Genomic DNA, 144,179 nt, shown 5'->3' with positions numbered 1-144,179 from the left:
GGCTCGAGCGCGTACTTGGCTGGTGGCGGCGGCACGTAGTTCCGCTCGGCATGAAGAGCTTCCTCGATGAGGCGGGCGCCCCGGGCTAGCTCTTCAAGGGTCTCAAAGGTGCAGTTGATCAGGTAGCCATGGTACCTGGGGTGACACTGTCTTCTGACCCGAGCTACTCTGTCCGATTCCGGTGACTGCGGGTCCGCCCTCTTGAAGAGCTCTTGCATGACCCGAACGTACCGGACCAGACTTTCATCCGAGTGCTGCGTCGCGTAAGCATTCCTGCAAGCACAAAAAAAAAAAAAGAAACGCCCCCAAAAACCCAACACAAGCGCGCAAAACGATTGCCGCGGTCACAAAAACACAGTCAGAAACACGCCAATACAACAAACGTGGACGTGACGGAAGCACGAAACAACGATAGGAAACACGGGGAATATGAAAAAGGCTTACCGAAAGAAGAAACCAAGCCCCGTGAAATTCCTGCGAGTGTGTAGCATACCACGGTTGGGCGCCATTGTGGTCGGTTTGCCTTGCTGCATACCCGACCCGGAGGAATAACACGGAGCCAACAGTTTCAACAACAAGAAACTACATTTAATTGGACATGGACAAGACGATTAACATTGCTACCGGCGCTGCCGGAGTCCAGGCAGCGACTCTCTGTGCGCCGCCTCTGATATGCCTTATCAAGGCGGCGCATCCGATGTGCGCGTGGCTGGCGTGACGTCGCCGCCACGCGGGAAAACTTCGGCACCTTTGCCTCGCAGTCGGGCAACTTGGCTGGGGAGCCGCCAGGGTGCCCACAAACTGTACGTAAGGCACAAGACTACCAAACCGCAACCTGTCTTTGTAATGTTTTTATTTGCTCAGGAGAGCCGCGGCACCGCAGAAAGGCAAGAGCCCGTACCAAGGAGGCCCACGGTGCCGTGTCTAGTGATGGTGATTATGTGGATTTTAAACACGTTCCATTTATTTTTTGCGGAAGTATGGACCGGGGAGGGGGGGAGGGAGGTGGGGAGGGAGCCGTGAACCGCACTTGAACACGCGAAGAGCCGCAGTTTGGCCACCCCTGGCCTTGAACGAGATGCCCTTGTAGCGACACTCACGGCCGGCTCATATCCTACACACGATGACGACGAGGCGAAGATGCCCCTGCAGCGCGCGACATTAAAAGCAGTTCGAATCCAAACGCTGTCCGAGCTGGTTCCTTTCGTCCCAGCTCCCAACAGATTTGGTGACCCGGTATCGGACTCACGCCTTCCACCCTGCAGCTGTTTCCATGGCTCACGCCGGCCCATCAAACGTTCCTCACAGCGACGCCGTCCTCACGGCAACGATCCAGAGCATTCGGCTGCCACCTTTTTGGCCGAAAAATCCGATCGTATGGCTCATGCAAGTTGAGGCCCAGTTCCGTCTCCGGCACATCACCAGCCAGGAGACGCGGTACCTTCACACCGTGTCCTCCTTGCCAGCCGACGTCGCCGAGGAGCTAGCCGACATTCTGGCCACTCCGGATCCGGTCAGCCCCTTCGACCAACTGAAGGCCGCCATTCTTGACCGAAAGACCGAGTCGGAGCGCAGCAGGCTTCAACAACTCCTTAACACCGAGGAGCTCGGTGACAGACGACCGTCCCAGCTTCTCCACCAAATGCGTCAGCTGCTGGGAACCCAGAACCAAGACCCCAACAACCACCTCCTGCGTGAGTCGTTTTTACAACGGCTCCCATCGACCATGGTTCCGGTTCTGGCGGCCGCGGAAGACATGTCGCTCGACAAGCTCGCTGAGCTTGCCGATCGCGTCGCCGACTACACGCGGGCCGCTGGCATCAGCGCTGTCGCCAATAGAACGCCCACAACGACATCAGAAGACTCTAGACTGTCGCGCCTTGAGGACCGTATCGAGGCCCTGAGTCGGCAGCTTGCCACCCTCGCACCCTTATCACGACGTCGCCAACAACGGTCCCACTCCCGCCGGCGCCCACGCTCTCACTCACGTTCGGTAGAGCGCACCACCTCCTCCAACAGCGGTCAGGTCGACTCTGACTCGGGCAGGTGTTGGTACCCCCGTACCTTCAGCAACCGTGCCCGCAAGTGCACCCAACCCTGCGCTTCGGCGGAAAACTAGAAGACCGGACACTGGCGGCGGCAGGTGATACCGGTAGACAGGAAAGCCGCCTCTTTTATGTCGTTGACAAGGTAGCTGGCCATCGCTTTCTTGTTGACACAGGAGCCGAGGTCAGCGTACTACCGGCCTCTTCTTTGTACCGACAACGCAAGCAAAAGACCTCCCCGCTCCAGGCGATCAACAACTCACCTATTGCCACCTACGGTCAGCGGTCCGTCACACTCAACATTGGACTGCGCCGCTCATTTCGGTGGCTATTCATTGTCGCCGATATCAAGCAAGCTATCCTGGGCGCTGACTTTCTCAGCTTTTACAACCTTGCCGTAGACATTCATTCACGACGCATCGTTGACTTGACCACACACCTCTCTGTGAATGGCGTGCTCTCAACCACCACGACGACAGCCATTCGCGCGTTTTCGCCGTCGTCAGACTACGAGAAAATTCTTGCGAATTTCCCAAACATCACGAGACCGCACACAAGAGAGTCGCCGGTGAAACACACCATCACTCACCATATCGCTACCTCTGGCCCTCCCGTTTTTGCTCGTCCTCGTCGACTGTCTGGAGAACGCCTGGCCATCGCTCGTCGCGAGTTCGAGCACATGCTCGAACTTGGAATCGTTCGTCCATCGTCGAGTAACTGGGCATCACCTCTTCACATGGTCGCCAAGAAAGATGCAGGCGACTGGAGACCATGTGGCGATTACCGCGCCCTCAATTCCAACACCCAGCCTGACCGCTACCCGCTACCCCACATACAGGACTTCACAACGAATCTGGCTGGTTGCCAGATATTCTCTAAGATCGACTTGGTGAAGGCATACCACCAGATTCCGGTTGAGCCTGCCGAAATACCAAAGACTGCCATCACCACATCATTTGGCCTCTTTGAGTATGTGAGGATGCCATTCGGTTTGCGGAATGCCGCCCAGACATTTCAACGTACCTTCAACGAGGTCACCCGAGGTCTAGACTTCGTCTTTGCTTACCTCGACGATCTCTTGGTCGCCAGCACGTCAGAGGCCGAGCATGAGGAGCACCTGCGCGCTCTTTTCACCCGCCTTGATGACTACGGGTTGGTCATCAACCAGAACAAATGCACCTTCGGCGTGACGACCATCGAATTTCTGGGGCATCAGGTAACACCTCAAGGCATCAAACCCTTAGATGCAAAAGTTACGGCCATTCGAGACTTTCCGCAGCCAACATCTCTCAAGAAACTGCGTGAATTCCTAGGCCTCCTAAATTTCCATCGTCGCTTCCTACCGAGTTGCGCTCAAACGATCAAGCCGTTGACCGACCTGCTTGCCACCAAGAAAGAGCCCTCTGCGCCGCTTGAGTGGAACGAAGATGCAGCCTCTGCTTCCTCTTCAGCGAAAAAGGCGCTCGCTGACGCTGCAATGCTTATTCACCCCGTTCCAGGCGCAGAACTACGACTCGTCACCGACGCGTCATGCGTAGCTGTCGGTGCGGTCCTTCAACAGAACGTCAATGGCTGGCAGCCTCTCGGATTTTTCTCGCGTAAACTGAAGAACCCAGAACAAAAGTATAGCACTTTTGCACGCGAACTTCTGGCAGTGTACTTGTCAATCAAGCACTTTCGCCACTTCCTCGAGGGCCGGAACTTCCACGTTCGAACAGACCACAAGCCCTTGACGTTCGCATTCCAACGAAACCACAGCGACCACACAGCACGTGACATCCGGCACCTCTGCTTTATATCAAAGTTTACCGTCGATATCCGCCATGTCAAAGGCCATGAAAACACTGCTGCGGACGGACTATCCCGCGTCAGTGCTATTTCTTTAGCAGATCCGGTGAACTGGGAGGAGCTGGCAACTGCTCAAGCAAACGATCCCGAGCTGCAACGCTTGCGTGCTGCTCCTGGATCACTGAAGTTTGCTGACGTTCCTCTGCCCTTTTCTCTAACAACAGTTACCTGCGAGACGACAACTGGTGTGTCCCGACCATTCGTACCACCAGCATTTCGTCGCGCTCTTTTCAACCACCTGCACAACAAGAGCCACCCAGGAATCCGTGGTTTACAGAAATTAATAACTGCTCGTTTTTTCTGGTCCAGCATGAACGCGGATGTCCGTTGCTGGGCACGAACGTGCGTGCCAACGCGTCAAGATCACGCGACACACAATCACCCCCATCTCAACCTTCCGACCACCGGACTCCAGGTTTGCACACGTCCACATAGACTTAGTGGGACCCCTTCCATCATCACGGGGAGCCCGTTATTTGCTGACCTGTGTGGACAGATTCACCCGATGGCCCGAGGCATTCCCCGTCCCTGACATGACAGCAAAGACAGTCGCTACAGCCTTCATCGATGACTGGGTGTCCCGTTTCGGCTGCCCTGCCGTAGTCACCACCGACAGGGGCGGCAATTTCAATCCTCTCTTTCTGCTGCCTTCATCACCGTCCTGGGTGTCCGACAGATTCACACCACCTCCTGTCATCCCTCGGCTAACGCCATGGTGGAACGGCTGCACCGCCAGTTGAAGGCAGCTCTTTCCACATACGACCCGCGAGAACGTTCGGCCGACCACCTTTCTCTCGTTCTGCTGGGCCTTCGCTCGGCGCTTAAGGCAGATCTTCGCAGTTCTGCAGCCGAGTTGGTCTACGGCACGCCACTGCGCCCACCCGGCGAGTTCTTCTCTCCACCCTCATCTGAGTCAAGAGAAGACCCCAGTGGCTACATTGACGACCTTCGACAAACCTTTCGTCTTCTCCGTCCCGTTTTACCAGCCCAACGGAGCCATCGACACGTCTTCGTTAGTCAAGACCTCGAGACGTGCTCGCACGTTTTCTTGCGACGCGATCAGGTCCGTCGACCTCTGGTACCGGCCTACGACGGACCGTTCCGATTGCTTGATCGACAACCAAAGACATTGACACTCGACATCAACGGCCGGCGTGACGTGGTCACAGCCGACCGGTCAAGCCGGCATATCTAGCAAGCCTTTCTACCTCAGCCGCTGCTGCAACTCATGCCGCACCGCCTCCACCTTTGCTGCGCACAACCAGCTCAAAGCACATCACATGGGCCCCCCCGGGGCCTCCGGCTTTACAGGGGGGAGCCTTGTAGCGACACTCACGGCCGGCTCATATCCTACACACGACGACGACGAGGCGAAGATGCCCCTGCAGCGCACGACATTAAAAGCAGTTCGAATCCAAACGCTGTCCGAGCTGGTTCCTTTCGTCCCAGCTCCCAACACCCTCTTTGACCAGTTCACCTATGACCAGTTTCCCTATGACGAATTGGTTGTGACGAGTGTGCCTGTTCCCAGATATCAGTCACCACGATATCCGTGGTTCAAATGCTGCGTGCTAAGTGCCTCCTTCAACTCGTTGCCGTACGGCATTCGAAGCTCAGATCTCGTGGTTACTCGCGTTTGAATCTGCTTGCAGACTGTCTTTTGTAGGATGTATAAGCAGTGTTACCCCGGCTTTAGGAAAAAAAACTATGACAGTGAGATACAGACCAATTCACCTATGACCAGTTTCCCTGTGACGACTTGGTTGTGACGAGTGTGCCTGTTCCCAGATATCAGTCACCACGATATCCGTGGTTCAATTGCTGCGTGCTAAGTGCCTCCTTCAACTCGTTGCCGTACGGCATTCGAAGCTCAGATCTCGTGGTTACTCGCGTTTGAATCTGTTTGCAGACTGTCTTTTGTATGATGTATAAACAGTGTTACCCCGGCTTTAGGAAAAAAAACTATGACAGTGAGATACAGACCAATTCACCTATGACCAGTTTCCCTGTGACGACTTGGTTGTGACGAGTGTGCCTGTTCCCAGATATCAGTCACCACGATATCCGTGGTTCAATTGCTGCGTGCTAAGTGCCTCCTTCAACTCGTTGCCGTACGGCATTCGAAGCTCAGATCTCGTGGTTACTCGCGTTTGAATCTGTTTGCAGACTGTCTTTTGTATGATGTATAAGCAGTGTTACCCCGGCTTTAGGAAAGAAAACTATGGTAGTGAGATACAGACCAATTCACCTATGACCAGTTTCCCTGTGACGACTTGGTTGTGACGAGTGTGCCTGTTCCCAGATATCAGTCACCACGATATCCGTGGTTCAATTGCTGCGTGCTAAGTGCCTCCTTCAACTCGTTGCCGTACGGCATTCGAAGCTCAGATCTCGTGGTTACTCGCGTTTGAATCTGTTTGCAGACTGTCTTTTGTATGATGTATAAACAGTGTTACCCCGGCTTTAGGAAAAAAAACTATGACAGTGAGATACAGACCAATTCACCTATGACCAGTTTCCCTGTGACGACTTGGTTGTGACGAGTGTGCCTGTTCCCAGATATCAGTCACCACGATATCCGTGGTTCAATTGCTGCGTGCTAAGTGCCTCCTTCAACTCGTTGCCGTACGGCATTCGAAGCTCAGATCTCGTGGTTACTCGCGTTTGAATCTGTTTGCAGACTGTCTTTTGTATGATGTATAAGCAGTGTTACCCCGGCTTTAGGAAAAAAAACTATGGTAGTGAGATACAACCACCTCGCAATGATTTCACCATTTTTTTTACAAACTTTGTGATAATTGTAGGTACTAATAAAAAAGGGGGGGGGGGGGAATTATCTTATAAACGTCTAGTTGTTGTTGTTTCTTGGCACATGTAGCACAGATCACCGTACCCCGTTATGCACCTTGTGATGTAACTTAATTGACATGCATAAGCAGACAATGGGATCTCGAGAAAAAGAACTCTGGTTTATCTACAAATTCTAACCTTGTTCCAACCTGGTTTATTCGGTATTCCAACCTGGTATATTTAGATTCCAAGACTTGAATTTTTAGATTAGACTCGAAGTACTTTGCAATGCAGTGGCTTCATGAAGTTCATTTCGATACGCTACCCTGTCTGTCAGAGTCATGCCTATGTTGACCAGGTATCGCCTTACAAACTTTTCTAGTACAATCCTACAATTTTTTCTCATGGTCATCTCTTGTAGCGCAAATGAAACTCCAAAGAAAAATAGCTTCGTACAGAAAAAAAAAAATATATATATATATATGTGTGTGTGCGTGCGTGCGTGCGTGCGTGCGTGCGTGCGTGCGTGCGTGCGTGCGTGCGTGCGTGCGTGCGTGCGTGCGTGCGTGTGTGTGTGTGTGTGTGTGTGTGTGTGTGTGTGTGTGTGTGTGTGTGTGTGTGTGTGTGTGTGTGTGTGTGTGTGTGTGTGTGTGTGTGTGTGTGTGTGTGTGTGTGTGTGTGTGTTTGTGTGTGTGTGTGTGTGTGTGTGTGTGTGTGTGTGTGTGTGTGTGTGTGTGTGTGTGTGTGTGTTTGGGGGGGGGGGATAAAAAGAAGGCACTCGAGAGAATTATATTCCAATAAGTTGTGTAACGTATCCGTTACACAACTTTTTGGCGACTCTCTCCTCGATTCGGAAGACCATCTCCTCAAAGGCAATATTTTTTGGAATATATATATATATATAACTGAGAAGAAAAAACCCTTAGTGAAAACAGCAACAACGGACGATTTAATCTTCGACGTTTCGGTCTTCCTGACGAAGTTCCTAAACTCGAATATGCTGCCGCGATTTGGAGCCCTCATCAGAAATACCTAACCACGCACACTGAAAAAGTCCAGACTCGAGAAGCACGCTTTATAACATCTTCCTATTCATATAGCATGAGTGTCTCTCTCCTAAAACATCAATGTTCCCTGCCATTGCTCGAAGTGCGTCGAACCATGTTTACCCTGTGCCTAATTCACAAGTTCTATTATAACGATCGTTTTTCAAGCGTTACTTTCCTTAAAGGGATTGTCCGGTCGAAACCGGAAGTACTTAAGTTTTTGCGCTCGCTGTGTCGAGGGAGCCTCCATGTAGACAAACGTTATTTTTATTTTGATATATGATCTCCCGTTATTAATTAAACCTTTCATGAGCGTATGTACGAAACTGCACCCCGAATTTCGCCAGTGTCAATGGCTGACATCCGTAGGTGCTGCGTGACGTCACCATAGAGTTATTATAATGTACGCTAGAGGTTCAAGTGGTGCTAGTGTGCTGACGCAAATTGAAGCAGACAGCAACCAGTCGAAAATTGACTTCCGGTAATGCATTTCTATGGAAAAAAGTGAGTGCATTTTCTCTCTGCGCTCGAATAAGAGCAAATATCCCGAATAATTCGTACGTACTAGGTAGCTTGGAACATTTCTCAGTCAGGCCGACGAAATAATTGGTCAGTTACGGCGTTTTTCTTTCAAATTCATCGCATTAAAGACGGTGCTAAAACAGCTTCGTACGTGTATTTATGTGCACTGTCGGACACTGTTAGCGCGAACACGACGTCGGCGCTTTTCAGCGTGGGGGATATACGTGCCAAACGAACGAAGAACATCTGGAAATTAAGAAAGACGGCAAGAACTACGCAGTAACACCGGATCAGTAACTACACGTGCATATACGATCAAAATTAATCGAAGGCCACGTAATCTATTCCTATTTTAAATAAGTAAGTACCGCTTTATTCTTTCTGCTCTGAGCGAAGCTGCTTGTTCTACGTTCAAAATATCACTCGCACGCTCGAAGTCTTTGAGAACAAGTGCCCGATAAAAGCTGCCCGGCAGAGAAAAAAATACGAAGAGACAACTTTTATAGCCCACGGACTTTATTCTCTACGTTTTGAATGTTTCTATCCGCTCATGCACGACGGGGTCATTTTTATATAGTGACAGGACTGGCATATTATCAATATATAAGCGTCAACGGATTGCTGGCGAGCCTTGAACACACTCTACATTCCTTTCTATTGTAACTTTGCTTCGAATCGTCGCTTGTTTTTACACACCTGGTGCGGAACACCCGTTTGGGACTGAAATGTAGCGAAGTTAAACATCGGTCACTGATGAAGAAAAATGCGCTAACTAAAGCAATTACACTTTTACAGTGTAAATCAAGGTGCATACTATTCGGTACGACCCAAATAACCAAAGTGTTCCCTGTTATTTTCCGGAGAAGAGTTAAAATGCACGCGCGCTTTCCCATAGGAATACACAGGAAGACTGGAAAAGTAGACTGGTTGCTGTCTGCTTCAATTTGCGTCACGGAAGTCGCATAGACACTAGCGCCAGTTGAACCTCTAGCGTACATTATAATAACTCTATGGACGTCACAGAACGCAAAGGTTTGTCGGATGGCTGGGAAACAAGCGTTGATCGATGGATGTCTTGTATTTTGTTTCGAATTATATCATCTTCTAGGGTGTACCCTACTGAAATACGGTTCTAAATTTGAATGCAGTTCCTAAGCATGTGCAAAAAAAGTCACGCCTTTTAGCAGGATATTACTCGCAAACAGCCATAGGCTTCGAGCAAACGTATGCCGTTTCGCGCAAACACAACTGTGCAACTGCGACGGCCACCAATCGAACTAGGGGTGCTTGCAAAACTAAGGTGGCAAAGGATGCAGATTTCGCCTCTGAAGCTGCACCTAAGTACACGAAGCGGCATCTGGGTACACATGTCGGCGATTCCGCTGGATCTGTGATGAGGCTGCGGGGCGTTCCCTCAGAGGCGATGTCCGCGGGTCGAAGGCAAACGGCGAATCGTTCAAATGCATGTCGTCACTTGACTTGGGCGAGCTTGCATGGTGAATTAATCATATAGTCACGCTCCATTTTCACACACGGGTCAAAGAGAATCGGGCTGCAAGCGTGCTAAATCAGAGCCCTCAACTCTCCTACGTCACGCCGCGGTGGTGGCGCGCCGGACGCACTTCCGGTCTGGGGCGGTGGGCAGAAGTCGCCGTGCCAGACATGCATTCCTGTGTTCCCTTGGAAGAAACGAGGCAAAAAACCTGCCTTCTTGTCAAAATGCTGCGACGGGGGTTGTACCAAGAGAGTCTGGAAAGGTTTGAAGATCAGTTTTCATGTGTCCCCTCCGTTCGTCCGAGAACGTGGATAGTAGCCGTGAAAAGGGCAAACCAGACGCTGTCGAACTACGATTGCATGCGCGGGCAACACTTTGCGGTCGCCAGATGTATTTGCTTTGTTCCAACATAAACGAGAGAAAACCGCCGAGTTGTCCGAACCACCCACGGGTTCAGTGCGTCTTCAAATTCACACGGCCGCTTCATCGTTCGAACTTTCGTCTGCTCTTTCAAACGTCTGCTTTTTGTCGTCTGCTCGTTCAAACAAAAGCGGCACGCGTAGACCAAACTTTGACCCGGTAATTGCGAAAAAGAGTATGCAGACTCACACAGACGCCGACAACGTGACATTCGAGTGGTTTGTTGACGCGGGACGCGGTGCTTCTTGCCCGTAACCCAATTACGCATGCGTTCGAACTGTCGTCTGCTCTTTCAAACTTGGCTGCTGTTTGTCGTCAGCTCGTTCAAACGACAGCGGCCCGTAAACCAAACGTTGACCCGGTAATTGCGATAAGAACTAAGTGCAGGCCTCAAAACACTTTTGAAGGTTGGTTGGGGTAAGTAGGCTAAGTGTAAACAGATACAAGAAGATGTTTATCATTATTGTTACCGGTGGCCATCTCCGACTTGTAATGTCCGATTCTACTTGCGGTTTTCAGTATCGACGTCCACCATCTCAGCTACGGTCCACGCTTTTGCAGTCCGAGCAAAGTCACGTCTGAAAACAGCGAGCAGAATCTCATCGTGGGAGTCAGGCTTTAGCGCCCATTCTGCGGTGTCCACGTGAAACGAATCGCCGCACGTCACATTATTCACGCAAAGTTTTGCCTCGTTAGTTTGGCCGAAGCAGCTCACGTAGTCAGACATTGTTAGGAGGACGTAGCATCAACAATTCCAACGCGAAAAAGAGCACGGGGGCTCCCACCGACGCCGACAACAACGCAATTCAATGGTTTGTTTATGGGCGACGGCGGGCTTCTTGCCCACCATCCACCGCGCATGCGCGGCGCCGGTGGCGTCCGCTAGGGGCGCTCCGGTTTGTTTGTAAACATGAGTTGGTGTATACGGAGAAAGCCTGGCGCGTCGCGTGAAAAGACGGCCGCCGTAAATGGGAAAGGAGGAGCGGAGAAACGGGAGCGGAGAGAACCTTGCCTGCTAGCGCCACAAAAGAGCAAGCGGCCAAACGAAGAAACAATCTTTTTTTTTTTTTTTTTTTCTTGTTGCTATCGTGGAGAGGAGAAACTCAACGTCCACCCTTTCCCGTTTCTCCCTGCGCCCTTTCGAATCGCCGCGCCCGTTTCTCCCGGAGTACGAAAACGACGGTGACGAAAACACAAAAACAAGCGTGGTTCGGGGAGCGGCCGCTCATGACCCAAGCGCTCGCTGTCTAGGTCTGCCCTTTCTGCTCTGCGCTACCATATTTGTCCCCGCTCGGCGCGCTCCTCCTCTCCTTTTTCCTGCGGCCGCGCGCCCTATGGCCCCGTCGTCGATGTGCCAGGCTTTCTCCCTATAGAGGAGGCTATGGCTAAATACAACTTCTGGCATTGTTTCCAGACGGCCTAGCTGTTGGTTTCTATCACAAACTCTGGCGCCGGCCGACTCTCCCACGAGCTTTTCTTTGCGATTTTGTGCTGCTCGCCGTGCCCCTTCGCCAATTTGCCTTTTCAGTGGGCAAATTGCGTTGCGGCGACCACAAACGGGAAAACGAAACCCGGTTTTGTTTGTCTCTCCTTTTCTTTCCCCCGGGGGTGCCTTCGGCGCCGACAAAGGCGCGAAATACGTCGCCGTGGAGGGGGACGGTTTTCGTGGGGAGCCGAATCAGCCGATGGTTTTTGCGCAGAGCTTTTTGGGTCGTCAAGGGGGCAAGACGTTCATGGTTGCGGGGTGAAGTCGGCGGGGATGGCGTCCCGGCGACGCGATATCTTCTGAGTTTTCTTTATCGTCACCGCCGCGGTCTTCCTGCCAGTTCACCACCGCCGAGAGGCTGAGGATGCCCCTTCGACACCAAATTTCAGTGAGACCCGTCCGTACACTACGGACTTCGCTTTTGCGGACGTTTTACTTCGATTTGCTCTCCGTCCGTGGCTTGGTTCCTTTGTTTCATTGTTGTTTGTATTCTTAACTGTAGTATCGCTGTAGCGCGCCGACCGTTTTCTTTATTGCTTCTTTCTATTTTATACTTAGTGAAGTTCCTGTGGAACCTTGGGGTTTTCTTTTTGTTGTGTATTGTTTGCCGATGCGCCAAACCTTGAAATTTATGTTTATATATATATATATATATATATATATATATGTTGTTTTTTTTTCAAGTAAATATATTGTTCATTGTTCAAACTCTGTGTCCGCCTGAGCTCCATTCCGTTCTTCCCCAACTTCGGCACACGCGCCAACCGCGCCGGCTGACCGGCCTCAACAATGATAAATTAAGTTCACAGTCGTTGTAGAGGGCCAGCGGGAGAACCGTCAAAGCGGAATCGAAACTGTGGCAGTTTCGGTTTCGCTGCATAATCAAATTGATTGATCCGATTTGGGCGAGGAGTGGATGAACGTAGTTTAATATCGTTGGCACAGCATCGCACCTCAGCTTACGAGCCTTCTGTCCGCTTAGAGCTCAGCTCGTATCTCTTTTCTGTGAGGTGATTGCTGCATAAGCGGGATCTCGATCTTGACGGGAACCCAGTCCCTACGCACAGCGACGATCCACTTTGCTCGTCACTGCACGTCTCGCGGAAAAGTGTGGAACGTCATGTCTTGGCTCACATGTGCTGCCCGGTGGTTGTGGCACCCAACCGCACAACGAAAATTTCACCCAACCACGAAATAAGTCGAGCACAACAACAAAAACGAAGCACGCTGAGGCGTTCACTCGCAGGCAAACGACGAGACAGAAATGCTTGCCTGCTCGCTTTGTGTTTTGTGACGTCAGAGTTTCAATGTTGCCAACGAAAGCAGCGCTTACGCTAGAATGCGATTGGAGCAGTATAAATGCAATTATTCACGCAGAGGGGCATATAAAATTAAGATATTGCACGTACGATGCTTCTCGAGGCAATAACAATGATATTCAATGATTTTCTCGAATACAAAATTTGACCGGACAATCCCTTTTAACCCCCTAATAGATCATCTCATCGAACCACTAACAGTAAAAGTTTTCAACACCTCACTGGGTCAACCAACACGTTTATTAACTCGGTTGTACCACGTGGCATCCCCGCATGAAACGACCTTCCCGAATCCATAGTCGCCATTGCCGAGACCACACTGTTCCGTGCTAAACCTGAATCTTATTTTCTAAGCAATGCGCTTCCGCTTAATTCTGTTTCTGTGTAAGTTGACAACTTCTTATATCAGCCCAGTGTTTTTTGTTATTGTTTTTTTTTTTTTCTAAATTTGCACCTAGCTGGGTTTTCATTGTATGCTGTGCCTGCGTGACAACCTTGTGTGAGACTGTATGTGCGTTTGTTCATTTACTTTTGTGAATCTTTGTGTATAATACCCCCCTTACTCAACGCTCTGGAAAAGAGCCTGTAAGGTATTGTGAATAAATAAATAAATATTCCCCGAAGAAAAACAACCATGCTGTAAATTTTTATTTACCAATATGTCTGACGTATTTTTTTCGATCCTAAGCACACAGTCTGATACTACAAAAGTGCAGTCCTCATGTCACCCTTCTTTTCATGTTTTGTTATTATTTATTACTTAAATTATGCAGGTGATATTGTTGTATGCCTGTACTATAAGCACGTTTAGGGCAAAAGTTAGGCGGTAAGATACGACCGCCTCGCAATGATTTTGCCCTTTATTTATAAACTTCGTGATATTTGTAGGTACTGATTCAACAGGTAGGTAGTTTTCTAGTAACCGTCTATTTTTTGGCACATGTAGAACAAACCATCGCATCCGTTATGTAGCTGGCACGTTGTGACGTAACTTGTTATGCAAAGATACAATGAGGTGTGAAATAAATAATTCTGTTTTCTTTTTATAAATTCTAACCTTTTTCCAACCTGGTTTCTTTGTTACTCAACTTTCAACCTGATTTATATACAGATGCCAAACGTTAAATGCTGTAAAGATCCTTTTTTTCTTTTTGCTTTTTCGCTGATATTATTAGTTGGATTAATCTGCAGGCTAGGCAGCTTATTAAGAAAAGTCACCCCGACGGTCCTTTTCCGTGACGAAACACGCGCTGAAAGGACGGAAAAACAAAAATGACAAGCAGCAGTAAACAAAACCGTCTGTTACAGCTGAAGAGAAAGGGAAAAATCGCGACGGGGCTTCGACAAAACACGACAAAGTTCTAAATTGCCCACTCTCGCTGCGTAAAACTTATATACATATATATATATATCGCCCTTAGTTGCGGTGGTCTGCTAGAAATTGTTCAGGAAAAGCTCCCCTCAGGGGAACATCTTCACCCGTACTGGGGATGCACGCACTCGTACGTACAGATGGCTTACGCTTCTTTCTCTCCCACTGCGGTTCCTCTCTCCCACTGCGGTTCCGCGCTAAAAAAAATAATGGTCGGCTTGGTCCGCTTTGGCCCCCCTTGTAGACTTGAATGCAAGGCCCGTACCGGGCCCGGGCCCTTCATGAACGTAGCCTTGAAGCCCTAGGCCGTCCCTCGGTCTCGCCCGTACCAGGGTAGATCTCTATCTGCGACGATGACGGCTCGCCCCTCTGTTACGACTGGGCGGACAGCGCCACCTCGCGGCGAGCGACGGAGTTAGCGCAATTACACTGATACTGCTCTGCTGGGGAGTGGCTCGGATGGGACGGCCTGACTCCCGAGAAGCCTTCGCGCCCGCGCTTCGGGGGATCTCGATAACCATGATTTAGTTAAAGTAGTTTTAAAACTGCTCACTAGATGGCAGCACCTTCCGGTGTGCATATATCTCTATTCGTGTACAAAAAGAATGAATGGATAATCCGTCCCCTCGAATTAGGTGAATTAGGTGGCATTTTGCGTCACCTAATTTGTATGTATTGAAACAAAATATTATTTTGGCGATAAAAACGTCTCGTTACGAACTTTAAAAAAAAAAAAAAAAAACTTTTGGCATTTGCGGTAAGGGCCATAACTTGGCAGACGGGGAAGGCTACGTTCCCAGCGAGCCAATCAGCTCTTCGGAGGGCCGTGCCGCGGTTGCACGCTGTGCAGTCGAAGCCACAGGCGGTTGAATTGTGTTCATTGATGAGATGAGTGGTTCGCCTGTCATGGTGGGGTGGCCTAAGACAGGAAGGGGGAGGAGGGGGGGGGGAGAGAGACTGGGGTGTGAAAAAAAAAAAAGAAAATTAAATGCGGTGATGGGGCCCCGTTTCTCTGATGTGACTTATTATCAGGGCGCCGATGACTGCTTTCCTGTGCTCCGGTATTACCTAGAGCCACTCGATATGGCAGCGTAGCTGCCAGAGTAGCGCCACGCTTTTCCCTGTGCCGCCTCTCACCGTGATTGGTCACACGCGGTACCATAGCAACGAGCTGAGCTGGCTCGGTTTCCTTAGCAACCGAGTGACTACTTGTCACGTGACCTCCCAAGAGCCGTGATGTCACCAGTCAGATGGCAGCGCCCAGAGCTGGTGGATACGAGTTTGTTCGGTGCGCGGTAGTCGTAATGTGCCGCTGCTTGCTGACGATTTCGGACTTCTTCGTGCTCTCTGACGCAGGTATAGCGTGAAGATCTGAAAGAATCTGACTTTATACCTTTTCTGTGCAAGATCGGTCTGGATATTACCACCTGTGCGACAGCATCAGTCATATCGCCGTAGCGGTGCTCGTATTCCTGGATGTGTTCGAGGATCGATAAGACATTTTGCATGCAATTTTCGCATACTCCTAGCCTTGTTTAAACATTGAAATGTCTGAGAATCAATGCGAATTGTATGCGTCGCATGTTGGACCTTGGGGAAGTTGTTTCAGCCCCAGGTAACCGCGTAATCACAAACTTTTAGCGAGGAAGCTCCTGCGATCTTTACGCTTTGTACTATTCAACGATCTTACGATATAGCTTTTAGGGTAACATTTTCGCATTTTCTAGCTTCCTTTGAATGTTGGAATTTCTGAGAATCGAAACGAAAGGTATACGTCGTGTGTAGGACCCAGGGGAAGTTGTTTCAGCCTGGGTCACCGAATAATCACAGCAACTTTAAGCGAGGAAGCGCCTGCGACCTTTAACCTTTTGTACTAATCGACGATTTTACGAATCGACAGTTCTGAAGACTTTGATAAACGTCCTTTCGTTGCAATAGCTTGCATTTGATCGCAGTGTTTTTGTTTTTTTCAAGTGACAAGCTGGCGTTTGCTCAAATGACGTATATGAAATGACCTGCTCTATAAGAATGCATCAACGCACTATTAAATTTATATGCTCAGAGGTGTGTTCGTCTTTGTAATTAACAAGTTACAGACAATTATTTTTACGAGTGTAATATTTATTTTCTGTAGCTTGGCCCGTTTTGTACTCATTAATGTCCGTGTGCTATGATGCTATCATCATGTGTGTATGGTTCTAAATATCCTCTTTGCAATGCCTACAAAAGCCAAAATGACGACAGCCGATCCCAGCTCACGCATTTGACACGAAAACTGCGTCACTCGGGCGTATGCGCTCGTCAACAATCAATTCGTCGATGAATATTTCAATTCGCGTTCGTGGCCAATGAATGCACATGAGTGCACTTGCGAATGACAAGTTCTATGGTGTGCTTAAAAAGCACGGTGGAAGCTTGGGGTTATCGCACCGGTGCCCTAGCATGTCACGACCTCGTGATTCCACTGTTCTCTTTTGAGTTGAGGATTAAGGCTAAGAAACAAGAAGCTAAAGAATCATTTCATGGCCCCTTTAACACGGGTATGCGTGCTACACCAGATAAAAATATTGACATTTTGCATGCCGGTAAACTTCCGGACGACCACTTGGCCTGTCGGCAAGAACACCTCATATCCTGCGTCCGTCTCTTTTGATGGCGTTAACAATCCTCTGTAGACCACCGTGCTGTCCTTCTTGGTTTAACCCCGTCGACTGTTCATCGCCCAAACGAGGGTAATACCGTCGTCGACGTCGCTCCCCGCCAGTCGGTGAAATAATCTAATCTTGTATGAATGATTGGGTCTTGAAGAAGTATGGTGCTAAGCATACATTCTCTTACTATGGGGCAGTCGAGAGTCATGTCCCAAGGCAATCGTCCTGTCGTGGCCGGCGTAATCGGATTTTGTTCCATAGGAGCGAAGTCCGAAAGTACAAGAACGGTACGTTCGTCCCACGAAGCCACGCCATCCCGGCGGCGCGGAAAAACCACTCGCCTTGTCCGTGCACGCTGCAAATCGCCTCATTTCACAGAAGAAAAAGGCACCGCTCCTCCAGGGGCCCGTGCCGTACCGCCATGCAAAGCGTCTTTTAGGTCTTTTACCACTTTTCAAGTAACGAATGGAGGTATCAACTAGATAAAGGTTGCCGCCCGGCGTCGCTAGCAGTACGGTTACCATAGAAACCTCCCAGGCCCAAAATGGAGATCACTATAGGCGCTTCTGACGTCGTGCATCTAGATAATTTTGCGTCGTGTCGCTACTCTGGCAGCTACGCTGCCATATAGAGTCAGCGTCGCCGGTCTTCCCTCTTCCCGAAGGGACTGGATCGCTTTCTTCCTCAGCCGTTCCAGGCCCGCACAGTTCCAGAGGAGGTGGCGTTATGTGGCTGTGTTGTTTTTGGTGCAGACCCTGCATCTGGAGCCCTGGAGGTCGACGAGCCCGAAGCTAACTTGCTTGACCGGTGTGAATGATGTTCTAGTCCTGGATAGCTAGGTTCGACATTGTACATGTACCTTTTTTTAGTACACGGAAGTGACGTCATCACGTCTGATTGGTTGGAAACAAAAGTGACGTAATTTCCCTAGAAAAATGTGGGCGGAGTCGGCAAAACTGGGCGGAGTCGGCTACCGGACGTGACAACAAAATGACGTTTCGTTTTGTACCGAGTACGTTTCAAAAGGTACTTGCTCGGAACTAGGTGTCATTGGGCGCGTTCAGTAGCGGCCCCGGAGTCAAGGAGTCACTGACTCCTTCCACTGGACGGCCAAAAGTCACTTCCGGTGCCCGTAACTCCGGGGCTTCGGAGTCAAGCTCCGAAGCACCGAGTCCGGAGACGGTGCACGTAGAGTCAAAGGAGCTAAAATGACGTCATTTCCTGAATGGTGACGATTTCCGGCGCTAAAAGAGGAAAAAAACAAACAATATGGCGGGATAAGCTGCTTCGGTTCTGTCGCGGGTGCGCGGTTTGTTCGCTTTTGTTAATGAAAAGTGCTCAAGGTAAGACGAATAACGCGTTCGAATATATTTTTCAGGTAAGGCTCTTTCGGAAAATGCATAGGACCGTATTTTGTTTGGTTTGAATATGCAAATAAACAACGCAAACGTTCATTTAATGCCGTGTCTTGATCACCGTTGCACGGAAACTCAGTAATATTGACGATAGTCCTGTCCGCGCTCAACAGAGCAAAACAGGGTATGAACGCGACTTTGGAAGCCGGTTGGACACTCACGCAGAGCATGATACCGATTAACGTTTTGTTTCCGTAGCTAAATCGGGGTGCACGTTGGCTGAGGCTCAGGCTCGCTTCGGCCGACAGAACCTTGATCGCCGAGCGCGGCCGAACTTCCCGTTACGAAGGGCAGAACAAACTTATGGCCGTATAAAAGTATCGCAACCAGCGGGGTAGATTCGCTGAGCTGTATTTTGTGTGTGCTGACGACGATTTTTGTCGGCTTTTATAACAGTAGCTGCCTTTGCACCGCCAAGCGAAGGGCTCGATCGCGTTGCATCGCTTCGAACAGCAGCGCTGATGTGTACAATCACCCGCTTTTTCTTCAACGCCCTTGGAAAGACTTCTTCAAAACCGGCGTCAAATAAAAGCGATCGTGCTCGCCATCGTCTGCTTCCAGTTTATTCGGAGACCGTCTGGCGCAGGGGAGGAAGCGGAAGTTGCGTAGAAGCAGGTTTGGAGCCGCGGGTTTTTTTGCCGTTCAGTAGGCGCTCCGATGACTCCGACTCGAGGCACTCCGTTCGGAGGCAAGGGAGGCGCTACTGAACGCGCCCATTGGCAGCATGTGTTCGGCGGCGAGGGTCGCCGTCTCGTCAATTCGTCTTTTTCTTTAATAGAGCTTTTTTTTTTCGCCAGAAAGGCTGTATCGGGAACACCGCGATGCATTCGAGCTCGCGGAGGAGATCTTTTGGAAGCAATACCGCCTGCCCAAGATCGTGGTGCGGTGGTTGTGCGACGAACTTCGCGAGGAACCGGAGGTGAGGAGAGTGCGTACCTCGTGGACGGTCATGACTGTGGAGCTTCACGTGTTGTGTGCACTGCACTTCTACGGCACGGGGAGCTTCCAAGGCATGGTGGCGAGCGACGAACACGTAGCGCGGGACCAAAAGACAGTCAGCGTTGCGGTCCGCGCCGTGTCCGTCGCTATCGTGCGTCGTCTCGGGGTCCAGCGTGGCTGGATCCACTTCCCCGAGACGCCGAGCGAGAGGTTCGACGCGGAGAAGGGCTTCAGGCTGCTCGGCAGGATACCCGGCGTCATCGGTTGCGTGGACGGGACCATGGTCTCCATCGTCGGCCCGTCCAAGAACGACCCCACCGTCACGAAGGCGGCGTACTGGTGCCGCAAGTACTTCTACGCCCTCAACGTGATGGTGGTAAGTACACTCATGTTACGTTGTCAAAACGCGCCCCAAATCTGCAGAAAAAAAAAAAAAAAAAACGTATTGCCGATACCGTTTAAGTATGCCGTTTTATGACTGCGGGCTGTGGGGTCTCACGACTGCGCGAGCGTGTGCTCTACGTAGCATGTGAGCCGTGAGACTCATCTCCCAAAAATAATATTTGTCTGTTAAAACGTGCAAGCTTCCGTAAAAAAAAAAAACACTATTTTTGTTTCAAGGTAGTTAGTTGTACCTTGCATCCAGGAAGGTGTGTTGACATGCATGTGTCAGACAAAATAACTTAAAAGGTTCTGAAATTGCGACTGCTTTGTGAACCATAAGTACAATCTACTACTTGTGGATTCAGGTAATTACATGTCAATATCTCTCTCACTTTCAGGTGTGTGACGCCGACTGCCGGATAATGTGCATCGACCCACGGTATCCCGGGTCGGTGCACGACTCCTTCGTGTGGCAATTTTCCTGGCTCCGAAACCAACCCGAGCAAGGGCAGGTGCCACGCGACGGCCGGTTCCTGCTTGGTGAGCATATTAATTCATTCCTTACGCACACGGTGGCTCCCACTGCTTGAAAGCCGCAGTACCACAAGTACTGTGCTTGTTGTGAGGCACACAGACACAGTTGCTGGAACTCCTTAAAGTGAGACAACACCCAACGTTTGGCCATTAATCTCTGTTTATGTCCACATAACTCTCACACTCTGCAGGCTACGAAAGCCACACTACACCAATCTCACGACAGTGATAGACTATGCAAGGAATGCGACCGCAGTGCGAGTCGCTGTCCGGTTCGGCCCACTCACTGTTACTGTCTGCCTGTACCCTCTTGCTGGTTGGTTTTTGCAAGTTGGAGCTCTTTCGCTGATCCCTGGGGGCTCGCCTGGTCGCTTTGACGGTCGTCAGTTTGTACGGAATGGGATCAATTCCTCCTTGGCCACTTGGGGTTCGCCAAATCTGTCCTCGGGTCGTCTCTGTCCCACACACTGGATTCTTTTCCTTGACCCTTCTTCTTCGGTCTGCCTATATAGCTCCTCCTATTAGACCCTCCGTGTCCCAACAGGATCTGACTCCTTTCCAATCTAACCACCCCCTCTTTTTTCCCCATCTCCAACTCCACTGAGGATTAGGAAAGAGGTTCGTCGAACTGGCGCTTTATCCCCTTGCTTGCCAAAGACAAGGCCAGCGTGTTCTGCTCTGCCCGTGCCTAAGATCACGGCCACACTCCCAAAAGCCACAGAGCTTTTATCTGTCGGATGCAAGGGCCTAATAATGCACTTGCATACAACACAGCACCCCTAAGGAATCGTGCACACATCCCATACAACCCACCAGGAAAACACATAGTTACATGAAATAACAGGGAGTTTGCAGGCAAGCTGGTGCTAATTAATCATAATGTAAACTGATACTGTAGTGCAGAAATACTAACACACTTAAGTTACATTATAATTGACATAGTTGCACACAGCTGTTTTCTTGCCTTTTATTTTAAAAAGTAAAGAATGTAATATGTTCCATCCTCTACATGTGCAGGAGACAGCGGCTACCCCTTGGAGCCTTGGCTCATCACCCCTGTCCCCGGGAACCACGCGACCTCCACCGCTTGCGGCCGGTTTAATAAGGCGCATTCCTCGATCAGGTCTGTTGTGGAGCGCTGCATCGGGCTGTTGAAAAACAGATTCCGGTGTCTGTAAAGGCACCGGGCTCTGTATTACCACCCTTCAACAGACACCGCCATTATTTCGGCATGTGCAGTGCTCCACAACATCTGCCTTGCATCGAGCGAGTTAGAACCGGAGTCAGACTCCGACCCTGAAGAGTCAGAGTTGGAGTCTGAGCCGAGCTCGGACGGTTCTGAGCCGAGCTCGGAGAGGTCAGCGTCGGCTCCCGAGAGGCTGGCTCCTGCCGGCCCTCCGGTCGGCCTTCCGGTCGGCCTTTCGGACAGGGGGAAGGCTCTGAGGCAGCGCCTTGTCGCCCGGTTCGGAACCCGCCGCAGACGTGCCCGTGCGGAGCGCCACACGCAAGGGGTCCGCCGCCACGACGATAGTCCCGACCACCAGGGACACCGTCGGGAAGCCCCTCAGCGCCCTCGCTGCGGTGGTGCCCAGCACGGACGCCGCCAGCGACAGGGAACCTCTCGCCACCACGACTCAGGTCCTGACCACCAAGGACCCCGTCACATCCTTGCCCTCAGTGAAGCCCTCCCCGTGGAAACCGTAAAGTGGCACACTTCGCTTCCTGCTCCACAGTCATGGCCGTCCACAAGCTACATACTCTCTTCAGCTCCTACACCTTGTGAAGTTCGTCGCACAGCCAGCGTGCTGCCTCCGGATACGTGTCGAGGGCATCGCGGTGAAATCGATACAGCCTTTTTTTTAATTTTTATGAGCAGAAGGCACGAGACGCAGTCGACAGCGACAGAAAAGGTTCGGAGGTTTAATTGCCAGACCAACAGGTCATCTGGATTGCCCCTGCAAAGAACTCAGAAGTAATTTAGACTACCTCTAGAAAGAAATGCTTGCTTTTGCAGAGATTGCTTTCTTAGTTGCTGATTGAACCAGGGATATTGTTGTCATGGACATTATTGTTTCATTTTACAAATACTTCAAAGCGTCTTGCCTTCTGCTCCATTTTATTATCTCTTTTATGGTACTACATCAAAGTTAGGTGATTGTGTTATCTCAAGACAGTGCACATGCAGTTTGTTTTGAAAATTGCTTTATTTCTTAAAGAAAAACCTGTGACTTCATGAATAAAAGTGTGATAACATGGAATGTAATATTTCATTCTTGGAAGTAAAACTGAGCATCGACTGGAACCATGTAAGCAATTGGGCAATCTTAAGTATATATCACAGATATCTTGTTGAACACTCTGGTCTTATTTGAGCACAATAGTTAAATTTCGAAAGGAAAAAAATATATATATATTCTCTGACTAGCATACCACCATATAAACACTGGACCACTTTGAAAGAATTATCACAGATGTTGCGCCAAACACTCTTATTTGAGCACAGCAATAGCAAGTACTCGAAAGATAAAAAAATTGTTTCTGACTAAAGCAGCCGTCACTCGCGCGCTCCCCGTTGGTTCCGCCGACCCCTCCGCTGCCCCCGGCACACCCGGCTCCTCGTGGTTCGACAGTTTGGTTTGAAGAAGGCGCGTAGCGCACATCCCGCATATTGGAACAACTTTCTCTCCAATTAATTCTTAAATGTATTGCAAAAGGGTACAAAAAAGAGGTTTGTTTTAACAACGCCCAAAAGGTTTTGATTGTTTTTCAATACTTTTACCTGTACTAGAACAGATGCGACGGCCAGCGACGCACAGGATTGGCTGCCGTTCCTTCGCTAAACGAAGGAACTGCTCCCCGCGTCGTAGTAAATCCTACCCCGTATCCCGCGCGTAGGGACGCCTCAGGGAATGCGTAGCTACTTCCGCTCGTCGGTGGTTGGCTCCGGACGTCGCTGAAACGGGTGACGGGTGTCAAGTTTGCGATGACGTAGCGGCGTCAAAGTGGGCAGAGCCGCCACGTGAGTGTTGCTAGGATACGCTCCTCCTTTGCATTACGTCACTTCCATGTACCTTTTCTCAAATGTCCAACCTAGCGATCCTGGATAGCTAGGTTCGACATTGTACATGTACCTTTTTTTAGTACACGGAAGTGACGTCATCACGTCTGATTGGTTGGAAACAAAAGTGACGTAATTTCCCTAGAAAAATGTGGGCGGAGTCGGCAAAACTGGGCGGAGTCGGCTACCGGACGTGACAACAAAATGACGTTTCGTTTTGTACCGAGTACGTTTCAAAAGGTACTTGCTCGGAACTAGGTGTCATTGGCAGCTTGTTTTCGGCGGCGAGGCGTCGCCGTCTCGTCAATTCGTCTTCTTCTTTAATAGAGCTTTTTTTTTCGCTGGAAAGGCTGTATCGGGAACACCGCGATGCATTCGAGCTTCCAGAGGAGATCTTTCGGAAGCAATACCGCCTGCCCAAGATCGTGGTGCGGTGGTTGTGCGACGAACTTCGCGAGGAACCGGAGGTGAGGAGAGTGCGTACCTCGTGGACGGTCATGACTGTGGAGCTTCAAGTGTTGTGTGCACTGCCCTTCTACGGCACGGGGAGCTTCCAAGGCATGGTGGCGAGCGACGAACACGTAGCGCGGGACCAAAAGACAGTCAGCGTTGTGGTCCGCGCCGTGTCCGTCGCTATCGTGCGTCGTCTCGGGGTCCAGCGTGGCTGGATCCACTTCCCCGAGACGCCGAGCGAGAGGTTCGACGCGGAGAAGGGCTTCAGGCTGCTCGGCAGGATACCTGGCGTCATCGGTTGCGTGGACGGGACCATGGTCTCCATCGTCGGCCCGTCCAAGAACGACCCCACCGTCACGAAGGCGGCGACTGGTGCCGCAAGTACTTCTACGCCCTCAACGTCATGGTGGTAAGTACACTCATGTTACGTTGTCAAAACGCGCCCCAAATCTATAGAAAAAAAAAAAAGTATTGCCGATACGGTTTAAGTGTGCCGTTTTATGACTGCGGGCTGTGGGGTCTCACGACTGCGCGAGCGTGTGCTCTACGTAGCATGTGAGCCGTGAGACGCTTCTCCCAAAAATAATGCTTGTCTGTTAAAACGTGCAAGCTTCCGTAAAAAACAAAACAAAAAAACAACAACATTATTTTTGTTTTAATGTAGTTAGTTGTACCTTGCATCCAGGAAGGTGTGTTGACATGCATGTGTCAGACAAAATAACTTAAAAGGTTCTGAAATTGCGACTGCTTTGTGAACCATAAGTACAATCTACTACTTGTGGATTCAGGTAATTACATGTCAATATCTCTCTCACTTTCAGGTGTGTGACGCCGACTGCCGGATAATGTGCATCGACCCACGGTATTCCGGGTCGGTGCACGACTCCTTCGTGTGGCAATTTTCCTGGCTCCGAAACCAACTCGAGCAAGGGCAGCTACCACGCGACGGCCGGTTCCTGCTTGGTGAGCATACTAAATTCATTCCTTACGCACACGGTGGCTCCCACTGCTTGAAAGCCACAGTACCACACGTACTGTGCTTGTTGTGAGGCACACAGACACAGTTGTTGGAACTCCTTGAAGTGAGACAACACCCAAAGTTTCGCCATTAATCTCTTTTTATGTCCACATAACTCTCACACTCTGCAGGCTAGGAAAGCCACACTACACCAATCTCACGACAGTGATAGACTACGCAAGGCATGCGACCGCAGTGCGAGTCGCTGTCCGGTTCGGCCCACTCACTGTTACTGTCTGCCTGTGCCCTCTTGCTGGTTGGTTTTTGCATGAAGTTGGAGCTCTTTCACTGATCCCTGGGGGCTCGCCTGGTCACTTTGACGGTCGTCAGTTTGTACGGAATGGGATCAATTCCTCCTTGGCCACTTGGGGCTCGCCAAATCTGTCCTCGGGTCGTTTCTGTCCCACACACTGGATTCTTTTCCCTGGTCCTTCTTCGGTCTGCCTATATAGCTCCTCCTATTAGACCCTCCGTGTCCCAACAGGACCTGACTCCTTTCCAATCTAACCACCCCCTCTCTTTTCCCCATCTCCAACTCCACCGAGGATTAGGAAAAAGGTTCGTCGAACTGGCGCCTTATCCCCTTGCTTGCCAAAGACAAGGCCAGCGTGTTCTGCTCTGCCCGTGCCTAAGGTCACGGCCACACTCCCAAAAACAACAGAGCTTTTATCTGTCGGATGCAAGGGCCTAATAATGCACTTGCATACAACACAGCACCCCTGAGGAATCGTGCACACATCCCATACAACCCACCAGGAAAACACATAGTTACATGAAATAACAGGGAGTTTGCAGGAAAGCTGGTGCTAATTAATTATAATGTAAACTGATACTGTAGTGCAGAAATATTAACAAAATTTTAAAGCACACTTAAGTTACATTATAATTGACATAGTTGCACACAGCTGTTTTTGCTGTTTTCTTGCCTTTTATTTTAAAAAGTAAAGAATGTAATATGTTCCATCCTCTACATGTGCAGGTGACAGCGGCTACCCCTTGGAGCCTTGGCTCATCACCCCTGTCCCCGGGAACCACGCGACCTCCACCGCTTGCGGCCGGTTTAATAAGGCGCATTCCTCGATCAGGTCTGTTGTGGAGCGCTGCATCGGGCTGTTGAAAAACAGATTCCGGTGTCTGCAAAGGCACCGGGCTCTGTATTACCACCCTTTAACAGCCACCGCCATTATTTCGGCATGTGCAGTGCTCCACTACATCTGCCTTGCATGGAGCGAGCCAGAACCGGAGTCAGACTCCGACCCTGAAGAGTCAGAGTTGGAGTCTGAGCCGAGCTCGGACGGTTCTGAGCCGAGCTCGGAGAGGTCAGCGTCGGCTCCCGAGAGGCTGGCTCCTGCCGGCCCTCCGGTCGACCTTCCGGTCGGCCTCTCGGACAGGGGGAAGGCTCTGAGGCAGCGCCTTGTTGCCCGGTTCGGAACCCGCCGCAGACGTGCCCGTGCGGAGCGCCACAGGCAAGGGGTCCGCCGCCACGACGGTAGTCCCGACCACCAGGGACACCGTCGGGAAGCCCCTCAGTGCCCTCGCTGCGGTGGTGCCCAGCACGGACGCCGCCAGCGACAGGGAACCTCTCGCCACCACGACTGAGGTCCTGACCACCAAGGACCCCGTCACATCCTTGCCCTCAGTGAAGCCCTCCCCGTGGAAGCCGTAAAGTGCACACTTCGCTTCCTGCTCCACAGTCATGGCCGTCCACAAGCTACATACTCTCTTCAGCTCCTACACCTTGTGAAGTTCGTCGCACAGCCAGCGTGCTGCCTCCGGATACGTGTCGAGTGCATCGCGGTGAAATCGATACAGCCTTTTTTTTATTTTTATGAGCAGAAGGCACGAGACGCAGTCGACAGTGACAGAAAAGGTTCGGAGGTTTATTTGCCAGACCAACAGGTCATCTGGACTGCCCCTGCAAAGAACTCAGAAGTAATTTAGACTACCTCTAGAAAGAAATGCTTGCTTTTGCAGAGATTGCTTTCTTAGTTGCTGATTGAACCAGGGATATTGTTGTCATGGACATTGTTTCATTTTACAAATGCTTCAAAGCGTCTTGCCTTCTGCTCCATTTTATTATCTCTTTTATGGTACTTCATCCAAGTTAGGTAATTGTGTTATCTCAAGACAGTGCACATGCAGTTTGTTTTGAAAATTGTTTTATTTCTTAAAGAAAAACCTGTGACTTCATGAATAAAAGTGTGATAACATGGAATGTAATATTTCATACTTGGAAGTAAAACTGAGCATCTACTGGAACCATGTAAGCAATTGGGCAATCTTAAGTATATATGAAAGATATCTTGTTGAACACTCTGGTCTTATTTGAGCACAATAGTTAAATTTCGAAAGAAAAAAAATATATATATATTCTCTGACTAGCATACCACCATATAAACACTGGACCACTTTGAAAGAATTATCACAGATGTTGCGCCAAACATTCTTATTTGAGCACAGCAATAGCAAGTTCTCGAAAGATAAAAAAATTGTTTCTGACTAAAGCAGCCGTCACTCGCGTGCTCCCCGTTGGTTCCGCCGACCCCTCCGCTGCCCCCGGCACACCCGGCTCCTCGTGGTTCGACATTTTGGTTTGAAGAAGGCGCGAAGCGCACATCCCGCATAATATTGGAACAACTTTCTCTCCAATTAATTCTTAAATGTATTGCAAAAGGGTACAAAAAAGCGGTTTGTTTTAACAACGCCCAAAAGGTTTTGATTGTTTTTCAATATTTTTACCTGTACTAGAACAGATGCGACGGCCAGCGACGCACAGGATTGGTTGCCGTTCCTTCGCTAAACGCAGGAACTGCTCCCCGCGTCGTAGTAAATCCTACCCCGTATCCCGCGCGTAGGGACGCCTAGGGGTGTCGCGAACCGGCCGCGGTTCGAGTTCGACCAGGTTCGACTTTTTCGAACTTTTAGTGGAAGTTTCGACGAACCTTCTATTGAGGTTCGACTCGTGTGCGCATGCGCGACAGGCTGGCCAGTTGGCTTTGGATTGGATGATAATGGCTAAGAGATGAATGAAGTGCAGCGCTGATTGGTTATTTCAGTTAATACAGCACAAAACAATTAAGTTAATAACTTCTTCAGTGATTAGAATTGGTTTCTTTTATTGCAACTGTTCATAAATTTAAAAATAACCCTTCGCATAAAAAACAATTTTTCCAAACTTAGACATGCTTTTATAAAGGTCTGGCCACACTGTCCACAAAGTCGAACCGGTCGAATCTGGTTAAAAGTTCGAAGGTTCGTCGAACCGGTTCGACCCAGTCGAACCCCGAAAGTTCGACCAAAAAATCTGGTTCGACAAAAGTTCGCGACACCCCTAGGGACGCCTCAAGGAATGCGTAGCTACTTCCGCTCGTCGGTGGTTGGCTCCGGACGTCGCTGCAACGGGTGACGGGTGTCAAGTTTGCGATGACGTAGCGGCGTCAAAGTGGGCAGAGCCGCCACGTGAGTGTTGCTAGGATACGCTCCTCCTTTGCATTACGTCACTTCCATGTACATTTTCTCAAATGTCCAACCTAGCGATCCTGATCCGTCGGACTCGGACAGCTCCCCATCTGGTATAGCTCATTGGTATGTTGTCTTCTTGTGAGTCGTGACGGTACCAACGCTCTGGGTAGGCCTTCCTCGCCTGCCTGGCAAGTTCAGCCTGAATTCATTGGCGTCTATCGTGTGTTATTCGTTTCAGAATGAGAGGTCGGGCCAGTCGCGTAGCTGTGAAATAATTCTTCCGCTGCGGCCCTGTGTGCCCTCTCATTCCCGGTGATTTGCTGTGCCCGGGAAGCCATGTGATGTGAAGGTCGGTGCCCGTATGCGAAGCTCCGTCGCCCTTTTCTTAATCTTTATTATTGCTCGGCCCTTTGTTCTGCTGCTGCGTGTTACGTGAATCGCCTCCGTCGCTTCGATCCGAAGGGGCCGTAGTGGTCGCTCTTTGCCAGGTTAGTGAAACAAAGTATAGATCACTTTGAACTTTCCGTAAACAATGTACAACTAGGACGTCCCAAGCAGCATACAATTCTTTGCCTGCTGCAGTCACCACTGACGAACGGATGTCCAGATCGAAAAATGAAAGGCAAGCAAAAATACTTGCCATTTATTTTATAAATTTTCCACTAGGTATCGCTAGTAACCAACCGATTCAAGAAGCGAATCTCGGGCGCTGCACATTTATCCAGGCATTTTGTTAAAGTAGTTTTAAAACTACTCAATAGATGGCAGCACCTTTCAGCGTGCATTCGTGTACAAAAAGAATTAATGGATAATTTATCCCTAGAATTAGGTTGCATTTTACGCCGCCTATTCTGTACGTATTGAAACAAAATATTATTTTAGATGCGGAGCATCTCTTGCTCGGGTCTATGTCCCGCGGCGTCGTAGTCCGCACTCACACTACGCATGCGCAACTCTCCTCGTTCCCTCTCTCCAACAGCTGCGCGTTACTCTCTCCGCTCTCTCTCTCTACCAGCTACGTGCACTTCGCGTGCGTTCGCTTCTACTCACACCGCGCGCGCATGCGCAGCTCTCCTCCTCTAGTCTCCCGCGCGTTCAGTTCACCGCTGTTGACTCCACTTCACTCCGTTCTTCCGATGAAGTGTGATGGAAGCAACAGTCTTGTCAGTTAGTGGGTTGGCGCAAGCAAGCGTCAGCACCACGCTACGTCCACTGAAGACAAAGCTGCGCAGCGAAGGGCACGCGACGCTGAGCGCAAACGCTTGAAGCGAGCGGCAGACCCTGAACTACGGCAACGAAAAGCGGCGTCCATTCGTCAACGTCGAGCGGCGGATGCTGAACTACGACAACGTGATGCAGCGGCGGTTCGAGAACGTCGAGCAGCAAAACCTGAGGTTCGGGACCGTGAAGTTCAACGTAAACGTACGAAGCGAGCGGCGGAACCCGACCTTCGAGAACAGGAAGCCGCGTTGGTTCGTGAACGTCGAGCAGCAGAACCTGAGGTTCGGGACCGTGAAGTTCAAGAACGTTACTAACACCGTTAATAACACCGTTAAAAACGACCCGCAATGCCCAGCATCACCCCATGGTTCCCCTCGGGAAGATGGTGTAATGTTTTTGCGATAGAAACGTCCCGTTAGGAACTGAAAAAGCTGTTGGCATTTCCAGTAAGGGCTCTTTGCTCCTTGATGCATTGCTGGGAAATGTACTGTCACCCCTTTCCAGTTTGGCTGCGTCTTACGGTATTTGGCAGCCAAATTTAAATACCGTTACTAGAAGGATTCTATCGCAGGTCGCACTATTCGTGAATAAAATCGCCTAAGATAACAATAGACCTTTTGCCAAATTATTCAAGCACCAAGAAGCATGCTACGATTGTAGTTACATGTGCTGCAAATGCTTGCGTCTGCAGCAGCACGGGCAGCAGTAACTGTTCTAAAGTAAAAGCCTAAAACAAATAGCATCATGCGCGCCCGTTCGTCAACGGCATTGTTTGGTTATTTAAAGGGACATTAACAGCCACCAATATCTTTTTTTCTTGTTAGGCGATTCAATATGGTTTCAGATGACTAACCCAGTCAATATCTTGCTACAGCGTCTCATATATTTTTTAATAAAGTTAAAAAACGCAGCTGCTCGACATCGAAACCGAAACCGAAACCGGACTGGGGAGAGAGAGTTGGTGGAACCATATGGTGGAACCAATACTGGTGGAACTCACGTAATCGTGCATTTTTCTTCTTTCTTTTTTTTTTTTTTCTTTGATTAACGTATTTGCAGTTTTTTAGAAGCCACAAAATATGGGTATCATATCTCTTTTCTATTTTCATATAGTGCGTGTGCCTTCGATGACCAACGACTTTGATTACATTTGATGGTTGTTTCTAAGCCATAGAAACAGCTCGTGACCACGGATGAGAGAGTGAGCGTGACTCAAACTGGCCAGTTCTCGATCGGCGGTTTTCGGGAGAAGTGAAAACGAATTTCGACCGAAGGTAAAAGAAAACACTAGACGGTCAGACGTTCCACACTATCCCTCCCATTGGCTCCCTGTGTCTGTAGTGTTTGCCTTTAGCCAGGCAATGCTGAAACAAGGTATAAGCTTCCGTAGCAGCTGGTGCACACTTGCAAAAGGAGCTTGACAAAGGTGTTTGTGTAACCTGTTGCTCGCTCCTTGTGTTGTCCGACAAACCTGTCACGTTGTTTCATAGGTGACGCAGCACAACATGGACAATTAAAATGTTGCCTCGGTACAACTAAAGTCACTGGATAGACTTCAGGTACAACAGCTTTCGGCAACAAAAACATCAACTTATGTTTGATGTGTGTTGCCCTGGTCACTGGCCGAGCAAATTTCGTGCGAGCAACAAGACAACATAGATAGCTTCAATAATGGGTAGGCGAGAGAGCGCGATCACGTGGCAAAAGTATGTCTGGCCCAATGAGCACGTAGCTTCCACAGCACTGTCAGCTTTGGGGTGAACGGAGTGGGGAAAGCAACTTTTGTCGAGTTTTGGGCGACGGGTGAATCTTCTAGGAGGAGAATGGTGGAGTCCGGGTACACAAACGGAGGTACGAGAAAGAGGGGAGTCCCCCCTTTCCGTCTTGCTGAACTGTTTGGTACAATGCGCGATTTGTGAGTTGAGGAGGAAAGCTAAGAAGCAAAAAGTTGAAAAATTGTTTCATGACCTTTTTAAAGGGATTGTGTACTGAAATTTGGATTTCAGAAAGAACAATGCAGGAGATGTAGGCGGGACGCTACAATCCCTACGACACTACTCCTAAGGCGATATCTCGAATGGACGGCCGTATTTTGGGAAAAAGAGGTTGAGATTGAACCAGGCCGACGAGGCGCGTGACCGTGAAGATACCTAGTTTCCTCCTCTCTTCGCTTCACTCCCTCAAGGCGGCAAGGTGGAGAAGACGCGAGGCCGTTCCCTCTCCTTCTCGGAGAAACATGGCCTAAACATTTCTGTCAAATGCGCCTCCTTTTCTTGAAAAATACTGGCAGCCGTTCGAGATATCGCTGTATGAGTGATGTCTTGGTGTTTGTAGCATCCCGTTGCACGCTTTTGCCGCGTGTTTTGTGGAATCCAGATATCGGTTCAGCATCTCTTTAACAGAAAACAAGCTAAACTGCAACACAGCAAAAGTGTCATTGGTTAAATCATTCCAATCTCGAATTGCCCGAGCAAAAAAAAAAAATATTTAAAACAGTGTTTTTTTTATTTTTTACCTGTGTGATATTTATGCTTCGCAATAGTTTATCCGTGGGGATCCTGACTATGAGGCTTTAAACAACGATAACTATCCATGTGAAGAGAGACGTTGATGTTGTTATAAAATGTTTATAATCGACCAAGTTTAGCTGTTGAGTGTCTAAAGCCGAGCTCTTTTATAGCTCGGTAGATGATGATCCTGCTTTAAATATAGAGTTTTCGCAGTACTGCTTTTAGAAGAAAAAAAATGTGTACATAAGCGCGGCGAGACTGCACTGAAACGCCCGCATTGAGGACCGATCGTTCGCCACGCAATTTTGCCCCGTTGATATGGAAACCCGCAGTCCGGACTATGGACAGCTTAGCACGGGACAACTATGGTAACACTCAAAGCCGTACCCTGAAAAAAAAAAAAAAAAATCTTTTTTTAAAGGGCAATTTCGCTCAATTCCGAAAAATTTGGGCTTCCATCTGATTCATATTCACAAAGCACTACTAAACAACTCTACGTCTTCGGATTCGCAAAATGTGGAATATTATTTGTGTAATCCTAATTTAAACATCAGCAGATACCGAAACCGAAACTTCGGTTGCGTCAGGCAACATTGGTCTCGGGCCGTCACAGTCATGGCACGTCACGTCGAACCACGTGGTCTTGTGACGTTCGGGAGGAAACAAAAAACCAAGCAAAATCCTTTTTTTTTTTTTTTTTTTTTATTGGAGGTTGGCAGGTCGCTTTGTATGGCGTGGACGGTGATGGCCCGGGGGCGAGGGGGAAGGGGAGAAGACGAACGAGGAGAAAAGGAGCGGAGAAACAGACCGATAAGCGCGCAGGGCAGCGCATCCCAGGCGCATCCGTGTTGCGGATCACGTGAACGCCCGGTCAGCCAACACCGGGAGGAGAAACTCATGACGTCATCGTTCAATTTGGCTCTGAGAAGTAAAAACAAACAAAACGTGAGAATGACGTATGCATGCCTCTGACGTAGTGGCTCAACGTTGGCCGCTCCATCTCCGTGGCATTAGGGGTTTTTCGTAGATCGTTTTCGCCGTCCCGCAAGGCCCTCCGCAACCCGCTACGATAGCGGGAACTCCACAGTGGAGGCCATCGGCGCGCAGGCGCAGTAGCAACTTCTTTGTTGCGGAACGCTTAGCGGAAGGGGCAGCGCGGTCTACGAAAACTCCCTATTGACTGCGCTGGTGATTGCGCCTCGCGCCGCACGCTAGAGTTGGCAGATTTCGGCGACTTGGCTCGCTTGAAGGTTTGCTGGCCAGTTTATTAAATATATAGACGGAATTAGATCGTAATATTTGAAATGGGGTCTTTCTATATAATACTGAAGAGGGCTACATAGTTTTCTAAATATCAAAAATGAAGCGGAGTTGCCCTTTAAGGGGTGGGGGGTTCCGGAACACGGTGACCATCTTGAATGGCCGTTCTTTTGTATTTACTTAAAGGGCAACTCCGCTCAATTCCGAAGATTTCGGGATAATGAGTGATTTCAAATTAAAAAGCCCTAGTAAAATACACTACGTCGTTTGCTTCGCGAAAAATGGGATATATATTTTTAAATCTAATTTTAAACACGAGCGGAAATCGAAACCGAAACTTCGGCTCCGCCCGGCAACATTGGCCTCGGGTCGCCAAGTACATGGCCATCACGTGGTACGAGATGTCACGTGATCCTGGGCCCAACCGTAACGACGGGCGGGATGGGGGCGGGCGGGCGTGCGGCAGGCGCGAGTGTCGTCTGCACCGCACTCTTCGCCACGTTTTGGTGTCTACGGCATTCGACGACGTCTGCACAACTGCGGCATAAGTTTGCGACTCTGTGCACGTGGTGTCCAATGTGTGGACGAAACTCCGAGGGGCAATAATCACAAACGGTGAGACGACGACGGTGGTTGTGACGCAAAAGACAGCGGTAACGGCGGGACCACGGAGGGCGGTTGGTCTGCTCCCAAGAAGCGCGCGCCAAACACGTGGACACCGCTGAGCGCCGAGAGACAACGTTGCTGACGTCATGCGCTACGCTCGATCGGAGAAGTAAAAACAAGCAAAAGGGGGCCATGATGATGACGTTTAGCTCAATGTTGGCTCCGCCCATGCCGTAGCCTTGACTGCGCTGTTGGTTGCGCCTGCATTCGCCCGCTCGAGTCAGCCGATTTCGGCAACTTGGCGAGTTGCAAAGTTTGCCGGACCGTTTAAGAAACATTTAGACAGAACTGCGTCGTAATATTTGACGTGTGGTCTTCCTAGGCGATACTGAAGAGGACTGCATTGTTTTCTCAAAACCAAAAATAAAGCAAAGTTGCCCTTTAAAAAAAAAAAAAAAAACAGAAGCATATGATCGGATCGGCCTATAATTAGCAACAGCAAGCAACGAGATGTTTCACATGCACCATTACAGCGGGCGTGAACTGTTTCAAAGCAAAGTTTCGAGATCAATTTATGGCGAATTCGCCGGTAGACTTGGATCTCTATTGGATCGCTTTTTGCTTTGCATTTTGTGCGAGCGCGAGCTGTAATTATTGAAGGATAAAACTAAAGTTGAAGTTCTGCCTCCAGCGTGATGTGTATAGCCTTGATAGCACAAGCGTGCACGCGCAGCCAAACCTCGGAAGAAGAAGGCGAGCACGTGCTGGAAGCAGAGCTTCTATAGGGAGTATTCACTGGAGGCCATTAGAGGCCATAGCTGCGTGCACGAATGCTGAGCGCTTGCTGATGGCGAGCTTCCACAGTTCTTTTGCAACGTGCATTCCATACCATCAAAAGTGCCGGTCTTAGCAGCCTGTTCATGTGAGCTCGTTCTGAGCATGCGCTCTAAACAGCACCCACAAATATGGCGTCTAGTGAATACTCCCTATTTGCTTTTCTGCGCTTTCTCGTGTTCAGTTTATTGAATCAGTGCGCTTTAGTCATCTGCATATTTGAAATATGCTAGACGAAGGACTAGATTCTTCGACGTAGGTCGAGATTTACGTGAAGATGTCGCCTTCGAACATATGACCCTTAAAAAAACGTTTCCAACTGTTTCGCGGGGAATATCTGGCCTCGTCAGTCTAGATATATGCATATATCATCATCATCATCATTTATTATTCCTTGAAGGCCCGGGGGACATTATAGAAGGGAGTGAACACTTAACAAATATAAAAACACAACTATTTATCAACAAAATCGCGTTGTAATCTAGTTATGGGTTAGAAAAAAATAACCTAATGGCTGCAGAAAAGTTCTTAGTGTCAGATAAGGAAACAATTGCGTCGGAGAGAGTTCCAGTCGTCAATGGCCAATGGTAAAGTAGACATTTGGTGAGTGGCGGTTGACGATGAAATCGGAGGGAGTTTACAAAAATGGTCGATACGATCATACGAGGTAAAATGCGGTAAGGAGGTGATAGCAAACTTTGTCTGAGATGACTGTTGTAATAACAGATCCGATGAAGAGAAAGACGAAACACCCTGCAGCGGTGAGAAAGAGTGTCAAGGTTAGCTAATATGCGAAATCCTGATATGCTTGCGCAAGGGGAATAGTCCGAATAAATAAAACGGAGGGCTCTGCTTTGAACGGATTCCAGGTTCTATAGTTAGGTATGCCTGGCATGGGGACCATATGGAAGAAGCGAATTCTAGTTTAGTTCTGACCAAGGTAGTCTAAGCTAGTTGTTTTACGTGGGACAGGGATGGGCAAAATACATGCAAATATGTATTGAAATACAAATAAAAAATACTTCGTCAAAAATGTATTTACTTACAAATCTAATCACATTTCCAAAAAAAAATCATTTAAGTACAAGATACAAATACAACCGAATGTATTTGGTCTCCCTCCAAATACTTTTCCAAATACATTCCTCAAAATTTGCGTCAGCGACTTAGGGCACCTGCAACGGGTTTCTGGGAATCTCATTTTAATTTTACATCGCATACTCGGGAGTTAGTGTGCGAGGCTCTAGTAACGGAATAAAAATATAATCACAAAAAATGTAATCAGCTTGGACGTAAAGGTGAACAAAGTACAGAGCTTCAGGCAGCTTTTTTTGTCGATTACATTTTGGTATAGACCAACAAAGAACCGAGACGACCAAGACGCGCAGCACTAACTATAGAATATTTTTATTTTTGCAACTCGCACCAGTTACGAAAATCTGGACAACCCGCGCATTTAGAATGTTCCAGGCAAAAATATGGATGGTAATCAGGCTGGAAAGCATCACAAGTTGTAACAGGCACTTATTTAGCCAGTCAGCCTGTGAACGTCGATTTCGTCACTATTCTTGCCCTGGGCTAGCACCGTAATCTCAAAGTCACTAAACGCTTTTGCTTGATTGAGAGACACTGCATTCGGTGCAGAACGTAGTTTTCTTCCTGCTCTGGACAGTGCTTTTAAGATAAAGCCGGAGGGGAAAAAGAAAAAAGCCCTATGGCCGAATAAAAGGTGGAGACTATATCTTACAACCACATGCATAAAAACAAGAATTGTAACTTTGGCAATAACATTTATTTAACGTAATAGAGGCAAGTGCCGCGGGCGCCCGGCGTGCCCGGCCGGGCGCCCGCGGTGAGCGAGACGCGAACTGCCGCAGGACTCGTGTATGAAGAGATGAAGAGTTTCTTGGGTTTGTTGTTGCCGTTGGCGTTGAGATGAAGAAAGAGCAGCTTTGGACTCGTCTTAGGATGAGCAAAATGAGTCGTGACAATAAATTTGAGGGATGTATTTTTGCCCGCAAAATTGTATTTAATTACAATTGTATTTGAAATACCCACGTTTTAGTATTTAAATACACCCGTCCAATACATAACCCAATTTGTAATTAAATACAAATGCAAAATACAGAAGTATTTGAAAAACGTATTTCAAATACTTGTATTTGAAATACTGCCCATCCCTGACGAGGGATGTAGCTTGTCGGAGGTTACAGCGAAGAAATCCGAGAGCGCGGTTAGCATCGGCGATGACAGATGTTATGTGTGTGGTCCATGACAGGTCAGATGTGAGATGAAATCTTAGATATTTATATGTATATGTATATACATATAAATATATTGATAAAGTATAATTGGTTAAGAAATCTAATGGATACTGTCAGTTTATATATACATATATATATATATAGAGAGAGAGAGAGAGAGAGAGAGAGGTCACAGGCGAAGCAAATTTAGGTGTTGAACGAACTCTTAACCACATAGGCCATAGAAAATCGCTGTATTTTCTTATTTTCAGTGATGCTTTAATTGACAAACAAAAATCAACAAAGTATATGATATGGCAACGGTATTCGAACAAGGATCGTTTCAACACCTCGCCACTTCTCAAGCGAATCTATGCCGTGTCACTAATAAAAAGGTTTGTGATTTTCAAACGACCGACTAAGAAAACACCTATGGAACACAGATCCAATTGTTCATATTTTTCACAAACTCGACCGGCTTCAATACCGGTTTCCGGGGGAAAATCATGTTTAACCCGATCCTCGTGCATAAGACCTGTTCGGGGTGCAAAAATCGAATAATATCAGGTTTTACCCAAAAACGACATTGCAACTCAGCCGTCACTGAGTTTCAGATTATGGGTCGCGTAAGCGTTCATATATTTTTCCCCTTTAACGACATATTTTGAATGTGAACAAAGGACCACAATGCACCACGCACTTCATTTAAGCATCTCAAATAAATATATATATCAAGGACGACGTAAGTGAAAATTACGATAGAACGCCGCCTATAGAAGGTTTTGGTTGACAGGCGGTGAGAAGTGTTAAAATTCTCTGATAATCGTCAGCTTCGCGGAAGTCAGCAACCAGTCCAGTTCCGGGCATATTTTCTGTTACACAGCTGCTATCAAGTTCACATTTTCAATAAAGTAATAGAGTAATTGAGGGGAATCAAGATCCGCGTGACGAACTGCCATTCTACGTCTCTAAATGGTATCGAGGTAATATGGGAAAGACGTCCCCTCCACTGGCAAGAAAAGTTTTTCACGAGCTGTAAGCGGCATGCCTTTTCTGAGGTTGCACTGCAGCACGTTCCAAAAAAAAGGATAGCATCCCAGAAGTCCATGAACAGGTGCTTCACGGTTTCCAGTCTGTTGCACAAAAAGCAACCCTCAAACCATGCCAAAAACATGCCCTTTTTCGCTAATCATGTCTTTGCATGCAGTGTGTTGATGCGCAGTCTAAAAAAAAAAGAGGTTTTTACAGATCCATGAACTAGCATTCTTTTCACGCGTGAAAGCACACCATTGTCCTTATCGTCAGAGAACACGGAGCGATACAGGGGGACTGGAAACAGGCATTCAACAAGATCTCGCGTCAGACAGTGAGCCCAAACAACTTTTCTGGGGACGTCTGTTACTTTTCCATCATGTGTCACTCGGGAAGCTCTCCGATCGATCACCGATCCTCCTGCCCAGCCGCTCGTGTTACCTGCTTGGTGCTACAGGCATCTGTAATAACTTTTCGTGTTTTTTTTTCTCTGTCTCCAGCACCCCTTTCTGAGTGCGAATAAATATGATCATTATCACCTCTGCTTGTTCGTGTCGATGGTACATGTTGAAGGTGGTTATTCGCTCTTGGAAACACTGACCCCGTGTCATTTTTCCGAGTTGCACGTGCAGCAAGATAATCTCAACACAGCACGTCCAAGTACGTTTCAAATATGTTTCTTAGCTTTCCTAACCAACCTCCCCCCCCCCCCCCCCCCCCCCCCTCCAAGACGAAAATCCTGGGTACGCCAATGCTTCAAGTGCAGTGTAACTCCAAAAAAACTTCGTGTTTTAGAGCGCAGCTTTAGGCGCCCGTTTCCGGCTTGAGTGGCGTCGGCGTCGCCGTCGCCGTCGGCGTGACCGTGAGGTCACGTGACCCCCCCCCCCCCCCCCCTCGAGAACACGTGACCCTTAGTACCCTTCCTTCCTCCTCAAAAGCTGCGCTCTAATTCGGCGTTACAGGTAGTTCTAACGGCTTTCATCTTTTTTTTTTTTTCTGTCAAAGTAACATTACGCGTCGCCGAACGTTTATTCTCCGCCCAAATATTGCGCTACCGGTTCAAACCAGATGTGAAAGTAGTTTCGGAACTAACCATTATCTAATTCAAAAGTGATTTTTGTGAAAATTTAAATTGGAAAATGGGGCCTCTTTTGCCCCTTTTCCGTAACCGGCGCCATTCAGCTCTCTGCACTCAAGAGGTTCATCGGCCGCCGTTTTTTCATTGAAAATTTAAGATGAGGAACTTCGGCATCTGGTTCGAAACGCTAGCGCTCTATTTGGGCGGAGAATGCGCGACTGGCAATGCGTAGCTATTATTTTTTATACAAAATAAATTTTTTTTTTTTTTTTTTTTTTTTTATTGGGGAACGGGTGGAAATGAGGAAGGGACTCTACTTTTTAGATGTAAAGGAGTTTCCCAGAAAAGAGAACAGTGTTTTTCGACACGTTTAAACAAAGCATGCACCGCAGAAAGCTCAAACTCTGCGGAAATGTGACGTTAGCGGTAAAGAAAGAACATAAAAGTTTGAGAACATGGCGTCACCTGGATCGAAAGACAAGTGAGAAAAACGAAATTTCTCGATGAGCCAACAGGGGGGTAAAGGTGAGTGAGGAGGCGTGGCAAATCCCGTGCGCCGACATCCTGGGTCCCGAGTGAAAGATCGCGAAAGAGAGCGACAAAACACGAGAGGAACAAACCAATGTTGCCAGCTGAAGGACGACAGTCGCAATGGTAATCGCGAAGACTGAAAACTCTCAGCAATATAAATAGTGATAATGTAGCGTTGTAAACTAAATTTTGAGCTAGTTTAACGCTTATAAAAAGCGGTATATTCATTACGCTGCATTAACTTCCCTTCTGTCGAAATCTCAGAAATCTGACCAGTTGCGCGGTTTCGTATTTCTGGGGCGCGGCCATCCGCGAAGCCTATGGCGAAGCCGGTGATCTCGGTTATCTGGTTTAGTTTGTTGACGGAAGGCCGCACATCTGCGTGCTATGCAAAAAGAAAGCTTCGAAAGGAACGCGAATATCTTTCCACCGGTAAGTTCGTGGATTGTTGAAGTTCGTGAAACTGCTCTGATGATATAATTATATTTCTGAAGTCGAAGGCAGTTGGTAACCATGTATGGGACCCAGAGGGTCTGCCTGCATCATGGAGAATAGAAGGGTAGGAGAGGGCATGACGTCGGCCGCGTAGCCTCCACAAGCCATGCTCCCTTGACGCCTCGCCTCTTTCTCATTTTCCTCCTTACTCTCCTCACTTACCATGTCAACGTGACCACATCACGTGACCGTAGCTAGCCGTCGTGTTGCTATGGGCTACTAGAATACACCACAGTCTAGACTTCGATCCGATAAAACCTACCGGACGGAGCGCGCGCAAGCCTGCAAGGAGTCCTTCTACAATCAACCATCCATCTCACATGTGACATGTCACGCGCACCAATCGCCAGAGAGATCTGCGGTCACGCTGGGCACAAAATCGTTTAAACTTTTTATGACTAGGCTTCACCAATATTGCAACGTGCCCCCTCCTAGTACTTCTAACCTCCTTGGCCTGCATGCTCCGCCGCTCGCGGCAGCCAGAATGCATGGGAACGTGGCGGTCGCGGTTGCGGTCGAGGTCGACGCCGGCGTCGTCTCGGGGAATCTCACGTTTGTCGAGAGAACACGGAATTTTTTATTCGTCTGCTTTGCACGATTGTTGTTGCCTTGCCTTCGCGATTGCATATGCGGTGGGAGACAACCGTCTTCACTGAATGGACAACGGTGATGATTATATATACGTTTACACTCCGGTTATATGCATCATTGGCGAAAGGCACGGACTCGAACGGGCAGCTTCAGGTGCTCTTTTGCCGCGTTTTTGTGCAAACAAAGCACGGTGCTACGCCGGTGCGTCCCAGAGCCTTCGCGTCCGTACCTTTAACACTGCACGCAGCCTGTGCGAGACTGTTTTCGATGGAGGACTGTTGTATTCCGTAGTGATGGGTGTACACAAAATTACACAACACATTGGGAGTGATCGCTCCCGCACAGTCGGAGGTCGGAACACACCGCGAACTTCGGTGGCAGCTTTCGCGGCAGCTTCGCGCAAACGATGAAGAGTAGCTTCACAGCGTCGTACACGCACATAAAACACTGCTCACAGTCAGATGTTCCAATCGGCTTGCTTCTTTCCACGCTGGAATACTTCCAGCCACGTTTGGCGAGTGCACGAATCCCCCGAGCTCTCTGCCTTTTCGCCTTCATTGTGAGTCGAAAATAAAAAAACTGCGAAAACATGTCCTAACCAGAAAAGGGCGGTACGTCACGTCCGGACGCTCGCTGATTGGCTCAAGCGCGCGCGTCGAGGGAGAAATTGGGTTCCGAGGCGTCGTCTCCCTGCGTCGTCCTCCTCGGCGCGCGACTTTTTTCAATACAAAAATAAGCAAAAAATTCACCCCACGACGCGCGTCTTTCCGCTGTGTGAATGCGCCTTTAGTATGTATGATCTCTATGTGAGCCAATGTCCATCTAAGCCTAACGTCGCCAAAACAAGAATTACATTGCGGGTCCCTGTAGCATCTAATTCAGTAAAGCAAACGTGCCAGCAAGAAATAAAATAATATTCTCTTTCTTGATGGCAAGTGTGTTTCACTCATATAAGTCTCACACGCGCTAGGCTTCTTAGGCTTAGGAGAACGTCGGCCCATAGAGCAATTTTGTTTTTCTCGATTCTTTCTTAATGCAGATAAAGTCATGTTCTCAGAAGCTCACGTTTTATCCCAAGCCCTAGCGTCACATTCTCACATAGTATGAGCTTTCTACGATGCGTACTAGTTTATTTAGCAAGGCCGAAAAACACGGTTTTCTTTTCTCGGGGACACACTGTACTTTATCCAACACTGCTTCTATCCGGTACTGGCACGACTCTTGATTGGGACTAGTTAGTTTATATTGATGTCATTATTAAAATCGCAAACAACTGTACAGCAAGAACAAAGTTGCACATACGACAAGTACTGGCACTCATCCGCGAGATTTCAAACGTCGGTAAGGCGCGCCAAAAACTACTATTTCGAGGGCACAATCGAACGCCGTTTCAGTGCTTTCGGCGATCCTTTGAACTTTATTTGCTGCATGCCATCACCAGCCACCATAGAAGTTTACCAATGATAACACAATATACAATCAAATATAAACGAAACCGAAACTAATAAATTTAAATTTCGGTGTTTGGTGCTCGTTGTACTAGCGTCAGCCCTATCGACATGCTTCTCGTTTCCTTGAGTTTCCCGCACTTTCAGATGCTTTCTTGCTGAAGAGAGACCATGCGTTTGCTATCGAAACGCGCAAAAATGGCAGTCTCGTCTTAAAAACACTCACGGGCGCGATGTCCCCACCGACGTACGGCAACAGCGAAAATTCAGAAATTGCGAACCTGGGCAACTGCAAACCTTCAAATGATAGGCTCGGTTTGCTGGTCAAGAAGGTTTCCGACCGATGTGGACAGCCGACAGCGGTACCGACGGCCGAACCGACAACCAAACCGACAGCCAACACAAAAGAGCCACGCAAGGTACTCGAAAGTTGTTCATTATTTGCTACGTCAGTCGTGCAATCAAATTATCGTGAACTTTCGCATGTTCTGTAGTCATCATAACCCAGAGGACCGTGCCGTTAAAAGCATTTTGCGAGCAGCGTGGGCTCGTTTAGGCATTGGTCCTTTGTGTACGTACTTTCAGTCTCCATAGCAAGATGCCGGGGCGCGCGGTTGGTTTCGCTTCGGTTCGCGTTTGCAACTTCGCATTAATTGTTGCCTGCTTACCGTTATATCTTAGTGTATTGTTTGGTGTCATCGCGCCGGTCAAGTGCGCTTAGTGACAGAACTGTTTTCTTTTTGCGAAGTACCGCACAGGCTACAATGGGCTGATGGGTCAAATGCCCTGCGAGTGCCACGTGACTTTCGAGAAACGCGCGCGGCGTGTTGTCACGTGCTACCTTCACAGGGCTGGATTGGTTGGGATAACGCGTAGCTATGGGCGTCGGCAGGGGAGTGCAAAAGTACATTTTCCAGTAACTTTTAACAAACTGAAGTTACTTTTTACAGGTACTTTTCTATTCACTTTGTCAAAATGGTAGACACTATAAATCTTGAAGTATTTACAAACTACCTTGTGCTGTGATTGGCGGTGAGTTGGGTATGACCTGGGAGGCACTACTTGATTGAACGTTTTAGCAAATGAAGCCCCGACCATGGTGTTTCATTAATTGAAAGTTTAGCGTATGGCGGTGTTCATTTGAGCGAAGGGTGGATTAGCGATGCTGTTCTAATGACACCAATTTATTGAATCGGGATCTGCTTCCTTCATCTCAAACCGAAAAAAATAATGTGTCCTGGAAAGGGTCCATATCACAAGAGCGAATGACATTTTAGCGAACGGCGACATTTGAGCGAATGGTCGTTTTAGCGAATAACGGGGGCGCGCGTTAACCCATCCGTCGCGCTGCGCTTTACGCCGCTTCGCGGCGACAGTCTGCGGCAACTCATTACAAAAATATGGACTCATTTGGCCCACCCGAAAACGCCGCTTCGCGGCGTCCGACTGTTCGCTAAAGTGTCATTCGGTGAAACTTGGGCGTTCGCTAAAACGTCATTCGATCAAGTGAGTGCCTCCCGTCCTGGAATGCTCATGTGAATGCAGTTTTCCTTATTTCTCGCATTGACACCAATAAAGCACATTTATCAAACTTGTTTTTGTATGTATCTTTAATATAAAAAGCTTTACTTCCAATATATTCAACAAATTTGGGGAAAATAAACAAAGAAAGTATCTTTGAAGTAACTATACCTGGTACCTAGGTACATTTTTAAGAGAGTATCTAGGTACGTACCTAGGTGCCTTTTCGTGTGAGTAACTGTAACTGTGTCTTAGGTACATATTTGAAGTAACTTTTACAACCCTGGATAGATGCATCTCCGAATGCCTGATTGACCTGTATGTTGTCAGAATTTTTAGGTATGTAGATGATTTTCTGGTCCTTGTGGATGTTCACCCGAAAATTAACTTTGGCACCAAGTTACGAGAATCGTCAATTTGTTTGCCGCCTTGTCTGACGGTCTGAAGTTCACCTGAGAGCCTCCCCAAGACAAGTGCATCCAGTGTTTGGATCTGCGGCTTGCATTATGTGAGTTGCGTGTGTTGCTGGTGCAAACCGCGTTCGAGAAAAAGTCTTCTGTCTTTTGACAGTGCTCATTCAAAGTTGATAAAAAGAGGCATAACTTCCTGCCTTCAAGCTGCCTCATCAAAAATGAAAGCCGTTTACAACTCCCTGTAACGCCGAATTAGAGCGCAGCTTTTGAGGAGCAGAAGGGGAAGGTACGGAGAGGAGGCTATGCCCCTCCTCCTCTCCTACTCACCTCCCATTTAGAGGAAACATTTTTGCTAAATTTAGCGGGGAATTCTTTCCGTTAAACGCTAAGCGAGGGAAGTTTTCCGCTAAATTTAGGGGGGAAATTTTCTGCTAAATTTACCGGGGAAATGTACCCATATTGCACCGTGCGGACGCCGCTCAAGCCGGAAACGGACGTCTAAGAGCTGCGCTCTAAGAGTTGCCGTCATGAAGTAGTGACCGGTGTTAACATCAGATAGAGCGCTTAAACAATGCAGGTTGCCCTGCCTGCTTGATTTCCAGTGTGCGTGAATGCATTCTTCAAAAAATCAAGCGTAACGCGAGCACAGATGTTGGTCAACAAAACAAAATAAATCAAAGACTCGAGTGATTCCAATGGAAGAAGCGGTTCCTGCGCTACCGCGCTGCTTCGGGACTCTGCGACCGTCCAAGGGAGAGTCAAGTCGACACGCTGGTGTACCTCATGGGCCCCCAGGCAGAGGACATTTTCAACACGTTCAAGTTGACGTCCGATGAGCAGAAAAACTTCGACGTGGTGCTCAAGAGCTATGACAACTACTTCATTCCTCGAAGAAACGTCATCTTCGAACGGGCGAAATTCAACACCAGAGTCCAGCTGGACGGTGAGTCCGTCGAAGATTTTGCTACAGTTCTCCATGCCCTAGCAGACACCTGCAACTTCGGAGAACTCCGCGAGGAACTGATTCGAGACAGGCTAGTCGTAGGCCTCAAGAATCACAAGGTGTCGCAAACTCTTCAGTTAGACCCCGACCTCAATCTTTTGAAGGCACTCACCGTTGCGCGTCAGAACGAGTCTGTTCAGCTGCAACAGGCAGAACTCCGTCAAGGCCATCCCAAAGAAACTGCAGCCGTGGATGCACTACACGTGAGAAAGAACAAGTCTGCTAAACACGACTCCGACGCCAAGCCACCGTCTAAGACTCAGCATCAACCCACAAAAGGCAGCAGCAAGAAAAATCAAGCCCGCTCATGTGGCTGGTACGGTAAAGAGCGGCACGCGCGAGCTCTCTGTCCAGCAAAGAGTGGCACGTGCCAAAAGTGCAGAAAGAAGGGCCACTATGCGACTGTTTGCCGGTCGGTGCAAATGCTGCAGACAATCGAAAAAGAGCCAGGATTCCTTGGTTTGGTGGGTGAAACTGCCTCGTCAACCTGGGAAGTCGCTCCGCAAGTAGAAGCGAAAATACTGATCTTCAAGATCGACACGGGGGCGGACGAGACTGTCATTCCTGAACGACAGTACCATCAGCATTTCAAGCATATCCCTCTAAACCCCACAACGCGTCGTCTTCAGGGACCTGATGGAAAAGCTCTTTGCATCTCGGGGGTGGCCAAACTCCATTTCAAGTTGAACGGCCGAGAAAGCGTCGGAAGACGTTTACATCCTTCCGCTACTCCGCACCGCTCTTCTTGGCAAGCCAGCCATCAATCGCTTGGGACTGTTCAGCTCCCTCAACTCTGTTTCGGTGTTGAACGTCGACAAAGACTTCCCTGAGGTCTTCCAAGGTCTTGGCAAGTTACAACAGGAGTGTGACATACTGCTTCGACCTGACGCCACTCCACATGCTCTCACGTCTCCTCGTCGGGTGCCTCTACCTCTGTATGAGAAGACAAAAGAGGAGCTTCTACGGATGCAAGAAATCGGCGTCATCAACCCCGTAACAGAACCCACCTCTTGGTGTGCTCCAATGGTGGTGGTACCCAAACCGTCAGGAGCACTGAGAATCTGTTTAGACTGCACAGAGCTCAATAAGTTCGTCCTACGTGAATGGCGTCCCATTCCGGCGGTGGAACACACCCTTGAAACGCTGCAAGGAGCCACCTGGTTCTCAAAAATGGATGCCACGTCAGGATTTTGGCAGATTCCTTTAAGCGAGAAGAGTAAAGCGCTGACCACTTTCATCACGCCCTTCGGTCGCTTTTGCTTCAATCGCCTACCATTTGGTATCTGCTCTGCCCCGGAACACTTCCAACGGCGCATGAGCGACATTCTCCAGGGTCTTGAAGGTGTTGCTTGCCACATGGACGATATCCTTGTCTGGGGATCATCGAAGGAACAGCACGAGCAACGACTCCGCCCTACTCTAGAGCGAGTTCGAGACGCAGGCGTGACCCTGAACAGAGACAAATGCCAGTTTGGCGTCACGAAGATACAGTACTTGGGGCACATCATCGAGAACAACCGCGTTCGACCTGACGAGAACAAGATAAAAGCAGTCACTGAGATGCCGAGGCCAACCTCCAAGACTGAACTCCGACGGCTGATGGGCATGGCCACCTATTAGGTCGTTTTGTACCTAACATGGCAGAGTTGCTACAACCACTGTCAAGCATGTTGTCATCAAAGCAAGAGTTCGTCTGGGAGACCGCGCAGGAAAAAGCATTCTCAAACTGGAAAAGACTACTCTCATCAGATCCAGTCCTCGCGATGTACTCCCCGAAGAGACCAACTAAAGTCACAGCGGATGCCTCCTCGTATGGCCTGGGCGCTGTCCAACGTCAGCAGCAAGACGACGGTCGCTACGCTGTCATTGCCTATGCTTCTCGAGTACTAACCGAGACTGAACGCCGTTACGCTCAGATCGAAAAGGAAGGCCTTGCTCTCGTCTGGGCCTGCGAGAAGTTTCACGACTACGTCTGCGGAACTAAGTTTTGCCTGGAAACGGACCATAAATCTCTTGTCTCGCTGTTTGGGTCGGAAGCGATTGACGACCTGACACCTCGACTGCAGAGGATGCGCATGCGCTTAATGCAGTACGCTTTTGAAATCATGTACATTCCAGGCAAAGACATCACCGCCGCTGACGCTTTGTCAAGGTCTCCGCTGCAAGGGAAGATCGAAGACAACGAGCTGGAAGAAGAGATCGAAGGCTACATAAACCAGCTGTTTTCAATGCTGCCAGTTGCTCCCCCTTCGTTGCAAGAGCTAAAAAGGGAACAAGAAGAAGATGAGTCCTGCCGCCAACTCCGCTCTTTCACACAAAAAGGCTGGCCAAGTCATCGTGATCTGCAGCCTTGCCTAAAGGAGTTCTGGCCGCATAAAGACCATGTCACCGAAGTCGAAGACGTTCTTATGCATGGCATCAGAATCATCATCCCGAAAAAGCTCCAGGAAGCAACTCTTCGCATTCTGCACGAAGGCCATTTTGGCCTGGTGGCCAACAATCGACGCTGACATTGAGAATTTGGTGAAGTCATGTCGGACTTGCCTCCAACAGAAAGGAAACAGGAAAATGCCACTGAAGCCCACGGAGTTTCCGGAAAGACCATGGCAAAAGGTCGGCATGGACCTTTTCTTTCTTGGTGGGTCGTGGTGGCTGATTGTCACAGATTACTACTCGAGGTTTCCCGAGTTAGTGAAGCTCACTACCTTGACTGGCAACGCTGTCGTCACACACTGCAAGTTCATCTTTGCAAGACACGGCATACCGGAGGTAGTCATCAGTGACAACGGACCACAGTTTTCCAAAGGACCCGATTCATCGTTCGCATTGTTTGCAAAAGAATATGGGTTTAGACACACAACTTCAAGTCCCCACTATCCACAAAGTAACGGTCTAGCAGAAGCTGCTGTAAAAATAATCAAAGGATCCCTGAAAAAGTCGGGAGACCCGTACCAGACCCTTCTTACCTACAGGGCGAGCCCCCTCAAGAACGGTTACTCACCTGCGGAGTTACTAATGGGTGGAAGAATCAGAACAACTCTTCCAACTTCTTCAAACAGCCTGCTTCCTCATCTCCCAGACAAAGAAACTAAGGGCGTACGAAGAAGAAAGCAGGAAGAAGCAGAAACTCTGGTTTGATTCCCGCCATGGGGTGCGAAATCTTCCTGACTTGAATGTCGACACAGACGTCTGGGTAGTGGACCTCGAGAAGTTCGGCACTGTCCACAGGTCAGCTGAGGAGCCGAGATCATACTGGGTGGACACTGGCGATACGTCCGTTCGCCGCAACAGGACACACTTAGTCCCGATGCCTGAAGCGACCGCCGAAACCACCCATCGTCGAAAAAGTACACCGAATGTACCTCTGTTCGTTCCTGCATGTACCGACACGAGCCACACACACACGACAAGTGGAAGATGTGTTATTCGACCAAAACGTTACGCCACCTGACTTCCTTGTTAGAAAAGGGAAGATGTGAGACACAGACTCTTATATAGCGCTGTAGTCTCGTTGTATATATGTACAGCTTGTAAAGGAAAAAGAATTAAAAAGCACGCGCATCGCGCTGCGCTGGACATTCTATCAAACAGGTGTCGCACAATCTGAAGAAGACAGCTGTGAAATACAAAGTTAATGTTCTTTCTGCACCTTGCAACCCGGCAAAGGTTTGTTTTATGATGACAATGGGGAAGCTTGTCGAGTGTCGAAGAAGCACGTCACGCAATTCACAGCCTGCACATCTAATGTTGTCTACGAGATGCCCCTGACATGCAGGTGCATTTACACAGAACAGACGGGGCAATGTTTTAATGAAAGGGCGTGTGAGCATCGGCTTGTGGCCCGTAAAAAGTCGGGGGGGAGGGGCCAGGGCCAACTTGCGGGTCACTGCGTGCGTTGCGGGTGTGAACCCCTTTTAGAACTAACGAAGTTTATTAAAACAGTCCGTCACAAGATGAAAAGAGAAGTAGTTGAGACATTTTTTTTATCAGAGCATCGGGTGTCAACTGCGACAGCACGCCATCTATTGCCCTTAGTGACAGACTGGTTTCCTTTCGGGGCGGTTTCGTCTAGACGTGTTTGACTCTTAGGATTTGGATACATGTGTATAATTGTGTCATTTGTAGTTTTTAATTTAAAGTGGAAGCATGAGTGGCACCTTAGTTCGCACATGTGTGTTGCTTTGACTGATTGGGATAAAATGTTAGTTGCATGTTACTGGCAACTTTATTCGCACATGTGCGCTGTCTTAACTGACTGGGATAAATATCAGTTGCAAGTTAGTGCTTGCCTGTCGAGTGTGTGTTCTTCCTCGTCCTTGTTGTTTTGCGCTTTTAACCTTTTAAATTAACAGCCTGTGAAACAACCGAAAGCAATTTTAGGAACAAAATTGAAAGGAACCGTCAATACATTAAAAAAGGGAAGATATTGTGCCCCATGTTCCTTGAAAAAAAACAAATAAAAAGAAAGGGGCAACCAAGCCCTACTTTTTTTGCCTTTGTGATTCCCACCCCCAAACCCTGGTGGGGGCTTACCTGTTTCTGGGAACATTGTAATCTCCTGCCATGAGCGCTCAGTGGTGATAATGAAGTCCAGGCTCGAGCCCCCAATAAAAAGTTGGTGAAACGGCCTAAAATCCAAGTTCACGAGTTTCCTTCGGGCCCTTTCATTTTTGCGTACTCTTGCATCTGCATCCGCTTCTCCGTCGATGTATTCCTGCCGTATCTTCGTGTGCAGCATGTGCTTAGGGCCGCACTGACATGACTTGGGAGATTGGGAAAAGTGGCAAGGGGAAAGGGAAATAACAATCTTCACGGGGCAAAAGCACAACGCACATTCACTCTGAGAACTTCTGTAGTTTAGCTCCACTTGACATTTTAATGGGTCGTTCCTCTTGTGTTCTCTCCAACTCATTGTCTTATGTGCTGAGGAGGCGGGGGGGGGGGGGGGGTCGGTTGCCTTTGCAAAAGCCGTGCCGTTTCCCGCATAGCTGACGCACCAAAGGATGTGCAGTGTTGGCCTCGAGGATGAAGCTCCTCTAGCCGATCTGACGCCGCAACCAGGGTGTCGAACCGGAACCAAACCATTGTTTTTAGCAGAAGCGGAACTGAACCGAACCAAAATCTTTGCCGCCCTCTTGGAACTGAACCAGGACTGAACCGGAAAGAATATAACGGTAACTGGTTCAAAACGGTTCATGGTAATCTTTTTTTTTTTCTTTTTTGTTAGTATTACGAATTGAATATTTGGGAATATAAAATTGGCAGCTGTATTCCTTTGTGTTGATCAAATAGTCATATACAGAATTGCAATGTATAAGAAATTGTGGGTTTCTGTGGCATTTTTGTATTGACACTATGATTAATCATTTGTCACATGGTCACATGACATCATGGTATCAATACATGCTGTCAAGTAATGTCGCATCACACGACCCCGTGATGTCACACAATTCACTGCGTCAAGTCAATTTAACTTGAGAGCATCACTAGATTTATTAACGTAGTTGACATCCTGACGTAACATGACATCTCGACTTTGCACCGAGAGTCACGTAACACCGCGACGCAAGTGATTTTCATTACCCCTGGTCGAGTGCTCGGGTTCATGACAGTCAGTATCGCCAAACATTCATGTAACGGTTTGTGTACAATTCAAGATTATAATTGCCCAACTCTAACAATATCTGAAGCTCACCCCATGCACTATGCTTTGCCAACCCAAGCACATGACTGTGATAAACACTGACAATATATAATTAGCGTCAGATCACATGGCTGCTGCTTCTAATTTCGAGTAGAGAAAGGGAAAGCTGGTTCTTTTCTTCATTTGTTCTGCGTCTGCTGTTGCACGGAGGGGAAAACTAATGGATGTTATTGCAAGTTATCAACGTGAGGGATTATTTTGTAGTGGTATTCATTTCACAAAGAGCTATGAGTGCGTATGGGAGGGATACCTGGAAAGGAAGATTCTAGTGGTCTCGGAGGGACAGCCGAACGTTGGCAGCCTGTAAAGGAGGTTTATATCCGTCTCGTCTCTTCTCGTGACGTGAAGTCTCTCGTCTTCGGGTCTGTGCTGACGTCGTTGTCACCGATTTCCAGTCAAGGGTCTCTTCTCTTGGGTTTTAGTGATTTCGGGATTGTAAACAATTTTAGGGTTGATGCAGGTATTATACACAAAAATTACAACATAGTTAAAGTTCGCTAGTTCTCAAAACTCGATGGCCTCTGCCGTTTAACTCTCTAAGTGACAGCTCTGCACTTTATCTTCTTAATTTTCCGCATCGCTCTCGATGGGACTTTTATATCAACTCCTCCTGCATCGCTCTCGATGCGTCTCCCTTGAAATCTCTTAGTTGACCTGCGTTTCTCAACTCTCCTGCTCCCAACATAGCTACCCTCGTTTCTCTCTCTCTTTCACTCTCTCCCTCTGACACACATTCTCGTCTTCGTGGTACGGCTACACAAATCCCGACAAGCAAAATAGTAAATGAGTTCAGTTGGCGCTATCCAAAACGAAACGGCCCTCCGCCTCCGACTCTGTAAACATTAAAATCATCGACCCTTACAAAAGCACATTAGCCGATTCCCGGTACAACCCCGAAAGGTCGGCAACACGAAAGGGACGTGCCATCAACGGCATAAACCGCGTACACAAATCAGTACACATTCCGAACGAAGCTGTCAAGAGCAGCTAAAATAATAAAAAGCACCTCCGTACACGGAGAAGACGCGGCACCCGTACACGGGTGTAAAGTTACAACGTTCACGTTCGCGCCTCCACTTGGGGCCCATTAACCCCGGGAGGGGAAACGTGCCGTGCCGTAAAGATACTGGAACCCCCGAAGAAAGCAAAAACATAGAAAATAACACGACACGCCCCCTCTAACCGAAATGAAAACATATAAAAACAAGATTTGCGAGCCTCTGCTCACGAAACGCCCATTGTTTTCATTACATATGGTGCAACTCCATCCTGTAATACAGCTTTATAAAACTAACCATCTAAAACAGACACGCACAAGTGAAATACTATAAATACAATAAACACTTTTTTTTTCTTTTTTTCATATCCTCAACGCTCAGGTTCATAAAAAAAAAAAAAAAAAATACTCTGCGACTACATGTTCAGTGAGGAAGCAGATAGCAAGCCTTGGCGGGTCACTACATTCTGATCCTAGTGCCCTTAAATACGCGACAAGGCGTCCGCATTCGAATGCAAGCGACCCTGTTTGTAGTCTATCTTAATCTGGTAGGCCTGCAGCAACAGGCTCCACCTTTGTTGACGGTCATTGTTCTGCCTGCTGTTGTTTAGCCATTGGAGCGCGTTGTGGTCCGACTGGACTGTGACATTTTGCCCATAAACATACACATGGAAATGTTTCATGGCCCACACAATTGCCAGGCACTCCTTCTCAATTGTTGCGTACTTCGTCTCAGGAAGAAGTAGCTTGCGGCTGGCGTACGCAACGGGGCGCTCGACGCCCTCGCTAGTTTGAGCTAGGATGGCCCCGATCGCCCTGCCGCCAGCGTCTACCTGGAGTATATAGGGTCGACTCGGGTCGGGGCTTCGCTGCACTGGACTGCTGCATATTCTCTGCTTCAGTGCGCGGAATGCGCTCTCGCATGATGGCGTCCACACTACATGCTTAGGTTCCGCCTTGCGTGTGAGGTCTGTAAGCGGCGCTGCCAGCCAGGGTGTCGAACCGGAACCGAACCGAACCGAAAACCGGAACAGAACCGTTATTTTTAGCCGAACCGGAACTGAACCGAACCGAAATCTTCGCCGCCATCTTGGAACTGAACCGGAACTGAACCCGAAAAAAATGTAACGGTAACCGGTTCAAAACGGTTCACGGTATTTTTTTTGTTAGTATTACAAATTTATTATTATTGGCACGTGTATTCCTCTACGTATTGATCAAATCGTCATATACAGAATTGCAATGTATAATAAATCCTGGTTTTTTGCGGCGCTTTCTTATTGGCACTATGATTAGCCATGTGTCACAATGTCACGTGACGTCATGATGTCAAGACATGCTGTCAAGTAATGTCACATCACGTGACCCCGTGACGTCACGTGACTCACCGCGTTAAGTCGATTCGAATTGAGGACGTCGCTAGATCTATTAACGTTGTTGATACCGTGACGTCACATGACATCACAACTTCGCACTGAGAGTCACGTGACACCATGATGTACCCGATTGTCATGATCCCGAGTCAAATGCTCTGGTTCATGACAACCAGTATTGCCAAAAATTCGGGTAACGCTCGTGTTCAACTCAAAGATTATGATGGGCCCGAGTCCCACTAGAGCTAGAAACAGAAACAAACGAAAGCGACAAGCCTCAGACACATGCAGCATGTTCGCGATGGTACCTTTATACGGCTTTGAGTTGTTCGGTGCTCGCGAAGTTAGCACGAGTGTTTACAAGCCTGCAAATGGTACCATCGTGTGCATGATACTCGTGTTTGAGCATAGCCTTCTTTATTCTACAAAGCCTGTCAAATCGCGAAATACTCTGGTTTAAGGCTAGCCGCTGTCGTTTGTTTCTGTTTGTCGCTTTAGTGGGGCTCGGGCATTATGGCCCAACTAAAATTATATCTGAAGATCAGCCCATGCTCTCTGCTTTGCCAACCCTGCGTATGACTATGATAAACACTGACGGTGTATATATTAGGATCAGATCACGTGGCTGATAGTTCTAATTGTGAGTTGAGGAGGGGAAAGCTGTTTCATTTCTTTCTTTCGACTGTCTGCCATTTCGCGGAGGGGCAAACTAATGGATGCTTTTGCAAGTTATCAACGTCAAGGATTACAACTTAGCGGTATTTATTGAACTTAAGGTAAAAAAAAAAAGATGCTGCACGACCCATTTTACATGTATGCACACCATTGAGGCTCCCAAACATGTTTTCGTTATTGCTGAACTGCCTCAGAAAGTCGTCCCGAGAATAGAAGTGTTAAAGGGTCTAAATGTGACGTATTAGTCGGACGTTACATGGAACTATTAGTGTGTACGGGAGGGATACCTGAAAAGAAAGATCATAGTGGCCTCACGGGGATAGCCGAACGTTGGCAGCCGCTCTAAGTCTCGCAGGAGTGTCGCTCTCAAGTTCTCCAAGTTTCGACCGCCCTGTATTTTGTTTAACCTTCACAGTTTGGTGCAAAGTTAAAGCAAGGAAGAATTACTGTTAACAAGTGACACAAATATAATTGTCGAGTGAACACCACTCAATACGGAGCAGGCAATCCCTGAGGAATAAAAAGTATCTTGAGGAGCAACTAAAAAAAAAGGGAGTGGGGAGGGGGGTAGTTTTAAAGCATACTGTGTCGTAAAGATTCCTCTGCCCCACATTTTCGGCGCAGACTAGAAAGCGTGGCCTGGAAACGATAGTGACAGATGGGTAGTTGGTACAACTTTTATTTGTAAAAACACTCTTGTCAGAAAGCACGTTTTCGTCGTGCCAGATACTCGCGCCGTGCCTACCGACGATGTACCAACAAGAAAAATGTGTGCCTCTCAAATACATAGCTTGCACTGAGCGCGAAACTTTTGCAGCGTGCATTTTGCCAAACCGGATTTGATTTTCTCAGCAAGAACAACTCGCAATGACAACCAGTATCTAGTGCGATTACGTCACGTGCAAACCATGTTAAATACTTTAGCTTTCTGGTGAAGTGCGACGTTCGCAACACCAGCAGTAGACGTCCAATGTGTAAAGTTGTGTAGTATTTATAGTAGTCTCGCGATGATATACGGCAGCCTAATGAAATGTTGGAGCACATGACTGATAAAGAACAGAGTCATGAAGTAAGGTCTCAAAACAAGTGCACATAAAACCTAAGATAACATTAGCCTCCCGAGGTAGCATCCCGCGACGTTTCGAGCTGAGGCAAGCTGATGCCCAAAAGTGATTTATATTAGGATTCTAAACAATCTTTGTTTGCCCTGCGCGGAATCTATGTTTAATTAGGAATATCATTTTATGCATTTCTATGCATTTCTTTTTGCAGTAAAGCGTTGTGTAAGGGATTATTTAGAAAAAAATGCGTGTCATCTTATTTCTGCACATTTCGTGTATTTGCCTTCCGATATATCATGTGACCACAGTGTTTTTTGGCATGCCCTGCAACCCACTATTTTACACTGCAAAACAGCTAACAAAAGCACGTTGCCGAAGACACAACAGCTGGCGTATTTTCGAGTATCGTCCTTCCGTGTCGGTCTCAGGCGGTTATGTGAACTTCATAAAGTCAAATTTATCGATGATAATAAAAATATACTTAATTCCTGTCTGAAGATTTGGCAGCATAAATAGAAGATTCTCACCTCCAAGATATATAAGTAAATGCGCCTTTAAATTATCTGAAAGATGTTCGGCAAATATTTTTCGGCGCTTTTATCCTCTATAGATTTGTTATAGGTGATTTTGAAAAGATTTAAATTATGTTTTTTTTATTATTTTGAAGCTAATTTAAATAACTATATGTGTTCCTCACGCATATATAACTTCTCAAATATATAGAAGTTTATTATCGCGTTTTTTATGTGTTTTTACTATCGCCTTTTTTTACTGGAATGAATGGTGGAACTATGACGATTGCACACTTAAACTCTCAGAAAGTGTCCAATTAGGTAGCTTCCGAATTGAGTAGAGCATGAAATACCACTTTGTTCTATTTAACAAAAATCATCAATTAGCGAGAGAGATGCTTATTTGCAAATTAAATTGACCTGCATTTTGTCAAGAGCAAACCTCAACATCCAGGCTATGCCAGTTTATCCAATATAAGAAAATTTTCGCATGGGTAAGCACTGTTTTAGGTCAGATTCGATCTCAGTACTAAGGTGCTCATAGGTTAGAGTGAACAATTTCAGCCACACCTTTTCGCATGATTCGTCGCCCACATCATGGTGCTGAGAGCAAACAATATGCTAGTTAGAAAAACAAGCATTGCAATTGTCGCTTAGTGTTCCTATAAAACATAGACTGGAAGGACTTGTCCCGTGACTTTCGTGACATTTTGAAAATTATATTCCCTTAAGCTCAGTCGTCTCGTCATCATATATATATTGTGAAAGGTATTCCGTAAAACACATTTTATGGTATATATGGCGACGAGGTGCCCATTTCATGAATGTATTCACTGTAATTAATTCCTTAGTTCAAGGGCAAAACCACGATTCAACATCTAATACTGCAACACAAAGTTGTACCAATCACGGGTATTTTAAGCAACCTACTTCACTTCCTAAAACATTTCGATTCAGGTACAATATATGTGACTCTGGTAAACGAAGGGATGTTGAGTCGTATAAACACGACATTTTGTATGTTAATGTAGATTTTCCTTTCTTGTTGTGTAGGAATAAATGACAGAATTTTATAATTTTGGTACCTGAGAATAAAACTAAATTGAACAAACAATAAAAAAAAAACTATATACTGTAAACAACTATTTTTCGTGGCCTCAGTATTTCGCGATTTAGGTCAAAGCTGTAGTTTTGGAATAATTCGCGGGTTGTAATTTTCTCGACGCGGTGGAATCTCAATATAAATTTCAATCTGTTTACATTTTACCGAAATTGTTCACAGGACCCATTTTTTGCGAATTGTAGGCGATTCGGGAAATTCTCAAAAATACCGTATTTGCACGAATATAACGCGACCACGAATATAACGCGAGGGCAGTTTTTGATGCCCCCAAAAAGAAAAAAAAATATTATTACTATTATAACGCGAACCGATGCCGCGTCAATTTCTCGCACTCGGGGGCATAGCAGAAGTGAAAAGTCAATGGAAATAGAAGAAATATCAGTTTATGTTTTGACTGCACTCATCCTCACTGCTCAGGTCCTTCCGTTTACAATCCACTTGGCGACTACGCAGGTATGCAGCAGCACGGCACCTGCTTGTCTGGTAGTTCTTTTTTCTTCCGTGGGAGCTCCTCGGCAGCCCACAATCCAAACAAGGCGCGGAAGCAGAAGCACCAACACACAAACACCAGACCACTCTTGAGCAGAAACTAAACAATGCGCTGGCAGAAAAAAGACTGCTGAACCCGATACACGATCACACTTCTTGTTCTGATCCCTCTTCGTAAACAAATGCCTCGTGTTGCATGATTGGGTAAACGCGGTCTTGGCTTGGCTTGTGTTGACTTGACTTGGCCCGGCTTGGCTTGGCTCGAATTGGCCAGTGCCCGCATTCCCGTATGGCGCGCGCGCGTGCGGCGTGCGCGCGTTGTAAGAACACAAAAGCGATAAAAATGCTTTTTTATGTTTTCTATTCGCCCCTTCACGTGGCCCAATGGCTAGAAAATGCCCCTCCACACCCCCACTTCTTTTTCCATTGGATCTTTTGCATTGAGCCGGAGGGATGACTTTCTCCTCTGGCTTTCTCCAGACTCTCGCACCTCGTGGCTGAACTCGATTCCGAATATAACGCGAGGTGCGTTTTGGAGCCCGTAATTTCGGAAAAAAACTCGCGTTATATTCGTGCAAATACGGTAGGTCCTCGCAAAAATCAGATCGTTTACAGCAGTTAGTTTCACGGCCTAAATAGCGCCTATTGACAGAACAACGCGGAAAATATATTCTTAATTTAGCGGTTCAAACCGGTTCGAACCGGTTTGAACCGTTATTTTTTGCGCCCCGGAACTGAACCGGAACTGAACCGAAAGCCGTGAACCCGAACCCGAACCGAACCAGTAAAAATATCGGTTCGACACTCTGCTGCCAGCTCCGCGAAGTTTTCAATGAAATTCCGGTAGAAGTTAACTAGTCCCAAGAAGGAACGGACCTCTGTCTTCGTGTAGGGCCTCTCGATCGCCTGGATGGTCTCGATCTTTTCAGGATCAGGTTGTGCTTGCCCGTTCCCAATCACGTGCCCCAGGTAGTGCACTTCACGCTTCCCAAACTGGCACTTGTTTATTTTTAGAGTTAGGCCTTCCTGACGCAACTTCTCCAGGATGGTGCGCAAATGAAGCAGGTGCTCTTCCCACGTGTTGCTGAACACCGCTATATCATCTAGGTAGGCCCGAGCGAAGTCGCGGTGCTCTCTCAGGAGGTCATCCACCAGCCTTTGGAATGTCGCTGGTGCTCCCTTCAGTCCGAACGGCATGACCGTAAATTCGTATGAGCCGGTGTCCGTTCGGAATGCTGTCTTGGGAATCGCCTCCTCTGATAGACCAATTTGCCAGTAACCCTGGGACATGTCCAGGGTGCTGATTACCCTGGCTCTCCCCACAGTCTCAATCATCTCAGGGAGTGAAGGCATGGGGTAGGCATCATCCCGTGTTGTCGCGTTCAGCTTCCTGAAGTCGACACAAATCCTCATGCTGTTGTCTTTCTTCTTTACACACACCATGGGGGATGCCCACGGACTTGTCGATGTCCGTATAACGCCCATTTCCAGCATTTCCTTCAGTTGTTCCTGTACCCCCGCCTTGATACTGTCCGGAACTCTGTAAGCTTTCGACGCAATCGGGTTGGCGCTCGTTGGGATCTCGTGCAGTATTCTCGTGGTTCTACCTGGCCTATCGTCGAAGACATCACCGTAGGAGCGGATCAACTCGTCCAGTTCTTGAACCTCGTGAGCCTGAACTTCCGCGTCCACGTTCAGCCTTCCGCCTGACCCGCTCTCTCGGGTCCGTACATCGAAACACGCCATTTCGTCACCGATTTCGTCGGGTGCTTCCATTACAAAGGACATCTCTCGGGTAACGTTTTCGGTACGTTCAACATACTTCTTTAGCACATTCACGTGGTACCTCTCCTCTTTCTTGCGCTTTCCTCCGACATCGATTAAATAATCCACAGGGGACAGCTTCGCGAGAACCACAAACGGCCCTCTCCATTCCGCGTAGAGCTTCTTCTCTGACGAGGGAAGTAGGACCAGCACCTTGTCCCCGCGTTGAAACTCTCAGTTTCTTGACTTCTCATCATACCACTTCTTCTGATTCTGCTGCACCTTTGATGAGGTTGTTTTCACCACCGCGAAAGCGTCGTCCATTCTTTGACGGAACTTCGTCAGGTACTGCACGATCGATGTCGACTGCGCTTTTGTCACTTCTGCTCCCTCCCAGCTTTCTCTCAGTACGTCTAGTGGTCCCCTTACATGCCGTCCGTACAATAACTCAAATGGACTGAAGCCAGTGGTCTCGTTGGGTGTCTCCCGGTACGCAAATAGCAAAAACGGGAGAAGATCATCCCAGTCGGTGGGTTGCTTCTGGATGTACTTCGCCAGCATGCCCTTTAGGGTCCCGTTAAATCTTTCCACTTGTCCATTTCCTTGCGGGTGGTAGACGCTTGTAAACTGAGTTTTTACTCCCAACCTTTCCCACAGCTCACGGAGCAATGCTGACGTGAAGTTGGTGCCTTGGTCGCTCCGTACGATTTTCGGGATGCCCACCCGAGCGAAGAACTCGAAAAGCGCTCGTGCAACGGTGGCCGCATCTGCGTTTTTCAAAGGGATAGCCTCTGGGAATCTTGTCGCATTGTCCATTAAAACAAGGACAACCTTATTACCCTTGTTCGATCTTGGTTCGATGGGGCCTATAAGGTCCATCGAGATCTCTTCGAAAGGTACGCCCAGAACGGGCACGGGGTGAAGCTCGGCTCGATCAGATGTCAGAACCCTCGCGTGGCGCTGACAAACATCGCATGACCGCACGTATTCACGCACGTCACGCGCCAAATTTGGCCACGCGAAACGCTCCTCGAGCCTCGCCATCGTTTTCTTCACTCCAAGGTGTCCCGCTGTCATCGCATCATGAGCAAACTTCAAGGCAATTGTCCGGCAGGCAACCGGAAGTGCCAGCACCTCAACCACTCGTTCAACATTGGTGTCTTGGTTTTTTTATAAACCGCTTGTAGAGCAGCCCCTGCGATACAAAGAATCCGCCACTCGCCTTCTTTGCTCGCTCCCACCACTCTCGCAGTTCAGCGTCATTGACTTGCTCTGTCCGAAACGATTCGCTCAACTCCAGACCAGCGATCAAGTCGTTCTGACCGCTGTCCCGAAACCGACCATCCCCGTTTCCTCCAATCACGTCGTCGCTGTCGCTGACGCTGTCTTCCAGCGCGGTAAGCGTTCCTTCTGTCTCTCGTTCTTCGTTCTCGACACGCGCTGCTGGTTCTCGCTTTCTTTCCTGCTCGCGGGTTGTCACCAGTGTTATCTCCGGCTTTCCGTTTTCAATACATTTAACGACTGAGTGCTCTGACGTCGAGGTGCCATGGTCGTGAGCCACCGCTTGACCGTGATCTGATGTGCTCTTCTGCTTCGATCCGCCAGCAGTCATGATCGGGTCGGTAAAACCCCTTCCCTTTGTGAACAGGTCGTTTCCCAGCAGAACGCCTGCTCCGTTGGGCAATCCACCCTTGCACAGTGCCACTACACACTCTTCGGGCGCCTCGTCGGGTCCCCTTCCCAAGGCTTGGCCAGACATATGCACCTTTGCAAGTGGACACTCCGCTGTACCCTCGAGCATGTGGATGCTCGTTCGCAACTCCAGTCTCTGCCCGGCGCCCACGAGGCGCTCATCAACAAGCGTAATCGTGCTCCCCGTGTCGCGAAAGCCCATCACTACCGTTCCGTTCACCACAACTGGCCAACAAAACTGCGTGAACGCATCTGTTCCGACGGTGTCATTGCCGGCCTGATGCATTTGCATCGTCCGAGACGGCAGGTTTGCCTTGTTTGGGTGATTCCCTCCCGACGGTCGTGCGTTGCCCGTCGCATCTCTAGGCAATGGAGCAGCCTTACAGTCTTTCTTTTCGTGTCCCTGTCGCCCACAGTTGAAACAGGTCGGCGCGGATCTACAATCCGTCTTCAAGTGGCCGACTCTGCCACAATTGAAACAGCTGACAGCTGACGACCGCGAGGTAGTCTCGGCCCTCTTGTCCGGGGAGGTGCGACTCGATCTAGGCAAAACATTCGGATTGCCCCCCGACTTCCGGTTCTCCTCGTAGCGGTCGACGAGCTTCGCAAACTCTTCGTGAGTTTCTGGTCGCCGGTCTCGGACCCAGGTCACCACCTCCCGCGGCAGAGCTCGCTCCATTTGCTCCATGACGAGCAAGCTCTTCATTCTCGTCATGTTATCAACGTGTTCCGCCTTCATCCAACGATCGAAGAATCGACAGATCTTCGCCGTCCACTTCGTGCACAGGTCTGTGCCTGTTCGCTTGGTGTTTCGGAACCTGCCTCGGTAAGCGTCGGCGTTTAGGTGGTAGCGGGAGAAAAGCGCAGTTTTCACGGACGCGTAGTTTTCCGCCTCTACCACGGACAACTCGGAGTATGCCTGGAGAGCGATCCCCGTCAAAACAGACGCCAAGAGGCTAGCTTGCAGCTCGGTGGGCACCTTGTGGACATGGCAGAGTTTCTCGAAGGCTGTGAGGTACGTCTCTATGTCGGCGGCGTCTCGGAACGGAGGTAGTAGTTTGACATAGTGACGCACATCACCGCGCCCGCTTTGTCTTCCGCCACGCCCCAGGTGCCCCTCGGGTCCACTCTCGTAATGTCTCTGGTCCGCCTTCATCTTAAGGATCTCCAGCTCTAGTTCATGGCATCGGATCTTTAGCTGGAGATCACTATCGTTGGAGCGCCCCTCACTACTGTCATCTCCCCCATGCACGTCAATAGCCTCCCGCGACATATCTCGCACTTCATCTCTCGCGACATTTGAATCTCGACTCATCTCACTCTCCAAAATGCGCTGAATAAGTTCATCTTTTCGAAGCGATGCTACATGTACAATATTGAGCTCGGCACACTTTTCTCTCAGCTGCGCTTTGCTGAGAGCGGACAACGCGGCATGCGAAATTTCGTCCATGGTTGTCGCTCACCCAAAATGCCTTGCGTTGATGAGGTCCACCGGTGTAGTTCGTTCGCACTTTTCGGGCTTTTGTTTGTTCACAAAGGTTCTCACTCGTCTGGCCGGACTTCGATGCTCAGGTCCCGCGTTGTCGGTTGGTCACGCTGCACTGTCCCGAAGCCGCTCTCCTCGTGCAGGGACTTCACGTATCCCACCGCTGCCACCATGTAAAGGAGGTTTATATCCGTCTCGTCTCGTCTCGTCTCGTGACATGAAGTCTCTCGTCGTCTTCGGGTCTGTGCTGACGTCGTTGTCGCCGATTGCCAGTCAAGGGTCTCTTCTCTTGGGTTTTAGTGATTTCGGGATCGTAGACAATTTTAGGGTTGAATAACTTGGTTTAATATGCAGGTATTATACACAAAAATTACAACATAGTTAAAGTTCGCTAGTTCTCAAAACTCGATGGCCTCTGCCGTTTAACTCTCTAAGTGACAGCTCTGCACTTTATCTACTTAATTTTCCGCATCGCTCTCGATGGGACTTTTATATCAACTCCTCCTGCATCGCTCTCGATGCGTCTCCCTTGAAATCTCTTAGTTGACCTGCGTTTCTCAACTCTCCTGCTCCCAACATAGCTACCCTCGTTTCTCTCTCTCTTTCACTCTCTCCCTCTGACACACATTCTCGTCTTCGTGGTACGGCTACACAAATCCCGACAAGCAAAATAGTAAATGAGTTCAGTTGGCGCTATCCAAAACGAAACGGCCCTCCGCCTCCGACTCTGTAAACATTAAAATCATCGACCCTTACAAAAGCACATTAGCCGATTCCCGGTACAACCCCGAAAGGTCGGCAACACGAAAGGGACGTGCCATCAACGGCATAAACCGCGTACACAAATCAGTACACATTCCGAACGAAGCTGTCAAGAGCAGCTAAAATAATAAAAAGCACCTCCGTACACGGAGAAGACGCGGCACCCGTACACGGGGTGTAACGTTACAAGGTTCACGTTCGCGCCTCCACTTGGGGCCCATTAACCCCGGGAGGGGAAACGCGCCGTGCCGTAAAGATGCTGGAACCCCCGAAGAAAGCAAAAACATAGAAAATAACACGACACAGCTCTAAGTCTCACTGGAGTATCATTCTCAAGTTCGTCCCCAAATTAGACCACCTGCATGTTCTTTAAACTTCACAGTTGGGTGCAAAATAAAAGCAATGATAGATTAATATTAACAAGTAACACAAATATAATTGTCTAATTAACACCCGCAAATGGAGGAGGCAGTCCCTCAGGAATAAAAGGTATTATCTGAAGGAGCAATGAAAAGAGAAAATTTAAAAAAAAGAGAGGAAGGGGGGGGGGGGGGGTTGGAAACATACTGTGTTAAAGGTTCTTCTGCCTTGCATCTCCGGCACTTGCCAGAAAGTGTGACCCCGGAAACTAGTTCGTTTGCAAAAGCATTCTTGCTAGAAAGCGCGTTTTCGTTGTGCCAGACGCTTGCACCTCTCCTCACGACGCTGCACCAAGGAGAACAATTCGTGCCTATCAAATACATGGGTTGCACTGAGCGCAATCCTTCTGCAGTGCGCTTTTCGCACCCCGGATTTGATTTTCTCAGCAAGAACAAAATCACAATGACCACCGGCATATAATGCAATGATGTCATGTGCAAACCATGTTAAACATTTCAGCTTTCTGGTGAAAACCGATGTTCGCAACACTAGCAGTAGATGTCGCAGTTATAAAGCTGTGCACAGGGGTGGAACGGCTGCGCCATTTGCGCCATTTTGCGCCAGACGCATGTGTCTGCGCCATCCTGCGCCATGTTGCAGAAACTGCGCCACAGCCAATACCTCGCGCCATTATGCGCCAAATCGCAAAACGTGCGCCAAAAAACTTTTTATTTCGTCTTAGTTTCGGTTTCTATCGACTCGATTGGCAACAATGAGGGCGTTTAGCCTGGTCGGCCTTGTAATCCTTTGTTGTGTTTATTCCCCCTGTCTATCCCGAGTCGGAAGCGCGCGAAAAAAACTCGGATTCTAAGCGCTACACCACCTGCGACTGGATTGTTATTCTTCAACCATAAGCGGTAGGGCAAGTCGGCCGAGGTGAGGTCGAGTCGTTAAGCATCAGATAGCATGAGGCTCTGCGGCCCGGGATCCGGACGTCATCCAGTCGAAAGCAAATGAGCAAAAAATTCCTTTTAGTACTTCATCCTTAGGAGTTGGAACCGCATTCTCGCAAGATAAATCGCGATTTGATAGGACTGAAACGCGGTCCGATCCGAAACCTTGCCGGCCAGCAGCTCTACTTATCTGCTCGGCGTACTTTAACCTTTCTCCTGCTTATCGCTTCAAATACGATAACTTCGTTAATCGTAGCCCGCTGCTTCGATACCGAGTTGCACAATAGGATAAACTCGAAATTTATTGCCCTGCTCCTCCGTCCAACTGTACGTCCGTTGTTTACGCTCGTCACGTGGTTCGCACATATAATTACTATGTCAATCACGTGCGGGTTGCGCGATAAGTAGTGCTGGTTTGCATTTTGAGCAGCCGAAAGCCACTCAGAAAATATCAAGGACGCTATCTTCAGAAACATAGAGTACTTGCTTTTTGATTCTCATTAAGGCTCACAAAGTTTCAAGTTTTCGCATCTATTACACTGTTATCCCATCTGCCTGGGTCCCTAACCACTGATGTTCATCTCTGCTCCTAAGCACAATTGAAATTGCTCCCGTGCTTGTCTAAGACACAAGCTGAAGTGCAATGCAAACTGATCTGAGCTGCTCCTAGCCTGCTCCAGAATGTAGTTTTAGCTGCTCCCAACCTGCTCCAAAACAGCTGTTTCAGCTGCTCCCGTGGCTGCTCCCAAGTACATTTCATGAGTTCCACCCCTGTGTGCAGTATATATAGCAGTTTTGCTATGATATATGGCAGCCTAAGGAAATGTTAGAGCGCATGACTTTTAAAGCACGGAGTTGTAAAGTTAGGGCCCAAAGCAAGTGCACATAAAAATAAAAGAAATAGTGCCTCCCGAGGCAGTATTTCGCGAAGTTTCGAGCGTGTGCAAGTGCATGCCCAAATGTGATTTATTTTCTGGGTTCTAAAAATCTTTTGTCTGTCCTTCGCTCTATTTATGTTTAATTTGGAACATAATTGCATTCATCTCTATGTATTTCTTTTTGCACTAAGGCATTGTGTATGGAATTACTTAGAAAAATGCCATTTATTATCTGACTCTTTCTGCAGATCCGCCTTTTGGTCTATCATGTGAGCACAATGTTCTTTTTGGCATACCTTGCAACCCAGTGTTTCGCACTTCCAAACAGCGAACAAAAAACATGTTTTCGTGGACTACACAGCTGACATATTTTCGAGTATCACACTCCCGTGACAACCTCAAGCGGTTATCTGCACTTCATAAAGTCAAATTTATTGGTGAAAAATATATTTAATTACTGACTGGAAATTTGACAAGATAAATAAAAGGATGATCCCCTTAAAGACAAACATCACAACATAAGTGAATGCACCCCCAAATTATCTGAAATATGCTCTGCATATCTTTTGCGGCGTTTTTATCCTCGATAGAGACATGTATAAGTGATTTGAGTGAGCCTTAAGAATGTTTCTGATTGTAAAGCTAATTTAAATCACAATGTGTTTCTGAGACAAATATAACTTCTCAGACTAATAAAAGTGTTATTGTCTCTTTTATGTGATGAACAGAGGTTCTATGTGTTGGTGGGCTGGACAAAACAAAATATACAGGGGTGCATGATGGGACTATGACAATTACGCACGCAAACCTTCAGATAGTGACCAAGAAACCATTTGCTATATCCCCCAAGCGCCTTGGCTTGCACTCAATGAATAATGGGAACGATGTTCCTTCAGTTCCCTATGATCGGTAGTTTCGACCATTTTGATGCACCCACTTTTGAATGGAATCCGAAGTCATCCTGAATAAGCATCGTGTAGATTACAAAGGCCTGTCATATCACTTCTAAAATTTCTCGTTAATGTTGGCGTTTTTCACACCGTAAATGCAATCCGTCCTTCAACCTAGCTGAGCTGCAGAAACCTTTTACAACATTATCATTGTCGTACAGATTCAAAGACAGTTATATCAAATTAGAAATGCTAAAAATGCTGTAAACAGCACCACTGACTCCAAGCACAATCCTAATATTGGTTGTGATTTTTCTGCTTTTTAAGCAATTCCTGATAAAACAATAGTCACGGGAATGGTAATATTGCAAGAGATTTTTACAGCTCAGGCCAGGGGGAAGAGTGGATTGCATGCACTGTGTGAAAAACGTTGACATCAACGGATTACACTCAAGAGTGTAAGCATCGGTTTGGTCGAAAGCACCGATCGCTAGGGAACTGAAGAGTTGTGTCGAGTTGTGGCTGTGGAATGTGCTTTTTGACCAAAGTGAGGAGGACTGTGCTCGGGGTGTTTGGGGAGCAACCGAGTTTTTTTGCTGCAGGAATGCGGAATGGAGGTTGCTTTTTGAGGGTGAAATATTTAGGGAGGGAGCGGAGGTGGGTGTCTCTTGAAAGGAAATTGCCACAGGCGAGTCGCTTTTCATTTGTTCTAGATGGAGCTTGAGCTCGGTTACATCAGGGGTGGAAGCGCTGCGCCACCCTGCGCCAATTCACTTCCCTGCGCCAGCCTGCTCCAAAACGCCAATTTCAACTTTTTTTTTTTTTTTTTTTTTTTTTTTAAGTGTTTTTTTTAAATTTAGCGGAAAACGGTTGGCCACTGGCCACCATGTGGTGTGTACTTTTGTTTAGGCGTCAGTGCGGGAGACTCGTACCAACTCGACTGGGGCTCCGAACCACGTTTAACCGCAGGGCGAGGAGTCGATTTTAGTTCATTGAGAATGAGATGTCGATTTTGACTACAAAGAGCTTGATATATGAACACATCGGTTTGGTTTCGGGCATAGTTGGTTGGCGCGGTTGGAGCGCGCATGCAGTTGCCCGTGGTCCCAATTTGCCGTGATCATGGAAGTTGGTGCCTCGGCACCGGTGGGCTACTTCGGCCATCAACATGAGCAGAAGTAAGTGGTCTTTACTAGCTTTACCTGTCATTTGGTAGCGTACCATATTTGGACGCTTAGCCGTGAAGAATCGCGAGCACAGGCACATGCGTTCTCGAGCTCAATTTGTCTTGTCAAAACGAAACCAAAACCATCATTGTGTGCGCGAATGTGCACGCTCTCGTGTGTTGTTTCCCACCGTCAGACCACTGGCGAAAACAATACCCGCAATCCTAAGGGAGTTGGTTAATTGGCTGTGCTACACACTTTTTTTCTTTCCTTTAGCGTGGAGGAGTGGGGGTTACATCAGAAATGCCGTACAACACTCCCGCGCTGCCGATTCCGGCCGTGAACGCTCCTTAAAGGGAAGCTGAAGCGGTTTTAAATATGAGAAAAAACACCTGAGCCTAGTTAACGAGACCTCAGCCATCACGAATATCGCATTCGTTTGCTCATTTTCTGCGCGGATTAACCGGAAAAGCGCCTTCAAAGTGGCGTCGAAGCCACGCCTCTCTGAAGCAGAGGGAAAGGGGAGAGAGGAGGAAGCCCGTCAGCCGGCGTCACAAAAGGACCCGCTGGGGGACCCCGCCGCGGCTGGCCGCGCTTTCCTCGTGGGTATGTCTTTTCGAGCCGTCGTCGTTCTGCCGCTGCATAACGCTTGCTTTTATCCCTTGAGTGGTCAAGCTATTGACTCAATCGCCTGACGTGTTGATTGTTTTCTTGTTTGTTCACGGGTTTGCGGAATTCTCGTGGCACCGAACCAAGCGACTCGTGCTGTGTTGCACGATGCCGTACTCCTGTGTAGCGCCAACTTTCACGAACAGCGCTCGTCGCAGTTGTTCTTCCCGCTTACTGTCTTTTCCACTTCGTCACCGAGATTTTAAAGGGGTGGCGGGTTTGAGCACATACACCACTTTTTGTTCGAAACGTGTTTCGGACGGCGCATATGAAAACTATGTACGTATGGGTTTGGGTCTGAAGAAGGCTTGCCTGAATCCGACTCTCTGCGCACCATCTTTGAAAGTACGAAGGCAATTCAGCGCATTAAAAGTCACAAGCCAAGAGGAAACGTAACTGGCTAGGAATTGTATGTCGACTGTTCTAGAAAACAACTATTACGTTATTAGAATTGTGCAGTGTGCTAGAAAAGCCGCGATTAGGGTGCCTACATGTTTCCGCCGCGGAAACATGTAGGCACCCTAGCCGCTATCATTTAGTTGAATAGCGGGTTTCTACTCGCTCTCTTGTGTTAACCGCCTTATTTTAGTGTTGGTTTCTTATATTGTTGAAGTGACCATATTTTCCAGACCGACTCCGGTCTGGGAAATCTGGGAAACAGAAGACAATCTTGGGTAGCCCAAGATTATTATTATTATTTTTTTTTTTTTTTGCTTTTAATCTACTTGGTTACCCAGTCACTTGGGAGAGGAGGGCTTGCTCTAATAAGTAGTCACGCAATTCATAATGCGACTTTCACGATGCAAATTGTTTTAGCATAAACTTTTTTTTTTTTTTTTGTAGTTCCTGACATTATTTGACGTCACATAATTTTTAAACGTAAACCTAAGTTGTGTTAAATTTTCCTTCCAAAGGTTCATATTCTCTTCAGGGGAGCCTTGTGGAAATACAAAGCATGTGACCGTCTGTTCTGAATTGAGTTCTTTTTTTTACAAGTTACGCAGTGTTTTCCGTATAAAGTTTGTGTAATGCAACAATTCTTTGTGCAGTAGAAATGCGATCGGACGATGATAATGCCTGGTGGCAGTGTGATGCAGTCAACAAATCTTGGTAAAAGTATGCGAATGTAGAGGCCCAGGAAGCTTTAACGAATTCGACATAAAATTAAGGGGTGCGGGCACACATCTCCGCTTTTTCTAAAGCTATAATAGCGTAATATTTTGCGGCAAACAAACTAAACGCAACAGAGGGTCCTGCTATGACAAGGATGGACTTTCTGCGCAGTTATTCGCATAGTGCCCAAGGACATGGCGTTGGCAGAACGGCGACCCAATATTATCACCCGTCTCATCTCAGGGGAAGCTCTCCCGTCGCCCGAAGCCGATTGTACTATCCCTTCAAACCACTTCAGCCTTGATGAACAATGCAGTCTGCACGCTCACGCGTCCAGCAGCTGGCAAGCACGAAGGCCGATGTGTGCAGAATTCCTGTCCTCTGACGAGCGTGACCATAGCCTCCGTTAGAGGAGGCTATGGTCACGCTAATCCGGCTTGAGGCGTCCCGTCAATAGCACTCCGTTTATTGTCAACGTTTTAGGTTACAATAAGTAGCGGTCAGTACGTTCCTGAAGGTACAAAGCCGGCTATGTCGCTCGCGTCCGCGCAAGCGGTTCCTCGTCTCTGTGTTTATTACTGCGGGGGGTCATTTTCCTACTTTGCAAACGGCTGGAACGCGTACTTTGTCACGTCGACGGTCGTCTGGACACGTTCCTCTTTCGGATCCACCGAAAGATTTCAAAAAATCAGAAGCCGAACCCGATTTACAAGAGCAGAAGACCTGGCGCCCGGCTACTTCCGCAAGCGACGGAGCAAGCGAGAATCGAGATGGTCCTTTTATGACGTAGTGGCGCGTCACGGGTGGCTAGCCAATGGCGTGCCGCTGCGGCGATCGCTTCTGATTTCTTCGCTTTTTTTCGCGCTTAGGGATTATTTTGGGTCAAATGGTTGTGATATGTGGACTCAGCAGGCACAAATGCATCAGAATCCACCATTAACTCATTTTTTTCGAAAAGCTCTTCAGCTTCCCTTTAACTTGCTATTCGCCTCGAGATCGAACCGTGTCGCCACCGTGCGGCTGAAACTGGAAACGCGCGAAAGCGGGGATGCCGCCGTGCGTCGTCTGCTACGAGCGCACGCTCAGAAGCATGGATCTCGACGACGCAAGCCCGTTTACGGCTCAGCTTGACATTCCTTATTAAATGTTTTATGTTTTTGTTGCCGTTTCTTCTTACTAAAGGTTGTGTTGTATCGTTTCCCATGCGTAGAAATTCAGCAAAGTGATTATTATTAAGTCGGAAGCTTCCATAATCTTAGTGTGTTGGTTTGTATACAATCGCTAGTCCCACGTATTTTTGTTATCTCGCACAAACCGTGGCTTTCATAAAGCATTGAATGTTGAGTGGGTATGTGGTTTGATTAGAAAAATAAACCGACTGATCGCTATAATTTAAGAGACTAATCAATCAATAAATCCGTATGTTAATTTTTCGCCGGTCATATTGCGTGAAAGATGGTAAAACTACATATTTTGTACTGGTTTTACTATCTCATAAATGGCATATTGCATTCCCATTTTGAACTTCACATTGTGAGTCCCACATAAATATGAACACGGGAAGCCTTTTAAAATGAAGTATTTTTTAAGTTATTGTTTAAACAGTATAATCACCCCCGGTGAAATGACAATAAGCACGCTGAAGTAGTTTACCGTGCAAGCCTAAATGGTCAAAAATATTAAAGCAGGCATTTTTTACTCCTTGCTGACTTTCTCCAGCACAAGACTCTAATTAACCGGCTAAAATAATTGCAATTAAAGCATTACTTGAATAATCTGAAAGTTAATTGATGAACTGCCCAGTCCCGATATACGTTAGGTGAGGGCGGAGGGTGATCGGAAAGTCTTGTGAAGGTCGCTAGCCGGGCCCTTATCAGTAAAAGAATGTCACTGCAGCCGATGCTGTCTGTGTCGTGGTGCGCGTCGTTTTTTGGGGTTGCAGAGTATACTGTGTTTGAATACAAGATTATTTAGTCCGACATTTATAGTATTAGCCTCTTGACATCCGCGGCCCTCACCAAAAAAAATTGAAGCGGGTGAACCCACACTGCCGAGAAGAGCATTTAGTAACAAGAACATTGCTGCGTTGCTCGGTTACACTCGTTTATTACAGTCACGGCAGATATATAAGAACAGTTTGTTTCACTTGTTTGAGTTGTCCTGCCAACCGTGCAGTTTGCAGATTTTAACTAGAAGTGGCATACTCTCCGCATCGCAACGCAGTGGATTTGTTAAAACTCCAAAAAACTTACCCACACTATGGCACAGTAAACGGGCAGAGGAACTCAATAGCATGGTAATTTCCAATACAGCGCTAACTTATCTTCATTCTAAAGATATATATTACTGCAGAAGCTAGAAGTTAAAAAAAAGCATAGATGCTGCGATTTTACAGCCTACAGTACCAGTATTATGTTATCTGGGTTGGAATTTATTTTTTTTAATTCCCTCGTTGATGAACTTATACATCCATTTTAAAAGAAACAAATATTTAACATAAATATTCCAGTTCAGCCGGAGACAGGCATCAGTCGTGGTGATCCATGCTTTCCAACGTCTGCCTAGAGCAGACGACGCACCCACAGAAGCGATTATATAAATTTAGGTCGCACGCTGGCAACACGATTTGATCTTCACTGAAGCACCGAGCAGTACCGCATCCTTTTCCGCTAGAATTGTTTTCCCACCGATAGTATGCGGCAAAATAAACGCAAGAATCTATGCCGCCTCGCGCGCGAACGTGGAGAGCCTATGGGGCGGCCGTTCTCCTATCCCCGCTTTGATGATGATGATAGCACGACCGTAGCGCCACCTCTAGGTCGATCTCGAGGCCAATAGCCACTCTACTCGTACAAGTTTCGGGTATAGGTGTATCTGGTTGGGGGGGTTGGGTAGAGAGAAGATAGTGGGGCTTTTTGTCACGTAAGAAGGCAGCCTGCCCCGCAGGGATCAGTGCCTGATCAGCTACATCTCATTTTCAGTCTCGTTCAAACTATCTTCTCTTAAAGCACTTCTACTGAGTTCACAAGAACTCATAAGCAAGGGTGTGGCAGTTAAGGACATGGACAAGGTGTGGAGTGGACACCTCCTGCTAAGTGATGTGAACTCTAAACTGCCCAAAGTACTCGAGCGCATAAAAGAAATGGACTCTGCCCTTCAAACTGTGAAAAAAAAGGTGAACGGTAAACTTCAGTTGTTTCCAGTGTACACAGATTCAGCTTAGTCACAACCTTTTTTTTTCTTTTTGAACATGGAAGCCTGTGGGCTCTTCTAGTCAGTGTTTATGCTGCATATCTGTTAGTGGCTGTGATATTTTGAAGACTATATATTTTTCCATCTAAAATGATATAGATATAGCTTTGTATGTTAACTTGAGTGTAGGGATTACTGTATTTTATGAACAGGGATTAAGAACATTTGTATTTAATGAAAACAGGTCAGAAAGGACTGCTTTATTTTGAAACATGTTGCGGTACCTTAATTTTTTTATGGAGACACGCAATGCACAACATTTTATGGAGTATATAAGGTTGCATTGCTCTTCTAGTCGATGCTTAAAGTTGCATATGTACGAGTGACTGTGGTATTCTAAAGATATAAAATACACATTTTGTTTTGCATCTGAATTTTCGTCAAATGTCAGTAGTCTTGTATTTTGTTACTAAACTTGATATAGGGCTTTTTAAGCAGTGATTGAACATGTGTATTCTTTATTAAACAAAAACTGTAGTAAGCGAAAGTAGTTTATCTGACACCTTGTAGTGGTTTAGTTTTCTGGATACATGTTTATAATTGGTCTATTAAATAAACGGTTTTGTACTGGCGTGGCTCAAGTTAGGCTTTTATTGTCGGGGCCTCCCATATAAAGTCTGTCATGACTCTGCCTGCTGCCGGAATGGTTTTCGAAGCCTTTCCTTTGCATAAATTGCCAATATTCCATATTTCAATGCAATAGAAATAGAAAGGTTTGTATGTGTCTTGCTTGAAAATTATTCTGGGATGTGCATGCCTATATTTTTGCTACATTTTCACATTTAGAAACAACAAATCACTTTTAGACACTTGTTCGACCTCCGTGACCTGCTCCAAAACCTATTTTTACGGCTACAAAACTTACTTTTGCTGCTCCCGAGCTGCTCTAAAGCGAGCCTTTTACTGCTCCAAAACTGCTCCAAAGTGGGACTTTTGCTGCTCCCAGCCCTGCTACAAAAGGCTCTAGCCCGCTTCCACCCTTGTTACATTGGCGCGAAGACCCTGGCTGTTCCATTGGAATATTCAGGGAACTAGTGGTTGTAGTTTCACTGTTGGATTTTATTTTGTTTTTGAAACACATTATCGATGGTGGAGCTGCCTTTGAAATGTGCTTGCCTTGTTTTTCTTTTTGTTTTTTTTTAAACCCAAAATGTGTTTTAGGTCTTGGATTCCCGAGAAAAGTGTGACAGGATGTCACAGAAATCATTAAAAAATGTGTAACACATACTTCGTAGGACAATTCATACAAAAGAGTGGTAAAACTAGAAAAAATGAATGAAATGCTAAATCTGGCCCCGTGGGAATCGAACCAACGACCCCGTGACTTTGAGCTCGACATTGTACCACTGCACCAATGAATGGCTGAACTTAGAGCTAGCTGGCTTTGTCTCTACCACAGTGGTCTCTACTAACTTTTAGGCATTTGCAGTCCGCATTCGACGTTTCCATTGAATCTTTTTGATATAAAGAAACAAAATGTAAAACGTCCCCATCATTAGGTGCAAAAGGAACAAGGGTTGGGAATAAAAAAAGAACCTACAACAAACTTTAAGAAAAAATGCAATGTATATTTCAAATCCTGCGAAGTATGAAACGGAGACATATTCTGTGAATACCAACTTCTGTAAAATCAAAATAAATTAAGCTTTTTCTTTTTTTTTTGCTTTTCACCTTGTTTAGCGGTCATCCGCTAAACTTCTCCTGGTGCAAGACTTCCTGATCCCATGCCTGGAGGACGAACGCTACGGGCGGGACCTGGTGTGGATGAAGCGCCAGAAGGGCATCTTTTGCATCAACTGGATGCACCAGGGCAGCAGGGCTTGGTCCAAGGACCAAGGAGCAGTCTTCAAGGTGCGCCACTGGAACAAACGGCGTCTCGCGTAGGCTCCCTGGTATCTCCTTGCGTTCCTGAGCTTAGCGCACCATAGCATCTGAATAAATAGCCCACTGGACCCCTTGGTGGTCGTCGCCATTCGCATGTACGGTGGTAGTCGCACATTTGAATGTGCCCGCCTAAATGCAAAACCGTGCGCACCGCGTGGGAAGTGTTTCGATTTGTTACGTTTTTACAAACTATGGACGTTACATTCACATTGGGTTTCGTTTTGCTGGAACTATTCATAGTCTTTACAATTAGACGCTCCATGCACGTGGTACGTGCAAGGGGATCGCCGCACATGTCAGCTGTTCTGGCACCAGTGGCAATCGGGGGAGTGCCGGCTCTTCCGCTTCAGACTTTTAACACTTCTCTGAATTGTATTTAGAGGGTAAGAGCTTATCATGCGACAGAGAAGCTCTGTAAAGTACCTCCGGTTTGGAATCTAAAACCCTCGATATGTCGCGGAAGCAGATGCACCAAAATGGATCCGAGTGGAAGAAAGGCGACAATGATTTGCCAGCTTGCAAGCACTCTGTGTGCTCCTGCTATGTAGTTTTAAAAAAAAAAGAACCTTTGCATTGACCTTTTTTTCATACCATTCCTATTAAGGGGGCACTAGGGTCTTGAAACAATTTTTTTTATTTCTGGTCAGAATGCCACCAAATTTTGCATGCTAGTGTGTTTTCCTATACAGACTCCAAATATGCACTCAGATTAGAGCTACTGTTTATAGAAAAAAAGTTTTACTGGATAATATGAAACTTATTATGCAATATCTTACGCAACTTTAATCAACTTTCTCAACTCATTCTGCTACTTTAATGACATGAAGTGATAGCCAAAGAGCTGCTGAAGCGGATGACATTCTCAGTTTTTTTCTAAAATGACATTATCTTATTGAGATATGTCAACAAAATGTTACAAAATTTTTAACCGAAATAATGTAATCTAATTAGCCAATTATAATTTATGCCTGAGGCTTATCATAAAAAGAAGAATGTCAGCCTGCAGCTAAGCCACATGCGAATAAGAGGGTATAAAAGTTTTGATGATCGGACAAGAAGAACTTGGCAAAAAGTTGTGGAAGCCTTCGGAAGGTTGTAAAAAAAAAAACGAAGCTGAGAAAATCGCGTTTGAAGTTTGACAGTTGATGATATAAACACTATCACTAATACTGCAACAGTATTTCCCTCACATGTGCATCTGTTCTTTCTGCTTTCATATCTGTAAGTCATTTTTAGGTATATCTTTTGAAAGTTAAGATATTGCAAGTTACGCAAGACGACTCTCCAGATTCCATAATCCACTAATTTTTTTAATTTTCTTTTCTTGATAGAGCATTTGAATATTGAAATAAGAGCCTGTAGCAATAGTATGAAAGTAACCTTGATAAGCTTGGAGACAACGGGAGGTGACGTGCGCTCAGTGAGGATATAATTCCATAAACAAAAATGATTGGCCCTAAGAAGAGCCGTTTTTTGCTCAACGCCGCGTGTTGTCTAGGTTCAAAGCTGTCCCGGGCTGTAGTCGTCGGACTTCTCCAACCTGTGCCGTTTGGAGAGCTTCTTCCTTGTGGCTTGGCTGTCCGAGAACACCTTGTTTGACTTCAGGAGCCGTTGCCGGTCTTTCTCCACGCTTCGTCGAGTGAGGCAGTTGCCACAAGCGTAGCCCAGCCCAGAAGCTACACTCTCGTTGGTCTTTCTCCTGCCTTGGTTGAAGACTGCTATAGCTTCGGCAACAGCTCTGGTCACGCTGAGCAGTGATGCGTGGCTGTTCTTGGACGTCTGCGCCCAGATGACAGAGTGTAGACACTCACTCGCATTCTGAGTTTTCCCGTCGGAACACCGTTCCAGCAAGTTTTCGTCACTTAGCCGAGCAAACACTGGTTCTAGTGCTGCTCGAACTGCATCAGGCAGCGGAGCTTTGTGTGCTGGTGGCACTTCATTGTTTGCTTGGGCACGATTGTACTTGCACCAGGAAGTTGCTCCACTGGGGCAGAGGCTGTGGTCAGGGGCACCATCCGTCGAGCACATGTGCCGGAGGGTCGCTTGCACAGCCTTCTTCATCTCAGGCACATCGTGGCTGTGGCTTCGGAGGGCATACCCATAGTATTCTGTTATCTTCTTGATTTTGTCTTGGGTGAGCTTGCCTCTTCCACCAAGTGCCTCACCCTGTGCTTTTCTCTTTTCAACCACGTTGCGCAGAGCAGCACCCATTCGTTTGTGGACGTGGTTGAGGCAGTCCTTCTTTTCTATGGGCACAAAACCATACACCTTCTCTTCAGTGAGTGCATGAAAGGTGTGGCTGTCTCCATCGGAGAGCACGGTCGTGTAGCGCAGCCCATGTCTTGAAAGCGAGCGCCTGAACATCACAAGTGCTGCCTCTACCTCCATGCGTCCGGCACTGCAGTCAACGTTCTTTCGGCACTCGTGCTCTGCAAGCCACTCGGCGTAGCCCTCCTCAGAAGCCTTGGGTCCGATGGAACAGCCGAGGCAAAAGTTAGAAAGGACGACGTGGTCGATCACCAGGCCCGTGTACATTTCAATAATGCACCCCACTCCAATGTGGGAAGATCGCCCCCGGGTCATCCATGTGCCGTCGAAGATGACGTCAATGTTGTTGACAGGTTGCAGAAGGTCGCTGTAGAGCTCCTTGACGACCTCAACACTTGCAGCTTCAGATGCTGCCGCAATGGACTCGCACACACGAACCACCTTCCGCAGGTGCCCCTGGAATGTCTTGTGGTGGATGCCCCTGTGCGACAGGTTCATACAGGCACAGAAATCCGAAAGTGCAGTCACACCTTTCCCAATGGATTGGATGCCCTTCAGGGCCCTCTGGTTTACTTCAAAAGGCGTGATGTTCGCTGCTCCTTCGACCCTCGGTGACGAAAAACGGGCCTCGCGGAGGTCGCACCCGGTGCACGAGAGTTCTAGCTTCACAGCCAGCCCATACTGCCTAGCTGACTTCGTCAACTTCACGGGCATGCTGCACTCCCCGCATGTGGTCTTAGCGAACAGACCTTCCAAAACTGCCATGTCGATCACGACAAAGTCGGTGCCCGCACCTCCGTCGACATCCGCGAAGTTCACGTCTAGAAAATCGAACTTCCGTTGAGTTGCCAACTTGTTCTCGATGTCACGCTTGACATCGCTGGCGCGTTCCGAATGCTGCGCATTCTCCTCGGGCGTGTAGAACCTCGTGTCGATTCGATGGGACGTACTCGCCGCGGGGCTGTGTTGAGCACAAACTTGATCAGGCGATCGGGCAGCTGATGCGGAGGGTGATCGCGGACGATCTACTTGGATGGCCGAACATTCCGCCGCCGCCGCATCTTGGAATAACTTGGGCGTTCTCTTCGGTGGACAGCGTCGCTGCTTTCCGAACGCACGACGTGTACTAGACTTCAATCGCTTATCCCTGGCCATCACTTCTTTTGTAAATGCAACGAAAGGTGAGGTAAACAACCAAGAAAATCAGCAATAGCGAGAAGCGAAACGAAGAGAACTTGCTTGTCGTCGAAGCGAACAAAGCAAACGAAACGAGAAGCAGACGACGCTGACGACGACGGGATCGCGCGAGAGCGAGGAGGAAGGAGAAATCCGAAAGGAGGCGCGCGCTTTCACCAATAGCGTAAGCGCGCTACGTCACGTGAGCTGTGTAGCCAATCGGCTGCCGACTTCTGTGACTCAGTAAACACACGACAGGTCCGGTTCAAGGTCTTTCTCTTCGAAAAAGGCACGAAACCGTGGCCGGGAAGGCAAGCTACAAAATTAAACCAAGATGGCCGCTATCGGAGTGGCAGCGGCTGAGCACCAAGCGCCCGACGTTGAGCCACATTTCGCGTCTCCGCGCTCATTTGGGACTCACTAGCCACTGGTAATTACGTTTTTTTTCGTACTTCTAGGTTGAATTAGACCATGAGATTTAGCTGAGACAAGGTCAGATATATAAGGAGTCCTGAAGTACTGTTATTGAAAAATCAACATTTTCGCGATTTTTTTCGATTTCAAGACCCGCGTCCACCCTTAAAAACAAAATCCGACCACTGGGAAACATTTTCTGGGGAAAAAACTGAGGCCAGATTCACGAAGGGCTTCATAGGTTATGATAACTTAGCTAAGAAGTTCGCAAGTTAAGAACGTTGTAAGAAGAGGAGAAATCGATGTATTCACGAGAGGAGGAAAGCCATGTTTTCGTAGGGAAAAACTAAAACTTTCGGTATACCGCAAGCTCCCACCCCCTGTTAAGCAGGCTGTTGCTATGGCGATGGTGTCTTTGGGAACACGAACAATCAATTGGAGAGCTCCGCATGGTTCAGAGCAGTTCGGAGTGCGTGAATTTTGAATAACAAACGCAGACAGCCTTTCCGCCAGCACTTGTCTGGGGTTTGCGTCCGTGCAGTGAAATGTCGATGCTAACACAATTTAAACAGGCCCAAATGCCAAGGCCGAGATAACCGCCTTTATTGACTGCTACAAGTTCAATCACTACGAAGCCAACACAACTGTCATCGTTGCTAAAAGAAGACGGCCCATGCCGATCGTTTGTAAGGTGGTGTTGATAGAAACAAATCGCCGCAGCGTTTTTCATGGCTTCGGAGATGCAGGAGCAAGCCAACGTTAAAGACTATAGGTTCGAACTACGAGAGTGCCAGCAAGAGCCACGTAAATACCTGTTCACACTCGGAGCAGACTCGCGTATTTGGTCGAAATGCTGGATTCCCGCTGTTGGACCGCATTTTGGTAAGCGCTTTGGGAGCAATCTTAAACTATTGCAACTCTATGCGGACGTGACACTCGGCAAAGAAAGGTTGGACCGGCATCGCCTAGGTCCAACGAACTGTTCTAGCTCGACAGTGTTGACGTATTGTTGTGTCGGAATAAAATGGCATACTAATAACAAAGTGTACATACCATGTTGCGAAGGTAATCCATACAGCGTTTATTTGAGCTCTGTATCACACAAAACAAAGAGGTAGAATCAATGAGAGTCCCTTTTTGACGACAGCGTTTGTCACCGGTGCCTCAAAAAACTAGGAGATGACAAGGGGAAGAGATTGACCTCTTAATCTATAATTGAGGTCAGCGATCAAGCTATTAATTTGGGAAGGGTTCACAAGGTTCACTCGGGTATATTCCATTCAGCAAGCCAGCTGGTCGTGGGCAGACGGTCTCGACCAGGGACCGTCAGAGCAGCGTTGCACCGGAGCAGGTTGGAGTGCCTTGCTAGGCCTATATTCTGCCGAGCCAGCCCTTGGCGGTCGCTGGTCAGTTGGATCGTTGCCGTTGTAGCTTTTCCCATGTGGTTGTGGATCCAGCATTCATGTTTGTCGTGGTCAGTTTCAAGTACTTCCCTTTTTCTTCCTGCTCGAAGTCGGGACGCGCAAGAACAGCACGTGAAAAAATTATTGTACGTTGGTTGTCGTGATTAAGTAACTAAGTGACGCTGTCGGCCTGGTTGATTTGATCGTAAAAGAGTGCGTAAGATAGCTCCGGAGGTGTCGTAGGATTCCATTGTAACCTGCGCAAAAGTTGCGATAATTTTGTTTCGTGAATACAAGTTTGGTCTTACATTTTGTCGTACTCACATTTTTGGCGTAAGATTATTTTGTGAATCTGGCCTCTGAATTGTCAAAGGGTTAAAGGCGAACAACCAAACCCGATATTCTGCAAGGCTTTTATTCTTTCACGACCTCGAGCGAGGGAGGCAAATGATGAAAGTGGGTACTAAATAAGTTGGAGGTAAACATGTTCGGCAGATATCTGCCTGGTTGGGTGAATTTAAATGTAAAGAATAAAGGTATACGCCAACCAAAAAGTCGAAAAATTGTCCCAACGTTTCGAAACAGTTCGTTTCTTCCTCAGGGGCGACTAAACGGGATAATAGCTTCTTTGTCTTTCTTTGAACTGGCTATCTCTTCTTCTTCATTGTCGATTGCTGGTTGTCTTCGTTTCGCCTGCGCCGTCTTGATTGTATCTCGTAACCCATGAACATATAAACTGGGTAAGGTGCCTAGAGACCTATTGATGTTATTTGCGGTGTTTTGAATATGCCAGGATTCTATCAGCTGTCTTCTGCGTAGGTTCGTCTCAGTACCCAGAATGCTTGCATCTTCAAATCCGATACGGTGGTCATTAACTTCACAGTGCTCCGCCAGAGCACTGCGTTCGCGGTCGAAGTTGCGTACGTCATTTTTGTGTTGACGGAGCCGTTCTTGGAAGTTTTTAGTTTCTCCAATGTAGGAGGCGGGGCACTGGGTGCAGGATATTTGGTAAATTACACCCTGGGCCCTTTCCTTGGGTGGACGACTTTTTGGCCGAGGTAGAAAACGCCCGAGTGTGGTCACAGGTTTATGGGCCACGGTGACGTGTTCTTTTGCAAAAATCCTGGATAGTGTTTCACTTATCCCTTTTGTGTAGGGTATGCTGATGCGTGCAATCGGTTTAGGACGTGCAGTCCCAGTAGGTTGCCCGTCTCGGCGACTGCGGTTTAGACGGTGAGTGATCTGGCGAATGAAGTTACCTGTGTACCCATTATTTTTTAGATCACGGGTGATCGCTTGCTCCTCTTTCCTTTTGTCTGTTGCAGATGAACATATATTCTTTGCCCTCATCAGAAGTGTCGAAACTACTGACGCTTTGTGACTTAGCGGGTGGTTTGAATCAAATTGGAGGTATCGTCCCGTGTGCGTAGGCTTCCTATACACTGTAAAATTCAGTGCCTCACCCTGTCTTTTGATTAGCACGTCAAGGAAAGGTAAACAGCCGTGCATTTCGTGCTCCACCGTGAATTGGATGGCTGGTTCAATGGAGTTCAAGTGAGCCAGGAAGTTGTCCACTTCTGACGCTTGCATGATACAGAAGCAGTCGTCGACGTACCGCAGGAATATTTGGGGCTTGGGGTTGAATGATTGTAGCGCCTTGTGCTCAATCGCTTCCATTGCCAGGTTGGCCATTGTGACTGAGATGGAAGCGCCCATTGCCGTTCCGCTGGTCTGTTGGTAGAACTCCCCCTTGAAGGTGAAGTAGGTGTTCGAGAGACAAAACTCAAGTAGGCGACATAGCTCATCCCTGCTGAGGCATGTCCGGGTGTCCAGGTCCTCGTCTTTCTCGAGAGCTTCCCTGGTTGCAGCGATGGCCAAGGGAACGGGAACATTCGTAAAAAGGGAAATGACGTCGAATGACACCAGGCACTCGTCATGGCTGACCTTTATCTGTGATATGCGTTCCACGAACTCACACGAGTTTCGTATGTATGTTGTAGTATTTCCAGTGAGAGGAGATAGAACTCGGTGGAGATAGTCGCATAATGCTCTGAGTGGTGATGTTGTAAAATCTACGATAGGTCTCAGGGGAACGTCAGGTTTATGAATCTTGGGGAGTCCGTAGAATCCTGGTGCGAATCCATTTCTGCAGATGAGGCGCAGGTAAAGGTTCTTCGATTCCGGGTGTTCTTTGAAAATGAGCGCCAGGGTCCTGTTCAAGTTTCTCTGTATTGCTGATGTTGGGTCCCGTTTGAGTTTCTTGTAAGCCGAGCAGTCAAGAAGCTGGTTGGCTTTATCTTCATAGGTGCAAGCATTCTGGGTACTGAGACGAACCTACGCAGAAGACAGCTGATAGAATCCTGGCATATTCAAAACACCGCAAATAACATCAATAGGTCTCTAGGCACCTTACCCAGTTTATATGTTCATGGGTTACGAGATACAATCAAGACGGCGCAGGCGAAACGAAGACAACCAGCAATCGACAATGAAGAAGAAGAGATAGCCAGTTCAAAGAAAGACAAAGAAGCTATTATCCCGTTTAGTCGCCCCTGAGGAAGAAACGAACTGTTTCGAAACGTTGGGACAATTTTTCGACTTTTTGGTTGGCGTATACCTTTATTCTTTACATTTAAATAAGTTGGGCATGAGTCTGCGCGCGGGAAGCCATGGTGGTGGCGCAACGTTCGTGGCTGTGTAAAACAGGTGCACAGCGGCAATGCCGTCTGCTCTGAACCGTTCGTTGACAGGGAGGAAAGGTAGGCTCTTAGAAAACGATGGTATGCTGACCGTAGGCGGCGATTGAGGGAAGCGAAGGATGGAAAGAGGGTACTAAATAAGTCGGGCATGAGTCCGCGCGCCGTTCGAATGGTGGGGTGGCTCATTGTGCGAACACGGGAATAGAGATAAGCCAGCAAAAAGGGTGCTGCCCCAATGAACATGTCACAATCTGTGCACTGGATGATTAGCGAAGGAACCTTCCAGGACAAAAAAAACGAAAACCAAGTTTGTTTCTTGAACCGTGCGGTATGTCTTCGCCGGGTGCTTTTTTGATCAAAGCAATCTTTAATCAATGTGAATTGGCATTTTTTTTTTAATAACTGTGACTCCCTTTCGGAACCCTGGATCGGGATGCATTGATAGGAAAATTTGAAGGCCACAAGGAAGGAAGAGTGAAGAACCTTCTTTATACAAACTTGGGGGAAAAGATAGGCTGCAGATAAGCCACAATGTGTACAAGAGATACAGTGGGGGGACTCAATCACTCACAGGCCATTGCATCTAGGAAGCGGGATCTATCTCCCCTTCTTGTGAGGCCTTGCTTTATTTCGCTTGAACACACTATCGTGTGCTTTCATACTCGCAACTTCCGAACCAGCATCTGCGTGGGGCTGTGCATGCGCAGACCATATTTTCTAAAATCGTGGATATCTCCTCGATAAAACAAAATGCAGTTTGGCATGTTTCATATATTTTGTGAATTGTTTAGCTGCCATTTGTTCTGCTGAGATATCCACACATCTTTCTAATTTTTGCTACGTTGACCACAGTTAATTTTGTTTTTCAGAAATTAAACTGCATACAGTTTACTACACTCTTCTCATACTGATATCATTAAAACCGTCATTTATCGTGCTTCATTCTGATACACTGCAACAAACTCTAGAGGAAATAAAAAGAACACTGGGATTCCCAAGGAAGGGTGGTTTTCCAGTGGTAAGGAAAGACTTCAAGCCGGCACTCCATCGGCATGTTGATTTAGTGCCACGTTGTGTGTGGGAACCGGGCATAAAAGAAGCGTGAGGGCACGGCAGGCACCTTAGCAGCCAAGTGGAGAATCCTGTCGTCTCTCCTAACAGGACTGGGTGCACATCAAGTCTGGCTGGCAGAAGGACGACCCTTTGGGGATGGTCAAGGCCAAGCAGCGGATACGGGCGGCCTTCTCGAAGAGCCCGCACCTCAAGTGCATCTACAAGTGCAATCGGTACCGCATCTACCAGATCAGACACATCAAGGGTAAGGGCCTGGTTGTGATGGTCAATCCTCTTATATTCCTTATTTATTTGTTTTGAACCTGCAGTGTTACTGGGCGAAATCGCACAAAATAAACAAACTCAACACACAAAAAAAAAGCAGAAAAATATCGCAATTTGCTAGAAAATCGTGTTGCATACGTGAAACATCCTAACATCACAAACGTTTATATCATGGTGTAGCAAGCCGTCTAACCTGTTCAGCCAGATGCCTATGTTCACGGTGCTCTTCATCGGATAATTTAATGTGTGGCATGTGTACGCTTGATATGCTGAACCTGGTGATCTTCCAGAAGCTTCTAATACCCTAGTTACACGGGCGCTTTGAACTGTCGTTCAGTTCAATCACAGTTATCGGTGCCAACTGTGATCGAACTGAACTGAACTGAGATGGTGCTACACGGCTCTCTAGACTGAACTGAGATGGTGCTACACGGCTCTCTAGAACCCAGTTGAAGCTAAAACGAAACTAGTTCTTGTGCCACGTGATCAGTTTAATTGGTAAACTAATTTACTCGGAGACACACATTTATTTATTATAAGTATATCGGACAATATGTTCTATACCTTGTTGCTTTTTAGCGGCGTTTACACGAGTACCAAAGCAGATTCAGGGCTAGGTTGCGCATATTTTAGGATAGGTGGCGCAAACTACCGCCCGCTACGATGGGTGCAACCATTACTATTTGTCCATTCATACAGCCGGTCCCACCGCCATCTTCGCTCGTTTGGTGGTTTGCCCGCTAGCCGGGATTGTTTTAGCGGCAGCTCGGGCGCCTAAACCTATTCCTTCCCGGATATTTTGCTGCTACGATTCTTTCTAGACGCCTCCCCCCGCATTCCAAAACAGTAAATGCCTCGCAAACGATGGTCAGCGGCAGCGGTCCCGCGAACAAGCGCCATTTTACCTTCGTTATGGAAGTCCGTTCAGTTGAACTGAGGTATGGGAGCTCAGTTGAACTCAACTGTCATTGGCGGCTCGATGACAGTTGGTGCCGCGGTGTAACTCTGGCCGATCGCGATTGAGTCAACTGTCGTTGACTCAATGGCAGTTGAAAGCGCCCGTGTAACTAGGGTATAATTCACCCTTCCCCGCCCAGCTTGTCTACATCACACTTTCTCGCCTACCCATATGGTCGCATGACCTCCACAATAAGCAATCGGCGTCGAGCACTTCACACCTTCTCTCCCACTTGTCAATCAATGAGTGTCAAGCCTTGTGGCCACGCTTTTATCCAGGCTTCACTTTTGGTCGTCACGAAATGCCAAACACCTAGCCAAAGAATGTTTCACGTTAAAAATTGCCTCTCTCTGCTTCTACGTCCCGAAGGTGCTTTAAACGTGTAGCATTTAGAGGTCCTCTGTGTCGTCATGGCGTCGCCCTCACATCATGGTGCTACCTGATGTCACTGTGTAGTTTGACATCATGGCATCTCATGATGTGAGTACCACACAAATTGAAGAAAAATATTTTTAGGGCAAAAGCCTTACTTGTCCCATTACGCTAAAAGCCGTCGGCGTTGTCCCCGAAAGATGGTCATAAAACTGTCATCAAGCTCGCGCCTCAGAAAAGAAATGCAAAGAAAAGCACAGCCATGAAGATGCTTCATCACGGTAGCCGGCAGGGCTCTCAAGGCCAAAGCAGACACGCCCCAGTAATAAAACAAGGAAAAGCACAGCAACACAGATGCTTTGTCATGGAAGTCATGAGGCCGGCGGGGTTCGCTGCACCTGCACGGAGGAGCGTGATATCGCCGCCGGAGCGCCGTGTGCAAAAGGAAGGCGTGGCACGCTGTTTGTGAGAATGTGCTGCCATGTAGGAATTCTTTCGCATTCTTACACGTAAGCAGTCTTCACGTGTCTTCTTTTTTAATCAAATAAGTCAAATATATTTCATATCAGTCGGATTATTTTTATTTAGATCACTGTAGCTAGAAAAGAGAAATAATTTATCACTACTGTAATATCCTGGGAGATAGCTCACCTACAATCAAGAGCAAATCGGGTGAAGATATGGTGGGGGCTAACTTTCTTAGTTCAGTCAAGAAAAGATTAAAAATTGCCATTTTAGGTCATATGGTCCTTCCAAGCTTGTTATTGTGGCAAGGGGCAACTAAGCAAAGGTAGCTGTACTTTCCAGTCGGCAATGTTCATTTTTATCCAGTCATAGCTAACTAGCCACATTTACGCCGAGGCCATCGTTGATCCCAACACTACAGTTACTGAAGGGCTATCTTTCAGTGTTTAAAAATATATAGCAAATCAAGTCAAAATAGAGGTGGGCTATCTTTCGGGGGTAGCACATCTCTTGGGAGTTTGCGGTAGGCATATTTTTTTTTTTTTAACAAAGTGATTGTCCAATCTATCAGATTATTAGTACCAACGCAGACAAAATAATTACTCTACTTTTAAAGTATGCTTCAATTAAGAAATTTTTGTTGACGTAAATCCCGCTATACCGCAGCATGAAAACTAACGCTTCGAAGGCACTTTAGACAGCCTGAAAAGAATCGTTTTTTCGACGTATTTCTCTGCAATTTACTACAGAAGTGCAAGCAGGTGGTGAAAATTTGTTTACTTTGCTTATTCATCTGTTCAAAGTACAGTACCTTGCAGGTCCATTTCTGGACACTAGAAGAGGGGGGATTCAGTCGAAATGCTGTATAAACACTTTTTAAAAACACATACACGAAACGAAGGAGCTCATGTACTTTCTCTCAGCCATAAGCCAGACTCTGGCCATAAGACAGACTGTTGCCACATTTTCAAGAAGCAATACCAGACGGCCGCACAACTACTGTGTCTTTTCCTCTTCGCTTTGGAGACACAAAGGATACAGGCAGAAGTTAGGCAGAAGAATCTACGTCGCCACTTTGCAGACGATGCACGCGTAAGGATAAGTGCTGCCAGCAGACGGCATACACTGCATCGAGGGAGTGCCGGCTGATTCAAGTTCTTTTGCTAGATTGTCTGCTATCAACCTGAATCGGCTGGTGCAACATCGACGCAGCGTAACGCCATCTGTCGGCAGCACTTCTCTCTACACGTGCATCGTCTGCGAAATGGAAACGTAAATTTCTCAGAACAGGTTTTTTTTTTTTTTTTTTTTTTTATTATTAAGCTAAGTTTATTTCTTAATTTTTTCACTGTAAACTTTCTCCACCTGCTTGCATCTCCGTAGGAAATTGCTGTGCAGTGCGTTGAGAAATCAATCTTTGCGGGCTGTCTAAAGTGCCTTAAAAGCTTTAGTTTACATGCTGTAGGACAAAATCAGCTTGGTTATTTTTGTAAAGAAAAGCTTTATAGCATTTTTTACATTTTGATTTGCTCACAATATAACTTTACTTTTCTGTATTCATTTTTTTTTTGCGTTATGTTTTGTTTGTAATAGATCACCATATAACTGACAAAGTGGATGGTAGAAAGGAAGCCCAACAATCCGATTTCATAAGAAGAGCGCTGAGTTTTGCTGGCCTGCATTCTTGCTTGATGATCATTTGATTCAGATGCAGAAGACGTGCACATTGAAAGCAAAAGCATCAAATGTGAGACAAACTGTAAGTAAAAGAAAATATTTTGGGAATTATTGGTTAAGGAAATGTTTGATTTTTAAATCATCACGGTAAAACTGATGCGACATAAAGCACAATTTACAGCACAACATAAATCACCACTTAAATCATCTTGATTTTTATTGCCACCCTGGTGCCATGCGACTTCATGCACCATGAAACGTCACAATGTAACAACAACAACAAAAAAAGAATAAAAAAAGATGATTCGAGAATTTTTGTTGTTAGGACTCCTCATCGGTCAAGCAGCATGGTCAGACACCAGCTGTCGTGAATGGCATGACGTCATCAGCGTGACGTCGAGCCCACCGAGACCCCGCCCATGGCAAGAACATGAAAACCGTAAGAGATGGCCCTTTAAGGCGGCGGTACCGCGGCCTCAACCATAATATGGGTGGCAGCTGTGCTAACGCTCTTGTTTGCGGTGCAAGTGTCGCGTCTGCTTGTGGCCACATGCTTTATTCTTTTTGCAAGTAAATGGCTAATTCATCACCAGTGTCTTGGTGTAGAATCTGACGTGCATTTGTCAATACCTAATGCAAAATAAAAATAAAAAAAGTGCAAGTTTTTCATATTTTTGAAGACATGTCTCTATGCATTCCAAGTTTCTAGACTTGTAATGCATCCAAGTCGCATTCTTCTTTTTTTTTTAATGAGTAGATAAAGGACTGGTTTGGTTCTGTACTTACATTTTTTTCTTAATTACCACACTAGCATTTTGAAACATTTATTTAAAAAGAGCCCTTTTTATATGATTTAAGTTTCTTAACTCAGTTTCACATCATAATGTAGCAGCGACATTTAAGAGCACGCTCCTGGTAAACAGGAACTCAGCATAAAAATATTAGAAATGCAATGCCATCAGGTTTTTTTTATAAACACCTCTTGATTATGATAAAATTTTAAATAATTCCTTTCCCTCATTCGTGGTTTCCCGAGATAGCATTTTAGCATCTGATCTCTTTTTTTTTAAATTGTATGCTAGAGCAGCTAGGCTGGATCGCTAAGGCTGGTATGGTTGTACTATTCATATTCAGACTCGTTTAAAATAATTGCTTATCATGAAACTATTTTAAAGTTTGACTCTGTGCACAAGAAACCGCTGTCAGGAAAGAGGACAGCTATTTAAGCAATCCCTCTTTAATCAAAGCTCTTCTCATTCTAATTAAAGTTGCTTTCCATGATTGTAATTTTTTTTAAGGCATACTTATTTTCTTAAGTATCAAAAAGGACTATGTATGTTGTAGCAGATGACACACACTTGCACCATCTTTTGAAAGGTGGCTGAAATTGGAGGGTGAGAGGTTTAGGAAAAGTGGCGCTGATTCTGTCCCTGACACAGAGGATTCTTGTCTCGAATATTTTCTCGCGCCTCTCTCTCATTCTTGCAGCGAATCACAATTAGTCTTGCGAAAAAAAAGGAGCAAGAAGCACATCACAAGGGTCACAAGCAAGTACTCAAAAATACCTAGTGCCTATAAATAAGCTGTTCAATGCTGCCTGCCATGTTCCGACACCATGAAAGGTGCAAATATTGAACTTCATATGATGGCGATGACGAAGTAGAATTTCTTTCCCTTCACTCCAATATAAACAAAAGGATATTCTTTTTAAGGTTCCTGCTTTCCAAACATGCTGCTTCTGTTCTGTCCGCAATCGTGTACGGATTTGAGATCTTCAGTTTCAACCAGGGTGTCGAACCGGAACCGAACCGAAAACCGGAACCGAACCGGTTTTTTTTCCGGAACTGAACCCGAACCCGAACCGTTATATTGTTATCGCGATAAACCCGAACCGGAACTGAACCAGAAAAAAAAATAACGGTTACCGGCTCATGTCAAAACGGTTCGGCCACACTCTGTTGACAATGAATGTGCTATGAATGCCTTTTGTTTTTTAAGTGCCGTCAACTGACACACACCTCACTTACATATTTTTCTTCTCCACTCAGTCTTAGGAATATAAACGCTGCATCCATGAATCTTGACATAGGAACCAGTATTGCACTGGTCGCGGCTTGCACGGAAAAAAAAAAATGAAAGGCTGTGCAAAAAAAAAAAAAAAAAAAATCGCGTCACGGGATTTAATTTTCTTACCATCTCGTAAATCCTAAATGCTGCTGTGTGCTCATTTCATAACACGTTTCTAGAACACGCGAGTTCTTGAAGCTTGCTTTCATCGGAATGAGAAAAGAAAAGGCTGTGGAGTTTGATAATAATGCACCTGGTTTCATATAGGCACTTAAAAGCTAACATATTTGTGAGACAGCGAACTCTTCTATTTTAATATTTATCCTATTACGTCCTTCTGGCGTTGCGTTCAGTGAAGTGTTTTTCATATTCCGTATCTTGTTTAATGAAAACTTCTTTTAGGGTCTAATTTGAGTTACCGAAGGCTACTTCAAATAAAGAAAGCTGTATTTTCTCCCCACTGTTCCTTCAATTGCTTACACACCGAGGTGGCGGGATAGTTAGCGAGTTCTGCTTGTAAGGGGGTTTGTAAGGAGGTCGCGGATTTTACAGCTACTGCGTCGGACCCAATTAGATGAAGTCCGAATGCATAACTGTCGGTGAGGTAACCTTTGAGTGCACATAAAGAAACCATTCCTGGTAGAAATCCCTGAGCCTTAAGGCGCGTTCCCACCGGCGATGCAATCTAGTCGCGCGATAACTTTCATCGCAAAAGCGACCATCGAGGGCAAAAGGCGACGCGATTTGAGCGGTCGCTACTCGACCCGACTTTTTTGCGATGCGATCTAGTCCCGGAGTGGCTGAGCCAATCAACGGCGTTCGGAGCGAGTTTTTGAGAATAGACTCGCCAACGAAGGCGTTGGACTCGCTCATCGCGCACGCCGGAGTGACCATCTAACTTTTTTCGCAATGCGATCTAGTCGCATCGCGCGACTGCTTACATCGCCGGTGGGAATGCGCCTTTACACTACGATGTATCCCGTTTCGTATGTGCAGATTTCAGATGTTTTATTTGTAATTTATTTTGATGTTGCAATTTGTCATTTATAATTTCCGAACCGGTTCGCGAACCGGTTCAGCGCCCCGAACCAGTTCGCGGATTGAATTAATCGAACCGGAACTGAACCGGAACAATATTAATTTACCTGAACCGTAACCGAACCCGTATTTTTTTCGGTTCGACACACTGGTTTCAACATTACATTACTCTTAGACAACTCACGGAGAGTGTTATGTCCAAAACGCAGTAACTGGGCCTCATAGTTAGGCAACAAAAAGCCGGTCATCTTGGCCCAAATCTAACGTCCAGGACAAGGGTCTAGTAAACCCCTTTCTTATAAAATGCGCTATCAAAAACATTGCTCATGGATGAAATCCTCCCTAGGTCATCTTTCTTTGGATTAATATTTATATTTCATTTATTGAAATAAGGTTAATGTCGGACTATCAACTTTCATGGTGTTGGTTCAATAATGCAACGACTCCAAACTTCCACTTTGCGCTTTACACCCACCATGACTCTCGTCCATTGCAACTAATGATAAGCAGCCAGGGCCGACTTCCTAGAAACAACATCTCAGCTGAGACTAGGGATGCCGCGAACTTTTTTCGAATCGAAGTTTCGATGATCGAATCAAGCGGTTCGAAAGGTTCGAAAGATTTCGATTTTTCGAATTGTCTATATCGTAAAATTCGACGGAGGTCGAATTTTCGAACTTGTTAATCTAAGAACTTCGACGATTTTCGAACCGTCGAACTTATTACGTTAAAACATTCGATCTTTTTCGAACTTTCAAACTTATTGCGCTGCAAGGTTCGATGCTTGTCGAACTTTCGAACTTGACTGACCAAAAAATTCGATGAATTTCGAATTTTCGAACTTATTTATCAAGAGAATTCGAAAAGTTTCGAACTTTCGAATTTTGAAAAATTCGAAGTTCGACGAACTTCGAATTTTTAGGGTAAAAGTTCGACGTTCGTCGAACTTCGAAAGACCGGCGGACGGTTTCATTTGATTTCAAGTAGTGGGGTACATTCATAATTTTTTTTCTCGAACTTTTACAAGCGGTGCTGCGCTCCTTACGAAATACAATGTCGTTTATTTCAATGTTCTGGCATGCTTAGGTTTAAAGAAATAAATCCCCGAAGGGGCGAGGAAGGACGACGGGTTTTTGACGATTATCATTTGTGCCAGATTTGAAGCACGCTGCAGCCGGAGCTATTTATGGTATACGTTTTTAAGAATGATCTATGTATATCCTAGGTAAGTGTCGACTTAAGATGTGATGATTGTTATTCAACGTGAGTTCCGAAGAAATGTCCAAACATGTATCTGCATGCAATTATGACCTAAACTTGATATTTATTTTCGTCTAAGTTGTTTGAGGTATCGCATTTAAATTAACACCACAGACAGAACATATCTGATAGTGTTTAAGTTCAGCACGTCATTAAAAGAAAACTTTTTTTTTTCGCTTCACGTTCCTGGGACGTGTTTCTTTTAGCCTGTACACATTTTGGTAAATGAAACTTGTTTCGAAGTTCTGAACCTCTGAATATGCAAGAATAGAACACTTCCGACGAATTCTTGATAGTTTTTTTTTCTCCTGCTTTTTAATCCCGCATTTATTGTTTTTTTGTTTTTTTTTTTACTATCGGCACAGGTATTTAGGTTGAAAAGACAGCTTTGAACTTCCGAACCACTAAGCATGTGACGAGTAGTGCCTTCTGACAACGAGTTTCTAACAATGACCATCTACGCAACCTTTTATGCAGTGAAGAGCGACAGTAGCTACACATATGCATAAATAATTTCAAAACTGAAGCCCCCCCCCCCCCCCCCCCCCCCGCCCGCTACCCTCTTTCCCCCCGTTTTCCCTCTTCCGACGCCACTTGTATAATAGAACGCTCCTTGACCTCGAGTTGTGTCGGCTTTTGTGCTTTTTGCGAGGCGATTCCTCCGTCCCAGAAAATAAACCTCCAGGACAATTATAAACTTCACCGGATCGGATTACTACCAGCGTGCAAGGGGTGGCGAACTAGTTTGCCAGGTCACTTCAAGTTTCTTTTGAGCCTCAACCTCCTGCTCGCCCCTGGCCGTTTCGAACTGGATGAGTCTCGTAAAACAGTGTGTTCGTGTAATCACTACTGCGTGATGCAGGTTAAAGACCCCCCCGGCGGCTGGCGGTCACAATTCTGCACTGGCAAATATTCTAGCACGCCCGGGGCACTCGTCGTCTCATTTAATTGCCTGACCAACTTCGCAGGATCTAGATATCGCACCCTAACTTTTCTAAACTTGATTTTGTGAAAACCAGTGAGTCGTGAAAACGTTATTTGAAACTGAAACTGTGGAAAAACTTGAAAATCGGACTTCGAACTTTAAAAACTTGGATTAAAAAAAAATTCAAAATCTTCGAAATTTTTTTTTTTTTTTTTTTTTTTAATTTAGCGTTAGAAGAGAATCGAAACTTTCGAACTTTTCGAACTTTATCCAGAAAGAAATTCGAAATCTTCGAATTGTTCGAACTTCATGTGTATAAAAATTCGAAGCGTTCGAAGTTTTCGAATTTTTTTCCAAAGAATTTCGAAATCTTCGAATTTATCGAACCTGAAGTAAAAAAATATTCGAAATATTCGAATTCGAAATTTTAGAAACCGTGAAAGCTTCGAAATTTTCTAATTCGAAACTCCGCTGTGGTCAAAAGTTGCGAATTTTTCGAATTCGAACCTCGGTCGGTACGAAAATATCGAAATTCTTCGAAATCGAACCTCAGTTCGCTTCGCAAATATCGAAACCTTTCGAAATCGAACCTAGGGTGGTTCGCGACATCCCTAGCTGAGACTAGGGGTAAGGAAGCACTGCCGAAGACAGCGCACGAGCTGAGCGGGACTCGAGCAGCGTCTCAAGGCGCTCGCATGCCCCAGCCTTTGCAGTGCTTTCTGCTTTCTTTCATCATATCTCAGCTGAGATGCTGTCCTAGCAAGTCGACCCAGGATCACGACTCGCAAAGTTTCCTAGCGCTTCTCTTTCGTTTTTTGCGAGTACCCCCAATCAGTGTTGCAAAATAAAATCAAGCAAAGTGCTCAGTGCTGCCCTGCCATGTTCTGTGGCCGGGCTAGAAAGCGGTTTTCCTTGCTGCCTCGTGGAGGTGCGACAAACACCACCTTAGCCATCCTGAACAACTGTTCCCTGACCACTGCGATTGAAAATGTGTGCCATTATACTTTTTGAAGAAAGCTGTAGTGAGCCAATTAAAATAAGTTTCGGCTTACTATAATTAAATGGTTTTTTATACAAACTCGTTTCTTCAGACAGAAACAAAGAGGTGTTCCCCATCAGTCCCTGCAGACAGCCGCCCTCATGACCTGTGGGTCTATTTACACTAGAAACTTCTCCTACTCAACCTAGGAGCAAAGCGAACAACACGGCGAGGAGGAGGGGCCTCAGATGGAATTAAAGCGCTGTAGGAAGGGTAGGGTTACAGCCACCCCTTTGATCTGCTGCTGCAGGGAGCAAATACTCCTCGTTCAAAGGCCGTAAGAGATAGTGCCTGTCCAATCTAGCCAGGCCATTGTTCTTCCAATTGCTGAACGAGGGATGCACGTGTTCTATTTTAGCACACTTGGCTCCAAACCTAAACATGTCAGGAGAATAACGTGGAGGAAAAACTTGTGCCGCAGAACCCACGAATCATTGATTTGAATCACGCTGCCACTGCCGCCCGTTTCGATCTGGATGAGCATCGTACAGGTGTGCTAAATTTCTCTCCCACGTCGGAGAGACCACACACCTCTTTGGGTAGTTTAACTTTCCTCTGCCTAAACATTAACAACAAATTACTTACGGCGTATTCACACAGAGAGGGTTTTCTACACAAGAAGGATCAGACGTCATTGCGTTTAGAGGTCACGTGCGCCACATCATGAATGCTTGCTAATCCCTGTAGTCAGGGGTGGAAGCGCTGCGCCAATTGCGCCACCCTGCGCCAATTCACTTCCCTGCGCCAGCCTGCTCCAAAACGCCAATTTCAACTTTTTCTCTTTTTTTTTTTAGTGTTTTCTCTAAATTTAGCGAAAAACGGTTGGACACGGGCCTCCATGTGGTGTGTACTTTTGCTTAGGTGTCACTGCGGGTGACTCGTACCAACTCGACTGGGGCTCCGAACCATGTCTAACCTCAGGGCGAGGCGCCGATTTTAGTTCATCGAGAGTGCGATGTCGTTTTTTACTACAAAGAGCTTGATATACAAACACATCGGTTTGGTTTCGGGCATAGTTGGTTGGCGCGGTTGGAGCGCGCATGCAGCTGCCCGTGGTCCCGCTTTGCCGTGATCGTGGGAGTTGGTGCCTCGGCACCGGTGGGCTACCTTGGCCATTAACATGAGCAGAAGTAAGTGGTCTTTACTAGCTTTACCTGTTATTTGGTAGCCTACCATATTTGGACGCTTAGCCGTGAAGAATCGCGAGCACAGGCACATCCGTTTTCGAGCTCAATTTGTCTTATCAAAACGAAACCAAAACCATCATTGTGTGCGCGAATGTGCACGCTGTCGCGTGGTGTCTCCCGCCGTCAGACCACTAGCGAAAACAATACCCGCGATCTTAAGCGAGTTGGTTAATTGGCAGTGCTACACACTTTTTTGTTTCTTTCCTTTAGCGTGGAGGAGTGGGGGTGACATCAGAAATGCCGTACAACACTCCCGCGCTGCCGATTCCTGTCAAGAACGTACCTTAACTTGCTATAGCCACCCTACTCGTATAAGTTTCGGGTATAGGTGTATCTGGTTGGGGGGGGGGGTTGGGGGTTGGGTAGGGTAGAGAGAAGTTGGTGGGCTTTTTGTCTCGTAAGAAGGCAGCCTGCCCCGCAGGGATCAGCGCCTGATCAGCTACATCTCATTTTCAGTCTCGTTCAAACTGTCTTCTCTTAAAGCACTTCTACTGATTGCACAAGAACTCATAAGCAAGGGTGAGGCAGTTAAGGACATGGACAAGGTGGGGAGTGGACACCTCCTACTAAGAGATGTGAACTCTAAACTGCCCAGAGTACTCGAGCGCATAAAAGAAATTGACTCTGCTCTTCAAACTGTGAAAAAAAAGGTGAACTTCAGTTGTTCCTAAATTACACAGATTCAGCTTAGTCACAACCCCTTTTTTTTTAACATAGAGCCTGTGGGCTCTTCTAGTCAGTGTTTATGCTGCATATGTATTAGTGGCTGTGATATCTTTAAGACAATATATTTTTCCATCCAAAGTAATATAGATATAGCTTTGTATGTTAACTTGGGTGTAGGGATTACTGTATTTTATGAACAGGGATTAAGAACATTTGTATTTAATGAAAACAGGTCAGCAAGGACTGCTTTATTCTGAGACATGTTGTGGTACCTTAATTTTTTTATGGAGACACGCAATGCACAGCATTTTATGGAGTACATAAGGTTGCGTTGCTCTTCTAGTCGATGCTTAAAGCTGCATATGTACGAGTGACTGTGGTAGTCTAAAGATAAAAAATGCACATTTTATTTTGCATCTGAATTTTTGTCAAATGTCAGTAGCCTTGTATTTTGTTACTAAACTTGATATAGGGCTTTTTAAGTAGTGATTGAACATGTGTATTCTTTATTAAACAAAAACTGTAGTCAACGAAGGTAGTTTATCTGACACCTTGCAGTGGTTTAGTTTTATGGATACATGTTTACAATTGGTTTATTAAGTAGACGGTTTTGTACTGGCGTGGCTCAAGCTAGGCTTTTATTGTCGGGGCCTCCCATATAAAGTCTATCATGACTCTGCCTGCTGCCGGAATGGTTCTCAAAGCCTTTCCTTTGCATAAATTGCCAATATTCCATATTTCAATGCAATAGAAATAGAAAGGTGTGTATGTATGTTGGTTGAAAATTATTCTGGGATGTGCATGCATATATTTTTGCTACATTTTCACATTTAGAAACAACAAATCACTTTTAGACATTTGTTTGACCTCCGTGACCTGCTGCAAAACCTACTTCGACGGCTACAAAACTTATTTTTGCTGCTCCCGAGCTGCTCTAAAGCGAGCGTTTTACTGCTCCAAAACTGCTCCAAAGTGGGACTTTTGCTGCTCCCAGCCCTGATACAAAAGGCTCTAGCCCGCTTCCACCCCTGTGTAGTACATCACTCAGTCGAGAGCTGGGGGTTGGCCCACCATACCGGCAAGAAAATAATATGGTGTCGAACGAAAAGTTCAATGTCGTGTGTAAAAAGCCTGGTGCAAGTTTGAAGTGGTCGCCCTCTTGCATCAGCAACGACAAGGTTCACAGTCTGATAATGGAATGAATTTTTGTTTCATCGACGTAAATAGGAGCATCGCCGGATTGTCACCTTTGACGTTGTTGGTTGAGAGTGCAGTGACTTTAAGCGTCCACCGTGTTTTTCACGAACATGAACAAACTAATCATGTCGTATTACACCTGAGACTGCGGTCTCAGGTGTAATACGACATGATTAGCTACCACCAGCTCGCCTGCACTCTCACCGTCTTTTCATGAACAAACTAATCAAACTCATTGTTCGATGCCATCTTCCTTTCTCACCCGAGCGATGGGATAATCTGTAGGGATGAACGGTTTCTTCTTGGCTCCCTTTAGAGTATGGGGATTACCAAGCATCAGTGACATGAGCCAAGTAACCTCAAAATACGGTGATGTATATTTTTCTATCTGGAGAAATATTACGTCGTGTGAGTACACTGCAAGAGCAATATGACACTGTCAACTTCAACACTGTTGGTGTAAGAACGCGACGGCTTCAAGCTTTTCACATGCTTTTTGCACACGCCATCAAACTTTTTGTTTGACGCCATCTTCTTTGTTTGCCAGAATGATGAGGCGATCCGCGATGTGGCGCACATGACCTCGAAGTTCAATGATGTTTGCTTTTGCGTGTGAAAGAAATCACCGACGTGGGAAAGCCAGTTCTCGCATGCAGTGTTTCATAAAACTAACTTCGATCTTGCAAAGATTTAGCGTGACATTGCCCCAAATTTACCGTATTTGCACGCCGTCATTGTTCAGAAAAAAAGTTGGCTTTCATTCAGGGATGTTAGGTAGATATTCGACATACTGGATTGTGATTGCGGAGTCAAAACTCCACCACACCTGGTAATGGCACAAAAAGTACCAAAAACGAACCATCTCGTGTGGGCGTTGAATTAAGGAAGCGCTGTACTTTCAGAGAGTTTATGCAAGTTCTCATTTACAAAAAGTTGAAACAGAACTAAGAAGTCTTACACGAGCCATTAGGCTCAGTGTCCGTGGAGAAAGGGCAGTTGGACAAATGTGGAATTCTGAACTAGGCTTCGCTGAGCATCAATATTAACTTGTATGCCCCAAGTGCCCTGGTTGATTTTCAGTTGATTTTTTTCTCGGTGTATTGTCAGTGATGATTGTTTTTGTTGCCCACCCCTACAAAATCTCCAATCGGAGATGTAGTATCATTAAATAAATAAATAAGACTTTCAAAGGGGAACATTTATAAGCTTTTTTTTATCATCATAAGGCAGTTTCCGAATATATCTTTTTTTTTATCTTGATGCAGTCACGGGTTTGGGGTTTAATTTTTTATTTGTATAAAAAAAAATATGGTCTAGGTCATTTATGCAATGAACAACAACAAAAACAGCAAATTTGGCTTTTTTTTTAGTTATTGTTTATTGAAGCGCGGCTAAGGCAAAAACTGGTGTTTCTTCCACCTGTTGGAAATTGCATAATTGACTGTTCGCGCTTCCACTTCTCAAACTACTGCACTAGAACCTTTTATGACACTTTCAAATTTCATTTTATGATGCTTATTATTAATAATAAGAATAATTGTTATTATTAATATTATATTTATTATTTATTCATGAGTGTACCCATCTCCACGTTGGTTAGCGAGTCAGGTCAAAGCCAGCAGGGGCTTTTGGGACCTGACTCAGCATTACAAGTAATCAGCATTAAAATGAATTTAAAAGCTAGTATTCTAAAATAATTAGGAAAAAATGAAAGGTAAAATTTTTTCCCTTTGATGAATTTTGGAAAAGTTTGGCCAGTTCTTACATGTAACCTACTTAAAGTATTTGAAGAAACTCAATGTTACCATAAAGATCAAACCTAGATCTTTTAGCGCCTATAAATGCAGCAACATAGGTACAAAATAAAATCAGTTATATTCAGGGTGTCCTCCAAAAAAATTGACAGGGTTTTTGTTCACCGCAAAAATTAGCTTTGCAGTGTCGAATGTTTATTTTCGCTCAAATGTAACACTAGGATATTTGAACCAGATGCCAAAGTTTCACCACTAACCGTTACTTTATTCAACATTTACACGGGATTTTCGTAAATTTTTGACAGAAAAACACCGGCCGGCACAGCTCTTCTATATATCTTATGGCGGCAGTTACTGAAAATGGGCCCTATTTCCCCATAGAGATTTTTAGGAAACCACTTATAACTTGTGAATACAATGACGGTTATTGCTGAAGCTTTGGCATCCGGTTCGAACCGCTTGCACTACATTTCGGCGGAGAATAAACATTCCGCAGTGCTTAGTTCATTTTTGCGGTGAAAATAATTAAACATTTGGTGGGCCCACGCTTTATATTTTTGATGAGCAAACATTTAAAAAACCCAGCAAATTTGAAACCTATTTTCTTAACAAACACTTTATTCTTTTTTTGCTTCGTGTTTTACCAGTAACAATGTTTGATTGTTTCATCAGGAAATATAAATAGAAAATATAGTATTTCGTTAGTAGGACTGCAATTAAAACTTGAAACTTATCTGTAGTGCGTTGTGGCAGCGTTCTCGCATAGGAGATATTCTAAACAATATTGCGACATCAATATGGTTGATTACCTCGAAATAATAGTTGACATGTATGCCTAAAAATAATTGAAATTGTGCTCAACTAGAAGTAAAAGCTATTTTAAACCGCAATAAAGCTTGCCATTTTCCAACACAGATTTTAAAAAATTCAAGCTTTATTTCTGTTTACATCCAGAAAATATTATATTTACATTTCGTGGTACGCCGTGTAACCTTGGTAAATGAAGCAAATGTGTGTGAGACATTTTATATTTGTACAAATAATATTTAAATTATATTAAATAAAAATAGCTTCATTTGAACTTTCTGGTGCTTTCAAGGTAATTAAAATATCTCCAATAGTCCTTGTGTGAGAACTTGAAAAACTTTGCCGAAAATCACCAACGGGAGATTATTAGGCATTTTTTTTCTAATATTTTAAAATATATGATTTTTTTTACTTCATATACAGTTTCTGATTGATTTTTCGGGCACGTCCGATTATTCAGACGTTTTCGCCGAACTATCACCTACCACATAGAGTTGATGTATAACATTGACCGAAATTACGGACACCGTAAAGCGTATTGCTCAATATTTCGAACATAATTTGCATGATTTCCTCAGTTTACAGCCACAGAACAGCCGCCGCGATAGTGCCGCAAACTTAGTTGCCACCATTTTGGTTGTTTTGATTTCTTCCTGTAGCCTCGATACCACGTGCTATGCAATAAACAAGCTGGGTTGAGGCTATGGTCGGATTTTCCGGTTCTGCTATAACCAACATGGCCCATTCTTATGGCTCTTCTAGTTCTTCTCGTGGTCTGTGTTTTTCCAGTGTGACTGCGAGAAAAGCAGCCGTCTGCCATTCTTGTGGTCTTTGAGCGCGAAGGTTTTTTTGCTGATAGGCTTATACCCGTGCCACACGGGCAACTCGAATGCCATTTACAACGAATGACATTTGTGTGCGAATCAGCTCGCAATCTCTCACGCGTGGAATGCGCCATGCCCGAAGTGTCGCGCGCTGATTGGCCGCCCGCTCAAATGTCATTCGTTCTAAATGGCATTCGAGTTGCCCGTGTGGCACGGGTATTAGTGTTGGAGCAAGTTTGGTGGACTGAACATTTTCTCCAAACAGTGCCAAATGGCGCCAACTTCAACTTCGCAGTTTGTGCTAACGAAAGCGTCGACAAAGCGCGGCACTGTGATCAGACAGATCAAGAAACAAGTAAAAAGTGAACAGTATAAGGCGGAAGTTGCACGAGAACTTAATATTGACATCAAGCAAGTGGAAAGCGGCCTATATGCGCGGAAATTTAATATTTTGTCTGAAATGAATTTTTTGGACCACTTGATGATATGGACATTTTCGGGGTCCCCTCCGAGTCCGAAAAATCGGTCGGTGACTGTATTTTAATGAAATTTATTTTCAATGTATCAGAGAAGAGTCCTAGTGCATTGCTTGAGAAGTGATAAAATAGCGAGTAGTCAAACTTGTGATCTCCGACAGGTGGGAGAAACGTTAGTTCTGGCCTCGGCCGCTTTAATGGTAAATGACATAGAAGCAAACAAAAACATCTGCCAAACCTGCCGTTTGCGTTCTCGTTCATTTCAAGAATGAAACCAAAAATTACATATATTTGTAATAAATTAAAATATTGGCCCAAAAATTGTGCTTGAATTGAGATGACAACATCTAGATACTTTTTACACTTCGATAGCAATATGGTATGCATGTGCAAAGGTTCCGCAAAGTATTGAGTATAGTTATTGAAGATATCAGAACGATCTACTCAAACTACCTGACTTACTCGTCACCTCATGGAGTACAATTTTCTGTAGGTTCAGCTTTTATCTAGGCACTTTAATTTAACCAATATACTGTCTCTCCTTCCTGCGCGACAGTGTTTCTGGACAAAACTTCGAGACTGGGGGAAAAAAATGCCAGACGACACAACAGACGAAGTCCTTCATTTTTTATGTGTGTGTTTAATATGTTCAACCATCTGCAGCTAGTTTGAGCCTTAACTTCTTGTTCATTGAAGTATTATTTTGTAACATCCAGTCGCTTTTCATTTGTTATCGTATAGGCTTCCTGCATTGCCCAGGGGGTGCTGTGAAAAGGGACTTGTTTTGGGTAGTACAAATTTGAGCGCCTCAAACTGCCGCAGATGCAGAAGCGTGCCTGCTCTGGTGCAGAACGCGAGATCATGAGGAAAATACAAAGAAACAACAAAATTCGAACGCTGTCGAAGCACAGGTGAAAGCTAAGGCGCTAAGAGCATGAGCCAAAAGACGCCGTTTGATGCGTTCCTCAATAGAAATGAAAGGAAGAAAAGAGTGTCGCACACAGATGTTTTGACGTCACCACCCAGAGTTAAGAGGTGCATACCCTAGCAGTGAAGGCATGAATCTGGCACTTTCGCTTGTCTTGCGGCATTGAAGCTAGCATATTTCAAACGTTCAAAAGTGTTTTTCCAATCTTCAGCACCATGCAGAAAGAAAATAGCTGAACCAACGTGTCATAAGCAGTGCAAGGCCCAATCAGGTAAGCTTGTACTACCCAAAATGAGGGCACCACAGTTTGTTCAAAGCTTCAGCGCAGGAAAGGGTTATCAGCGGCCTGTCTGCTTTCTCTTGCGCCGCAGAGCTGCTCAAGTCCACGAGGCAGACGGAAAGGTCTTTGAAGAAGAAGAAGAAGAAGCGCCACAGCCCGGGGCGTCTGTACCGGACGACCTTCTGTCTTCCCATCGTGAACCCGCTTGGGCCTCCCACCCCTCACGAGATCTTCCTTTCGACGGGCGTAAGTCAAGCAACTGAGTGCGATTGATTGATTGAAATAAGTATGCTGAAGTTTGGCTCGATGCAGCTCTGGGCAGCTCTCTTAGCCAGGGGCGTACCTAGCAATGGGCCGAATTGGCAGCTGCATAGGGTTGCAGCATGTGTGTGGGGGAGGGGGGGGGGGGGGGGGGGTCTAGGCAACAAATTAGGGAAGGTAGTTCGAGTGGTGTCAACACCTTGTAAGCTAGCCCCTCGCACACTGGCTGTTGGAGCCATGACCCACTGTACAACTTCCGCTGGAAAGCGGAATGCGCAAGAGATTGTGCCGTGTAACGGTGCATTGTGATGTGTGCCATTCGAGTGAGCGTCATACTCACTTTGGTGTCCACTGCAAAGAACCGCCTTGGGGAAGTCGGGCGTTAACTCACTGGAAACTGTATCTTCCCGTCTATAATCCGGTCTATCGAATTTGCCTAAATGGAATTCAGGAATAGATCTGGGCAACTTCACTTTTTTTATTTTTATATATTATAGACCAACACGGGCGGCCGTGACGTCACGCAGCTGTGGTGGCACTGTCGACAGCATGGCGCATGCGCAGACGCTTCGCTTCATGTGAATTCGGTTTCTGCGCACGCGCAGTGCCCACACCTGGTGTAGGCAAACGCGGGCTTGTTTGTAAACACCGTGTCAATCTATAAAGGCAAGCTGTTATTTTTTTTTTTTAATTATTGGGAAAGAGGCATTTTTAAGAACTGCCTAAAGAAGAAAAAAAATATAAAGTTTGCCACCACAGTTGTTGGCATATCCGTCAGGATCACACACTCTTTTGATTTTACTGCCTGTGCCGATTAAAAGTGTGTTCAGCTGTTAAATATAACCAGTGGTGGAACAGCCGGGCCAATTGTGCCATTTTTATACATTCAGAATTTCTTGCACATAGCAGTGCCAAAAGCATGAAATTGACCGAAACTGCACCGCACTGCGCCGAAGATCATGGTGACGCTAGATTTAGCGAAAAGTGAAAGCTCGGTTGACAGCCTTGACTATCCCATTGCCAGGTGGTGCAGGCCATTGCCCGATTCCTTGGTTCAGTCGTATCAGTTCACTCATCCTAAACATTGTATCGTTGCATCATACTTCAGACATGCCATGATGTATGACAGCGGTGGCCACGGTGACATTGGGTTAGAGCCGCAGACAAAATTACGAAAGTTCAAAAAGCCGCAAAAAAAAAAACGAAAAAAAAATGAAAGCCATTTACAAATCCCTGTAATGCCAAATGGGAGCGCAGCTCTTGAGGAGGAGTAGGGAAGGGTACTGAGGGGGGTCACGTCACCTGCGGGTAGTCACGTGACCCCGGGGGGTCACGTGATTTCGGGGGGGGGGGGGGGGGTCACGTGACCTTGAGGTGACCTCGGGAGGGGTCACGTGACCTCGGGGATCACGTGATCTTGGGGAGGGGGCCACGTGACCTCGGGGTCACCTTGGGGGTCACGTGACCTTAGGAGGGGTCACGTGACCTTGGGGGTCCCGTGACCTTGAGATGACCTTGGTTACGCCGACGGCGACGCCGACGCCGCTCAAGCCGAAAACGGGCCTTTAAGAGCTGCGCTCTAAAAAAAGACGGGTGGGGGGGCTACTTTGACGAAAAAACAATACGGAAGGAACACTCGTTTCCAAGTGGGACAAGTGTAATTGTTGATTATAACAAATTACACCAGGCAGCAGAATCTTTCTTCACTTACTAAGCCAAAATGAATGCATGGTTTTTTATTCAGCCAACCATTGCCCCTGATACTCGTTATATGTTCGAAATTCTATCTATAACAATAAATGAACAGGGTCACTGGACACATCTGTGTGTCAAAAAATAGTTCAGCTGTATGTACACAGTGTTGTACAAAGCTGTCAAGTAACAATCTTTTTTGTTTTTATTCTAGAATCATTTTATGTCCCGGGGGGGGGGGGGGGGCAGCTTACCAGAGAGCCGCGAGTCGCACTAGATCCCGCAAAGAGCCGCATGCGGCTCGCGAGCCGCAGTTTGGCCACCTCTGATGTATGTTGTAACCTAGCATGTAGCATTAAGCATTAATGTTCCCAAGTCTTGCCCCTTCATTTTTAATCGAAATTTGTTTCTAAAATGGAATATCTTTCTGTGTACACTTTCAGATACTTCACAGTAAAGTTCCATTCCATACTTTCCAACACTTGTAGTTTGTGTTTCGCAAATATTTGATATTCCTAAGAGTAGCTTACAGATAGGGGTGTAGCCGGGAATTTTTTTGGGGGTGTTAATTTTGGGGTGGACTGAGGTGCCTGGAATGTCAAAGATTGGGGTGTGGGGACAAAATGCATGTGTATATTATTTGCAACTCCAACGCCCTATAGGTGGCAGGGCGGTAGTTCCAAGAGGGCGGAAGAGACGGGGATAGATTCTCCAGGGTTTCCCGTGCGCCTGCTCGCTAGTCAATGCGCTAAAAATGATTTATTTATCTGTTAACGCGAAGTGGTTAGGGCAGGATCATATTACAGGCAACGGAGATGCTCATACGCGTTAACGAAATGAGCATGCTGGTATTTAAAAGTTGAAGAAACCTCGACTTCCGAAGCTTTTAGTGGGCGAACTCGTTTTACCTACTGTTTGTCACTGTTTGTGGCAGAATATTTTTGAGGGTGATGAAGATATTGTATTTGCGCCTTGCCTGACCATTAGTCCTCTAAAAAGTGAGCCGCGCACGGTGACCGTCAAGCTTCGGAGGAGCATTATTCACAGTATTGATGCCTTCCTGACACAGGCTCGCTGCTCACCGTCTCAGTTTTAGTGTATATTAACACATGATCAAACTGCTCTATGGTTATTGATAGGAAGTTTGTTACCGCAGGCTACCGTGCGGTGCAGCATTACAACCGGAGGCTCGAATGCGCTGCACCTTTGAAGCACAATTTTCAGCGCGTGCCAGGAGCATTGCCTTGCTCACGGTAGCCAATGGTAGCGCTATGCTAAAACTGCCTATTACCATAATTGGCGTTTTTAGGATTTTAGGGGTTTTATTCATTGCTCTACGAAAAATGCATATTTTTGGTAGAGCATATACCAGGGGTGGCCGAACCGCGGCTCTTTGCTGGTCCAAGTGCGGCTCACGGATTTCTCGTAAGACCCCCCCCCCCTCGCCCCTTTCCACGTTTCCCCAGGAAAAGAAGAGATTTCTGTACGACGTGGGAAAAGGGCAAGCTTTCAACATGGAGTCAGGCACGCAAAAAGCCCTTTATTCACTTCTCCCTCTTCCCTCGTGTCGGCCAAACCGATACGAGAGGTGAATTACCTCACACATCTCTCCTACTAAGTCTCACACCAACAACCAATCACACATCCCCCCTCCTAAGTCTCAAAACAAACACTCACACCTTTCTCCCTCTAAGTCACACCTGCGTCGTTCATTGTTCTTGATATCTCTTTGGTACTCGAACACATCTTCCACTTTTTGTGTGAGCGGGGCCGCCATCGGCGCAATGAGGCCCAGCCTTTGCTGAATCATCATCGTCTTCTTGCACATTTTCAAGTACCTGTACTTCTGATCCAGAAGCCTGACTGGGTAAGGGAATCAGGTGTGTTCTGTTTCTGCGGATAGAGTCTCCGGCGTCAGTGTCGATCCAGTATGATCTGGGTTCATTTGCACTGCTTTGGACGACTCCTTGTCGTTGCAGGTCGACTACCCACACGTCAGTTCCCTCGTCCAAGTCGACTAAGTCTCGGACACCATGCTGGCGGTCGAAGTCATCTTTTTGTTTTCGTCGCTGAGACACTTCAAATTTTCTTACGTTGTTGAGATCTGGAAGGCAGGGAACGAGGCGGCTAGACGAGACTGGGAGATTTGTTCGTAACCTCCTGCCCATCAGAAGTTCTGCCGGACTGTATCCAGCAAAGTAGAAATTTGGGCTAGTTGGTTCATGATCAGTATTTACAGCGCCAAAAAACGACAGGACAAAGACGAGAGTAAACAGGACGAGGCGCACATAACGAGAGTAAACAGGACTCGTTCTGTAAGCGAGTAGAGTCTTGTACGGGTCTTCTGTTTTCTTCAGAGACGACTTTATTATTTTGACTGCGGCTCCTTGCATTCCATTGCTTTGAGGGTACCTTGGACTGGAAGTGATGTGGCGAAAACCATAATCCTTTGCGAATTCATCAAATTTGCGATTAGTGAACTGGGGTCCGTTGTCGGATACCGTTACATCCGGTACCCCATGCCTCGCAAAAATAGACTTGCAATGGGCGATCACAGTTCCCGATGAGAGACCACCAAGGCAGACCAGTTCTGGGTACCGTGAAAAATAGTCAGTTATGATTAGCCACTAGGCTCCGTCCCAGATGAACAAATCCATCGCTATTCTTTCCCAGGGACGCCGTGGGAATTCTGTTTGCAGAAGAGGCATTTTGCGGTTGACACTCTGTTTGAGGCATACGTGGCAGTGTTTGATGAGCCGCTCAATATCAGAGTCAATTCCAGTCCACCAAACAGAATCCCTTGCTCGTCCTTTGCGTTTGTCTATCCCGAAATGACCTTCATGAAGTTGGCGAAGGATGGTGTCGCGCATTTTCTCAGGGATTATCACTCTAGAGGTACGAACTATTACGTCGTCAACGAGTGAGATGTTGTCTTTGTCTTCCCAATAGGGTTTGAGCTCTTGCTCGAGATCTCTTCTTCTTGGCCACCCTGTTGGAATGAGTTGACGAAGCCGCGCGCATACTCAGTCTTTCTGTTGTTCACTGGTGACCTGCTGAACACTGTATGATGTCAGCGGCATAGAGGAGACGATGTGTTTGATGTAGCCATCGATCTCATTTTCGAGGTTGAAAGGCTCCGATTGTGAAATAGGAGACCTTGACAGGGCGTCGGCTGCCGTCAGATCCTTGCCAGGGACATAGACGATGGCATACGTGAAACACATGAGTCGCATGCGCATTCTTTGTAACCTTGGTGTCAGGTCATCGAGTGCTTTGGACCCAAAAAGTGAGATGAGAGGCTTGTGATCAGTTTCGAGAGTGAAGACTCTTCCTACGAGGTAGTCTCGAAGCTTTTCACTGGCCCACACGAGTGATAAGCCTTCTTTTTTTATTTGTGCATATCGACGTTCGGTCTCTGTCATAAGCCTTGACGCGTAGGCAATTACCTTGAACCGTTGTCCCTCCTTCTGGCGCAAGACAGCACCTAGTCCGTATGCTGATGTGTCTGCACTTAATTACAACGGTTTCTTTCATGGGATTATAGATACGCAAAACTGGGTCTGAAGAAAGCATAGCTTTCCACTGGTCAAATGCAAGCTGTTGAGGTTGGTTCCACACAAAATCATGTTTTGTGCTTAACATAGATGACAGTGGTTCCAAGACCTGTGCACCATTGGGGACAAAACGTGCAAGATACGTAGCCATTCCCATGATGCGGCGTAACTCCTTTTTTGATGTGGGACTTGGCATCTGCAGAATAGCAGACAGCTTTGCTGGATCCGGACGAACCAGATTGTTCTCGATCAGGTGTCCTGAAAAGGAAATCTTTGTAACGCTGAAGAGGCATTTCTCTTTGTTTAGCGTGATCCCAGCTTGAGTGAGGCGCTCCAGTACTGTTCTTGGGCGACCATCGTGTTGATCTTGTGTGGACCCCCAGATTAGGACGTCGTCCATACGGCATGCAACTCCTTCTAGTCCTAAAAGAACACCGGCCATCCTCCTTTGAAAATGTTCTGACGCTGAAGAAATTCCAAACGGCAGCCTGTTAAAACAGAACCTGCCAAAAGGTGTTATAAATGTTGTCAGGGTTTTACTGTCCTCGCTTAAAGGGATACTGAAGCGAAACTTGAAATACACCTATTATGGTCAGAAATAGGTTCAATATGATCAATGATATTCATAAATCATAATCGCGCGTTTGTATTTTGAGCGGATGGCTATATTTTTCACCCTGATGGGCCCGATTGGGCGCGCGCTCAAAAATCGGCCATCGGAGAGCGCGATGCGTCTTGGGATATTGGGCGCATTCGTGACGTCACTTGTGCCGGTCGGGAAAGGCTACGGCGTGAATGTTGTGGTTACGAGCGTTGCCACGTGGTGGCGCATCGACGATTTACGACCTGTGACAACGTGGCCGTTTGAGATGTGCAAGGGCTGCACGCACGCTGCACCACGGGACCACGGCAAGTCGGCAACCACGGCAGCACTGAGTCAAACCAGCTCCGAGGCCGGATTCTCAAAGCGAATTCACGACGAAAAAAGTGCGTACGACAAATTTGAGAGAAAACTCGTGCTCTCGAAACGAAATTGTCGTAACCTTTGCGCAGGTTACGACAGAATCCTACGACAGCTCCGAAGCTGTCTTACGCACTCTTTACGATCAAATCAACAAGGCCGACAGCGTCGCTCAGTTACTTGGTATCGGCCACCAACGGACATTTATTTTTCTTCGTGCTCTTCTCGTGCGTCCCGACTTCAACCAGCAAGAAAAAAGGAAGGAGTACTTAAAACAGACCACGACGATCAAGAACGCAGGATCCACAAACACACGAGAAGAGCTACAACAGCCACGATTCTGCCGACCGAGCGAGCTCGGCAGAATATAGTAGGCCTAGCAGCAACATCGACTCGGCGCACCGTTGCTCCGGCGGTCCTTGGCCAAGACCGTCTGTCCATGACCGGCTGGCCTGCTGAATGGAATATGCCCGCGCGACCCTTGTGGACCCCTACCGGATGAGTAGTTTGATCCCTGAACTAAATTTCAGAGGTCAATATTTTCCCCTTGTCATCTCGATCTCCTTGTTTTCCGAGACAGCGGTGACAAACGCTGTCGTCGAAAAGGGACTCTCATTGATTCTATCTCCTTGTTTTGTGTGATATAGAGCTCAAATAAACGCCATATGGATTACCTTGGCAACTCGGTATGTACACTCTGTTATTAGTATGCCATTTTTATTCTGACTCGACGCTACGTCAGTGTCGAGCTATAGCAGTTCGTGGGAGCTACGCGATGTCGGTCTAACCTTTCTTTGCCGAGTGTCATGTCAGTATCGAGTTGCAATCGTAAAAGATCGGTCCAGAAGCGCTTACCGAAACGCGGTCTAACAGAGCGAATCCAGCACTTCGATCAAACGCGCGTGTCCGCTCCGAGTGTGAACAGGTATTTGGCATTTGCGTGGCTCTTGCTGACACCCTCGTAGTTCAAACATATCCTTTTTAACGTCGGCTTGCAGCTCGCGACTCGCAGCAACTAATACCGGCCGTGCCAGAAGCATGCTCGGGCCGTGTCGTGCAAAGAGCCGCAACGAGAACGAGCTCACTGTGGCCAACTACGCTTTGGCTTTCTCCGCCAAGGCTTTGCGAACGCGTTCAGGCCTAGGCGAATTCTGCCGGCACGCCGTATTGCCGCAGAACGGCGCTGCTATTTTGGCACAAGTGATGTCACGAGAACTTCCCCCCATCCACCAGATGAGAATTTGAAATCGTTTAATTATGTTTAAAATTAGTTCTCCTGTGTTTTACAGCGCAATATTTATATTTCCGAGGTGGTGCCTGTCCCTAGCCCATATTTATGCAACAAGATCGGCGCTAAAATTTCGTTTCACTACCCCTTTAAAGGTATTTGCCAAAACCCTGAGTTGGCGTCAATCTTCAAGAAAACGGTTGCTTTCTGGAGCATTCCCAAAGTGTGTTCTACTGATGGAATCGGATGCCATTCCCTCTGGACGCACTTGTTCAGTTGCGTAAAGTCAACGCAGATACGTATGGCTCCTGAGGGCTTAGGAACCACTACCATCGTAGCACACCACGCCACTGGTTCTGTCACTGGTGAAATTACTCCGAGTTGTTGCATCCTCTCTAGCTTTATCTTTGTCTTGTTGAAAAGAGGTAGGGGCACCCTGTGAGGCGATGTCAGGGCAAAGGCCGTTGCATCAGGTGCCAGCTTTATCTCGTAGTCTCCTTTCATAGTGCCAAGCCCTTCAAAAAGACGGGAACTCCTCCTCGTGGCAGAGGCTCTGCACCTGGCAAATCTCTGGGAGAACCTTGAGCTTCTATATAGCTGGCCTTCCAAGAAGCGGTTTTTTGAGGCCTCGGAGGACGTAAAGTTCCTCTTCGTTCCTGTAGTTTTTGAATGAGAGGTTCAGGTTTGCGACGCCCAAGACATGAAGTCGTCTTCCATCGGGCCCCTGAAGCTGGCGCCTCGGCGGGTTTAGAGTAGGGTCTTTGAAGAGACTCCTAAAAAGGTGTTCGGGGATTACTGTTTCGTCTGCCCCGGTGTCTACCTTGAATAGTACTGGGTGGTTCTCAACCAGTATCATTAGTTCCCACTTTGAAATTTGGGTGTTTGACGTTGTGCCGAGGAATCCTGGCTCTTGACCGTTGTTTCTTGTTTGGGTAGCTGGTCCTGAGGCCGTCATCAAATGTCCTTTTGAGAAAAATCCTTCTTCCTGCTCGGTGACATTCCTGAGAGAAGACGTCGACCGACAAACTGTCATAAAGTGTCCTCTTTTTCCACAACCTCTGCACACCGCGTCTTTTGCTGGACAACTTGCCCGAGAGTGTGGTGCGTGTCTGCACCAGGTGCAGGATCGTTCTGGATTTTTGGCGTCATGCTGGTGACGTTTTGACAAAGTCCTATCCCAAGCGACCGCAGCCTTTTGTAACATTGTAAAGGATCTGCTAGTGCGAACCTGGTGTACTGACTCTGGGCTTTCTATGGGACGTAGCTCTTTCTGTTGTATTCGGACTGTTTCATGTTGACGGGCGATCATGAGCGCCTTCATCAAGTCTAACGACGAGTCCAACTGTAGTTTTTCTGAAACTTTCTTGTCCTGCAGGCCTACTACCAAGCGGTCTCTGATTAGTTCTCTGAGTTCGCCGAAGTTGCACGTGTCGGCTAACGTGTGCAGGGTCGTTGAAAATTCCTCCACTGATTCATTCTCCCCTTGTGTTCGGGTGTTGAATCATGCTCTTTCATAGATTATGTTGCATTTTGGAAAACAGTAGGCTTCGTAGTGGGCTAGCACGACATCGACCTTCTTGGCGTTTTCTGTACTTAGCTTGAAAGTGTTGAAGATATCTTCCGCTTGGAGTGCCCATCAAATAGACGAGCGTGTCAACTTGTCTTTCTTCGGCTGCAGCTTGCAATCCAGAGGCTGTGCGGTACCGAAGAAAACTTTTCTTCCATGAGGGCCATTCATTAGGAGTGGCGAAGGAAAAAGGCTCAAGCGGATCTATCTGGAACGATGCCATGGCGTACCTGGTGTCCAGTCTTGTGTAGTAGCGCATTACTAGTAACGCGTTACTGTTACTTCGTTACTTTTTTGGTAACTTGTAAGTGTAACGAATTACTTTTTAAAAATGTAACTTTTAACTGTAGTTCTATTACATTTTTCCGAGGTAACGATGAAAGTAACGACGTTACTTTTGTCGTTACTTTCCAGTGTTGTATGAATAATATATCACTGGACGAGGGTGCAATTTAGCCATTCCTTGCACTTTCCAAATCGTCTATTCCGACATTTCGAGTGTCAAGTTGGCCTTGCACAAAGTTGTGACTACGTTCTTTCTCGCGAGTCACAACCCGAATATAGCCACGTGTAGATTTTATGAAAAAAAACCATCTAGTTATCTTTAAGCATGCGCTTGTTCTTTGTGACTGAACACTTACATCTTAGTGTCTTGAAGCACTATCTATGTTTTGGTTTTTCTTTTCTCTGTGCAAACGCTCTTTAATCGGGTGAATCAACCTTGAAACAACAATACATGTTGTGGGAATCCCCTTCTTTGGGGGTTCCACTTAGAAACACAGAAGGTTCCTTGGGTCCGGATAAAGACGTGTTTATTTGACTTAAATGCCACACGCTTGCCTGGAGGCCAACAATGTTGGATATGACGGCGCTGTCTCTTTTGACAGGATCACCAGTCGGAGTCCGCGCTGCCGCTATTGACAGTATCACGGAGGGGGAGGATCAGATAACGATATGAAGGCTTTGTCGAGCAGAGCCTCCCCCAGCGAGAGTCCCGCCCGTTGGATTAGGGCCGTCTTATGTAGCCTGCGGGAATGGACGCGCCCGGGGTGGGTCGGATGTAGGTGGCTCCCCGGAGGGGCGGACGCGTCTAAGTCATGACCCCGAGGGGTGTGCCTTAGGCAAATCACCCGAGAAGGACGAGGGAAAGCCGCCCACCAGGGAATACGGTTTGGCCCTCGCATCCGGGACGCGCCCCCACGTGGCGACGTCCCACGGCCTGCCTGAGCTAGGCCTAGATAGGGATGCGGGGAACACCGTGGTTCCCACAACGTGGAGGGCACTGCGCATGTCTCGTATTTCGATTAGCGCCGCTACTCCGTACTGCGCATGTCTCGTATTTCGATTAGCGCCGCTACTCCGTACTGCGCATGTTTCGTATTTTGATTTGCGCCACTACTCTGGCATGGAAACTTTCAAACACTAAATTCGAGAAGCAACTGCTGCTAAGTTACAATATGAAGTAAAAAGCGTACTTTTTAATTTTATGCAATAAAACGCTGTGAGGGGCGTTTTCTAGTTTCTTTCTCATTTTTTTTTGTGTCATAGGAAAGTAACTGAAAAGTAACGTCATTACTTTTTAAAAGTAACTGTAACGAATTACTCTTTTGTTGCGGTAGCTGTAACGGCAACTTCGCTACTTTTTTTCTCAAAGTAACTGTAACTGTAACGAATTACTTTTTAAAAGTAACTTACCCAAGACTGCTGGTGTCCGATTTCGTACCTTGAGGTTGACCCGAGATATTGCCCGTAGCAGCTGCTTTAGCGGTTGCTTCGGCGTCTGAAGAGGAGCCGGTTGCTTCGCGAGCTGACGGTTTAAAACAAGTAGTATTCCGATCCCTGCAAAGCTCGACTTCGTCGTCTGCGTTGCTGCCCGCCGTTGACCCGGTCAAGTTTCATGGCCCTATTTTTTTACAGAAAGGGAGCTACGCTTTCTAATTTTACAAGAAAAATCCGACCTGTGTAATACACCTTTGACGAAAAGTTTAGATTGCTACGTGCAGGCGTTGATTTTTACGGTCAATTTTAGATCGAGCCTGGTGACTTGGACCACCCTATATTTCTCATGTTCGTGGTCTGTTCTGGTAGGTTAGGTAGCTTCGTTGAGTGCGTTTGTTGTCGTGCACTGGCGCACTGCAGTGAATCGAGAACCGTGTAGCAGGCATCGCAATTTTACGTACCTTGCTTCACTGCAGCGCAGCCACGTGCTAAGAGGAAAGCAGTCCTCCAGAGCAGGACGTTGCACACACAATTGTGTCGGGTAGTATTCGCCCCGTCTTGTTTGGCCACAAACCCCCGTCTCAAAAGGGGTTAGGTACCGCCAACGAACTAACTGACACATTTCTGGTTCATCTATATTTTCTAATTTTTTAGTGATCATTCTTTTTATCCTTTTGGTTATCATTCTTTTTATCCTTTTAGTTATCATTCTTTTTATCATAAGAGTGAATTAAGTCTGACAGAGCTATAAGTGGCCATTTTCAGAAGATGGCATGTATTTTTGATTTCGCAAATACTGCGAAACCCGCCGTCTGTACTTCGTTTCACATTACGTCCGAGCCCAGCGGATGCTACGAGCCATCAGTGCCAATTGAAGGCCGAGTGTCACGTGACCTTTTAGAGGGGGCACAGCGACGCGCGAGATGTGTATCGCGGGCTACATCTACAGACCAGGCTTGGCTAGGATAGCTTGTAGCGGCCGCTGCGTCCAGATATAAGGTGAACCGGAGTATAGTTATAGTTCAGAAGCAGAAGTATTTGGGGGCTATTGGCACACTGGTGCCACCACGCTTCAGCTTGCGCGAGAAAGAGTGAATACTAAAAACGAAACAATTTGGTAAGTGCTGATGTAAACCTTGCAGTGCAATGTTCTGAATAAGGCTGCGGCTAGTATATATGATAGATGGAGGGATAAATAGATTAATAATAAAGAGCAAAAATTTTGACTTTTTATTTCCATTTTTTTTTTTTTATTTTGAGGTTTAGCAAGAATGCTTGTTTATTGTGGGAAGGTTGATATGGATGGCTGTATAAGCTTATATTTTTATGTCAATTCTCTTTTATATGTTATATGTTCCATTTGTGTGATGGCACAGCAAACTGATTAAATTAAATTAAGTTAGCTTGAACAAAAGGATGGAAACTTGGGAATAACTTGAATGAGTTTGACTGCCATAAAGTCCTGAGCAAACACCCACTCGATATCTGGAAATAATCATGTAAAACAGGTGAATGGGTGCTTTTTTTGTCAACAATATTTAAAAATACAGGGGGGGGGGGGGGGGGGGGCGCTTATTGTGTTATGGAAGAACGCTTGGTATTTTACTACAGGTTGTTTCTAAGGCTTATTTATTGTTCACATGCTGATTTTGTGTGTTCTAGATATTACATTTTATTGATGTTAATAATAAAATAACAGTGAGAGCGCAGGCTGGCTGGTGTAGTTTTACCTTTTCTTTAAATTACCCGAGACTGGGGCGAGAAAACTGTGAAGCATCAAAACGTGGAAGAGAAAGACAAAGTGATAGGAGCAACTAAATAAACCTTTTAGCTGTGCTCGAGACATTGTCTTCCTATCACTTTGCCTTTCTCTTCCACATTTTAAGGCTTCATAGTTTTCTCGCCCCAGTCTCGGGTAATTTAAAGAAAGGAATAATGAAATGACAGAAGCTTTGTTGTTATCTTAATTAATAATTGCACTTTTAATAAAACCTTTAGGACCTTAGTGAGACATCAATTTTAGGTGCTTAATAATATTCTGTTCTAACATTATTTCTATGGAACATGATTTTGTTTATCTCTGGTTCCGTACCTAAAATAAACACTCACAGAAGTTCATACTGTCCTTCTACACTCGGCGTATTATTGTCATGCCTGGTGTTCCTACACGCTACTGTAAACAGCTAGTTAGCTCTGTGTTCAAGGCGTTTGAGGGAATCAAACCTGTTGCGCAATTGATGCAAACAAAAGGTTGCACAGAAATGGGAAGGCAAAGTAGACACTGTCTTTTGATGTATAGGCCAACAGATGTGTCTTAACACATAATATTCGCGGTGGTAGGAATAAAAGTAAAGTGTACGCTTAAGCCCCAAAAGTTTCTTTTTCTGCTACAGGATGTATAACATAACTTTAGACAAAACCCCCGAGACTGGGGAAAAGATGAAAGGACAAAATGTACTTTTAGCTGCTCCAAAAGGTGCTTTAAATTTGCTTTTATCAGGGAATGTTTAGTGGAATTTGGTAAGTCTTGCATGCTTTCATTCAGGGCTGGGCAGTCTCGATACAAATGTAGTGTGACAGTATTTTAGATATATGTTTGAGTAGCTTTAGGTGTTTTGTTAGATTGGTTGTTGGAAATGTACTGTTGTGGTTTTGCGGCAAACTGAATTGACCAGAATAAAAAAAAAAATGGTACAAGGAAAGGTTACTTACAAGAAGAGATAGATGAGCTCCTCCAGTGATGTGATTGCTGCACCAAGTAGCAAACCCTGCTACATCCTGCTACATTTTTGTTAAAATATGGGTAATCTGTGCCAAGCCTGCACCAAAAAACTATTGCGATAGCCTTTCGAAACCGATACTAAACTGAGCACCGTAATTGAGCATGCGTGTGTTATGTGGCGCAAGCGCCCGCCGACACAAAGTACCCTGCATCAATCGTCCATCCGGTCTTGCATGGTTTTTCCGGAGTTAGCGTTTCGCGCTATGATTTTCCCACATAAGACGAGCGTTTCGCGCTCGTCTCGGGTTTTTTTTTTTTTTTTTTTATTTTCAACGATTGACGCTGGTGTGTGCGGACGCTCCGACGCTAGCTTGCCAGGTACCAGCCACGCCGTTATGCTGTGAAACGAAACCACGGGGTTTTGTGGGTGGGAATTATTTTGGGAGCTGAAGCACTCGCTCCTGAAAGTAGTGGCCGTGGAAAAACTATATTTGGTCCCTGCCTTCCAGTCACCATAATCGCACGACGTCTGGTGTTTCCGTCCCCACGTCGCTGCAGATATGGCGCTTTTTAAAATGAAACTAAGTACCGCCGGTTGTTCATCAACATTCCATGTTCTTGTTTAAATCATAGGTTACGACAAAAATCCCTCTTTAACTCAAAGACTGCTGTGTCGAAGTATTGATTATTTAGGTTTTTCTCGATTCATGGGCTTTCTTTCGAGAGGGACCCCGGTATGTGAAAAACCTGCGGTGGAAGGAAGTTGGTGAAGAGAAGTGAGATAAAGCAAAGAAGGCAATGTCTGCACGCTGAACCCGCACAGCGCATTTGTTTGTCTCGAATCCAGTCATTGCGCAAAGCGCTCCAAGAACTTTTTGACGCTGGCCCGCGATTTCTTGCATCGATGCGCTCAGGTTCTGTTTTTTTGTGTGTGTTTAGCTAGTACCTCGTTTGCCGGCTTGGCAAGCACGCGCCGCTGGACTTTTTTGTGGTATGCTGGACAGCAGTTACGTTTTACCTACAATTTTGGGAATCAGTTGGCGACGGAGCGGAGTGGCATGGTTTCGGTTTCGATCAAACAGCCGTTGTCTCCGCTCGTGCGACAAAACACGCGCAACTGCAAGCCTGCCGAAGTTGCCCTCACGTGCATGCGAGCATGATTGCACAACAAAGGCACCAGCCGGGATGCTTGCAATCCATTGTTTTACGTTTGCATACTTTTGACGAAAATCTGGCACGTCGGGAATCAATAAAATGGTGGCAAGGGGTTTTTCGTAATTGCTCAGCAACGCCTACAGCACTGTAGACTTGTTGGATGTCTCAGCAGTAAAAACACAGGCAGCGAGTTTCGTCACAACATGTCACATCAGATAACAACACAACACAAACTGCCCTTTGTTTGTACAGCTTTTAAAACAAATATTTTTGGTTTTCAAAGAATATCTGCTCCAAAAGCCACTTTTGCTGCTCCAAGACATTGTTTTGATTTCTTCAAAGGTCACATTTGCTGGTCCGAAACACTGTATTGGCTGCACCGAAAGGTGCTCCAAGATGGCTTAGGCCAATCACATCACTGTCCTTGCACAAAGAACTCCTCCCTTTCTACTTTAGCAGAACGAACGCTGGGGAAGAGAAGAGCTCCAATTATGGGCAGTAGAGAACTTGATGGACATGCGTCTTTTTCTCTTATGTTGCAACAAGTTCCGTGGAGACTAGGACAGGTTGGAAAACAAAAATCAAGATGATTTAAATTGCACAGATTTTGCTATGATGACTTAAATCAAACATTTCTGGCGAGAAATAATTTTAGGAAATGTCTTTATATTTACTGTTTGTGTATAATATGATGCTTTCTATGTGCAGTTGTTTTCTATATTAAAAAAAAAAAAAAATCAAGCAAGAGAGATTTATATCTAGCTGAAACAGCAATGCTAAAGCAGAGTGTTGAAGTTTCTTTCTACCTCTCACTTTGTCAGTCACGTAATGCCCTGTTGCAAACAAATCGGAATGCAAAGGAAAAAAAAAAAAAGAAACTAGAGCAGTTAACCCTTTAACCACTCAACCCGAGCTGTACTCGTCATGGAAGGTTGTACCAAAATCGCCGATGACGAGTCACACTCGTCCAGCCAAAATGATGGTTTGCTTTCACTGCCAAACACGAGACAGGTTCGTCCATAGGCTTTAGTTTCAATATTCAACACTGGAGGGCAGGAGAGGTGGTGCAAATATAGCGTGTTTTGGCCTTTGGTATGTATCTAGCCTTGCAACAGTGATCAGAGATGGCAGCGCGCTTGAGTGATGCCGGTGACGGCCTTCGGAAACGGGCTCTCTCTTGCGGCACTTCAAACAGTAGGGACGATGAAGACATCGAATTTGCCTCTGAAAGTGAGTCGGACATGACAATGACCTGAGTGACGAATTAGACGACGCGCTGGGTAGTGTTTGAGTGTGGCAATGCGTAAACGCTGAAAACCCGCCAGCCGCGCCTCTGAGGTTTCCGTTTTGTGCAGTGCCTGGGATTCTGCGGCAACCCACTGACGAAAAAGACATTCTCGGCTGGTTCAAGGTTTTCTTTTTTTGATTGGGATTTTCCCAACTTCATTCTGACAGAGACAAATCGCTATGCGGTTCCGCATTTCCCAGCGCGGGGTTCTTGATGGAAACCGGTGGACCGCAAAGAGATGATGGTGTTCCTTGCGCTAATAATTCTGCAAGGAATCATTACTTACGGAACTTTGTTAGCGCTAGTACGGAGAAACGTTTAGGTACTTGATCTTTTGTTATGGTGCGTATTTTCAAATAAATACTGCGCATTTCAGCATGTGTTATTCTCACTCTTACATGCACTGAGGGCAAGCTTCCATATAAATCAACATTTTTTTTTTTTTTTTCTGTTAATACCTGTCAGAAACCAATCAAGTAATGTAATTGCAAAATCAGAACCACATAAGAAAAAATATGTGCAAATGAAAAATTTTGGAAAGTTTGTACATTTTTTTTTTTTCAAAGATTACTTGGTGGTTAAAGGGTTAAAGTTGTTTCATGTTGCAAGCAAATCAGAATGCAAAAGAAAAAGAAACTGCAGCTTTTTTCAATACCTAAAAATGAAGCCGTCTTTTTTTTCTAGTGTGGCAGGGTTCGCAAAGAAGTTGTCAATTCAACTAAGGTTTTCACTCATTCTTTTGCTTCGTTTGCAGTGATTGAACGGATTGATCAATCAATCTGCCACTTTTGAAATACATCTACTGGTAAAGATCACTCCCAGCTACAGTGATATAAACCATATTAATGTGATTCAAATCCAATAACTGATGTAAATAAAATAAACCTGGTTTATTTCAGTTCATTTAACATTTACTTTTGGCTAGGGTGTCTTTGTGCAGGCAGGTCCGACTACAATGTTCAGTGTCCCCACCCTGCATGTTCATTGCAAAACAGGGTTCATTTTGGGCATCAGCCTTTTGTTGTGCATGGCAAGCGGTCATCGGCCTCATAATGCTTCGCCGCTGCAGGTTGCTTCTGTAAATAATAAATTCCTACGTTATTGGCGATACCGGTTTTCTTATCGACATTCAGGACGGTAGCTAAACATGGCTAAAGAGTTGGAAGTAAGGGGATAGGCATGATCTGCAGCAAAAGGATGAGCACATGCACCCTCTGCATCTAACATTGTTCAGGAAAAGAATTGATTTCCGTACGTGTATCCGTATCCCGGGGTGCCCTTTTGCCGTATTCGTGGAAGTATCTCGGGGATAGCCCGTATGCAAGAGACAAACGTACATCACTTTTTGAAAATCCGGGATTTGAAAATTGAAAATTGAAAAGCCCACCCTATTACGACGAGTTAAATGGTGAAAAATATCAGCCAGGTGATCTTTTAGAATGAAAAAGCAAACGTTTATTCAAAATGACCCACTAACACCACGGAGCCCGCCACCAATCACGTCCTAAGGGGAACTGATCCCGCAGATTGATGATGTCGCAGACACGCATTCCACAGTTCAATAAACCCGCGGGAACCCGCTACGAACTTGCACGTCACAGTAACCGGTGTCGCGCGTGCAGCTTGCGGACCATCAAAGGTCAGGTCTTATGCTGCAGCAAACATGCGGGAATGTGCTTCGAGCTCGCTTGTCGCAGATAACGATGTCGCGAATTGCGCAGTTGATCCATTGGGAATCGGGGGTGGACCGGGGGCGGACACACATATTTCCAGCTGGGGGGGGGGGGGGGGGTCAGGGTCAGGGTTAGTTAGGGTCAGCATATCATTTGCTTGATAAAAAAAAAACATTTCCCCACCCTAAATTTTAACACACATCCCCCCTCCTCTGAACTCACCATTGGGGTGGGCAATGTGGTGGAATTTTTAGCCTATTCTGCTGTTTGTCAAGGATGGTAACAGCAATGCAGTTGTAGTCAAACACTAAAAAGGGTGAAAACAAAAAAAGGTTGTGCAATTCGCCGTAGCAATTGAAGCATCATCATTTCCATTGTTAGGCAGCGGTAACATCAATTTTGACCACCGCCTGCGTGTTATATTTGTCAAGTTGAGCACATTGTACGACATTGAACCGAATATGGGTTGAAGCTTCGAGCTGGTAAGCTTTGGTGACTGGCAGAATGCAAGCTGTCTTTTACGCCACATATCTGTCCTTGGGGAGGGGGTATGGCACACAGAAAATCATGCTTGCACTCACGAGCTGTTGTCTGGCCGCCCCTAGTCTTTAGGCTGTTGTCTCGAGGCCATATTTGGTGGCTTCACCTTAAAGGGATACTACAACGAAATTTCGGCGCTTATTTTTTGGCCTATATGTGTTCAAAGGAGCAGTATCAGATCGAACACACCAATATCTTGTTAAGAAAAGTCACGGAAAGGAATTTTAAAACAAATTAAACGAATAGCAAAGAGCGCCTGGTGGATGTCGCTAACGCCTCATTTGTTATGCCCATCTAGGAACCTTGACAGCTAGTGACGGTTACTGTCTCGCCTCCGGCCATGGCGAGAAAAGAGGGGAAGGAGGAACTCCCCTCTTCCCGAGAATCCCTTTTGTGTGTCCCAGAAGTCACTATTGTCCCTCTACAAGATTACAGAAGATTAACCCGTCACTCAAAATTTGTACAAAAGCAGCCGCTTCGGTGGCTGGAACGACTAGGCCATCCCCACGATGTCAGCCTCACCGTAGCTTTGCTCGTCCCGAGACGACCTACGTCACGATTGTGTCGGATGTCACGTGCTCTAAGCTGGGCCTTCTTCAAGCGCTTGCCCAGGGCGGGCCGTTTATAACAGAACATACAGCCACCAGGCTCAAAATACAAACGTGCAATTGTCATTTACGGATATTGTGGATCATATTCAACCTATTTTTGAACACGATGGGTATATATCGAATTTCGTTGAAGCATTCCTTTAAAGAAATAAATTTTTTTTATAAGGTTCTTGCATCGAACCCTGAATGTATGAAAAAATAAATTTATAGCCTAGTTTGAAAAAAAAAAAAAAAAAGAAAGGTTGCGCTCAACAGTGTTGATACGAATAGAATCGAGCTCGGTTGGGACCTGACAGTGTGTGCTTGTGACGCAGGATGCATCGTGGTTCTTGCACGAGGAGCTGTGTGATTACCGGGTGCTTGTCAAGTGTGTATACCGAGGTATGTCTTTCCCCCTTGCCTCCTCTATTGTCCTCCTGCAGCACCTCCCATGTTATGTTTTTGTCTTTGAACATAGCTTTATTTATAGGGCAACCCCGTCAATATTTTTTTAATTTGGGATTACGACTGTTTCAGGTAAAGCAGCGTCCCCAAAGTACGAGGAATAATTCTTTTTTCTTCAATAGTGCGTGTAGTTTTATAAATATCACCGCTCAAAGTTTGGTTTCGAGCGTCTTCGGCACAACCGAATCTATCTGTTAGAGGTATGGCAACACTGATTCTCAGCCTTACTGCCACGATGCAACGTTACAAGGGTGCTGAGCTACTCGGTAAAACCAATCAACCGCGGCTCCACCATGACGTTACGTCACGAGGGTGCTGCGTCAGTATTCAACTGTGAGCAATCCACTTGGCACCTGCTAAAGAACGCCGGTCGCATCTTTAAAATCTGTTTTGGTGGAGTATGTGGCTTCAAATTGACGTAATATTTCGGCTGTTATCATTTTCCGTGCCACTAAAGCGATACCAGCCATTTATTTTGGTTTCGTTCTCGGCCGGAGTTGCCGTTTAAAGGGTAACTCCAAAGAAAAAAAAAGTGTTTTTTTAAATAGCCTAATTGGGACAAGCATGTCACAAAACAAATGTTCTGCAAAAGAAATAATTCTTTTTAGCAATATTTACGCCACGGACGTAATTTAGTTGGAGTCAGAAGACTTCACATTTGAAACTCCTGCTCTTTTGACCCCCGCAGAGGAGAAGCACGCCCCGCTCCTCACTCTTAGATTTGCTCTTGGGTTGACTTGGCTGCGGAGTTGAACGATGTATCTCGACTTTCGGTAAGATCTGGCAACAATGGACGTTTAACATGGCGCTGGTATTGTTTTGGTTTGACAAGACATGAGAAGCTGCGCGGTTTGCGAGCACATAGCGAAGACGTGACGGGAGAAGTGCCCCTGTATGTTCCTGGAAGACGGAAAGTGTCATTCATAATCGTTGTGTGTGCTTTGAAAGCGGAGGGAGTCACAGGGTCCACGAGTGCGACTGCAAGCAAACGTTCACGACAGCGCTGCATTGACTTCGGCGATCTTGTTGTTTGGTGCGACACGGTGATGAGACAAAGAACTGAAACGTTCGTGGTGTGTGGGGTGCGATGCATGGAAGTAACGCCCCTGGATATTTTTACATCGAGGGACTTTACTTGGAAGTAGACACCCACACTAACACGGAGCTCAAATTGGCTGTTGTGGTGTTGAGGCTTAACGGATTCAGTCCCGTCGTCGTCAGCTGATCCAGTCGAACTGGTCTGGGAGGACGCAGCGAGCGTTTTTAAAAGTAAATCTTCCTTCGTTTCTTTTCAAAATGTGGAAGATTCCCGATGCATACTGTGAGTAAAAAGCTGCGGGCATTTTCAACAAAATTACGTTGTTTTAATTGAACAATAGACTTCGAATTATTGTCCTAAGTCTGCCGTTTTTATGCTTTGTGTTGTTGGACTGCATTTGCACAGCAACGTGTTGCGCTCACTGTGTGGAGTGAATAAATTTGGCAGGATTTCCTACCTGCCCACAGATTCATGAACTGAGACCATTTTCTACGTAGTGAACATAGTGCTTCTTTTTTTTTGGGGGGGGGTGGGGGGGGGGGGTGGAAGAGGCATTGTGCATTTATTACGGTACAATCACTTGAGAGTTCAGAAATCGGGGAGGGCGAGCAAGCTTTGCGAACTTTGTCTCTTTGCTCTCTGGCACTGCCCCTAGTTTCAAGTTGCAGTTTCAGTAAACATACCTACTAGCAGCCAGCTGGTATAAACTGCTCTAAAGCAGGTAAAAGACTGGGAAGTCGAGACGGTGCGGACTTCGTGTTTCGCTCTTTTCGCAAGGTGACTGGGGAAGTGCTTTTGCAAGGTATGCAGAATATGCGATCGATTTTGTCATGCCCGTCGTTTGCGTCTCTCTAGCAAAACGAATACGATAATCTACAAAGCCGCAATCACAAGCCAAGATTTACGATAACAGTACACGTTCATTCAGACAACTTTACGTAAGATGGTTTGGAAGCCGAGAAATAAAAACTGTCGGCTAACGCAAAAATTGGACGTTCGAAGGTTTCTGCAGACAGCTCTTACGTAATAACCTGACTGTGTCGCTAGGCGAACGCCCGATTGCCTCCAGCCAAATAGCATTCCTTTCGGGGCGACATGGCTGCTGGAAGGCTCGCTGTCGGGATCACTCATCTGACATCTCCGAAAAGTCAACGTTTGCACGCGCAAGTGCAAAAAAAGAAAAAAGGTACTCTAAGCAAGCAAAGAAAAAAACCGAAAGAACTGCGCCATGAAAGCCAAAACCCCCGTGTCACTTCCTATCACTGACACTGGCCGCAGCTGCTAAACACACACTACTTCACTTCAAGAAGTCTCACTCAAGCACCTGGGTCAGCGCGAAACACTGATCACTTCGGCAAAACGGTTAGTCGAGGTAGACTTTGGGGGCGGCCATGAAAGAATGGCGAAGCTTTTGTTTGTTATGGTATGAATCCAAACGGAAGTGCCCGTCTTGTAAACCTTTTGTAAAGAATAATAACTTTCATCGCATGGGTTATTCTTTAAACATAAAAATATGCCGCTCAAAAGGAAATTACAACATATTTTATATATAGGTTTAACATATAGGTTTAACAACCAAGATCTAAGCTGTCAATCAATCTCTTAGCCAATGAGAAGCATAGCAGCCAATGGGTGCTAAACGTCACGGAACACCAACTTTGTGGCGCGCGATTTAAAATGGACGAAATAGCCCCAAACTAAAATCAGTCTCGCGCAATAAATATTGCTGTAAAACTTTTTTTTGTCGCGGAAAAATTGTTTTTTGACATGCTTGTTCAAATTAGGCTGCTTAAAAAAAAACTTTTTTTTTCTTTGCAGTTAACCTTTAATAGAGCTGTTTTAAAACGTACGGCGCCACGGCGGCAGAGAATTTTGGGAACCCTCGGTAGAGATCACGCGCTTTCTCGTTCCGACTGCACGAGTTGCGACAGCCGCTGACAGCAGCCGTCGTAGCCGGAACGTCATTACGTTCGCTGTGTACCGTATCTGTGGCAGCGTGAACGCATCGCGACAGGTGAAGCTATTCGCTTATTTGAATGTTATTTGTTGTAACTTATTTTAACGTCTTGCAGTGTCACCGAATCCACTTATCTTGCACCGCAACCGTGGCAGGGTTTGACTAGGTTCGACAAAGCGTGGGTGCAGCAGACTAGAGTTCCTGTATAGGCTCCCTACGGGAGCCAGAGTTGGTTGTCTGTTTTCCATGTGCCGCCGCGCCGCTATTCGCCGAGATCTGATCACGTGAGGAGCCGGATCAAGTGCTGTGCAGGAAAGTAGACGTTGCACGTGCCCCGCCGTACGTACCCCTGCTTTTGAGCGCACCGAAAGCCTCGAACGCGCGGCGCCGCTATTCGCCGAATTCAGTCACGTGAGGAGCAGGATCAACATGCTGTGCAGGAAAGACGGCGCTATTATAGGTAGAAAAGCCGCGTTGCTGACGTTGCTTACTGGAGGCCAACATACGACACGGACACTGATGCTTTTGTCGGCCTTCAGCCAAGACTCGAGTTGTCGCCAATCGCGCATGAATCCCGGTCGAACGCCGGCCTAGCACTTGGTAGGTGATGGCAGAAATCCTGCACTAAGGGTATTTTTTGTCTGGTAGGAATGCAGAGTGTAAGTTTGTCTATTTCTTGCACAGGGGTCGCAATGATGTCAAAACGTTGAGCTTGTTTTTTGCCAATTGAAAGAAATAGTGGGTAGATCTTAAGGTGCCCAGCATTGAGGTCTACCCACAATCCTTCCAATTGAAGCCAAACAAAGCTGCGCGTCATTCAGACATCACCGCAACCCCTGTGCAAGAAGCAGACGACTTGCCCTCCTAATTGGATCCCGCAGAAACGAGCTTTCATCATTTTCTTTCAGGTGGAGTCGACCAGGAGTTTTTCGATCAGCTGGAACAGGCACATTCGTCGCGAGCCGACGGACGCGGCTCGTCTCGCCCTGGCACCTGAACCGAGGATTCATTCCGTTGAAGTCAAGCGGCGGTACGACTGCGGCACACGGTCGTTTCGGAGTAGTCCTTGAATAGGAAGGCGTGCGGAACTGTTTCGTGCCGACCGACAATGTTTCTGCGGGTGTCGCACGTGGCTGGAGGACTTTCTTGTCAAGGAATTTCTAATCGAGTCGAGCGAATTCAAATTGTTGTCACACAAAAGACGGGAGAGAGAAAAAAAAATGGGTGTTGCGTCATCCTCAACAGAGGGGAGGAATTGCTCGGCAATGGGGCCATAGAAATATTGTGCTCTTTTAAGAGCGCCGCAATTTCGTTAAACGGTGCCATGCCATTCTTTTGTTGGGCATTATCCGCCAAAGTTTGTCAGCTCCAGGATCGACGAAACACTGCATTTATATCGTTCAGTCTTGGGTGCATTAATGTCTACCGCATAATCAAAATTTGTTTCATTTCCTCTTTTTTTTTTTGCGATCAATTCTGCACAAATTTTGTTTTAGACAATTTTCTCATGTTCACTTGTGCCATCATGTCAACTTTTCTCAGGAAAAAAAAATGCTGTTTTTTTTTTGTTTTTTTTTTTTTTTTTTTTTTGCATTACAGAATTGTTTGTACATGTGACGACAGGTCTAGTTCTACCTTCGGAAGGTACGATTTCCGGACTCGGTTTTCTTCTCGTTTTGAGCCAGAGTCGCCAAGTCACTATGGGTTTCCGAAATCACCGCTGTAGCATGGCAGTCTGTTTTCCGGGTCGCTATACTTTGTTCACCTCTAGGCTGACAGTGCAGCAGTAGCTATGTGCTTGTTAAACCAGTCGTGCGTATACCTTTCAGCGCATGATAATGTTTCCGCCCGTACCCCCGTAAGGAGAGTGTGGTCAGGTGATCAAGGGAAGGTGGCTGATTGGTTTGGTGAACATATAGCTCCCACTGCACTGTTAGCTTAGGACTGAAAGGAGTATAGGTAGATGTTGAAAGTGATTTAGCAACGTGATGCATTTATATTATGGTTAAGGTGTGACGGCCATGTCCTCTTAATCACAGCGAGTTTAGGACGGGTGTTTCCTAATGAAGTCATAAGATTGTTTTAATGAATGTAAAAGTGATTGAGCTATTGCTATTATCTTTTGTCAATGTGATTGCTGTTAACAGCTGTCTCGTCGAGTTGGCTCGTAGGCAGGAGCTTTGTATAAGTTTGCAGACGAAAGGTGTCTTAGGTTTTTTTTTGTAATTACTGGAAAAAAAAAATTACTAAAAAAAGCTGGTAGGGTTTGTCTGTTTTTTGTTTTTTTTTCTGGTTTCGATTTGCTTTGTTTGTGTGCTATGAATGCAGTTTCAACTGGTCTTAGTATATCGGATTTGCACAAATATAATATGATTTTTACAATTTTTTTTTTTAATTATGTGTTTCAGAACACACATCTTGCGTTATATTTGGAATCGAGCTCAGCCGCAAGGCGCGCGAGTCTGGAGAAGGCCATCCCTCCGACTGAAAATGGGAGATTGGGTGTGTAAATAAATGGGGTATGGAGAAGAAAGTTGTTAGTTCTTGCACCACAAAAAGGGAGGAATAGAAAATGTTGAAAGCATTTTCTGTCGTTTTTATGTTTGTGCAACACATGCTGCCCGCTATGAAAGACAGTTAAGAACATGACATACTTGTAAAAGTGCAGTTCGCTTTCACAAGTATGTCATGTTCTTAACTGTCTTTCATATCATCTCGTAGGTCTTTATGTGTTAAGTGTAATTTGGCAGCACAGTATACATCCAAATGACAAACCAACTAGCTCAAATCCAAGCATTGTTAGCATTATGAGTAATCTTTTTTTTTTTTTTCTTTTAGGGGCTTCAAATAGTGTCCTCGCGTTATATTCGTAGTCACATTATATTCATGCAAATACGATAAGCTGAAAGTCTCAATTTAATGGCTGCATTTTTGCTTACACTGTTTGAAATGAAATTTCCAGAAGTGTGGCATCAGAAACATGAAAGGGAGGAAATATTTTATGAAAGAGTTTTTTTTACTCATGATTGTCATAATGTGTGAAAGCTGTTTTGCATCGTCGATAACAAGAAACGTTCATGCGACGTAGGAGCGTAAACACATTTTCCAGACGCTAATTAGCTCCTGGCAAATACTTTCTAAATGCCTTGTCTGTTTTCCCTTTTTTTCCATCTTCATGGGCATTTTTGATTACATATAGTGTAGTTCTATGTGTTGATGCAGAGGATTCTGTTATTGTGTCTGGGAATTCTATCTACTGAAAAAGATTCCAAACATTCTGCAATAAACAAGTTTCTTTATGTTCATCCGGTGTGGATTAATATATCTCTGCCCCTGTACTGGGTCTGCCAGTAAACCTTGGTTATGGATGCGCTGGGCCACAGTGTCTCCAATTCTGCTATTTTCTTTTCTTGGCAATGCAGTGAAAGGTACAGGCCCTCGTCCCCTCTCCCATTTTGAGTGTGCGCGGGCTCTCCTCCTCTCCCCGGAAATGGGGGAGAAGGAGAGCCTGCGTACACTCAAAATGGGAGAGGGGACGCGGGCCTGTACCTTCCACTGCATTGCCAAGAAAAGTTGTCGCGGAGTATAGTTACTGTGGCCACATCCCAGTTCATGTCTGCGGTATTGTGCAGCTACATTTCTTTTTGGCTGATCCCAAACTTGTAGATACGTAGTCTATTAAAATTATAGCTTGTTGCAGGTTCAGAAAAGCCCGCTGAGCTCTTCCCGCAAAGCCTCCCACTTAAGCAGCAGAGCAAATGCCGGAGAGGAAGCAACCAATCATTGTACCCTCGGAGCCCCTAGGGGCATTACAGGGGGGGGTGGTTGGTTAGTGCGAGGTGAAACTTGCGTGTTGTTGGTGATGGTGACGACGTCATTGGGAAGGCCATTCCAATCCCTGGTAGATTCGAGTAGAAGGGAATGCTGGTAGGGCTGCAGATATGACCTCGGGTCGGGCAATCTTGCGTAGGCGATTTAGTTTTAAAGAAACATGGGTTGATGGAGTGAGGAGGGACTGTCTTAGAAATAGAGAGTTATACCATAGCCTCCTCTATACGGAGAAAGCCTGGCGCGTCGCGTGAAAAGACGGCCGCCGTAAATGGGAAAGGAGGGCGGAGAAACGGGAGCGGAGAGAACCTTGCCCGCTAGCACCACAAAAGAGCGAGCGGCCAAACGCAGAAACAATCTTTTTTTTTTCTCTCTCTCTCTCTTTCCTTGTCGCTATCGCGGAGAGGAGAAACTCAACGTCCACCCTTTCCCGTTTCTCCCTGCGCCCTTTCGAATCGCCGTGCCCGTTTCTCCCGGAGTACGAAAACGACGGTGACGAAAGCACAAAAACAAGCGTGGTTCGGGGAGCGGCCGCTCATGACCCAAGCGCTCGCTGTCTAGGTATGCCCTTTCTGCTCTGCGCTACCATATTGGTCACCGTTCGGCGCGCTCCTCCTCTCCTTTTTCCTGCGGCCGCGCGCTCTATGGCTCCGTCGTCGATGTGCCAGGCTTTCTCCGTATAGAGGACGCTTTACACACGCGCCAAATTACAGCCGCCATTGCTGACCTTCTCTTGTCTTACCGAGATGCCGAGCAACTGAAACCGGTAGTTTACGATCCTCTACAAAAACCGATGCTTTAGAAAAGGACAGTTGAATCTAGTATGGCAATAACCTGGCCTGCTATAGTAATGATGAAGTGAAATGATGTAATAAGGGGAAACAAGAATTGAAGGTCAGTTATGGCGGTGCCCATGCACAGCTGCTGCAAAGCGTCTATACCTAGAAATCTTTATGCAAGGAGTGTTCAGAGAGGGCTAAGTGAGATATTTCGTCCTGCTAACACCTTCCCAACACCAAACTGCCTTTGGCAAGGCTTTGAAGTCTAGTGTTTGATTTTGTTACCATGAGACGGTGCCACTTGGTCAAATGTTGGCACTTTGCTTAGACTTGACCCTCTACTACATGACTTTTGGTTTTTACCAAAATATACATTTCATGTAAGTTGTCACTATAAGCGGCAATCAAAGAAATTTTAAAAATTTCTTTGCATAATTTGAATTTTTTTAAAAATTGGTTTGTGCTATATATGGCGCAATATGCATTACCACACATTTTAAAATCGGAACTTTTTATAAGTTGGTTGTTCATGTGAGTGTATTGAATATTGTACAAAATAATATAAAAATGTATTTCAAATGCTGCCAAACTTTATTGGTTATTGCAGCATGGGGTTGTAGGAGTAAGGGGTTATTGCAGCATGGGGCTGGTCAGTTTCCAGCCTCTTGGAGCACTCTGAAAAGGCGATGCCCATTCGGCCGGTCGAAGTCGGGCGCTCTAAGTGTATTCGGCAGGTTCCTTCATGGGTCTCTCAGATTTTGGGATCGCGCCGTGGGGCGCTCCGACTTCGAAGTGGGAGCTGTCTGAGTGCGTGCCAGAGGACCGGTCACGTGACTCCAGCCACTTCCGCTGTTGAAAGAGAAAGATGCCGATGCGGCCAAGAGGCGCCACCGCCTTTGGACACCGCACAGATCCCACTGTGCAGTTCGTTCAGGTAAGGCCTTACGTTCAGGAGGTGCTTGACGGGGACCGGACCGCGGCGAAAGTTAGCGTCCGCATTGAAGGCTACCATTTTTCGTGCAGGCATGCGGTCATGCGACGGGGCTATTTGCTATATCCCCCAAGTGCCCCGGCCCGCGCTAAAAGAATCATGGGAACGGTGTTCCTTCAGCTACTTAGTGATCGGTAATTTCGACCCTATCCTCGGTTACACGGCTTTTGAGCGTAATTCGTAGTCACCCTGATGAAGCGCCTGATATGCCCCAATGACCTGTCATATCGCTTTTGAAATTTCTTCTCAATGTCAGTGTTTTTGATACTGTGCATGCTGTCCACCCTTCAACTTGGATGGGCTGCCAGAAATCTCTTACATTATTATCATTCTCGTACAGCTTCAAAGACGCTGATATTAAGTTAGAAACGCTAAAAATGCTATAAACAGCCCCGCAGACTCTGAGCTAAATCCTGTTTTTTTTTTTGTTTGTTTGTTTTTTGTTTTTTTTTTAATTGGTTTTTTAAGCAATTCCTGCTAAAACAACAATCACGAGAATGATAATATTGTAAGATATTTCTGCAGCTCAGCCAGGTTGAAAAGTGGATCGCACGCACAGTATCAAAAATGCTGACATTGACAAGAAATTTTAAAAGTGATATGACAGGTCCTTGGGGTATATCAGGCGCTTGTTCAGAGTGACTCCAAATTACGCTCAATAACTAACTCTCGAGTGCGGGCCGGCGCGCTTGGGAATATTGCAAATGGTGTTTGAAGAAAAAAAAATACTGGGTAGGCCAGAAAGTCGTGATCGCATAACATGTAAGTACGGCGGAAGCTGCCGACTGGCGGGCCAATTGGAACTTGATTACGTATCACCGGAGTGCGCTTTTACTGCAAAGAAGTACTTTTCGCTGCGTCATGCTAAAAAATAGGGAGTTTTCGTAGATGGTTTCCGCTGTCTTGCAACGTTCTTCGCAAGCCGCTATGAGATCCGGGACTCTGCAGGCAAGGCTAGCGCCACGCATGCGCAGTAGTGGCGTCTTCGTTGCGGAGCGGTCTACGGAAATTCCCTAATGTGTGCTCTGCGCTCGTGTACGTAGCGGATATCGAAGCACGCAATGTGGGGCTTATCGTTCACCCTTTGCCAAGTTACTCCGTGGCGGTCATAGCTGAGCTCGCTGCTGCTTTCGAACCACTGGGGAAAAGAGGGAAAGCTGCTTTTGTACGAATTTTGAGTAAAAGTTAATCTTCTGGCATTTTCGCACCCCGCACGAAAATGTCAGATCGGAACGGTTCCAGTTCGGATCCGCGCGGTTCTAAACTTGTGGACAGTTCCGATCTGTGCGATTCTGGGTGTAACCAGTCGGATCCAGTGAGACGCAACGTATTGGAATCGCTCGGTGATGGGTGGATCCGATCCGCTCCCCTTGTTCTAGTAGGGTCTGCTCCCACCCAGCGGGCGCGCACATGCGTGACTGGAGGAGGGGAGGAAGGGGGAGGGGGGCGGGTCGGCGGGAAACTTTTGCGGTCTCTCGCAGGTCACGTGTTAGGGACAGGCGCATCCGCTACGCAGGCGCTGCGAGCGGGCGTTTTCCGCGCGCGCGCCTGGCTTTGTCTGTTGCAGTCGGCGGCAACCTCCGAGAGTTTCGGTTCTTTGCTCTCGTCGGACTGTCGGTCGGTGCTCGCTCAGCGGCACGGGCGTACCAACCGGGGCGGGGGCAAGGAGGGCGCTTGCCCCCCGCCCCCCCCTCCCCCGGTTCTCAGAGGGGGGGCAAGGCATGTGTTCTGCCCCCCCCCCCCCCCCCCTCTGAAACAGCCGCCACTGGGTAGGGCAAACACTGGACGGCAGCGCCCCAGGGATACAAAGGGCATCGTCCCCAGGCCCGGGGGGGGGGGGGGGGGGGGTCTGGTTTGCCCCCCCCCCCCCTCCCCCCCCCTCCCCACTCAAAAACAAGTTGGTACGCCACTGCCCGGCGGCGACGTTCGCGCTGCGGGCGCGCGGATACTGACGCGCCCATCGTTGCCCTTGATGGATACCCACTGACCTCTGCCTTTCATCTTTATATAGTGTGAAGCTACCGACGCATTGCACTTTGGCTCGGCGTCTGGATGCGCTTGGCACTGGTGTGCTTGGTGACAGTACTTGGACAACTCGGATACCGCTTGCCCGCCGGAACTTCCCGATGCACTCAATACTGGATACTGTGCTTGTGCGTGCTGTGTGTGTGTTTCGTGCACCGTGTTTGGTGACGACGCGCGCCTTGCTTTGTCTGTTGCAGTCGGCATCAGCGCTTCAAGAGTTTAAGTTTTCCTCCGCTCCCGTCGAACTGTCGGCCGGCGCTCGCCCAACGGCGACGTTCACGCTGCGGGCGCACGGATACTGACCCGCCAATCGTTACCCTGGATGGATACCCACTGACCTCGGCTTTGAATCTTTATATAGTGTGAAGCTGTCGACCCATTGCACTTTGGCTCGGCATCTGGATGCGCTTGGGGCTGGTGTGCTTGGTGACAACACTTGGACAACTCGGATACCGCTTGCCCGCCGGAACTTCCCGATGCACCCAACACTGGATACTGTGCTTGCGCGTGCTGTGTGTGTGTTCCGTGCACCGTGTTTGGTGACGACGCCTGGACGACCGTGTGCGCCGCCGGAATTACCGCTGCGCTCACCGCTGGACTCTACAAAAGTATTTCGCGCATTGCCCTTAGCCGTTACAAGCGAGAGATCGTCGTGATTTCAGACCCAGGCGGACTGGGTCTGAAATCGCGACGATCTCTCGCGTGCAACGGCTAAGGGCATAGCACGAAATTCTTTTGTAGAGTCTAGTGGTGAGCGCAGCGGGAATTCCGGCAGTGCACCGCCTGGGTTTAAACTTGGGGTTGGAACTGTGCAGTTCCAGGCTGGATACAAACTGGTGCCCCAATTTTGGGTCTAGGCGGAACCGGCATTTTTCATTCCGGCCTGTATCTGACATTTTCGTACGCCCCCCCCCCCCCCCTTTTTTTTTTGATACGCCCATGCCACCAGCAACCCGTACCCGACAGAATAGAAAAGCTGTCCTTCCGGTTTAAAAGCCTCTACAAAAGTTTTGGGAACCCCTGTGACATTCCGCGTTCGACCGCTGCCCGCCTTTGGTAACACGTATTCCGCCAACGCCGAACCCACGGTTCACTGCTCCCAGGTGAAGAGATATTCACAGCCATATCTAGATCCAGCTCTTCTCACAGACCCCCTTCTCTGTGATATGTCAGCGCCACCTACAACTCCCCTCGCTGACCTAACAAAACAGGAGCCAGGGGGATATATGTTGCACGTTTTGGACTTCCAGGAGACTAGGGAGAAGGAAGTGACGTCAACAACGCTCTTTGGATGTTGATTGGTGGTGTCGCTGAGGACGCGTTGCGTGGTGCTGCTAAGATACGTTCATTCACACCTACGTCTTTTCCTTCTCCCTAGTCGCTTGGGAATCCAAAACGTGCAACATAGCCCCCTCAGAAATCCCCGCACCCGCGTTTTCCTCCAGTTGCTTCCGCTCGCCCCACCGACTCAGGCCTTCCCTTTCCGCAATAAACAGTTGTCTTAATCCTTAAACTTGTTCCTTCTTGCTGAGGCGTATACCACCGGCCCTCACAAAAGAAAGTTTATTTTTTTCTCGGAGTACGGTGCTATATCGATGGATGAAGCATGGTCACTCTGTGGTTCGTGCGGATCCTGATGAGGGTATGTATGAAATTCTGATTGTTTTATTTTCTAAACTAGGAGGATAGTTGTGTCGTGGTTACTGATCGCTAATGTGTGACCTGACGGACACAGATCGAAGACTCCTTTATCTTCGCTCAGAGCCCCTGAGCGAAGAGAAACGTCGTTGATCCTTGTTCGTCAGGTCTTGAGCATCAATGAAGGACCGCCTTTGGCCTGCGTGTTTTCGTGACAACCACTTGCACCGAGGGAGAACGCAGGAAATTCAGTTTCTGCAAACCTACCAGAAATGTTGATGGTACTCTCTGCCGATATATCCTCCTCTATACTCACTAATCCTGGCAGTTCGATGACGGAGCCATAGAGTGCCCGGTTGCAGATTTGGAGCGCGAAAATCTGGTAGCACAGAGCATTTCTCGGGGAGCCGGTAGTCAGTGCCGCTTTTGCAGCGGAGAGGACCCGAAACATGGTTTTCAAATCTGACGAGAAAAGAAGCGGTAGCCCAAGAAACGAGAGATGCACGGGCGGACTTTCCATCGCCCCGGAGAAGTGTGTTTCGGCGTCTCGCCGCAGCGGGGCGCCCGTTACATGCCACTTGTAGAGTTCCTGTATAGGCTCCCTACCCGCTTATTGACACTGGAAGCGGATCCACGTTCGCAAAGCGGTTGTGAACGCGGTTGTATAAAGATCCAGTACAATTGCACGCGCACTTGATGTCATCGAGTGCGCGTGCAATTGTACTGGGTCTTTATAGGAGGTATTCACTAGACGCCATATTTGAGGGCGATGTTTAGAGCGCACGCTCAGAACGAGCTCATATTAATAGCATGCTAAGACCGGCAACCTTGTTGGTGCTAAATGCACGCTCCAAAAGGACTGCGGAAGCTCGCCGTCAGCACGCGCTCAGCAGCAGCGCACACGAATTTGCGAACGCGGATCCGCGTCCAGTGTGAATGAGCGGTGCGGGAGCCAGAGTTTTGCGTCTGTTTTCCACGTGCCGCCGCACCGCTATTCGCCGAGATCCGATCAACTGCCGTGCAGGAAAGTAGACGTTGCACACGCCGCCCGGCGTACGTTCCCCTGCTTTTGAGCGCGCCGCGCGCCTCGAACGCGCGGCGCCGCTATTCGCCGAACGCAGTCACGTGACGAGCGTGATCAACATGCCGTGCAGGAAAGACGGCGCTACGGAGATGAACGCGCAACTCTGGCTCCTGTACGCAGCCTATACACTGGAACTCTAGCCTCTTGTAAAGCCCCCTCATGCTTTACAAGTAGCGCAAGGTGCGTCGAAATATACGTGCAACGTGCAGCCCTTGGGAAGGTCATGGCGGCACAGCGCAGCACTGAGCTAAGTGTCAGACGCCATGTTCTTCCCAGAAGTGGCACGTGTCTCGAGCATTTCCACACAATGAATGGCGCCACCTTTCCCAGGATAGAGGGGCTTTACTCTCTTGACTGCCGCTCTACCTTTTCACTTTTGGCGGCCGCGTCTCGTGGCGATATTTCAAGCTTTGTAACACTGCACATAAAAAAAAAAAATCAATGTTACCTATTTGCACCCATAAAGGACAGGTCTTTCATGATGACATTAGCCGGTATTGTATCCAAACTGGTAGATTCAGGTTTAGAATCTTTTTCTCGCTGGTTAGTGGTATACGCAAGAAGTGAATCAGGTCTAGTGTAGATAAATCGATGCACTGCTACGAATTTCGCTCGGATGGGTGTCACATAAACATATCAGGACGGTTTTAGCTGTAAACAGTGACTGTATGCGCAAGGCAATTGATTGCAAATCAAAAATGCGCATGCGTAGAACCCTCTGCGAAAATCACTTCTGACCAGCCTTGCTTGCGCGCAAACAGTGATTCCACTCCTGCGTCAATTTGTGCAGGAAACTTTAGAGAGCTTTAGTAGATCGTTCCGATACCTCAGATAGCCTCGATAACGATACTATGCATGCACAAGGGAGGCGGTGGCGGAGTATCGGGTATCGTTATCGGAGTCATGGGAACGATCTACTAAAACTCTATTTCCTGCGCTATCGTGATAAAAAGAAAAAAAAATGGGGGAGGGGGGGGCATTTTATAAAGCCTAGAACTTTGTCTGCCTCAGCGGGCGGCGAGTTTCCCAGCTGTATGAGAAATTTAGCCAGTGCAGTACAACCACTATAGTCAGTTACAGGTTAAGAAGGTAGCGGCAAATGCCCCTCAAAGGGAATCAGATATCCCTCCGCCACCTTTGCATCCAATAGCGTCCCACCGTTTCCGTGACGTCGCGGACAACGCGCGAGGAGGGTCTTGCCTTTCTGTACATATTTGCTTTATCTTTCGACTTTGACTTAGCATTGTGGAAGCCACGAGAGGGAGATTAGAGTTCTCCCCCACCGACAGAAACAAATAAGACTTTCGGGGATTAGCTTCCCCCCCGATGGATACAAAGGCTGCTTTCAGGGGCTCAGTTCCCTCTCCGATGAATACAAAGGTCGCTTTCTTAAAATGTGGGATCGGAGACAAGTGCGAATCCATTGAAGCGGAACAAGGAGCGTTTCCAGTGAACTCTTCTTTCGACTGCGGAGAGATTTGAAACGGGCGCATCACACTTGTGGGAGGAGCTTCTCCTACCTTCTTGACTTGTAACCGACTATAGCATGGGGCAGCTGAAACTCTTCTTGGAAAAAAACGGGTTAGAGGTGAATTCTGGCGTATTTTTATCTTGTGAATCTGAAGATCACGTTCGCTTTCCCTGAAGATGTAACTCCAACCGCGAGAAAACACGAAAAACCTCCGAACAGTCGTGACGTCATACTAGGATCTTTGGGCCGCCAAGCGCGTGTCGCTCGTGACGCCAGTCGTGACATCTATTTTTGAGCTTATTGAAAATAGGAGGTATTCACAGAACTTCATATTGTTGGGCGTTGTTTACAGCGCATGCTCAGAACTGGCTCCCATTTGTTGTCTTCTAAGAACAATGATTCTGGTAGTGTGGAAGGGATGTTGATCGTGCGCATTCTTGTGTACTCCTCGCAGGCAGTGCATGCAGCCAAAGCTATGGATACTGGTGCACTGGCAGACCTTGAGCACCGATCAAAGCTGCGCACGCGCGGTGTTCGCTTCTTCTGAAATTCTAGAAACAGATGTGCTCAAGAAACGGCTCTATTCTGAGCGTGTGCTGCGAACAACGTCCAACAAAATGGCGTCCCGTGAATACCCCCATTGCACGGTACAGGAGCTTTTTACAGGCGCTGAAGATGCGCGAGAGCAGGGATTCCGAAAACGCCTAGTATGACGTCACGCCCCTGGAAAGGAGTGCTTCTGCGGTATACTTTAAAAATTAATTTCTGCAGCCTCCGTGCACCAAAGTGGCTTATAGGCCTACAGCAAAACAAGAAAAAATTAAACCCCGAAACTTAGGCAGGAGATTTGAAAACTTGAAAATTATATTAACTAAATTTAGGTGAGTATAAGATTTCATAACTGCATGCTGCAAAGACCTTTGAAAGAGATAATTAGGTGCTCAGAAGGGCTCCAAATGTCACGTTTCTGTGCTCCAAAAGCCATTCTTAGGTGCTCCAGAGTGCTCAAAATTCGTTTTAGGGTGCCCCAAAAAAATTTTCCGAATCAGAATTTGGCAGTAGCATAACTACGTAAAACGCTAAGAAACAACGCCAAGTTGCGACGCAGGAGCTCAACTTGAATATTTTTTTCTCGCATTAGAAAAAAACATGTTTTCCCTTAAACTTTTAGAAATGAAATGCAATAAACTCTTCTAAAGTCAGTTCTTCCTGTATTTTTTACTTGGACCACCTCAGGGTAGAAGGGTAAACAACTGTTTATAGGCAGCAAAACGGACTTTTTCACAACTTCAATATTGTTTGTTAAGTACTTTGTTGCACGGTTTCAAGCATTTTCTTTTTCTTTGTAATTGCGAGGCGCAAAGCGATAATTAAATGAAAGAAGTGCTATTTTTTTGCATTTCGTTGAGTTTAAACAAAAATATATTTTGACAATAAAATTTACATATTTACCGCAACGTAGCAAGTTAGAAAGCGTTCGCATTTCATAAAATAAATCGTAAAGCGTTTCGAAAAGAAGGACGAGTGGAAGCTACTGAGGCAAGCCGCGGCTCGTCTTTAACTGTAGACAGTGACTGTATGCGCAAGACAATTGCGTGTCAAGAATGATCGTGCGTAGAACCATCTGCGAAAATCACTCTCCCGACCAGCTGCGCGCAAAGGTTGTTAGCTCTCGTTTCAGGTGGCGTGTTGTGCAGTGAAGAGCCTAAGAAACAATGCCAGGTTGCGACGCGGGAGCTCAACTTCCATTATGTTTTCTCGCTTTAGAAAAAAAAATTAGTTTGATTAAAATTTTAGGAATGAAAGGCAATAAACTCTTCTAAAGTCGCTATTTTTCGTATTTTTACTTGAACCATCTCAGGGTAGAATAAACGGCCCTTTAGGCAGCAAAACGGACTTTTTCACCACTTTTGAATTTTCTTTTCTCTTAAGTATTTTTAAAACCCGTTCGAATTTTATAAAATAAATTGTGAAGCATTTCGAAAAAAGTTTGATTTTTACTTAATTATTGAATGATGCCGAGTTTTACGCCCATTAAAAAGAAAAGTTAAAACCACGCTCACGCCATTTTCGCCGAATATATTTGATAAACGTGCTAAATCCTTAGGATAAAAAGCCATGATTTTTTTTTATAGGAACTGTTTGATCACAACGTCTAGAACATTTGACGTGGAATGACCCTAAAGCTCCAACATAGTCAAGAGATTCATACCCCTTGTTGCGATAAGCCTTGGTCAGGGTCACGTGGTACACCTGCGCGCCGTCGCGCGGCGCCGCTGCCGCCGTAAAGTCACGCCGCCGCCGCGCGCTGAGCGCCGCCGTTTCAACGCGTTCCTTCACGCTGCCGCCGTCGTGCAAGTTCGTCTGCTCCGCGGCGCCGCCGCCGTCATCTGTCCGGCGCACAGGTCTCTCACGTCTGCTTGCACTTTTTCAGGAGCTTCCTTTGGGCTCTAAAAGTTGCGTATTAATCTTTGTCTTTTGTTTCACTTCAAACGAAGATAAATAAGTAACTTTTCAAGACCATAGAAAGCTTCCGAAAGAGCGCAAGTGCCACGTGACAAATAGCGGCCAGAAGTTGAGACAAATAGCATGCCACTTTTCTGGGGTTCGTATAGCGCCATAAATATAGCTAAAAAAATTTATTTATCGTTGTAAATTCGTTTTATGACCTCTTTTTCCCAACCAGGATGTTACAAAAAAATTATTTTTGCTTTGCATGTGTCCTTTAAAGGAATGCTGAATCGAAATTCGGATTTCACAAAACAAGCTTGCAGAAGGGTTCAACAGGGCGCCATAAACCACGAAACATCACTCTTATAGCCATATCTCGAGTGAATGGCCGTATTTCTGGAAAATGAAGGAGCGAATAAGGGAGAATGTTGACGTCCTCTTACCGCAGAAGAGTTGAAAAGGAGGAGAAATGGCCTCGCTCCCTTCTCTGCGCACTCGCGCAGTCAAAGTGAAAAGAGGGGGAAATGAGAATCGCGAAGTCACGCGTTTTTACGGCCTTGTGCAAGCGCGCTCTTCTTTTACAAAAATACGAGAATCCGTCGGAGATGCCGCTTTATGAGTGAAGTTTTGGGATTTGTAGCGTCCCGCCTATCGATCAAGTTATACATAGGTCCTCGGACAGCATTCGACACTTTCTGTCATTATTTGTGCACCCTATAACCAAGCAATGGTGTCCCGATGACCGGGGGACTGTTGCCATTGAAGCCCGCGGCTCTAATTACGTTTAGGAGCTTAAAACAGAGAAGAAAGCTCGAACGAAGTTCGGGAAATGCATACACCGAACACCGGCGAAGCCTCTCATCCGGGACTTTCACTCTTTCCAACGCACCAGCAATAGGGAAAGCGCCGGTAGCACTTTCCCCTCTTCTCTCTTGCTCTCAAAATGACACTACTCACGATAAAACGGTCTATAGCCATCGTAACATCCTTTTCCCCAGATTGTTGTCGCAGGGAGTGTAGCGACGCGGTAGTTTTCTGGTTCGTGTGGACCTACGCAGACCTGGAGAGCTAGTGGTGGCTTGAGGTGGCTCAACAATTACTTGCGGAGCCACTGGTGTTTCATTGTCTGGCACCATTGTTTCTGCGTAGGATGACGGTTGATTATCAAACGGATGGCGTGCATTTCTTTCTGGCGTTTCCGGTGGGAATATATATACACGGTGTTTTATTTTTTTTTTTTTTTTAAGCTTAACAGATTTGTTTAAAAAAAGCCGTGAAAGTTACACTTATGCCGCTTGTGGAGGTGAGTTATACGGCCAGGGGGACATATTATAGGAGGCTAGTCAGAACGATCAGTCGGATAATTAATTAAAATTCGTTGATTAACTTTTTAAATACTGAAAATAGACATATGGTTCCAATTAGAAACTGGCTCAGCGTCATCGGAAACCACTAAATCAGTAATTTTTAGAAAGACTTGGAGCGCGTGAGAAGCGTAGTAGTGCACTAAAGTTACCACTCGTGGAGCAGGTACAAAGCTAGCGGTTGCGATAAGGCGCCCGCGCGATTTTTCCGTCCCTTATTCAGCCCCAGCCTTGCACCTGCTCCACGAGTGGTAACTTTCAATACTACGCTTCTCACGCGCCGAAAGTCTTTCTGAAAATGACTGATTTAGTGGTTTTCGATGACGCTGAGCAAGTTTCTACTTGGAACCATATGTGTATTTTCACTAATTATTAAGCTAATTAACAAATTTTAATTAATTAGACGACTGGCCGTTACAATAAGCCCCCTATAATTTGTCCCCCTGGTCGTATAACTCACCTCCGGAAGCGGTATGAGTGTAACTTTCACGGCTTTTTTTAAACAAATCTGTTAAGCTTAAAAGCACCCTGTATATATACTCGATCGTCAGGTCTGATCTGATCGCCATGTCTGTGCCAATTGGTTCCGTCTTCCAGTTGCACTTCAACGGAAGATGTACTTGGGCTGACAGCAATAGCTGGCACCCACCACTGTCCAGGCCTGAAATTCTTCACGATGGCGTGTGAGGCAGGCCTTTGCAATTCAGCACAACCATCTCCTTCGTTCTGGTGTAGTTTCTGCTTCGGCTGTTTTCAAATAGCATTTTTCCGTTTTGTCCGGACAGAGAGCTTTAAGAAGGGTTCGCAGCACCCTCCCCATAAGCAGTTCTGCTGGAGCTGAAAGAGCAACCTGGTAATCCTTGTTTCAGATTCACCGGGTGCGTTCTTCAGCTTGTTCTTTACCAGCCGAACTATACGCTCAGATACACCGTTTGATGCAGGATGATACGATGGCATCTTGATGCCCCTGATTTGGTTTTTTCTAAGGAACTCTGGGAATTTCGCACCTGTAATTGCAGTTCAATTATCAGATAGGATGACGTCTAGTTTGCAAAGATGGTCCACAAGCCGTTGATTGTTATTTCTGAAGATGGAAAAGATACGGGTTTTAGTTTAATTTGGAGTAAGCGTCTACGACGACTAAGAAGTAATGTCCTGGGAAAGGGTCCCCGAAGTCGACGTGCAGTCTTGACCATGGTTTCTCTGGAAGTGTCCATGGTGTTGATTGTACTGACGGCGCAAGTGCTGATTTTCCTGACATTTTGCACAAGATTTCACCTTTTCTGAGGTGTCTTCGTCAATATGAGGCCACCACAGGTATAGGGCAATCATTTTAATTTTTTGAAGGCCCGGGGGACCTCCGTGAAGACGTTTCAATACTTCCTGTGGAAGAGATGCGGGAATCCCGACTCTCGTTCGTTCCCTAGAGCACGGAGTCATCTTGCCGGCTGAGCTCGTTCTCTCGAATCCTAAATGGTATTCATCTGGGTTTTTGACCCCTGATCACCTTCTAGCAGTATGTCGTTAAGGTCCTTCTATGAGGCTTGCATGAGCGACCATAGCAGACGACAGCACTCGTGAATAACATCCAACATAAAAATGTCGGCTGGCTGTTTTACTGTGAAGTTCCTGTTTTTTTAAAGGCAAACTGCTCGCTCCGTCTTTCCTGGCGTAATCGTACGCAGACAGCATGAGAACCCAGCGGTCTAGTCTAAAAGAGCTTCGATCTGGAATGGACTTGTCGGGACCGAGAAGTCCAAGCAGTGGCTTATGATCTGTAATTGCTTCAAATCGTGTCTTACCCAGAGGTACTGACGAAATATTGTTACACCAAAAAATAAATGCCACAGCCTATCTTTCCAGTTAACAGTTGTTCTTTTCGGCTGGCTGCAGGCTTCTGGAGGCGAACGGTATAGGACGTTCCACACACCTTAGAGGGGCCCTGCAATCATATTTAAGCGCCTACCTTTTTTGCGGTTCCCACGTCCCTCGGGGTTCGGGCAAGCCAGCGGGCACAGAGAGAGTAACTATATCAGTGCGTTATATTTTAACCAGACGACGCGGAAACCTCCTCCACCTACGGGGGCGACCCGCGGTGCCGAAAGCGCGCGATATGTGACGTCTTAGGTCCTGGGCTTACTGCTGGTCAGAGCCGCTAAAAACTTCTTTTTTGTCGAAATACAAAATATTAGTGGCGCGAATTGCTTCAATTATTTATAAAAGTAATTTTGTTCACTATTGTACATCAGAAAAGAAATAAAGTCAGTTTATAAAGTACAGAAACAAGAAATGACCGGTCGACAAACCCGCCACCAAGCGGTGGAAAAGGCGGCGCATACTAGAAGGGTGTAGTGGGATCAGGCGCCAACGAGCGGCGAGCGTAGAAGGGTCCCGGATGAACGCGGCGGCGCTGCGGTCGTGCGGACTGGAGGATCCGACCGGTTCCGAGCGTTCCCAAGGCCTTCGGCGAGCAGCTTCAGCTTTTAGTTTGGCCTTTTAGCGGTACGGCAGCGCGAAGTGGCTCCCGTTCTGAACTGATCTTTACCCCGTGTTTGCTGTCGTTTGTGGCCAATGAAGTGTCATGCCGAATTAGTGTTTAATCGCACAGCAAATGCAATGCGAGCCGCTCGGCTGCCCGCTTCATGCAGCCTATCCAGAACATGCTTTAGTGGCGCCCTCTCGAGCCGTCGGCAAGGAGTGCGGAAGCCTTGGTGCTCGCTGAGCTCACTACCCCTCGTCTTGTTCACGGCCACTCAAGCAACCAAAGAGGTCACGAAGGAGGTTATATTTTGCTAGTTTTTGTAATTTTAATTTGCCTATAACTTCTAAAATAAAGCGAAATTCGAGAAAAGAAAAGTTTAATTAAGTTACTGGGTGATTTCAGATAAGATCGACCAAAGGGTGGCTGGTCGACATTTTTAAATCAACTGATGTTTTTAGATGACATTGTCTAGTGTCTGGTATAAACGAATCCACTCTTAGTTTGGACCAGAAAAAAAATTTGGAGACAAGAAAAATCGTAAGGCAGGGAGAGGTGGACAGTTGCAATAACGCGCACTGATGGAGGGGGCAAGTTTGAAAGTGAATAATTAAAACAATAAAATTAGGAGAATTTTAAAACTTTTTACAAACAAACTATGGGTACAACTTGCTTGTAATATAAAGTAATAATATTTATTAAAAATTTATTTAGTTTTCTAAAAATTGCCAAACATGCCTGCTCGAACGACAAATGGCAAACTTTGGAAATCTGTATCTCATGAAATAATTTAATCATTATTACATAACTTGCAGACATTATTTTACTAATATATGGCTATTATTGAAAAAATAAATAAGGTATCTGAGTGACACAATAGTTACAATATATTTAGGCAAACATGGGAAAAAAATCAAACAAAGAAAAATTCCAATGCGAATAAAAAAAAAAATACCACCTTCGATTTTTTTTAAATTTGGGTACCCTGTTATACTCTATTTCGGCATTCATTTCTATTAAAAACATGTTGCATCATTGCACTGTGAAAGAAGAAACAACTCCCCAAAGTAGGGTCCTTTTTCAAAGCCTACACTTAGCAGTGCCCTATACAAGAAGTGACTCTGAGTTCCAGTTTCATGAAACTTGCACAAATCTTTTATATACATTTATTCAGATGAGGTCATTGATAAAAAGAGCGATCGGTCACACAGTAAAAGGGAGGAGAAACTATATACAGCATTTTACATAAGCGTACAAAGTGGTATCATATTAGAGACTAATGATTTGAGAAAAGATGATGCAGTGTGAAGTTGTACCTTCCGGTATATTTTACATCTAGAGTAAAATAAATAACTTTACTTCCACACACAAAAACAAGGATATAATAGTAAGATATTTAGGTTGGCTGTGTATTTACGATTACAAACAATTTCAGGTGACGGATGCCATAGCGCCTAACTGGAGCAGCTTCGATGCTCTCAGTGTATGATTGAATCGTGGCAGGCCGATATATTTTATCCTGCTCGAGGATAACATTTTGGGATTTTTTTTTATAGTGATCAGATAAAAATTATTAGTAACCACCAACAAAAACAGTAGGTTAAATACCCCGTGAAGAAAAATGGATAAATAAGATGTCCCTGCATTCAAGATGAGCAGTCCTTGGGAAATCAAATTCGGCACTTCACGCTAAGGTTTTCCTCGCTGTACCCATTTAATAAAGTTGCTTCCAAGCAGATCCGACTGTCCGTGCTACATATACGTCACAGGTCCCTTCTGTTGACTTGCTGAGCCGCCACGCGTGCCAAGACTGAATGCCAGGGAAGGCGCGCACCGTCAGCCACTCTTCTTTTTTTTTGTTCACGATACCGAACAACCTCATTTTCGTCCAGATATACAAGATGCACGCCTTTCAGTTTCTTTGATAGAACGCTCGCCATTGTCCTGGCCGTCTGAATTGCGCTTACTGAACGTTCTCTCAGGTTGTTCAGCTTGGCCTGGTGCTTCACGAGTCCGCCAACTCCGTCACATGCATTTTTCCCATGTCCAGATGCAGAAAATAACCACTGGGCTTGTGGGCAATCGTCCTTTGCAAATTGGTGAAGCTGGTAGCGATTCTTGAAATGACTGGCGGCGCCGTCACTTACGTACGTCACGTACGAGTATACCGCAACGTTGTCTTCAACCCACTCCTTCACTTTTTCTAGAGCCAAGCAAGCGTGAGCGGCGTCGTGACACAGGTCCTCACTGATGATGGCAAAGCTGTTTGTAGATTTTCTTGTCGTCACTACACATGTAAATATCGAAACTTGTTTTTTTTTTCCAGTGATATGCTTGCACTTCGTCAGGAAGCACGATGGTCCAGTTTTCAGCAAAGTCAAAATGAAAGACAATGCTCCCGCGTTGCATGCACTGTTTTTCATCGTAGATCGCTTTACCTTGCGTTTGCCGGATGTGGTTGTGAAGTACCCAACTTCCAACCGTCACTTGGATGACTTTTAGGAAAGTCTCAGGTTCCAAAGTTTTTTTCACAAGGTCGCCGGACTCCCATGTTGCAAGCACAATCTCTTCATCCTCCGAGATATCAAGTTCCC

The 144,179-nt window shown here is 46.7% G+C and overlaps 1 protein-coding gene across 5 annotated transcripts; it reads left to right on the top strand.

Moving 5' to 3' along the window:
• Positions 1 to 42,225: 42,225 nt before the first annotated feature.
• On the top strand, positions 42,226 to 126,780 carry LOC115319748. Of its 5 annotated transcripts, XM_029979768.2 has the most exons (9): positions 42,249 to 42,525; positions 73,643 to 73,813; positions 82,968 to 83,124; positions 86,942 to 87,055; positions 100,996 to 101,055; positions 101,156 to 101,310; positions 120,350 to 120,416; positions 124,384 to 124,505; positions 125,884 to 126,780. In XM_029979768.2, the coding sequence occupies exons 1-8, from the start codon at positions 42,340 to 42,342 to the stop codon at positions 124,470 to 124,472; spliced, it is 999 nt and encodes a 332-aa protein (XP_029835628.2). In that variant the 5' UTR covers positions 42,249 to 42,339; the 3' UTR covers positions 124,473 to 124,505; positions 125,884 to 126,780. The 5 variants fall into 5 exon arrangements, with proteins under 5 accessions (XP_029835630.2, XP_029835628.2, XP_040358638.1 ...); XM_040502704.1 differs by having other exon boundaries at positions 124,384 to 126,780; XM_029979770.4 differs by lacking the exon at positions 86,942 to 87,055 and having other exon boundaries at positions 42,226 to 42,525; positions 124,384 to 126,780.
• Positions 126,781 to 144,179: the final 17,399 nt, after the last annotated feature.

The sequence above is a fragment of the Ixodes scapularis genome, unplaced genomic scaffold (assembly GCF_016920785.2).
Source record: "Ixodes scapularis isolate PalLabHiFi unplaced genomic scaffold, ASM1692078v2 PGA_scaffold8__174_contigs__length_109621045, whole genome shotgun sequence".
In the NCBI taxonomy this organism is placed as follows: domain Eukaryota; kingdom Metazoa; phylum Arthropoda; class Arachnida; order Ixodida; family Ixodidae; genus Ixodes; species Ixodes scapularis.
Note: the sequence above shows the minus strand (reverse complement) of the source record. Positions and strands in the feature narration are given on the sequence as shown.

What these genes read in the sequence shown, in the direction of transcription:
- LOC115319748 (XM_029979768.2), top strand. Translation starts at nt 42,340, where the DNA reads ATGTCCCCACCGACGTACGGCAACAGCGAAAATTCAGAAATTGCGAAC. An exon ending in ACACAAAAGAGCCACGCAAG is followed by an intron (nt 42,526 to 73,642) that starts GTACTCGAAAGT and finishes CACCTTGTTTAG; the next exon opens with CGGTCATCCGCTAAACTTCT. An exon ending in CCAGATCAGACACATCAAGG is followed by an intron (nt 83,125 to 86,941) that starts GTAAGGGCCTGG and finishes TTTTGTTGTTAG; the next exon opens with GACTCCTCATCGGTCAAGCA.